Below are 121,896 nucleotides of genomic sequence, written 5' to 3'. Positions count from 1 at the left end.
AGGCCCCACCTGCCCTGAATGACAGGTCGGTACTGGCCACTGTTATCATGCAGTTTGGGGTAGCCAACTTGGCTGTTGTTGTCAGAACAGAATAATTAATGCCATGGTCTTCCAACATGACCACCAGGAGGCATTGTATGTCAATGCAGAGCCTTGGTCAGGTCCATTCGAGTCCACTCAGGTCTATCAGCTGTGCTTACATAGACCGGATACCTGATGACAATCAAACAGGACACGACCCAGACCAGAATGAAAAGTTTTAATTTTGGACCCGGTCCCAAGTCACGTCTGGAGTATTCGGGTGAACCTGTGAAGAACTCTAAACTGGAGTAACCATTTAATTTGCTTGACATTTGTAAATGGAATAATCCTTGACATTAGTCATCCCATGACATGGTATCTTAGTTCACAGCAAGCTACATAACAATAAGCAATTAACACAATTCTCATATCCAATTCTTCACACATTCAGAGAATTAAATTCACATTTATAAGTAAAATAACATCATTGACTATTTACATGAAAACTAATCATTTGGTCTAACTTAAAACCAAATTGTTTGAATCCTCAGCATAATTCAAATGGTTCAGCAAAGTAGTCACTTCCTACTGCAGCTTCCTTATAAATGTGACCAGTGACATTATAAGGGGTTTTAGTAGCACAGTAGGGGCTCCCCCACACCAGTTTGACATTTACAGAGGGATATCTTGTTTAGACCAGACAGATCTACATTAGACCAACACCAGGAACATGCAGTATACAGTGACAGAACATGGGCATTTTTACAGTATTCTCTTTGTACATCAAATCAGAACCGTAGAATACATAACGGGGCCATATAAGCAGACAATGAAAGCTCTTATAATATTCTATGATGACATTTCTCTAAAACAGGCTATAGGCTACATGTGCACCACCAAGTCAGAACAGTAGGCGAAAGAGGGACCAAATGATTAACGTGAGGCACACGGGGCACTAACAGCTTACTACACAACACACATGTAGTATTACTTTCTTAGCTACAGTATACATAACTCCCTGGCATATTACATAATTTATGCATCAGTATAAAGTATCACCTGGTTGTGTTCACTTCCTTCCAAACCACTCATTGTTGAATTTTCGATTTCCAACTTGTTGTGTAATGTTTATGTCCAATGGCCGACGCGCACCGATACGTTTGATCTATATTGGAACACAGGAGTGATGGTTGCTGATAATGGGCCTCTGTACACCTATGTAGATATTCCATTAAAAATCAGCCTTTTCCAGCTACAATAGTCATTTACAACATTAACAATGTCTACACCGTATTTCTTTAAAAAACAAGGACATTTCTAAGTGAGCCCAAACTTTTGAACGGAAGTGTATATCTTTTTTTTTACATTGTTTGCAAACTGATATGTGACACGTATTAATGCCAAAATAACATGCAAAACAAGCAAGCCCCCCCAAAAATGTTTTTTTTTTTTTCTAAAAATGTGGGGCTCAAAGGCCCCACCTGCCCTGAATGACAGGTCGGTACTGGCCACTGTTATCATGCAGTTTGGGGTAGCCAACTTGGCTGTTGTTGTCAGAACAGAATAATTAATGCCATGGTCTTCCAACATGACCACCAGGAGGCATTGTATGTCAATGCAGAGCCTTGGTCAGGTCCATTCGAGTCCACTCAGGTCTATCAGCTGTGCTTACATAGACCGGATACCTGATGACAATCAAACAGGACACGACCCAGACCAGAATGAAAAGTTTTAATTTTGGACCCGGTCCCAAGTCACGTCTGGAGTATTCGGGTGAACCTGTGAAGAACTCTAAACTGGAGTAACCATTTAATTTGCTTGACATTTGTAAATGGAATAATCCTTGACATTAGTCATCCCATGACATGGTATCTTAGTTCACAGCAAGCTACATAACAATAAGCAATTAACACAATTCTCATATCCAATTCTTCACACATTCAGAGAATTAAATTCACATTTATAAGTAAAATAACATCATTGACTATTTACATGAAAACTAATCATTTGGTCTAACTTAAAACCAAATTGTTTGAATCCTCAGCATAATTCAAATGGTTCAGCAAAGTAGTCACTTCCTACTGCAGCTTCCTTATAAATGTGACCAGTGACATTATAAGGGGTTTTAGTAGCACAGTAGGGGCTCCCCCACACCAGTTTGACATTTACAGAGGGATATCTTGTTTAGACCAGACAGATCTACATTAGACCAACACCAGGAACATGCAGTATACAAAATGCATAAAGACAAACGTTTTAACAATGGCTGTTCACAGTCATGTATCAGCTGTATAACTACAGTAGTCTGGTTTGATTCTGCTACTCTTCTTAGAAATATGAAAGCACCTGTACTTTAAGAAGTGAGTAAACTCTACAATTGCAATACACAGGCTCCCTGTTCACTGAGTCTAGCTCACGTTCGGTCCATTGACTACAGTCATTTCTCCCATCATGCTGTTCTTCTCTTCTAGTTCCTAAAACTTGCCTCCCTGGCCACATTTTGTACTCTGCTCTCGTCATCATATTCGTAACTCAGGGTTCAGTTCAGTGTCACCGAACTAGGGAAAACCATGATTAACCACTTTCAGGTGCCGTTTGCCTCGTTGCATAACACCGAAAGAATAGTTCAGACATGACGGCACAACACATTGCTCAATGTTGCTCCAAGTTCTACATTGAACACAGGCCTTATTTTAAGTTGCAGTTCCTCTTATCATCATCCCTCCATTTTGTTTTCTGTCAGTTGAAGAGAGATTGTTGCATCAGAGGGGGGAGACGCTTCACACATTCAGGCAGAGTCATCTTCATACACATTAAACGACCGGGTCACGCCGCTTTCCTGCCTCTCTGTGTCTCTCTGCTTCTTCAAGGGAAAAACAAAAAACATGTCTCACACACAAAGTCTGAAATGTTTGTTCAATTCACAACTATTCAATCACTATTTAAGAACAATTTTATTAGTATGTTTTATTTCTAACTCAAACACAATGGATTAACTATTTAACTTTGCTCTCTGGTTTGTTACCAGACACAGTTTTTTTCCTAGATCCAAACAGCATTAAACACTTAGTCAGAAATCCTGGCAAATAACGAGGGGGAGGGCTCACCGTTGACCTTTCATGTCGGCAAAATCTAGTTAGTAAGAACACCAGCAGGACTCCCACAATAAACATCACAATCAGGCTGACAGCCACAAGTGCTGCAACCTCTACTTTATAATGACCGCTACTTTCCATGGACACTGGAAAGGAGAGAGAAAAGAGAAAACATATGAATAGTGAATATAAACTATGACACACTCCAAAAACATGTTTTAGATAAGAAAAGGTGAAGTCAAAAAGCTGTCAGAGAAAGAAGAAAAGTCAGACCTCTTGGTGTAACTTGACCTGTGGTGAGAAGGCTTTCCAACAAAAACTCACAGTTCCTCCCTACATGCCACAGCAGTGTAACTTTCTTTGTTGACTTACTCTTCAACACATCACTGTGGATTCCAGCTCCTTCATTTTTTATCCAAACATCTATGTTCAGTCAGAGGAAACACTGTTCTCTACTCATTGGTAACGCTAACAGAGATAATACTGTTGTTTCTCTGTAGTTTCACTCTAGCAGAGTTAAGGTTTTTCCCTGTTGTGTTTTTATGCCTGGGCTTTCCCTAGCTTTCCCCTACCCTCAAGCACCCACTCCTAGCTTTTCATTCTCATGTATTCCCATGCAGATGTTTTAGGACTTTTTGTACAAGCCGAGAACGAAATCAAAATTATGCAATGTATTCACCCTGGTGGTGAAAATCCGGACCCTGACTACCATGATATACTGCTACTGGTTAGTAGATCTACTGGTATCACTAGTCTCCTGTACTCACTAGGCTTGTGATTGCAGCTGGAGTTGGAGGTGAGGTTGGAGGCCAAGGCTGTGTTCTCCACCACACACTGCAGTTTTTCACCCTCACTCAGCTCGATGGTCAGGTTGCTGGTCAGGCTGTAGAGTCCTGTAAAGTAGTCCAGGTGGGTCACATCCCTCCTGGAGGGGTTCACCAGAGGATGTCCTTCCAGCTCCCAGTGAATCTGACCCTCTGGATAGCCCCCAGAGGCTTTACACTGGTACACCCCCGACCCCTCTCCCCCTCTGGAACACACCGAAGCCTGGTCTGAGACAAGGTCCATACAGACACTGTAGCTCGCTGAAGAGGAGAGAGGAGATAATCAACTACAGCATGCCTGAAATTGAGTAATTTTTTAAGTAGAAAAGAAAGGAAGGGAAGTAAACAATGAAATCAACCGATGGAGGAATGACTGAATGAACAAACAAACAAACCAAATTACTTACCAGCCACATGTAGAATGACTTTTTCGTAGACAAAAGCGTTGGCTGTAAAGAAGCATTTGTACGTCCCATTGTCTGCCACAGTGATGCCTGAGAGGAGCAGCGAACAATTGTCCTTCTCTTCATTTAGAAAGAGACTGACCCTGTTTTCATATCCCTTCCCCATGGTTGTGTGGTTATCACTTCCATCATGACTGAGCACGGTGGTATGCTCTTCTAGCTGCCAGATAACCTTCTTTCTCACATTTCTATTTACGCAGGGGCAATGCAGGAGGACCTTCTGTTTCACAATTCCTTTCACACCTGAGAGGGCTAGAAGACAAAAAAAAGGCCTTTTTGAGTAGGTTCAATTTCTCAAAGTTAATTTCGAAAAGTTTGTCAAGTTGTACTTGTCTGTAACAAGATAAGAAAAAAAGTTGGAAAATGGCAACAGTGGCTTAGAAAAACTCCCCTTGGTACCGAGGAATATAGGAAACGAGAAGAGCCAGACTCTTAAGCAGCGATGGGCAACTTTGATGGGGGTGGGAACCACAAAATCTGAACTCATCATAAGGGGCTCACGGGTCTGCATACCCACATCTATACCAACACATGCAGTCAGAGACGGCCCTAGCCTTTTGGGGGCCTGTCATGCCAAATAGTGCCCCCCCCCCCGCGTCACAATGGCATTTGATGAGTTCTAGCTTATGTTGCTAGAACTTGCAAAATTCTGACTGGATTACGTAATGAACCAAAGCATCCGTTGCTATGCTGGATGCTTGGCTCTATTTTACCTCGTAGCGGTCGCGAAGGAAGTAGGACGCAGCCTGTACCTCAGAAAAGCTGTTTTTAGATTGACGTTGCTAGCTACTGTACTTACTTACCTCAGCCTGCCTAGTCAGCTAGCCAGCTACAGTAGCTAGCTAGCCAGACAGTTTTATTTAGTTAACTGTAACTGTTATTGTACCTTTCTGTTTGTATGTTGCTTGCACTTCAATGGCATCCCTCGAGGAGATTGTCTTTTATCTTTCCAACCAGGTGAAGTACTATGAAGGCACCACTGATCGACAAGAGGTGCCACATTCAGAGAAATTCACAATAAAGGGTGACGTTAAGCTTAGGGCTAGGCCCCTTTTTTCCTCTACTTCCTGTCTGAATGACGTGCCCAAAATAAACTGCCTGTAGCTCAAGCCGTGAAGCCAGGATATGTATGTAATTGGTACCATTGGAAATAAAACACTTTGGAGTTTGTAGAAATGTTTAAATAATTTAGGAGAATATAACACAATAGATATGGTAGGAGAAAATCCAAAGAGAAACCAACTGGATTTTTTTTAATGTGAGAGAGACCATCCTCTTAGAAATGCACGAGAAAGGTCATATTGAAAATTAGCTCCCTGGATGCTATTCCTATGGCTTCCACAGGGTGTCAGCAGTCTATGTTCAAGGTTTGTAACTTCAAAAACTAATAAGAAATATCAGTTTTAGTAGAGGGACACAGTCTTGGAAATTAGTGTTTGCGCGCGCCATGAAGACATTACCACCTGATATAGCAACGGACGCTAATAGTTTATCGAATCCCATTGTGGGACACTTTTTGGCCGGTGGACATTCTTGTTCTTGCGTGCAGAACATTCTACCAGTCCCCTTTGCAAGGGGTGTTGCGAAAATGTTGTAGTTTTACAGCAAGTTTGGTGCATTTCCTGCTGAGCCACCAGGTCTGTGAACATAACCTAATGGAGATGGTCAAGAATAGATGTTTGCACATTGCCTAACATTGTAGTAAAAACAAAGTAAATATATACAACAACTTGAAGGGGTCATTTCGACAATTGACAGTATGCTGCTGTATTCTGATTTCAATTGCTGTAAAATCTTGTACTGTGACCACAAATGTGATTTTAACTCAACCTCTTGGTTGCTAGCAACCTAAAATGTGCAGTCTACAGTGCAGCTACACCACCAGATATGTGAGTGTGAAAGAGATATGGCCACACACTTGTTGACAAGAATGCATATCTGAACTTTGTTAAAATTTGCAAAAAATGGTCAAATTATCAACACCAGCGTAACATCCTAAAACTAGCAGTGCTCAAGGACACTTGACATAGAGCAGGGCTCTCCAACCCTGTTCCTGCAGAGCTACCATCCTGATTCTAATAATTAGCTGGTTGATGAACTAAATCATGTCAGTTATAATTGGGGTTGGAGTGAACACCTACAGGAGGGTAGGTCTCTAGGAACAGGTTTGAAGAGCCCTTACGTAGAGTATACAACCCCATTGGTTGGGAATGCATTGGTTCATACTAATTGCTTGGAACATACACAGAACAAAAATATAAAAGCAACATGTAAAGTGTTGGTCCCATGTTTCATGAGCTAAAATAAAAGAGCCCAGACATTTGTCATAGGCACAAGAAGCATATTTCTCTCAAATTTTGGGCACACATTTGTTTACATCCCTGTTAGTGAGCATTTTTCATTTGCCAAGATAATCCATCCACTTGACAGGTGTGTCATATCAAGAAGCTGATTAAACTACATGATCATTACACAGGTGCACCTTGTGCTGGGGACAATAAAAGGCCACTCTAAAATGTGCAGTTGTGTCACACAACACAATGCCACAGATGTCTCAAGTTGAGGGAGCATGCAACTGGCATGCGGACAGCAGGAATATCCACCTGAGCTGTTGCCAGAGAATTGAATGTTAATTTATCTACCATAAGCCGCCTCCAAAGTTATTTTAGAGAATTTGGCAGTACGTTAAACGGCCTCACAACCGCAGACCACGTGGATGGCGTTGTGTGGGCGAGCGGTTTGCCGATGTCAATGTTGTGAACAGAGTGCCCCATGGTGGCGGTGGGGTTATGGTGTGGGCAGGCATAGGCTACGGACAATGAAGACATTTGCATTTTATCAATGGCAATTTGAATGCACAGAGATACCATGATGAGATCCTAAGGCCCATTGTCATGTCATTCATCTGCCGCCATCACCTAATTTTTCAGCATGATAATGCATAGCCCCATGTCGCAAAGATCTGTACACAATTCCTGGAAGCTGAAAATGTCCCAGTTCTTCCATGGCCTGCCTACTCACCAGACAAGTCATCCATTGAGCATGTTTGGGATGCTCTGGATCGACGTGTACAACAGCGTTTTCCAGTTCCCGCAAACATCCAGCAACTTCGCACAGCCATTGAAAAAGGAGTGGAACAACATTCCACAGACCACAATCAACAGCCTGGTCAACTCTATGTGAAGGAGATGTGTCGTGCTGCATGAGGCAAATGGTAGTCACACCAGATACTGGCTTATTTTCTGATCCACACCCCTACCTTTTTTGAATGGCATCTGTGACCAACAGATGCATATCTGTATTCCCAGTCATGTGCAATCCATAGATAAGGGCCTAATGATCTTATTTCAATTGACTATAATTGAAATTAACTGTAACTCAGTAAAATCTTGGAAATTGTTGCATGTTCGTTCAGTATATATTAACACACCAAAAATAAGGGTATGGTTAGGGTACACTACAGTGTTGTTACCTGGGGTACAAAAAGGTCAAAGATACATTTCACAGGTACACATATGAACTTGCAATGTACAGTTTGGTACCTTGTAGGTATAATGGGACATTTTTCTACCCAATATTTTGAATATAAGGTACGATCATCACTGTACTTTGATAGGAGTGGGCAATGTACTGGTGGGGCTCATAAGCATATTTGGGGCGTGGTCAAATGTGTATTTGTGCCAACTGTCAGTGGAAGTGTTATAGCAGCTTACAGTAAGTGTTATGCCATCGCAAGTAGAGCACCTCGATTGACACCTCCCAAGTCCATGGCCCACCCCAGACCCCCCTCAGCATCCAGAACCAGCACCAGACTAGCTGCCTGAGGAGGAGATGACGGAAAGCAGGCCTTGAGGTGAGCAGGGTGCCTATCTAGGGTGTTATTGTGCACACAGACCCACATGGTGGATGTAGTGAAGAAGCCCATTCCATCAATTCTAAAGTTCTTTGATGAAGAGTCTTTCCCTTCTCACGTGTATACCAAATTTGCATACAATATTTAATTTATAGCTAGTCACCATGTAATTGTAATACTCCATTCCCTACCTGACCATCATGTCAGTGAGTGTGATGGATTAGTTACAGTAAGTTACTGTGAATTGTATTATAACCCACTTGTAACTAGTTGAAAGTAAAAAATAGAAAATGAAAGATGCGTCGCCATCATGGTTTCTAAAATTCTAATAGTTCACCTAATTTCAATTTGTGACAAAAAAGCAAGTATAGCGTAGATAATCATTGTACCATCTAAACCACTATGAAATATATTTTCCATAACCAAAAAAATATTGTATTTTCAGCTGTTTGAAGCTTGTGTACAAAAACGAAAGTAAAAGACGCAAAAACAAAATTTGCGCACAAGAAGCTTAGAAATAGTGCGCATAGAACAGATCTACTGCGTTTTAGACTTGCTTTCAATGGCAATGACAGATCCATAACTCACATTTCAATGTGAATTTGGTCAAGTCGCCCAAAAAGTTACATATTGCAGATTTAAACATTAACCTCTTATAAACCAGCTGCCATTAGCTACTGGAAAATGCACAGTATCCTCTTAACTGTGCATCTCTTGAATGTCACAAGTTCTTAGAAAGACTGCAAAACTGACAATGTCAAAAAAGGTGATAGACCGTCATCAATAAAACCACAAACTGGTACAACATTTCCACTGATGGCTGGCACAAATACAACATATTTTAGACCATGCCCCCAAATATCCTAATAAGGTCCGCCAGCACATTACCCCACCTACATTTCGAAGTGCAGCAATGACAGTACCTAATATTGCATCTGTAACCAAGTTGCAAGTGGGAATATACACATATGACTGGGAAAAATACACTTGAACAGCGATCCAACTGGTAATTACTAGTGGGAATCAAGTCGATCATCCCTGAGCTCCAACTTCTCCCCCAAGCTGACCACTGACTTTGACTAGCAAGGAAATTACCTCAATAACACTATTTTCGGCAGCTAAATGTAACAAAACATTATTAATAAAAAGCAATTTGTTAATATGTGTTTTTCAATATAATTTGTTTACAAGCATGAAAGCTGTACTTTTAGTTTATGGTTGATGCAGCTTGTTGGCCATTAGCCAATTGCCATTTCACAATAATTTCATAGAGCGTGAATGCATCTAACTGGTATTTACAACTTCACAACTGGTAAAATCCCATCTCCCACATGGTTACAAATGCAGCTTTCTATTTAATATATACTGTCCCAGTCAAAAGTTTGGACACACTTACTCATTCAAGGGTTTTTATAAATCTTTTACTATTTTCTAAATAACACATATGGAATCATGTAGTAACCAAAAAAGTGTTAAACAATCAAAATATATTTTATATTTGAGATTCTTCAAAGTAGCCACCCTTTCCCTTGATGACAGCTTTGCGCACTCTTGGCATTCTCTCAACCAGCTTCATGAGGTAGTCACCTGGAATGCATTTCAATTAACAGGTGTGTCTTAAAAGTTAATTTGTGGAATTTATTTCCTTCTTAATTCGTTTGAGCCAATCAGTTGTGTTGTGATAAGGTAGGGGTAGTATACAGAAGATAGCCCTATTTGGTCAAATACCAAGTTCATATTATGGGAAGAACAGCTCAAATAAGCAAAAAGAGAAACGACAGTCCATCATTACTTTAACTTCTATGGGCTAGGTGGGACGTTAGCGCCCCACTCTATTCAACAGCCAGTGGAATCGCGTGGCGCGAAATACAAATACCTCAAAAATGCTATAACTTCAATTTCTCAAACATATGACTATTTTTGACCATTTGAAAGATAAGACTCTCGTTAATCCAACCACGTTGTCCGATTTCAAAAAGGCTTTACAGGGAAAGCAAAACATTAGATTGTGTCAGGAGAGTACCCTGCCAAAAATAATCACACAGCCATTTTCAAAGCAAGCATATGTCACAAAAACCCAAACCACAGCTAAATGCAGCACTAACCTTTGATGATCTTCATCAGATGACACTCCTAGGACATTATGTTATACAATACATGCATGTTTTGTTCAATCAAGTTCATATTTATATAAAAAAAACAGCTTTTTACATTAGCATGTGATGTTCAGAACTAGCATACCCACCGAAAACTTCCGGTGAATTTACTAAATTACTCATGATAAACGTTGACAAAATACATAAATTATTTTAAGAATTATAGATACAGAACTCCTTTATGCAAACGCTATGTTAGATTTTAAAATAGCTTTTCGGCGAAAGCACATTTTGCAATATTCTGAGTACATAGCTCAGCCATCACGGCTAGCTAATTTGACACCGACCAAGTTTGGGGCAACCTCAACTCAGAATTACTATTAGAAAAATTGGATTACCTTTGCTGTTCTTCGTCAGAATGCACTCCCAGGACTTCTACTTCAACAACAAATGTTGTTTTGGTTCCAAATAATCCATAGTTATATCCAAATACCTCCGTTTTGTTCGTGCGTTCAGGTCACTATCTGAAGGGTAACGCCCGAGCGCATTTCGTGACAAGAAATTTCAAAATATTCCATTACCGTACTTAGAAGCATGTCAAACGCTGTTTAAAATCAATTTTTATGCTATTTTTCTCGTAAAATAGCGATAATATTCCAACCAGACAACGTTGTATTCATTCAAAGAGGAAAATAAAAAAATGGTGAGGTCTCGTGAATGCGCATCTCCAGTCTCACTGTCCCCAGGCAGACCACTTACAAACTCTGCTGCTGTACTTTGCCCAGAGACAGGAGACGCGTCATTCCGCTTTCTGAAGGCTTTAGAGAGCCAATGGAAGCCTTAGAAAGTGTCACGTAACAGCACAGATGCTGTAATTTCGATAGAGATGCAACAGAAGGACTATAAATTGTCAGACAGGCCACTTCCTGCATGGAATCTTCTCAGGTCTTTGCCTGCCATATGAGTTCTGTTATACTCACAGACACCATTCAAACAGTTTTAGAAACTTCAGAGTGATTTCTATCCAAATCTACTAATAATATGCATATTCTAGTTTCTGGGCCAGAGTGGTAACCTGTTTAAATTGGGTAGGTTTTTCATCCGGCCGTGAAAATACTGGCCCCTAGCCCAGACAGGTTTGAAGACATGAAGGTCAGTCAATCTGGAAAATTTCAAGAACTTTGAGTTTTTCAAGTGTAGTCGCAAAAAAACATCAAGCGCTATGATGAAACTGTTTCTCATGAGGACCGCCACAAGAAAAGAAGACCCAGAGTTACCTCTGCTGCAGAGGATACGTTCATTAGAGTTAACTGCATCTCAGATTGCAGCCCAAATAAATGCTTCAGAGTTCGAGTAACAGACACATCTCTACATCAACTGTTCAGAGGAGACTGTGTGAACCAGGCCTTCATGGTCGATTTGCTGCTAAATAAAAAGACTACTAAAGAAAACCAATAAGAAGAAGAGACTTGCTTGGTGCCAAGAAAAGCACAAGCAATAGACATTAGACCTGTGAAAATCTGTCCTTTGGTCTGATGAGTCCAAATGTGAGATTTTTGGTTCTAACCGCTGTGTCTTTGTGAGACGCAGAGTAGGTGAACGGATGATCTCCACATGTGGTTCCCACAGTGAAGATCTGACGATGGCCGTGAGGTCGATACGTAAGCTTATTAAAGATCAGTGATACTATCAAGAGCAGTGTGCGGTTTCCTTTTGCCTTCAAGAATCTAAAATATATTTAGATTTGTTTAGCAAATTTTTTGGTTCTTTCATAGTTTTGATGTCTTCACTATTATTCTACAATGTAGAATACAAATAAATAAAAACCCTGGAATGAGTAGGTGTCCAAACTTTTGACTGGTACTGTATATACATACAGTTGAAGTCAGAAGTTTACATACACCTTAGCCAAATACATTTAAACTCAGTGTTTCACAATTCCTGACATTTAATCCTAGTAAAAATTCCCGGTCTTAGGTCAGTTAGGATCACCACTTTATATTAAGAATGTGAAATGTCAGAATAATAGTAGAGAAAGATTTATTTCAGCTTTTATTTCTTTCATCACATGCCCAGTGGGTCAGAAGTTTACATACACTCAATTAGTATTTAGTAGCATTGCATTTAAATTGTTTCACTTCGGTCAAACGTTTTGGGTAGCCTTCCACAAGCTTCCCACAATAAGTTGGGTGAATTTCGGCCAATTCCTCCTGACAGAGCTGGTATAATTGAGTCAGGTTTCTATGCCTCCTTGCTCGCACATGCCTTTTCAGTTCTGCCCACACATTTCCTTCAGGATTGAGGTCAGGGCTTTGTGATGGCCACTCCAATACCTTGACATGGTTGTCCTTAGGCCATTTTGCCACAACTTTGGAAGCATGCTTGGGGTCATTGTCCATTTGGAAGACCCATTTGCGACCAAGCTTTAACTTCCTGACTGATGTCTTGAGATGTTGCTTCACTATATCCACATAATTTTCCTCCCTCGTGATGTCATCTATTTTGTGAAGTGCACCAGTCCCTCCTGCAGCAAAGCACCCCCACAACATGATGCTGCCACCCCCGTGCTTCACGGTTGGGATGGTGTTCTTTGACTTGCAAGCCTCCCCCTGTTTCCTCCAAACATAATGATGGTTATTATGGCCAAACAGTTCTATTTTTGTTTCATCAGCCCAGAAGACATTTCTCCAAAAAGTATGATCTTTGTCCCCATGTGCAGTTGGAAACCGCAGTCTGGCTTTTTTTATGGCGGTTTTGGAGCAGTGGTTTCTTCCTTGCTGAGCGGCCTTTCAGGTTATGTTGATATAGGACTCGTTTTACTGTGGATATACACTGCTCAAAAAAATAAAGGGAACACTTAAACAACACAATGTAACTCCAAGTCAATCACACTTCTGTGAAATCAAACTGTCCACTTAGGAAGCAACAATGATTGACAATATATTTTCACATGCTGTTGTGCAAATGGAATAGACAACAGGTGGAAATTATAGGCAATTAGCAAGACACCCCCAATAAAGGAGTGGTTCTGCAGGTGGGGACCACAGACCCCTTCTCAGTTTCTATGCTTCCTGGCTGATGTTTTGGTCACTTTTGAATGCTGGCGGTGCTTTCACTCTAGTGGTAGCATGAGACGGAGTCTACAACCCACACAAGTGGCTCAGGTAGTGCAGCTCATCCAGGATGGCACATCAATGCGAGCTGTGGCAAGAAGGTTTGCTGTGTCTGTTAGCGTAGTGTCCAGAGCATGGAGGCGCTACCAGGAGACAGGCCAGTACATCAGGAGACGTGGAGGAGGCCGTAAGAGGGCAACAACCCAGCAGCAGTACCGCTACCTCCGCCTTTGTGCAAGGAGGAACAGGAGAAGCACTGCCAGAGCCCTGCAAAATGACCTCCAGCAGGCCACAAATGTGCATGTGTCTGCTCAAACGGTCAGAAACAGACTCCATGAGGGTGGTATGAGGGCCTGACGTCCACAGATGGGGGTTGTGCTTACAGCCCAACAGGACGTTTGGCATTTGCCAGAGAACACCAAGATTGGCAAATTTGCCACTGGCGCCCTGTGCTCTTCACAGATGAAAGCAGGTTCACACTGAGCACGTGACAGACGTGACAGAGTCTGGAGACGCCGTGGAGAACGTTCTGCTGCCTGCAACATCCTCCAGCATGACCGGTTTGGCGGTGGGTCAGTCATGGTGTGGGGTGGCAGTTCTTTGGGGGGCCACACAGCCCTCCATGTGCTTGCCAGAGGTAGCCTGACTGCCATTAGGTAACGAGATGAGATCCTCAGACCCCTTGTGAGACCATATGCTGGTGCAATTGGCCATGGGTTCCTCCTAATGCAAGACAATGCTAGACCTCATGTGGCTGGAGTGTGTCAGCAGTTCCTGCAAGAGAAAGGCATTGATGCTATGGACTGGCCCGCCCGTTCCCCAGACCTGAATCCAATTGAGCACATCTGGGACATCATGTCTCGCTCCATCCACCAACGCCACGTTGCACCACAGACTGTCCAGGAGTTGGCGGATACTTTAGTCCAGGTCTGGGAGGAGATCCCTCAGGAGACCATCCGCCACCTCATCAGGAGCATGCCCAGGCGTTGTAGGGAGGTCATACAGGCACGTGGAGGCCACACACGCTACTGAGCCTAATTTTGACTCTTTTAAGGACATTACATCAAAGTTGGATCAGCCTGTAGTGTGGTTTTCCACTTTAATTTTGAGTGTGACTCCAAATCCAGACCTACATGGGTTGATAAATTGGATTTCCATTGATTGTTTTTGTGTGATTTTGTTGTCAGCACATTCAACTATTTAAAGAAAAAAGTATTTAATAAGATTATATCTTTCATTCAGATCTAGGATGTGTTGTTTAAGTGTTCCCTTTATTTTTTTGAGCAGTATATATACTTTTGTACCCGTTTCCTCCAGCATCTTCACAATGTCCTTTGCTGTTGTTCTGGGATTGATTTGCACTTTTCGCACCAAGGTACGTTCATCTCTAGGAGACAGAACGCGTCTCCTTCCTGAGCGGTATGACAGCTGCATGGTGCCATTGTGTTTATACTTGCGTACTCTTGTTTGTACAGATGAACGTGGTATCGTGAGGCGTTTGGAAATTGCTCCCAAGGATGAACCAGACTTGTGGAGGTCTACAATTCTTTCTGAGGTCTTGGCTGATTTCTTTTGATTTTCCCATGATGTCAAGCAAAGAGGCACTGAGTTTGAAGGTAGGCCTTGAAATACATCCACAGGTACACCTCCAATTGACTCAAATGATGTCAATTAGCCTATCAGAAGCTTCTAAAGCCATGACATAATGACAGTCAACTTGGTGTATGTAAACTTCTGACCCACTGGAATTGTGATACAGTGAATTATAAGTGAAATAATATGTCTGTAAACAATTGTTGGGAAAATGACTTATGTCATGCACAAAGTAGATGTCCTAAATGACTTGCCAAAACTATAGTTTGTTAACAAGAAATTTGTGGAGTGGTTGAAAAACTAGTTTTAATGACACCAACCTAAGTGTATGTAAACTTCCGACTTCAACTGTATATATTGGGTAGAAAATGTTCCATTATACTAGATTATCCACACATGTATCCTAACAGGTACCGACCAGTACCATGAAAGTTCCTATGTGTACCTCTGAAGGTCAGTACTTCACACTATAGGACCACAAGGTCATGGTCTGAGTAAAGCTACTATAAAGAATAACTAAATTCATTCAGGAAATTATTTGTCATAATAGGGCCAGATAACTTAATTTTAGGTCAGGGCCACAGAATAGAAGAGGGTATATATTTCAGTTAATCACAATTGATTGAAGTGTTATTAAGTATAATGAGTGCATGCGGAAAGAAATTACCAAAGGACCTTGAGAACAAGGACAAATTGAAACCAAAAACAATGACTGTCACCTCAGTCATGTCTCACTTGAAAATATACTAAATATTACATACGCACTTATCTTTTTATATCTCAATAAAGACTGTTAATCAAGCAGAATCTTAACTGTAGTTGTTGTTGCCTCTGTCACACCCACACATCTTCAGTTCTCCTTTCTATTCCTCCTCCTGTATGTGTGTGTCACACACAGTGTATATACATTAACATTAGAGGTCGACCGATTATGATTTTAACACCGATACCAATAATTGGAAGACCAAAAAAGCCGATACCGATTAATCGGCCGATTTAATAAATATATATATTTTTTAATTTGTAATAATGATTACAATAATACTGAATGAACACTTATTTTTACTTAATATAATACATCAATAAAATCAATTTAGCCTCAAATAAATAATGAAACATGTTCAATTTGGTTTAAATAATGCAAAAACACAGTGTTGGAGAAGAAAGTAAAAGTGCAATATGTGCCATGTAAAAAAGCTAACGTTTAAGTTCCTTGCTCAGAACATGAGAACATATGAAAGCTGGTGGATCCTTTTAACATGAGTCTTCAATATTCCCTGGTAATATGTTTTAGGTTGTAGTTATTATAGGAATTATAGGACTATTCCTCTCTATACCATTTGTATTTCATATACCTTTGACTATTGGATGTTCTTATAGGCACTTTAGTATTGCCAGTGTAACAGTATAGCTTCAATCCCTCTCCTCGCCCCTACCTGGGCTCGAACCAGGAACACATCGACAACAGCCACCCTGGAAGCATCGTTAACCATCGCTCCACAAAAGCCGCGGCCCTTGCAGAGCAAGGGGAACAACTACTTCAAGATCTCAGAGCGAGTGCCGTCACCGATTGAAACGCTATTAGCGCGCACCCCGCTAACTAGCTAGCCATTTCACATCGGTTACACCAGCTTAATCTCGGGAGTTCATAGGCTTGAAGCCATAAACAGCTCAATGCTTGAAGCATTGCGAAGAGCTGCTGGCAAACGCACGAAAGTACTGTTTGAATGAATGCTTACGAGCCTGCTGCTGCCTACCACCGCTCAGTCAGACTGTTCTATCAAATCATAGACTTAATTATAACATAATAACACATAGAAATACGAGCCTTAGGTCATTAATATGGTCAAATCCGGAAACTATCATTTTGAAAACAAAACGTTTATTCTTCATGTAAAATACAGAACCGTTCCGTATCTTATCTAACAGGTGGCATCCCTAAGTCTAAATATTGCTGTTACATTCTACAACCTTCAATGTTATGTAATAATTATGTACAATTCTGGCAAATTAATTACAGTCTTTGTTAGGAATAAATGGTCTTCATACAGTTCCTAACAAGCCAGGCGGCCCAAACTGCTGCATATACCCTGACTGCTTGCACGGAACACAAGTGACACGATTTCCCTAGTTAAAAGAAATTCATGTTAGCAGAAAATATTAACTAAATATGCAGGTTTAAAAATATATACTTGTGTATTGATTTTAAAGAAAGGCATTGATGTTTATGGTTAGGTACACATTGGTGCAACGACAGTGCTTTGTTCGCGAATGCGTTTGTTAAATCATCAACCGTTTGGAGAAGTAGGCTGTGATTCGATGAGAAATTAACAGGCACCGCATCGATTATATGCAACGCTGGAAACGCTAGATAAACTATTAATATCATCAACCATGTGTAGTTAACTAGTGATTATGTTAAGATTGATTGTTTTTATAAGATAAGTTTAATGCTAACTAGCAACTTACGCGAAAGCAGCAAGAAGCCAAGGTAACAGGTAGTCACTAGTAACCGGAAGGTTGCAAGATTGAATCCCCGAGCTGACAAGGTAAAAATCTGTCGTTCTGCCCCTGAACAAGGCAGTTAACCCACCGTTCCTAGGCAGTCATGGAAAATAAGAATTTGTTCTTAACTGACTTGCCTAGTTAAATAAAGGCAAAAAAAAGAATACTTACAAAAAAATATTTAAAAAAAGGCCACAATCGATGTCCAAAAATGCCGATTTCCGATTGTTATGAAAACTTGAAATCGGCCCTAATTAATCGGCCATTCCGATTAATCAGTCGATGTCACGCCCCGACCTGAAAGAGACGTTTTTCTCTGTTTAGTTAGGTCAGGGTGTGATATGGGGTAGGCATTCTATGTATTTTATTTCTATGTTTTGGCCAGGTATGGTTTCCAATCAGAGGCAGCTGTCTATCGTTGTCTCTGATTGGGAGCCATACTTAGGCAGCCTTTTCCCACCTGTGTTTTGTGGGTAGTTGTTTTCTGTTTTGTGTTTTACCTGACAGAACTGTGCGCTTTCGTTTCCATTGTTTATTATTTTGTTTAAGTGTTCTGATTTAAATAAATAATCATGAACACGTGCCACGCTGCATCTTGGTCCCCTCATTGCGATGGTCGTTACAGTCGACCTCTAATTAACATCCCAGTTGTCCATTCATGAGACTATTTCTGCCCTTTTCACCTAAACAACCCAACACTCCCATCTACGCAAACACAGCCTCTCTAACCTCAGGTGAACCCCCCCTTGTTAAGTCATAAAAAACAATATATGAATCTCTTGATTTCTGCCCAGGATAAGTTTATCCCAGCAGGTGGATGTAGAAAGTGGGACTAAGGTTAAGTAAAAAATGTGAGAAATGTTGTGTCAGTGGAATAACACACTGAGCCTTGGCTGTTGTTCAATGCCACAGACAGATTGTAAGTGCCCATTTGTTATATCTAGCAGTGTCTGGCTAACATTAGCCTTCTCCTTAGAATGAAAAGGATTAGAGTTCATCATGGGGGCATGTGCAAATCTTTTGCATTCATTTGGGACATACAATAGTTGGTGGTGCAGGTGGTGTTTGGGATGATCTTTGACATCTCATGTTTTGAGAGATTAGAAATGATGATAGAGTATTACTTTCAACACATACAAAGTAACAAACAGTTCTTCAAATTCAATAGCCCATAAGAGATTGTATTAAGTAAACAGAGTAATTTGAAAGTGGAGCAACACTCCCAGGTGAGCTATTTGAAGCGGAAGTAAATTCAATTGTTGCAAGATCTGTTGTGGATTTCAAATGTAGACCCAGTTAACGCTTATGGTGTTTATGTAGGTCACAAAGGAACGGCTTCTAACAATGAACAACCGATATGTTCTGAAAAGGTAGAATTACTTAATCAAAGAAATATAGAAGGTGTAGTATTAGTGTATTTGATTTCATGACATAAAAATTATGCCATTGCAAAAAAAGACCATATTACAATAGCTCTATCAATCTACAAAACAGACCAGCCTGGATAGGAATTCAAATTTGACTTCATGAACATCATAGCTGTCCAAGAACACTAAACACAGTATATCCTATATCACTGATAGTTATGCAACTATAGATAAGAGACAGCCAGACAGTTAGGTTGACTTCTATCATCTCCGGATCATAAATCGTCTACAGATATCTAAGGAATAGTTATGTTTTCCATGGGTTTGCCCGAATGCTACTGGCTTGCTGATTCCCATATAGCTCTTCAACAGGGACAGTTTAGCACATTTTAGAGTTGATCTTGGACTCAACTCAAGTCTCCTACTGCCCTGAAACTGACAATGCAGCAAGACAGCAATAATGAGACTTTTTTACTTGAATAGAATTCATGGAATAATACATATTTTTTGGCTCAGATGAGGAGGGTATCTAGTGACACATTAAAATCAGAATATTCCATGTTGATATGGCAAGTTACTTCATCCCCATGCCAAATTATACTGACACTAACTCTCTCGCTCTCATAAAATGCTGGACATTGCACTCATCACGGTCACACATCCTATTCATCTGCCAAATTCTCACTTCCTAATAACGTGTTTCCTATTTCTCTCCACGCACACATACGAGGAGGAGTAGATAAACAGTCTTCATTGAGATATAAAGTGTGTGTGTGTGTGTGTGTGTGTGTGTGTGTGTGTGTGTATACGTGCATGTGTGTACATGCGCATGTGTGTGTGTACGTGCATGTGTGTGTAAATGCGTGTGTGCGAAAAAAGGTCTAAAGGACTCTCAGAACAAGGACACATAAAAGAAGATGTGAAACCAGAAATAATGACCTTCACCTCAGAGCCAGAGAATGAGGATGTTACAACATGAAACAGTTTGTCCATAACTCTACAAGCAATTGTGATGTATTGCTGTCCATCACCCCTCCTAAAGTTTGATTACGTCTCTGCCGTCTACTGAGGCTATGAGAATAATTTACCTGAAGCAGAGATGAAGACTGCTGCTAATCCCAGGAGAGTCCACATGACAAAGTGTGTTCTGCAGGAGAAAATGTATAAATATGTCAGGGGGCTTGCTGATCAGAATGTGAAGGACCATAGCTAATTAAATCACAGATTGCATTACAGGACAGATGGTGGGTTGATATTGACTGATAATGGATTGCTTTATTTTCACAATATTGGTTTGAACATAAATGTATAAAGAAGACATTGTCCAATCCAAGCAATGCGACCCCATTTGTTCAGCGGTCTGTCTAATCACATTCTTGACTGATGTGTCAGTTCACCGCCCACCAGTCTACAATCCATACACTGTGTAGTTAATAATGGTTTAATGTAGCCTGATGCTACCTATTGCAACTTCTAATCCATTTGACATTTGCAATATATTTCAATAAATGTATTAAAATCTATTTCATGGACTTCAAATAGTTCTATTTATGGGTAAATCTATTGGAATTCAATCACTTTGTGACAGCATCCCTTCTTGATTGAAAACAAAACTTTCCATACATGTTTTCCCATGGAAGAAGTGGTCAGAAAGTGACTTTTGGCATTCAGGAGAATGGTGCTCAAAATGTACCCAGCATACCATGAGACGTCCATGTCTTCATCAATGGAAAATATACATAGTTGGAGTTTGATATAATTTAAAAGCTTACAAACATGGTTGTCAATCCATTTTTATAATTTCTTTAAAAATATGTTATTTTTATTTAACGTTTACGCGTTTTTCGATAATTTACGTTAAACTCCGATGTGTTTTTCTTCAAATTTCGATACGTTGTAGTTTTTACTTCATCTGAGGTCGTGTTGTGCCCGGTATCGGTTGAGACACAATCATACTGTAATTTCATTTCTTCCCACACAGACGAAATGGCATTCACTTTCATTTTCTGACTACGGATCACAAAGTATGTTGCATAAAATTATCATTATTAAATTTACCTGTATGTTTCCATTTTCTCCATTTTCTCCAGACGAGATCAAAGTTGTGTGTGTATCCCAGTTGAACTACACACGTGGAATGCATAAATCACGTGTGATATATATATATACACATTAACGTCAAGCTTCCGCAAAGAAAGATTGCGACAGCAGCATGAAAGTAGCCTAGATAATATTGATTTGTACCGTCACAGGTGGGAAAGCGAAATGTGTGTTCACCGGACAGTTAACACTCGTGCGAGCCTGAGTTCAAGGCAATGGGATTATTGGGATTTCCGATTTCAAATCAAATCGTATTGGTCACTTGCATGCGGATGTAGCAAAATGCTTGTTTGAATGAATTTGCTCCGAAAGTAACGTTATGAACCCTAGGCATAGGCCCGATCGACTGGTAAAACTGTGGAATAGCCTACATCAGCTTCAATGACCACACCAACACCATTGTCTTCTTCTCATAATGAGCCTAATAAATTAGTACAGTATTTACTTGAACAGGCATAAATTAACTGTGGCATTACAGCACCTGCCACCAGAGAGGAGTAGATCTGCCTTTTACGCAGAGAGGTCATCAGTGCCTCAACCAAGAAACAAATCTCGGGATTATGGACCAATTGCTTGGGACAGTGTAAAAATTCAATATTTGTATTTAAAGTTCAAAGAATTTACAAATAAAATGTAATTAGACCTAATGAAGTTGATATGATTGTGGTGCATTCTCAGACCCCTCCTGTACTCCCTGTTCACCCACGACTGTGTGGCCATGCACGCCTCCAACTCAATCATCAAGTTTGCAGACGACACAACAGTGGTAAGGTTGATTTTACCAACAATGACGAGACAGCCTACAGAGAGGAGTTTTTTTTAATTATTGAATTTTTTTCACCTTAATTTAACCATGTAGGCCAGTTGAGAACAAGTTCTCATTTACAACTGCGACCTCGCCAAGATAAAGCAAAATAGTGCGACAAAAACAACAGCGCAGAGTTACATATTGTCACGTCCTGACCCTTGTAAGAGGCAATTTGCCATAGTAGAGCGGTCAGGGCGTGACAGGTGGTTGTGTTGGGTGGTTTTGGGTTTTCTGTTTATATGTGGGGTTTTCTAGTATTCTATTTCTATGTTTTGTTTTCCAGGTTTTGGTCGGGTATGGTTTCCAATCAGAGGCAGGTGTCTTTCGTTGTCCCTGATTGGAAGCCATACTTAGGCAGCCTGTTTTCCTTTGGGGTTTGTGGGTAGTTGTTTTCCGTTTTGTATACGTACCTGACGGAACTGTTGACTGTCGTTTTGTTGAAGTGTTATCATAAATAAGATAAATATGAGCACGAAGCCTCCAGTGATAACCCATGGCCCGAAGCCTCCAGCGATGACCCATGGCACAAAGCCTCCAGCGATGACCCATGGCACATATCACAGACAAACTGAAACGGTCCAACCACACAGACAGTGTGGAGGCTGAAAACCTCAGGAGGCTGAAAACATTTGTCTTGTCATTGAAAACCCTCACTAACTTTTACAGGTGTACAATTGAGAGCATCCTGTCGGGCTGTATCACCGCCTGGTATGGCAACTGTACTGCCCACAACCGCAGGGCTCTCCAGATGGTGGTGCAGTCTGCACAACGCATCACCGGGGGCAAACTACCTACCCTCCAGGACACCTACACCACCCGATATCACAGGAAGGCCAAAAAGATCATCAAGGGCAACAACCATCCGAGCCACTGCCTGTTCACCCCGCTTCCATCCAGAAGGCGAGGTCAGTACAGGTGCATCAAAGCTGGGACCGAGAGATTGAAAAACAGCTTCTATCTCAAGGCCATCAGATTGTTAAACAGCCAACACTAGCACAGAGAGGCGGCTGCCTACTTACAGACTTGATATCATTGGCCACTTTAATATATGGAACACTAGTCACTTTAATAACGCCATTTTAAGAATGTTACATATCTCGCATTACTCATCTCATCTCATATGTGTATACTGTATCCTGCCCTGCTAGAGCTGCCCCGGTCAACTGTAAATGCTGTTATTGTGAAGTGGAAACCTCTAGGAGCAACAATGGCTCAGCCGTGAAGTGGTAGGCCACACAAGCTCACAGAAAGGGACTGCTGAATGCTGGTTGCAGCACTCACTAATGAGTTCCAAATAGCCTCTGGAAGCACGGTCAGCACAAGAACGGTTCGTCTGGAGCACACAAGCCTAAGATCACCATGCACAATGCTAAGTGTTGACTGCAGTGGTGTAAAGCTCTGGAGCAGGGGAAACGCATTCTCTGGAGTGATGAATCACGCGTGACCATCTGGCAGTCTGACAGACGAATCTGGGTTTGGCGGATGCCAGGAGAAACGCTACCTTTCCCAATGTATAGTGCCAACTGTAGAGTTTGATGGAGGAAGAATAACAGTCTGGGGCTGTATTTCATGGTTCGGGCTTAGTTCCAGTGAAGGGAAATCTTAACACTACAGCATACAATGACATTCTAGACGATTCTGTGCTTTCAACATCGTGGCAACGGTTTCCTGTTTCAGCATGACAAATCCCCCATGCACAAAAGCGAGGTCTATACAGAAATGGTATGTCGAGATCTTGTGGAAGAATTTGACTGGTCTGCATATTGGCCATATACCACACCCCCTTGGGCCTTATTGCTTAATTAAACGTCTCAACCCTCACCTATTACCCTACAGTACTTCACAATAGGAGCTGCCACCCACCCACCTCCTTCCCCACACTAGTTTCTTCCCATAGTGCTTTCTCGGCCCGGTCAGGTGACAGGCTTTGGAGCAGCTGGCCAGCCTCGTTGTCGCTCTCCATCATCCTATGCTCGTAACACGCACCGTCGCCAAGCGGGAGTGCAAGGGAACGGGATAGAGGCTCATACTAACGGATTGATCTGAATATTTTCAAGATATTGGACGGAACTGATTTAGGGTCAACGGCATGGTCGAGCGAACAGCATTTCTGTTGTTATGGGTGGCGACCTTGACGCTGACATCGGAGGTAAGTAAAAGGGAGAAACTGGTGCCTTCTGGATGAAGCACGAGCCTTCATAAGGTATTTCCTCTCACGGTAGCAGCGGAGCATACGGGTGAGGCTAAAAGCAGGAGTGAAAATAACGGAATTCAGACCAAGGGTGAATCAAGATTCCATTTGTTTGGATACATATTTTTTTGTTGTTGAAATGACGTTGATAGCCTGCAATGTTTTTAAGACACCACACTTGTCAACGCCATAGATTTTATTGCGATTAGGCTACATTTCTTTTTCATCTTGTTCCAACCACTATTTTTCTGCTCATTGCGGCCTGCGTAGTGGCGAGAAGAATATTGTTTTTTAATCTCTATCAGCCTAATTGTGGAGTAGAATATCATAATGCGTAAAGCAAAAAACCGGACTAAACCTATTTTTTTTTTAGGCCTATTTGGCCTACCTTTATAGTTGTCAACGACACTGGATTGACAGTTTGGCACTGTAGATTAAAGGGGCTCGGGAATTACACAAGCATGTTTGTTCAGTTTTTATTCTGATAGACCACTATTTTAGCCTTCCAAATATCTAAACGAAGATGAAAGGGCCTTTATTGTGCGATTGCGTTTGTTTCACTGGTGTAGCCTACGAGTATGCTGATCTGGAATTTTAGAAGGGTGTGTGAGCATTCTGTAGAATATTGAGCAGATTTTCGTTTAGACATGATAGACAAACAAGATAATTAGGTTCCCCCCCCAGATCAATGTCTAATTGAACACACAAAAAACTAAGTTTGGAAAAAAGATGGTAGGTGGATGATGGCCATGCTTAGGATAACAAACTATAAAGGAAAATAAATGCCCACAGTTAACAGATTCGTAGTTATAAGATTATGCCATAGTGTTTCACAGAAGTGTCCTTTTTTTTTACCCCACCTGCACATAATTATCTTCTTACCTTTTCCTTACACTCCATTATGTACAGTTAAACTAAACTCATTATCATTTGAATAAAGCAAGATTTTAAATCCCAGCAGCCTTTAAAATAAAGTTCAAGAGCAAACGGTTTTCAATAGTTTGTAATATAGTTTTTTTTTTTTTTAACAAATTCATTGGACTTTAACAAATGACAATAATTTAACACAATGGCATTTTCTAAAAAAAAAATATTGACACAGAGGTCGCAAATTAATCCCACCAGTTAAATTTGAGCATAGCTCATGAGCCCACCTCTGATAATGCTCACGCCGTATCCGGACCCCTCCGGTAACAGAGAAGAGCTCGTTACAGAACAAGCCTTCGGCATCCCCTTCTTTTAGGGTGTTTGTGGTTTTGGAACCTGGAACAAACTTTTTCAGTGGCGCCACAGCTTTCTTCAGTGTCACTGGTTTCTTTCTCCCTTTGCTTTCTTCCTTCTCTCTTAGTTTTTATTGCCTTGTCCTCCAGGAACCTTGTGAAGTGAGGCTGTCACGACTGTAGCCGACTCAGCCTTTCTTTTCCCAGGCCTTGCCTCCTGTATCCTTGGCATGGGGGACAACTCCAATATGACCTCTGCTGCTGTTTGTTGTATAACTGGTACTTTTAACAAAAACAAATAAACAACAAGAACTCATGAGTATTGGTTCAAAAAACAATTATTTCTAATCACTCTATATGCTACTATATATTTCCTAAAATTAGTGCTGATGTTTTTCTTACCAACATTCGGAGCAAGGTCACTGGAGACATGTGGGTGGTGGAGGTTGTGGCAGTAGTTGATGTTGTGGCAAGGTTAGAGGTCATGATTGGAGTGAAGCCAACAGCTCGAGCCAGACTGGTTGCTTGTGGGATATGGATGGAGAATTCTGGGTGTTGCTTAATAAAACCGTAAAACCAGCCTATGCCTGCCAACTGCCTTTCTTTATTGAATGTGTTTTGCATTACCATGGTGGCCTCCTAGGCAGAGTTGCAAAGAAAAACCCATATTTCAGACTGGCCGATTAAGATTGGCAAAAGAACACAGACACAGACACTGGACAGAGGAACTCTGCCTAGAAGGCCAGCATCCCGGAGTCGCCTCTTCACTGTTGACGTTGAGACGGGTGTTTTTGCGCATACTATTTAATGAAGCTGCCAGTTGAGGACTTGTGAGGCCTCTGTTTCTCAAACTAGACACTCTAATGTACTTGTCCTCTTGCTCAGTTGTGCACCGGGGCCTCCCACTCCTCTTTCTATTCTGGTTAGAGCCAGTTTGAGCTGTTCTGTGAAGGGAGTAGTACACAGCGTTGTACGAGATCTTCAGTTTCTTGGAAATTTCTCGCATGGAATAGCCTTAATTTCTCAGAACAAGAATAGACTGATGAGTTTCAGAAGAAAGGTCTTTGTTTCTCACCATTTTTAGCCTGTAATCGAACCCATAAATGCTGATGCTCCAGATACTCAACTAGTCTAAAGAAGGCCAGATTTATTGCTTCTTTAATCAGCACTACAGGTTTCAGCTGTGCTGACATAATTGCAAAAGGGTTTTCTAATGATCAATTAGCCTTTTTAAAATGATAAACTTGGATTAGCTAACACAACGTGCCATTGGAACACAGGAGTGATTGTTGCTGATAATGGGCCTCTATGCTTATGTAGATATTCCATAAAACATCTGCCGTTTCCAGCTTGAATAGTAATTTACAACATTAACAATGTCTACACTGTATTTCTGATCAATTTGATGTTATTTTAATGGACAAACAAAATGTGCTTTTCTTTAAAAAACAAGGACATTTCTAAGTGACCCCAAACTTTTGAACGGTAGTGTGTGTATGTGTGTATATCTTAGGAACGGTGGAGAACTGACCCCTAATCTAACCCTAACCCCCTATTCTGACCCTAACCCTGCAAACTGAAGGTTAGCTAGCTATGCTAGCAGACATGATCTTATGCTAACTAGCTGGCTAGCATTTAGTTCAACTCAGACTTTCTGCTATTGAAGTCGCTAGTTACCTAACTGGGCTACCAAGTGCCTAAATTACAGATAGAACCAAATAATCAACCCCCAGGGGCCACTCGCCCAGTTGGAGGGGGGGGCATTTTGCCCCCAACATACTAACCTAACATATTACTACTTTACTCAAAAACAATCAACATTTTTCTCTATTAACAAGTACCAGTCAAAAGTTTAGACACACCTACTCATTCAAGGGTTTTTCTTTATTTTTACTATTTTCTACATTGTAGAATAATAGTGAATACATCAAAACTATGAAATAGTACATATGGAATCATTTAGTATCCAAAAAGGTGTTAAACAAATCAAAATATATTTTATATTTGAGATTCTGGAAAGTAGCCACCCTTCGCCTTGATGACAGCTTTGCACACTCTTGCATTCTCTCAAACAGCTTCATGAGGTAGTCACCTGGAATTTATTTAAATTAACAGGTGTGCCTTGTTAAAAGTTAATTTGTGGTATTTATTTCCTTGTTAATGCGTTTGAGTAAAAACCTTGGAATGAGTAGGTCTGTCCAAACTTTTGACTGGTTCTGTATATTCTTTAATGCTCATGTTGTCCCTCAGTGTCTCATGCAATGAATGACACATTTTCCAAAGCAATACTAAATAGAATGTTTGAAGGAGAGTAAAAAGGAACCAATAAAACATTTTTTTAAATAAGAATTTAAATAATATTTATGCCTTGAAGAGCTGTGGTGTCATTTAACAACAAGGAACCAATTTTAATAAATTCACTCAACTCGCTGTAGCAGTGGGTAGAGGACCAGAGAGAGGCAGGGGAAGGGCCACAAGTGACACGCAGCAGCAGGCAGAGCCGCAGAGAGGGTGCAGACTGCAGAGCAGTGCAACAAGGCTCAGCCGAGCGGGCACAAACACACAAACAGGAAAATCGCTAAATCATCCAAAAGTTGGTGGCAGCCTTAAAAAGTAGCTTAATTTGTCGCGATCCTCAAATCACTGGAGGTGTCTGAAATCTTGCTTAATCTAGCATCAAAGTTGCAATATTGACAACGCTGGCACAAACTGTTTCGGATGGGAAGCCTGTGGATGCCTTTATTGACCTTACATTAACATGATACAATGTTGCATTTGTCACATAGCGGCCAGCGGAGGCTGGTGGGTTGGTTATGTAGTGAGGAGAACGGAAAAGTATGAAGCTCGACACAAGCAAGATGGTGTCGGTGCTGCAGTGTTAAGATACTTGCACAGCAAATTGAGCAGTGTTACCCAAGGGGCAAGGGTTCCGGTCTGGAAGCCTGCTTTTGACTGCATCGACAGTATTGCTTCGGTACTGCAGTTTAACTCAATGACGGCCGAGAAAGACAATTCCCATTGATGGCCCCATAGAGAAGTCAAATTAGAAAATTCCTAATAAGACACTTTAGTCATCTTTGTGCACAAAACATCTGTTAAAAATATTGTTGGGATATATATATATATATATATATATATATATATATATATATATATATATATATATATTTTATTTGTATTATTTTTTATCACTCACAGCCAAAGATATTAACATTTTACGTTTGTGCTCTGCAGTCATGACCACAGCTAACCAGGGAAGTGCCGGTTGGCTTGTTGAGCTGTCCACTTGCTCTGACCGAGTTTCCGGAGCATATTCGCGCGAAACTGCTGTCTGTCCAGTTTGCACTGAGTGCTAGTGCGCAGGCAGAGTATTCCCAGTGAGAAAGATGGCACCAACCACATAACGGCAAATGCGAACGTGAGTAGATTATGTTGAAAACAAAGGTTGGTCATCTTTGAGGCAATCTCTAGTTCTTAGTGTATATATCAGGTGGTGTTACCTAGTGTTGATTATTTTTTTTTTGTGTACAATTTATAGTGTTGATTCAGGAGTTAAATTCACTCTGGTGTAAAAGAACACCAGTGTTGGTGTTAATATCCAGTCTTTAGTGGGAGAGTGTTCGTTTTAATCTGCGGAGAGTAAAACATTACCATACAGCAAATTCTCCAGTGTTAAAAAACATTTAACACAGGTCCAGTGTCAATACAGGTCCACACTTTTCAGTCTTAAATTAACACACTGCTTAGTTTAAAGCCTCCTTTGCATATTTTCCAGAGTGCCTTGCCTTTCATGGGTGGTAACTCTACAATTAACTCGAAAAGGGAAAGGCAGCGATTAGTTTTGAGTCTTCTTGGGTATTATGCTTCAAGCTTGGTACACCTGTATTTGGGGAGTTTCTCCCATTCTTCTCTGCAGATCCTCTCAAGCTCTGACAGGTTGAATGAGGAGCGTTGCTGCACAGCTATTCTCAGGTCTCTCCAGAGATGTTTGATCGGGTTCAAGTCTGGGTTCTGGCTGGGCCGCTTAAGGACATTCAGAGGCTTGTCCCGAAGCCACTACTGCTTTGTCTTGGCTATGTGCTTAGGGTCGTTGTCCTGTTGGAAGGTGAACCTTTGCCCCAGTCTGAGGTCCTGAGCGCTCCAGCGCGCTCTTCATCAAGGATCTCTCTGTACTTTGCTCCGTTCATCTTTGCCTCAATCCTGATGAGTCTCCCAGTCCCTGCCGCTGAAAAACATCCCCACAGCATGATGCTGCCACCACCGTGCTTCACTGTAGGGATGGTGCCAGGTTTCCAGACGGTATGCTTGGCATTCAGGCCAAAGAGTTCAATCTTGGTATCATCAGACCAGAGAATCTTGTTTCTCATGGTCTGAGAGACTTACGGTGCCTTTCAGGTTATGTCGATATAGGACTCGTTTTACTGTGGATATAGATACTTTTGTACCTGTTTCCTACAGCATTTTCACAAGTCCTTTGCTGTTCTGCGATTGATTTGCACTTTTCGCACCGAAGTACGTTCATCTCAAGAAGACAGAATGCGTCTCCTTCCTGAGCGGTATGACGGCTGCGTGGTCCCATGGTGTTTATACTTGCCTACTGTTGTTTGTGCAGATGAACGTGGTACCTTCAGGCATTTAGAAATTGCTCCCAAGGATGAACCAGACTTGTGGAGGTGTACAATTCTTTTTCTGAGGTCTTGGATGATTTCTTTAGATTTTCCCATGATGTCAAGCAAAGAGGCACTGAGTTTGAAGATGGGCCTTGTTGTACATCCACAGGTACACCTCCAATTGACTAAAATTATGTAAATTAGCCTATCAGAAGCTTCTAAAGCCATGATATTATTCTGATTCCCATGTAATATAGACTTTTGAGTGACTAGAATGTCACCAAAAATAAATAATACATTTTTCTCATGGCTAACTACCAAGAAGTTTAAAAATACAGACTAAGCGGGTGGGGAACATGAGCTCGACTTGACTGACAGCTCTTTGAAACGCCTGTGTCAAGCAACTTGGATGCAGTGTTGCAGTAAAATCATCTCAAGCTAATTTGGAGATACACGAAGCAACTCAAACAACATAAAAATTGCATCAATGAGTGGCCGCCTGAGTGGCGCAGCAGTTTAAGGCACAGCATCGCAGTGCTATAGAGGCTTCACAACAGATCCAGGTTTGATCCTGGGCTGTGTCATAGCCGGCCGCAACCGGGAGACCCATGAGGCGGCGTACAATTGGCCCAGCGTCATCTGGGTTAGGGGAGGGTTTGGCTGGCCGGGATGTCCTTGTCCCATTGGGCTCTAGCAATTCCTGTTGCGGGCAGGGTGCATGCATGCTGATCCAGTTGGAAGGTGTTTCCTCTGACACATTGGCGTGGCTTGCGTTCGGGTTAAGTGAGCAGTGTGTCAAGAAGCAGTGTGGCTTGGCAGGGTTGTGTTTCGGAGGATGCATTGCTCTCGAACTGCACCTCTCCTGAGTGGGTACAGGAGTTGCAGTGATGGCACAAGACTGTAACTACCAATTGGGGAGAAAAAGGGGTACAAAATTTGTTATAAAAAATTTTACATTGCATCAATGATGTCAATGTGTTATACATCTCCCATTTGGCATGTCTCTTGCTATGCAGTTTACAGTTGACCTGACAACTGTCAGAGTTTTGAATGACCCTTACCCGCCTTTTGTTCCACGCTGGCTGAAGACCTAGCTAGCCAGTAACTAGCTAACACCAGACACAGATGAAGACCTAGCTAGCCAGTAACTAGCTAACACCAGACACAGATGAAAGGGGAAACATATAAGTATCTTTGCCATAGTTGAATAAGGTACAATTTTTATTATATTTTCTGACGCCCTAGAGTCAGATTTTGACACCAGTAGAGTAGCTAACTAGCTATTTAAACCACACCCTTCTCCACATTCCTTCTCTGATGTTGGTTTCAAAACAGTACTTATTTAAATTAGGTAAGACAATATGTTACCATTAGTGTATTAAAAATGAAAGTTAGGGTGATGCCTCTATATTCCCTTAATAATCCCACCTTCTGAGTGCAAGTGTTTGACACTGGAGAGGGGACCAGTAGCTTTATGATGAAACTTCATCAATGTAAATCAATTTCAAACAATTTCATGAAAAGCATAATCTTTAAAGTTTATGAACAGAGAAGATTAACTGGGATGACATTCCCTTTTATGGGAGACCAAAAAGAGCTAGCTGAAACCACACCTCAAATAAACCACGCTTTTAACAGTATAAGTGATGTGCATGTTGTCAACAGAAGTCAGTGAAGACATTTTATAGAAATCACACCTTCAAGTTGTTGTATATAGTTACTTAATTTTTACTGCAACTAGCAGAAATGTATTCTTGACAATCTCCAGTATGTCCACAGTCCTGGTGCACAGCAGGAACTTCAGGTAGCTAGCATCCAAGAGTTTGTGAGTTAAAATCCCAAGTGAGGTTGAGTCCTAAGTAATCCGCACACTGTCCATTAACACCTAAATGTATCTGTAAAAATACAAAATCTAGTTGTAGATTTACCATATTTGCACTGAAACTAGAGAAAAACCAAGGGACCATGACGCAAAGCTCTAAAAATGTCCTTGGGGACATCCCTAGAACAAACCGGGAACTACCGTAAATTCCGGACTATTAAGCGCACCTGAATATAAGCCCACTGAAAAAAAAAAAAAAAATTGAACATAAATAAGCCGCACATGTCTATAAGCCGCAGGTGCCTACCGGTACATTGAAACAAATAAACTTTACACAGGCTTTAACGAAACACGGCTTGTAACAAAAATAAATAGGCTTTAACGAAACACGGCTTGTAACAAAAATAAATAGGCTTTAACGAAACACGGCTTGTAACAAAAATAAATAGGCTTTAATGAAACACGGCTTCTAACAAAAAATTAAAAATTAGCAGTAAACATTAGCCTACCAAGAAAGTCATTGCTCCAGACCAAGCTCCCGTGCAGCAGCTCTATTTCCTTTTCCAACAGCCAGATCAATCGCCTTCAACTTGAAAGCTGCATCATATGCATTTCTCCGTGTCTTTGCCATGATGAGGGTGACAAAATTACTACCGTAATCAGAATGATGAGCGCGCTCGGTTTAATCTAAACAGTAAACAAAAAAGTTGTTTGACCTTAACCCGTTCGGCAATTTCATTGGTCTAATGAAAGCTTCATGCCGCCAAAAAACTGAGCACGTCACAGAATGTGTTTTTTAAAATATTTTATTATTTGAAAGCGGGAAAAATCCATATATTAGCCGTTGTTTAAGCCGCGAGGTTCAATCCATTGTTTAAGCCGCGAGGTTCAAAGCGTGGGAAAAAAGTAGCTGCTTATAGTCCGGAAATTACGGTAGACAAAATGTAGTGGACCATGAATGTTAAAAGTGAATCAATGTCAATTGTGCCTTTCAAAGTCAAATGTTCTAAATTACATTTGACACCTTAGTTTTCACATTTGCAGTGTCATTGTATCACATGTTGAAATTTAGCGTCTCCATGTTGTCACATTTATTTCACTTGAGATCGTGTTTTCACATGTGCTCACATGTCAGGTGTAGTTTTATGTTATAACATTTAAATGGTGTCCCCGTGTTTTCACATTACTTTCAGATGAGATCCAGTTTTGACGTGCTCACATGTTGTCATGTGTAGTTTGATGTTGTCACATGTTGCTTCACATGTCATCAAATTAAATCACATGAGATCAAATGTGTTCACGTGAAATTCATGTGTTTTTTTTCCGTAAGGGTTCTCTGACACCTCGGGTCAACTTGTCTCCAGAGTGACAGGTCAACTTCTCGCTCTAGTGGTGTATAGGGTTGGCTTCAGGGTGAAAAGTGCTGGTGGGAGGCTGGGAGGGAGTATGATATTGAACACTGACACAGAGTAGTATCATGCTTCATTGCTGCACGTGACCTGGGGAACACACTGGATGTCTCAGCTGCTGGGATTACGGCAGAGAAGAGGAGGTCAAAGAGAAGTGGTTCTTACTCTGCTATAGTGCAGCCTCTCCTGGGGATGTCACCTTCCCTGAGACGATGGTACCTGAAGTCAACTGTCACCTAGCTAGCTAGTTAATGTTAGTTGGTACCAGAGTGCGGAGTGCCAGTCAGCCAGTGGCAGGTATCATATAACATCTAGGCAGGGTTGGAACAAGGCAAGCTACATAAACACAAGCATCCTCTTTCCTAAGCATAACCGACACTCCCAAGGTCCTAACATTGTGGAATGTGGTTTCTGTTACTCCTGTTGCAACTGACCCCCTCAATAACAAGGACCTTTCTTGGGATTGTTTTACTACCTGGCTGTCACATAGCCTACTGTATAAAGGTCGAGTGACTAAAAGCAGGCTAGTCTGTTACGTACCATGGCCAAAGTGCAGTTACAGTACTAACTTTGTCCCAGCTACACTACTGTTACATAGCTTTTTCCTATCTCCTCGTTCTTAAATTCCTACACAGAGCGTTGACCAGCACCGTAACCTAGTTCAATGTGCTGACTCAGGCCTGACAAATCTATACTGAACAAAAATATAAACGCAACATGCAACAATTTCATATGTTACAGTTCATATGAGAGAATCAGGCCCTAAACTATGGATTTCTCATGACTGAGAATACAGATATGCATCTGTTGGTCACAGATACATAAAAAAAATGGGCCTCACAATGGGCCTCAGGAACTAGTCACTGTATTTCTGTGCATTCAAATTGCCATCGATAAAATGCAATTGTGTTTGTTGTTCATAGTTTATGCATGCCCATACCATAGTCCCACTGCCACCATGTCATGGGGCACTCTGTTCACAACGTTGACGTCAGCAAACCGCTCACCCACACGAGCCCATACACATGGTCTGCGGTTGTGAGGCCGGTTGGACGTACTGCCAAATTGTCTAAAACAACGTTGGAGGCAGGTTATGGTAGAGAAATGAACATTCAATTATCTGGAAACAGCTTTGGTGGACATTCCTGCGTCAGTATGCCAATTGTATGCTCCCTCAACTTGTGTGACAAAACAGGCCTTTTATTGTCCTCAGCACAAGGTGCACCTGTGTAATGGTCATGCTGTTTAATCAGCTTATTGATATACCACACCTTTCAGGTGGATGGATTATCTTGGCAAAGGAGAAATGCTTGCTAACAGGGATGTAAACAAATTTGTGCACAAAATTTGATAGAAATACACTTTTTGTGCATATGGACATTTCTGGGATCTTTTATTTTAGCTCATGAAACATGGGACCACCACTTTACATGTTGGGTTTATATTTTTGTTCAGTGTAGATAGTGTGTCTTAACTCTTGATGAAGTGAATTAAGATTCTAGGACCCTCCTGCAACCACCTGCAACCCTGCTGATGCTGTGTGTCTTTCTGTTGCCATGCCAACAGCATTGCTGTTGAGAGTGAGACACCATCTTGGAAATGCTACCTTCTCCCCATCGCATCAGTTGTTTCTGGCATCCCACCACCTCCTCATAATATTAACTTCCATTCAGGCTCATTGTAAGATGATAGCTATGATTCATGATTGTGTTCCTCGTGTCAGCCATGGTCCATCAGGGTCCCTTAAAATTAAACGCACACACTCACGGACACACCCACGCACGCACAAGACATTAAAAAAAAGAAAAGACGCAATTAACCGGCAGTGTCAAAGAGCTTCCCTGCAGGTATCATGCAACGAGCACCTAGTGAGAGAAAACCACACTCCCTGAACTCCACAGGGTGTTAGGTCATAAATAAAGGTAAAATAAATACAAATACACCAACAACAGCATCTACTGAGAGCTGTTTGTTCACTGCTGCATAAAAGGACAACGTGTGGTTCTATAACACATGTATTGCATACAACATGGCAACCATGAATATGGGGAGAAAAGCTGTAGCAGATTTTCCCAAGTTTATGTGGTTCTTATTAATCATAATCTGCTACACTACAGGCTGCAGAAATAACTAAGGCCTAGTTTTTTCAAAGGCAAACACAGCACTATCTTTGCTTTGGTAATTTACCAGCAGAATGGCAGCAGGATCCTGTTTGGTAGTTTGCAGCATCTGTATATTCGGATGTGCGAAAGACGAAAAGGAGAGCTAGACGGCCAGCTACAATGAAACTTCCTCCGATTGCATGGAATGAAAAAAGATCCAAGAATGCTTTGTGTTTAGCTCAGTTAGAAGGGGGAGGTAAAAAGGTACAAACTAAACACTAAGGGATAGACCGAAAGTGGATCTATCTTTATACAGTTCTCTGTTTCCACCTCCCTCTCTGACACACACACACACACACTTTCTAGCGCTATCTGTTAGTGTCTGACGTTCCCTCTTGCACACATTCTATATTTCTCTCTTTCTCGCTCTTTCTCACCTAATGTTTCTGAGCTCGTCCTTTCCTATATGAACAACACTCCTCACTCACTCAGGACACAAACACAAGAGCTCATACAAGCACATAGTCACAGTCACATACATACACACACACACACTGTAGGCACAGTTCTCAGTGCTGTTGCCTGTTTGCCTGTCAGTGATTCAGTAGATTCCTCCGGCCAGCCGGCCTTGCTCTGTGTCTTAAAGTAGTGTCTATGCTTTTTTAATCATATCTGAAATGGGCAGTGGCATTACACAATGATTCAAAGGCTGTGACCCTCAAAGCATATTAGTCCTTATGCTGTGTTGGGAGAGGAGTGGACGTGTGTTAATGTGTGAGTGTGTGAGTATGAGAGTACGAGAGTGTGTGTGTGTGAGAGAGAGAGAGCGAGGGTAACATTATCTCAAGTAGTGTGTGACCTCTGTCAGGGTGGTGTGTGTTCTTAGACGAAATTATGAAAGCTACAGGCGGATTAACCTGATCTTAGCTGCAACGTGGGAATGAATACATTTCTGTGTTTTGAGTCACTTTAGCTTTTGAGTGCACTTCAACTGCAAATAAAGTTTTTAAATCGTAATTACAGTAATTTCACTCTCCTTCCTCCCTCTGCACTCCCTCTCCTCCCGGTCATTCCTATGTCCTCCATCTATTCCTTCATCTACCATCCTTCTCTCCCTCTCCTTACTCCCTCTGCCCCCCTCCATCTTCCCTCGCTCCTACCATCCTCCTCCCACCATCTACCATCGCTCTTGGTCTCTCCTCCATCCCTCCAGGTGCCATCTGATGACTCAGTGGCTCTGCTAGCGGAGCCCCAGGTAGCCATGTTCTGTGGGAAGCTCAACATGCACGTCAACGTCCAGAGTGGCAAGTGGGAGCCGGACCCCTCCGGCACCAAGAGCTGCATCGGAACCAAGGAGGGCATCCTGCAGTACTGCCAGGAGGTTGGAGGAGAGGGGGGGAGGGGGGAGGGAAAGATGGCAGAGAGAGGAAAGGGTGAGCGGTAGGAAAAAGAGAAATAAAGAAAGGTGAAAGGAGAGTGGAAGATATAGGGGTGGAACTGGAATGAAATTAGGGCGAGAAAGATAAACAAGGGAGATCTGATGTAAATGTTGGGAATATTACACCAATACAAAACAACTGTGTGAAGTCTTGGACATTCATTGAACCCTGTTCCTTCCCCAGGTGTACCCTGAGCTCCAGAGCACAAACGTGGTGGAGGCCAACCAGCCAGTCAGCATCCAGAACTGGTGCAAGAAAGGACGCAAGCAGTGTCGCAGTCACACACACATCGTGGTGCCCTACCGCTGCCTGGGTAAGCTGTGTATGTGTGTGTGCTTGAGTGTGTGTGAGAGACTCCGTAATCTGTGTGTGTTTTGCAGTTGGGGAGTTTGTGAGTGACGCGCTGCTGGTTCCTGATAAGTGCAAGTTCCTGCACCAGGAGAGAATGGACATGTGTGAGAGCCACCTGCACTGGCACACCGTGGCTAAAGAGGTGAGGACACATGCTTTTCACTTCATTTTCACACCATTCTGTTGTGTTCAGGTATGTTCCTCCCCGGTCTCTCCTCCCAAGTCTCCCCTCTCGTATTCTCTTCTATCTCTCTCCTATATCTATCTAGTATTATCTCCTCCTATCTCTCTAGTTCTCTCTCTCAATTCAATTCAATTCAAAGAGCTTTATTGGCATGGGAAACATGTTTACATTGCCAAAGAGAGTGAAATAGATTATAAACAAAAGTGGAATAAACAATATAAAATTAACAGTAAACATTACACTCACAAAAGTTCCAAAGGAATAGAGACATTTCAAATGTCATGTTATGGCTATACTGTATACAGTGTTGTAACGATGTGAAAATAGTTAAAGTACAAAAGGGAAAATAAATCAACATAAATATGTGTTGTATTTACAATGGTGTTTGTTCTTCACTGGTTGTGGCAACAAGTCTGTGTAATCTGGGGGAAATATGTCTCTAATAGGGTTATACATTGGGCAGGAGGTTAGGAAGTGCAGCTCAGTTTCCACCTCATTTTGTTGGCAGTGTGCACATAGCCTGTCTTCTCTTGAGAGCCATGTCTGCCTACGGCGGCCTTTCTCCATGGCAAGGCTATGCTCACTGAGTCTGTACATAGTCAAAGCTTTCCTTCATTTTGGGTCAGTCACAGGGGTCAGGTTACTCTCTGTTTAGGGTCAAATACCATTCTAGTTTGCTCAGATTTTTTTGTTAATTCTTTCCAATGTGTCAAGTAATTATCTTTTTGTTTTCTCATGATTTGGTTGGGTCTAATTGTGTTGATGTCCTGGTACTCTGTGGGGTCTGTTTGTGTTTGTGAACAGAGCCCCAAGACCAGCTTGCTTAGGGGACTCTTCTCCAGGTTCATCTCTCTGTAGATGATGGCTTTGTTATGGAAGGTTTGGGAATCGTGTCATTTTAGGTGGTTGTAGAATTTAACAGCTCTTTTCTGGATTTGGATAATTAGCGGGTATCATCCTAATTCTGCTCTGCATGTATTATTTGGTGTTTTACGTTGTACACAAGAGGATATTTTTGCAGAATTCTGAATGCAGAGTCTCAATTTGGTGTTTGTCCCATTTTGTACATTTTTGGTTGGTGAGTGGACCTCGGACCTCACAATCATAACTGATTCAAGTATTTTTAGCTAGATCATAGTTGCTATGTCGAATTTGATGCTCCTTTTGATGGCGTAGAAGGCCCCTCTTGCCTTCTCTCTCAGATTGTTCACAGCTTTGTGGAAGTTACATGTAGCGCTGATGTTTAGGCCAAGGTATTTTATAGTTTTTTGTGTGCTCTAGGGTAACGGTGTCTAGATGGAATTTGTATTTGTGGTCCTGGCAACTGGCCTTTTTTTTTAGAACACCATTTTTTTTTGTTTTTACTGAAATTTACTGTCTGGACCCAGGTCTGACAGAATCTGTGCAGAAGATGTAGGTGCTGCTGTAGGCCCTCCTTGATTGGGGACAGAAGCACCAGTTTGTCAGCAAACAGTAGACATTTGACTTCAGATTCTAGTAGGTGAGGCCGGGTGCTGCAGACTGTTCTAGTGCCCTCGCCAATTCGTTGATATGTATGTTGAAGAGGGTGGGGCTTAAGCTGCATTCCTGTCTCACCCCATGGCCATGTGGAAAGGAATGTGTGTTTTTTTTGCTAATTTTAACCGCACACTTGTTGTTTGTGTACATGTATTTTATAACACCTTTCCATCAATTTGTATAACAGACCCTCATGCCAAATTGAGTCTCAAGCTTTTTTGAAATCAACAAAGCATGAGAAGACTGTTTGACTGTCAGTTAGAGTTTACAGGGTGAATATGTGACCGACAAATCGGTCTTATGTAGTAGTGACTCAGAGCTACAAAATTGTATATCATACACTACAGTTGAGGAACAATAGGAAAGTAATTTTGCTTTGAAAGTAGATCAAGTTGTAAACTCACTTTTGAGAAAATGGCCTTTGAATGTTTTAACAGCTCACTGCACAATACTGGCACTAGCAGAGTTGGTTCTGACCACAACAGCAGTCAAGCACCCAAGCTAACTGGCTAACATTGGCCAGCTTGCTAGCTACTTCCAGACACATAATGAGAGAACACCCCACTCTGACCATTTTCTCACCCTAGTAGAGCTGGTTAGGCTGTTTTCATGTTATCCAGAGCATTGGTGACTGTAACTGTGCTGCTGGCAACAATTTAATTACGCTTCTTTGCCAACGTTTACTGACACTGGCCATATTCAATGGGTGTTGAGCGTTCGTAAATTCTGGCACACTAAGGTAAGTATTTTGTTAAGACAAAACAATGAATGTAAACAATGAACCACAATCCCAACTCATGATGTTACTACCCTGCATGAATCTGCAAGGTAGCTAACCAACCAGGTTCAATGTTAGCTAGCCAACATTAGGCTATAACTAGTCAAGCAAATATGTCTGAGATACGAAGACTAAGATCATACACATAACATTAGCTAGTGGGCCAGCCAGCTAACGTTAGCTAGCTAACAGTACATTAACTTGTAATGAAACCACTTTCTATCAAAATTAAGAACATGTCATATCTGAAAATGTAGCTAGCTAGACTATCTTACCTGTATACATCATGGTTGGACACGTCTCCTGTCAGATGCCATGGTTGCCCTTAGTTTGAAGATGTTATCCAGAGACAGGTGTTTTCTCCATCTCCTTAGCTATCATACTCGAATTCCACTGATTTCAAAACTCGGTCATCCAGAAAGTGGAGAGCATACACATAACGTTAGCTAGTTAACAGTATACTTTAACTTGACATTATTTATGCAGTTTTACTACGCAATACATTTAAAAATAAACTGCGTTAGACAGGATTACCTAGACATACTGACCAGCTCAAATAGACAGAACTGTGCTATATGGCAGACCAATCCAAACTAATCTCTCGGCATGTCCAACCCACTCGTTATCTTAGCCAATCATGGTTAGTGGGAAGGTTGCTGACTTTTTATGTGGCTAAACCAGCTAGGCTTGTAATTTAACAATTGTATTTGTATTTACTGATGGCTTACAATTTTGTTATTAAGGCACATGAAGTTCACATGATCGAGAAGGTATTTCTGCCCAAAAACACATTTTGATTAAAAACAAAAGGCTCTGCTGTGAAGTAGTGACCTGCGACATGCGCCTAGTTTCCTTAAACGGGTCACATGCGTGGTCTGTCGTATGGTAATTTAGTAAAAAGCCAATTTGACATTTGCTCAGTACATTGTTTTCACTGGGGAAATGTATGGGTCTGCTGTTAATGATAATGTAGAGGATTTTCCCAATGTTGCTGTTGACGCATATCCAACGGTAGTTATTGGGGTCAAATTTGTCTCTACTTTTGTGGATTGGGGTGATCAGTCCTTGGTTCCAAATATTGGGGAAGATGTCAATTGGAATTTGTGGTCTGTATAGTTTATCATTTCATTTAGGATACCATCAACACTACAGGCCTTTTTGGGTTGGAGTGTTTGAATGAACTACTGGACAAAATACAATGTAATTGGAGAATCCAGTGGGTTCTGGTAGTCTTTAATAGTTGATTCTTTGATTTGAATTTGATCATGTATGTTTTTGCTGTTTGTTTTTTGTTATAGAGGCAAAAAGATTGGAGAAGTGGTTTATCCGTCTCCGTTTTGGATAGGTTGTTCTTTGTTTAGTGTGTTAAATTTTTCCCAGAAGTGGTTAGATTCTATGGATTCTTCAATTACATTGATCTGATTTCTGACGCGCTGTCTCCTTTTTACGTAGTGTATTTCTGTATTGTTTTAGTGATTCACCATAGTGAAGGCGTAGACTCAGGTTTTCTGGGTCTCTATGTTTTTGGTTGGATAGGTTTCTCAATGTCTTTCTTAGGTTTTTGCGTTCTTCAACAAACCATTTGTCATTGTTGTTCATTTTCTTAGGTTATCTGATTTACATGTTTTGATTTCATAGGAGAGCTGAGACATCAAATATACTGTTTAGGTTTTCTACTGCCAAGATTACACCTTTACGTTTTTTCCAGAAAGTTGTCTAAAGGGGATTTAATTTGTTGTTGCCTAATTGTTTTTTGGTAGGTTTCTACACTACATTCCTTCCATCTATAGCATTTCTTAATACACTGCTCAAAAAAATAAAGGGAACACTTAAACAACACAATGTAACTCCAAGTCAATCACACTTCTGTGAAATCAAACTGTCCACTTAGGAAGCAACAATGATTGACAATACATTTCACATGCTGTTGTGCAAATGGAATAGACAACAGGTGGAAATTATAGGCAATTAGCAAGACACCCCCAATAAAGGAGTGGTTCTGCAGGTGGGGACCACAGACCACTTCTCAGTTCCTATGCTTCCTGGCTGATGTTTTGGTCACTTTTGAATGCTGGCGGTGCATTCACTCTAGTGGTAGCATGAGACGGAGTCTACAACCCACACAAGGGGCTCAGGTAGTGCAGCTCATCCAGGATGGCACATCAATGCGAGCTGTGGCAAGAAGGTTTGCTGTGTCTGTTAGCGTAGTGTCCAGAGCATGGAGGCGCTACCAGGAGACAGGCCAGTACATCAGGAGACGTGGAGGAGGTCGTAGGAGGGCTACAACCCAGCAGCAGGACCGCTACCTCCGCCTTTGTGCAAGGAGGAGCAGGAGGAGCACTGCCAGAGCCCTGCAAAATGACCTCCAGCAGGCCACAAATGTGCATGTGTCTGCTCAAACGGTCAGAAACAGACTCCATGAGGGTGGTATGAGGGCCCGACGTCCACAGGTGGGGGTTGTGCTTACAGCCCAACACCGTGCAGGACGTTTGGCATTTGCCAGAGAACACCAAGATTGGCAAATTCGCCACTGGCGCCCTGTGCTCTTCACAGATGAAAGCAGGTTCACACTGAGCACGTGACAGACGTGACAGAGTCTGGAGACGCCGTGGAGAACGTTCTGCTGCCTGCAACATCCTCCAGCATGACCGGTTTGGCGGTGGGGTGGCATTTCTTTGGGAGGGCCGCACAGCCCTCCATGTGCTCGCCAGAGGTAGCCTGACTGCCATTAGGTACCAAGATGAGATCCTCAGACCCCTTGTGAGACCATATGCTGGTGCGGTTGGCCCTGGGTTCCTCCTAATGCAAGACAATGCTAGACCTCATGTGGCTGGAGTATGTCAGCAGTTCCTGCAAGAGGAAGGCATTGATGCTATGGACTGGCCCGCCCGTTCCCCAGACCTGAATCCAATTGAGCACATCTGGGACATCATGTCTCGCTCCATCCACCAACGCCACGTTGCACCACAGACTGTCCAGGAGTTGGCGGATGCTTTAGTCCAGGTCTGGGAGGAGATCCCTCAGGAGACCATCCGCCACCTCATCAGGAGCATGCCCAGGCGTTGTAGGGAGGTCATACAGGCACGTGGAGGCCACACACACTACTGAGCCTCATTTTGACTTGTTTTAAGGACATTACATCAAAGTTGGATCAGCCTGTAGTGTGGTTTTCCACTTTAATTTTGAGTGTGACTCCAAATCCAGACCTCCATGGGTTGATAAATTGGATTTCCATTGATTATTTTTGTGTGATTTTGTTGTCAGCGCATTCAACTATGTAAAGAAAAAAGTATTTAATAAGATTATTTCTTTCATTCAGATCTAGGATGTGTTGTTTAAGTGTTCCCTTTATTTTTTGGAGCAGTATATTATGTAGTTTCTTTGGCTTTGATGCCTCATGATTGAATATTGCTCTGTTCAAGTAGACTGTGATTTTGCTGTGATCTGGGCTGACTGTGAACGCTCTGAGAGACTGTGTTGAGGTCAGTGATAAAGTAATCTACAGTATTACTGCCAAGGGATGAGCTGTAGGTGTACCTACCGTAAGAGTCCCCTCGAAGCCTACCATTGACTATGTACAGACCCAGTGTTCGACATAGCTGCAGGAGTTGTGACCCGTTTTTGTTGGTTGTTTTGTCATGGTTGTATCTAGGGGGGCATATTTGGGAGGGAATGCTGTCACCTCCAGGTAGGTGTCTGCTCCCCTGTGTGCTAAGAGTGTCAGGTTCTTGTCCTGTTCTGACATTTAGGTTGTCACAGACTAGTACATGTCCCTGGGCCTGGAAATGGTCGATCTCCCCCTCTAGAATGGAGAAGCTGTCATCGTTAAGCAGGAATCCATACCTCAAAAAATTGTAAATACAGACATTATCATCCTACAAGAAACAGGGAAACCAGTGGGTCCGTCTCTTCAATATGGGGTGGCAGGGTAGCCTAGTGGTTAGAGTGTTGGGCTAGTAGGGGGGGCATAAGACTGATCTGGGGGGGCCTATATAGGGTGTGGATAGTGGTTGACTGGTTGGGATGGGGATGTGGTGCTGTGGTCTGTGTGTAGGTCCTCTTGGTGTGGATCCTCTTGGTGCAGGTCCTCCGGGGGGTTCTCGCAGTTCTGGGAGGGTGTCTCACTGGTCTGGGAGGATGTCTGTTTCTCTGTTGCTCCTGTGTGAGGTGCTGGGGCTGCAGTTGTGGGTGATGCCCTTCAGGGTCCTGGCAAAGGTGGGGACTGCTGCCTTGTAGAGGTTGACCTGGTTGTAAATGCTGTTGAAGTCCAAGTCAGAGTGGTGGGCCATGTAAATATTTGGTTTTGAAGCACAGTCCCGGCAGGGTGAAAACCACGTTTTCGTGGTAGCAGGGTAGAGGTAACCACTGTGTGTTGTGGAAAGTGAAAGAGGCTTTTTCAATCATGCCCTTGAGTTCTGTGGCCACCCTTTCCTGCTGGGCTGTAAGGTCATTTGTACCTGTGTGTATTATGATGTGGCTTTTCTGTGTCCTCAGTGGGTGTGGGGGTGTTGTCAGGAGAGCTATTCTGTGGGCTAACGGGGCCTCCAGGAGGGGGAGTCTGCTGGGTTGGTGGATCCTGCCTTGTCTGTCCTGCTGTTAAGGCTGTGGTCAAGGTCTGAAGTGGGCTGTTCTGTTGGTGTCGTGCTGATCTGTTTTATGTGTCTGTGCTGTCTGGATTGTGTGGACTAGCTCCACCATGTCTCTCTCCAGTTCAGTGAATTTAACCTATCAATGATGGATGAGCAGTGCAGTTGTGGGACCTGGGTGTGTTCAGTGCTGGGGGGATGACTATCCTCGTCTGCAGGACAGTTTGAAAAGGTGTGATCAGACTCACTTGGGGTGGATGAGTCATCACCAAGAGAAAGCTTCTCCTGCCGTGCTCTCGCTTTGATTCTGTGGAAGTCCTTTTGGAAATGTATGAAGTTGCCCTGCACCACCACTGTTCCATTCTTGTACAGGTTGACAGAGGGTGTCTCCGTCTCAAGGTCCTCGTTTTCCAGTATTCTGATTTTTCTCCCTCCACCAATACCCTCTCTTAACTTCTTACATCTAGGCATTCCGCTAGCGGAACCCCGTTCCGACAGCGGAACCCCTAGCCAACAGCCAATGGGATCACATGGCGCAAAATACAAAAACAACTAAAATACCACAATTCAATTTTCTCAAACATATGACTATTTTACACCATTTGAAAGATAAACCTCTCCTGAATCCAACCACGTTGTCAGATTTCTAAAAGGCTTTACAGCGAAAGCAAAACATTATATTATGTTAGGATACCACCACAGCAAAAAAAACAACAACACAGCCATTTTCCTAGCAAGGACAGCCATTTTCCAAGCAAGGGTAGCCGTCCAAAAGCACAAAACCAGCTAAAATTATGCACTAACCTTTGACGATCTTCATCAGATGACACTCCTAGGACATTATGTTAGACAATACATGCATTTTTTGTTCCATCAAGTTCATATTTATATAAAAAAAAACATTTTACATTGGCACGTGACATTCAGAAAATGTATTCCCCCCCAAAATTTCCGGTGAATGGGCACCATAATTTACAGAAATACTCATCATAAACGTTGACAAAATATATAACAATTAATTAAAGAAGTATAGATGAACTATTCCTTTATGCAACCGCTTTGTCAGATTTCAAAATAACTTTACAGAGAAAGCACATTGTTCAATATTCTGAGTACTGAGCCCCAAGCTATTCAGTTAGCCGTCCAGCCACGGCGTCCAGATCACCATTCCAAAATGCATCTATCCACCGTCGACGAAAAGTTATAAAGTTCCCTCAGCGTTTGTAGAAACATGTCAAACCATGTTCACAATCAATCTTTAGGGTGTTTTTAATGTAGAATTTCGATAATATTCCAACCGGACAATAGCAGGTTCATTACAGAAGAAAAATAAAAATGGCTAGCCTTATGTGCGCGCGCACGAGGTAAGTCAATGACACCAGGTCGACCGCTTACTGTTCCGGGTATTATTCAATCAAATTGCATTGTAGAAGCCTCAAACAAGGTTCTAATGACTGTTGACATCTAGTGGAAGCCTTAGGAAGTGCAATATGACATCACAGACACTGTAGTTTAGATAGAACATCATTTGAAATGACTACAACCATGTGAAGTCAAACTTCCTGGTTGGATTTTTCTCAGGTTTTTGCCTGCCATATGAGTTCTGTTATACTCACAGACATCATTCAAACAGTTTTAGAAACTTCAGAGTTTTTTTATCCAAGTCTACTAATAATATGCATATCCTACCTTCTGAGTCTGAGTAGGAGGCAGTTTAATTTGGGTACGTTTTTCATCCGGCCGTGAAAATACTGCCCCCTATAGTAAAGAGGTTAAAAGAGGGGTAGTGTCCTGTTACCACAGTGTGCCATGTCCAGGGATGGTCTGTGTTGAAGATTAGGTTTCTTACGTTTCCATTTTTGTAGCAGTCAGCATAAAGTGTCTCTGGATTGTCCATGAGGAGCTTCTCTTTGTACTCTTTCCGTGCCTTGTCATTTTAATATCTTTCTTTATCTCTGTATCTCTATCTCTCTCTCTAGTATTTTCTCCTCCTTTCTCTGCTCTCTCCACCTATCTAGTATTCTCTCCTCCTGTCGCTCTCTCTCGTATTCTCTACTCCTCTCTCCGCTCTCTATCTAGTGTTCTCTCATCTATCTAGTGTTCTCTCATCTATCTAGTGTTCTCTCATCTATCTAGTGTTCTCTCATCTATCTAGTGTTCTCTCATCTATCTAGTGTTCTCTCATCTATCTAGTGTTCTCTCATCTATCCAGTGTTCTCTCTCCTCTCTTTCCTTTCTCTCTAGTATTCTGGGAGAGTGTGTGCTGTGGTGTGGTGACTCAGAATTCTTTTGTCTCCATCCATCCGTCCCTGCAGGCCTGAATCCTCTCATCCCATCCTCCCTCCTTCAATTATTTCACAGAACTTGAGTCAAGCAGAGCTATAATTGTAAGGTTATTTTTTGCTTCATATGATTGTTTTTTCCTGACCATGTGACCTGACCAGGAAACCGTCTAGAGATGTGTAATTGCGTGTAAAGACCTGTGTCTCAAAAATCGATTCTTTCAAATTACTATTATTATCAGTCCTGTGGAGACCGCACCATGAATCTCCATGACTACGGCATGCTGTTGCCATGCGGCATCGATCGTTTCCGAGGGGTGGAGTTTGTGTGTTGCCCGGCAGACACGCATCTCGAGTCAGAGAGCGTTGAGCTGACTGAGTCTGACGTGTGGTGGGGCGGAGCCGAGACTGAATACACCGATAAAGGGTATACACACATGCGCACATATGCACACACACACACACAAAGGCACAAGCACGGGTGCATACAGTCAGACACAAACACACAGACAATTAAGCACACATATATAATCTTAAATGCTTACTCAAGTTCATAAACCAGTGGTTAAACACTTTTGACAGATAACCTTCACAACCAGACTACACACACTCAAACACCCACCCTCCCTCCAGCATGCTTCACCAGGCGGATCAGGGGGCTGCCACCACTGAGGATGATGAGGATGCCTTCGATAGGGACGAGGACGGTGACGGTGATGAGGATGAAGATGATGTGACTGACAAACGGGACAGTGGTGACCGCACCTCCGACATCGCCATGACAACTACCACCACGACCACCACTGAGTCGGTTGAGGAAGTTGTCAGAGGTAAGAACACGCCATGGATGGAAAGAGAGAAATACTTGTTGGTTGGTTTGTGGAGATGGATAAGATGGAGTGTGTATGTTTGAACATGTTATGTGTAAACACACACCCAAGCAGTGTGTGTGTTTGCTCTGTGTGAGTGTGTATGTGTACATAACATGTGTCGTGTGTTTGTCTCTCTGAGGTATGTAGGGCATGTGCTGAGTTGTCCCTCTGTGCCCCTTACCTTGGGCCTTGGGGACTGTCCACCCTGCTGTCTGCCTTTCTGAGCCGTCTGTCTGTCTAACACCGTCTACCTGTCTGTCTGATGTCTCTTAGACACTTGGAGCATAAGTGATTCAGTGGGGTTGGGTTAAATGCGGAAGACACATTCCGCTTGAATGCATTCAGTTGTTCAACTGACTAGGTATCCCCTTTCCCTTATGTACTACCAGCTCTGAAAGGGGAATATGTTTCTGTTCTAGATTAAGCAACACGTTGGTCAATGAAGGAAAATGGAAGGTCAATAAAAAAACACTGCATTCAGGCCTTTTATTGGTCTTTAATTTTCCTTCAATAGTAGTTATTAAAGATGAACCATCACTATGGACAGGTAATAACAAACGTTGAGAGGGTCTGAGTCCAGGGTCTGAGTCCAGGGTCTGAGTCCAGGGTCTGAGTCCAGGGTCTGAGTCCAGGGTCTGAGTCCAGGGTCTGAGTCCAGGGTCTGAGTCCAGGGTCTGAGTCCAGGGTCTGAGTCCAGGGTCTGAGTCCAGGGTCTGAGTCCAGGGTCTGAGTCCAGGGTCTGAGTCCAGGGTCTGAGTCCAGGGTCTGAGTCCAGGGTCTGAGTCCAGGGTCTGAGTCCAGGGTCTGAGTCCAGGGTCTGAGTCCATCTCAGCTATTGAATACTGTGGGAAGTGCAGAGGGTTCCTATCAATATAGTCTGATCTAGTGGGTGTACAGACAGAGGTTAACTTTTCGATTAGGTCATTCTGGTTTAAAAAAAGAGATATAGAGACTTTAAGAAACACCTGAGAAATTAGGAACTATCTAAGCAGGTAAATAGCCATCACACTTCCTCCCTCCCTCACTTACTCACCTAACCTCTTACTCAGTCCATTACTTACTAACCAGCTCAATTACACTGGAGCTTATGAGTCTTGTGTGTGTGTGCGACAATATTTATGTATTGTGATTTATGCTGGTGTGTGTGTGTGTGTGTGTTAATGAGTTCATGTCCTAACTGGCTTAACCTAACAACAGCAGTCTCTCTTCATATGACTGTATCAGTGTACATGTGGGTTGAGTCTGTTTTCCTGTCCCTCTCTTTTCTGGTACTTTCCGCCCAGTTAAACACAACACTCCTCAGCGGGAGAGGATGACTCAGCGCCTGCCCTGATTCACTTATCTTATCTCCAGTCTCCCACATCACACACACACACACATCAAGGCAAACAGATATATGACCTGTCGCTCGCTGGCTGACAGGCTTAGCTGCTGTAATCTGTCTGTGCCGCCAGACAGGACTCGAACGTCTTAGTACAGTTTTAGATTACAGTGGCAGATAATGTAGACTTGTGGGGGGAGGATATGTCACTGTTGAACAGTTAACTTCTCTCTCTGGAACCTTTTGTGGACATCCACTTTCCGCTGTACCGCTCCTCCCCTCTCCCCCAGTGCCCACCACAGCCCCTCCCCCCCCTGACGCAGTGGACCATTACTTGGAGTCTACTGGAGACAACAACGAACACGCAGACTTCCAGAAGGCCAAGGAGAGTCTGGAGGCCAAGCATCGCGAGAGGATGTCCCAGGTGTGTGTGTTTGAGCTAGAGAGAGAGTCAGTCAGTTTTGGCACGTCACAGCATTAACAGTGAGAATAGTTACATTCTGCCCATAACACAGCATTAACAGTGAGAATAGTTACATTCTGCCCATAACACAGCATTAATAGTGAGAATAGTTACATTCTGCCCATAACACAGCATTAACAGTGAGAATAGTTACATTCTGCCCATAACACAGCATTAACAGTGAGAATAGTTACATTCTGCCCATAACACAGCATTAACAGTGAGAATAGTTACATTCTGCCCATAACACAGCATTAACAGTGAGAATAGTTACATTCTGCCCATAACACAGCGAGAATAGTTACATTCTGCCCATAACACAGCATTAACAGTGAGAATAGTTACATTCTGCCCATAACACAGCATTAACAGTGAGAATAGTTACATTCTGCCCATAACACAGCATTAACAGCGAGAATAGTTACATTCTGCCCATAACACAGCATTAACAGCGAGAATAGTTACATTCTGCCCATAACACAGCACAGTGAGAATAGTTACATTCTGCCCATAACACAGCATTAACAGTGAGAATAGTTACATTCTGCCCATAACACAGCATTAACAGCGAGAATAGTTACATTCTGCCCATAACACAGCATTAACAGTGAGAATGGTTACATTCTGCCCATAACACAGCATTAACAGTGAGAATAGTTACATTCTGCCCATAACACAGCATTAACAGTGAGAATAGTTACATTCTGCCCATAACACAGCATTAACAGTGATAATAGTTACATCCTGCCCATAACACAGCATATCAACACACACACAGGGTGACGGTAGCTGACCTTGGGTTTGTAATGTGATGATGCAAAGGTTCCAAATGAACAATGTTACACATTCCCAGTTACCTCACCATGTCATATTAGGGGCAGAAGCACTGGTGTGTATGCTGTATGTGTGTATGAGAGAGAGAGAATATGTATTTTTGAGAGAGAGAAGTATCCCTTCTCTGATGTGAACTGAAAGGTGTGTTTTCTGATGTGTGTCTCCAGGTGATGAGAGAGTGGGAGGAGGCAGAGAGACAGGCCAAGAGTCTCCCTCACGCTGACAAGAAGGCTGTCATTCAGGTACCTGGGCTGTGTGTGCGTGCGCAGTATATATAGTTTTTATTTAACCTTAATTATGACATGGAGTCTTGCTGAAACCAAGGTCTCTTTTACAGATGAGCCCTGTATACACATCAATACACATGCATGCCTATGTGAGTGTCAGTAATGTGTGTATACTAGTGTGTATTAATATTTCTGTGTGCAGCGCTTCCAGGAGAAGGTGGAGGCCCTGGAGCAGGAGGCAGCAGGAGAGAGACAGCAGCTGGTGGAGACCCACATGGTCCGGGTGGAGGCCCTGCTCAACAGCTGCCGTCGCATGGCCCTGGATAACTACCTTAGCGCCCTGCAGGCCAACCCACCCAGGGTATATACTGATCAAAAATATAAACTCAACATGTAAAGTGTTGGTTTCATGAGCTGAAATAATATATCCCAGAAATGTTCCATACGATCAAAAATATTATTTCTCTCAAATTTTGTGCACAAATTTGTGTTTCATCCCTGTTAGTGATCATTTCTCCTTTGCCAAGATAATCCATCCACCTGAGAGGTGTGACATAGTAAGAAGCTGATAAAACAGCAATTAAATTGGATTTAATCAAGATAGAGTGTGAAGATCCATTGTCATGTCATCCGCCGCCATCACCTCATGTTTCAGCATGATAATCCACGTCCCCATGTCGCAAGGATCTGTACACAATTCCTGGAAGCTGAAAATGTCCCGGCACCTGTTGCTGACAGGTGTATAAAATCGAGCACACAACTATTCAATTTCCGTAGACAAACATTGGCAGTGGAATGGCCTTACTGAAGAGCTCAGTGCCTTTCAACGTGGCACCGTCATAGGATGCCACCTTTCCAACAAGTCAGTTCGTCAAATTTCTGCCCTGCTAGAGCTGCCCCGGTCAACTGTAAGTGGCGTTTTTGTGAAGTGGAAGCGTCTAGGAACAACAACGGCTCAGCCACGAAGTGATAGGCCACACAAGCTCACAGAACAGGACCACCAAGTGCTGAAGTGAGTAAAAAGCGTCTGTCCTCAGTTGCAACACTCATTACTGAGTTCAAAACTGCCTCTGGAAGCAATCTCAGCACAAGAACTGTTTGTCTGGAGCTTCATGAAATTTGGTTTCCATGGCAGAGTAAGATCACAAGCCTAAGATCACCATGCGCAATGACAAGTGTCGACTGGTGTGGTGTAAAGCCTGCCTCCATTGGACTCTGAAGCAGTGGAAACGCGTTCTCTGGAGTGATGAATCACGCTTCACCATCTGGCAGTCTAACGGATGAATCTGTATTTGGCGGATGCCAGGAGAATGTTACCTGACACAAAGCAGAGAGCCAACTGTAAAGTTTGGTGAAGGAATAATGGTCTGGGCTTGTTTTTCATGGTTCGGGCTAGGCCCCTAAGTTCCAGTGAAGGGTAATCTTAACTCTACAGAATTCAATGACATTCTAGACAATTCTGTGCTTCCAACTTTGTGGCAACAGTTTAGGGAAGGCCCTTGGACCTCACAAGTCCTCAACTGGCAACTTCATTAAGTAGTACCCGCAAAACACCAGTCTCAACGTCAACAGTGAAGAGGCGACTCTGGCCTTCTCGGCAGAGTTGCAAAGAAAAAGCCATATCTCAGCCTGGCCAATAAAAATTAAATATTAAGATGGGCAAAAGAACACAAGAACACAGACGCTCTTATCCAGAGCAACTTACAGTAGTGAATGCATACATTTCATAAATTTTTTTTCCTTTTTTTCGTACTGGTCCCCCGTGGGAATCGAACCCACAACCCTGGCGTTGCAAACACCATGCTCTACCAACTGAGTCCCACACGGGACCCACTACTCCGCCGGCGATGTTTTGGGTCGGCCTCTGGAATAAGTTCAATTGCTCTGAGGGAGAGTGAACAAAGGATCTGCTCCAGGGAAGTCGTATTCCTGGTCGTAATGCCTGTAGTCCCTTCTCAAAGTCAGTGTATACTGTATGTTGAGAAACATGCCTATTTTCCTCAAAAGTACGTAATGTCATGTTTCCAAAGGTACAGTATACGATACTACATATAGAAAGTTAATTATCTCACATCTGAGAAAAAATGTATACTGTTATACTTCTTTTTGATGAAATTCATGCTAATGTTGTTTTATTTTTGCTAGCGCCCAGTAGACTCCCATTCATTCCTTGAAGGAGAGCGCTCCTTGTCCCAGAGTCACCCAGAACACAACTAGTCTAAAGAAGGCCAGTTTTATTGCTTCTTTAATCAGAACATCAGTTTTCAGCTCTGCTAATACAATTGCAAAAGGGTTTCTAATGATCAATTAGCCTTTTAAAATGATAAAATTGGATTAGCTAACACAACGTGCCATTGGAACAGAGGAGTGATGGTTGCTGAATATGGGCCTCTGTACGCCTATGTAGATATTCCACCAAAAATCTGCTGTTTCCAGCTACAATAGTCATTTACAACATTAACAATGTCTATACTGTATTTCTGATCAATTTGACGTTATTTTAATGGACAGAAATGTGCTTTTCTTTCAAAAACAAGAACATTTCTAAGTGACCCCAAACTTTTGAACGGTAGTGTGTGTATAATATACACTGCTCAAAAAAATCAAGGGAACACTTAAACAACACAATGTAACTCCAAGTCAATCACACTTCTGTGAAATCAAACTGTCCACTTAGGAAGCAACACTGATTGACAATAAATGTCACATGCTGTTGTGCAAATGGAATAGACAACAGGTGGAAATTATAGGCAATTAACAAGACACCCCCAATAAAGGAGTGGTTTTGTAGGTGGGGACCACAGACCACTTCTCAGTTCCTATGCTTCTTGGCTGATGTTTTGGTCACTTTTGAATGCTGGTGGTGCTTTCACTCTAGTGGTAGCATGAGACGGAGTCTACAACCCACACAAGTGGCTCAGGTAGTGCAGCTCATCCAGGATGGCACATCAATGCGAGCTGTGGCAAGAAGGTTTGCTGTGTCTGTCAGCGTAGTGTCCAGAGCATGGAGGCGCTACCAGGAGACAGGCCAGTACATCAGGAGACGTGGAGGAGGTCGTAGGAGGACAACAACCCAGCAGCAGGACCGCTACCTCCGCCTTTGTGCAAGGAGGAGCACTGCCAGAGCCCTGCAAAATGATCTCCAGCAGGCCACAAATGTGCAGGTGTCTGCTCAAACGGTCAGAAACAGACTCCATGAGGGTGGTATGAGGGCCCGACGTCCACAGGTGGGGGTTGTGCTTACAGCCCAACACCGTGCAGGATGTTTGGCATTTGCCAGAGAACACCAAGATTGGCAAATTCGCCACTGGCGCCCTGTGCTCTTCACAGATGGAAGCAGGTTCACACTGAGCACGTGAAAGACGTAACAGAGTATGGAGACGCCGTGGAGAACGTTCTGCTGCCTGCAACATCCTCCAGCATGACCGGTTTGGCGGTGGGTCAGTCATGGTGTGGGGTGGCATTTCTTTGGGGGCCGCACAGCCCTCCATGTGCTCGCCAGAGGTAGCCTGACTGCCATTAGGTACCAAGATGAGATCCTCAGACCCCTTGTGAGACCATATGCTGGTGCGGTTGGCCCTGGGTTCCTCCTAATGCAAGACAATGCTAGACCTCATGTGGCTGGAGTGTGTCAGCAGTTCCTGCAAGAGGAAGGCATTGATGCTATGGACTGGCCCGCCCGTTCCCAAGACCTGAATCCAATTGAGCACATCTGGGACATCATGTCTCGCTCCATCCACCAACGCCACGTTGCACCACAGACTGTCCAGGAGTTGGCGGATGCTTTAGTCCAGGTCTGGGAGGAGATCCCTCAGGAGACCATCCGCCACCTCATCAGGAGCATGCCCAGGCGTTGTAGGGAGGTCATACAGGCACGTGGAGGCCACACACACTACTGAGCCTCATTTTGACTTGTTTTAAGGACATTACATCAAAGTTGGATCAGCCTGTAGTGTGGTTTTCCACTTTAATTTTGAGTGTGACTCCAAATCCAGACCTCCATGGTTTGATAAATTGGATTTCCATTGATTATTTTTGTGTGATTTTGTTGTCAGCACATTCAACTATGTAAAGAAAAAAGTATTTAATAAGATTATTTCTTTCATTCAGATCTAGGATGTGTTGTTTAAGTGTTCCCTTTATTTTTTTGAGCAGTATATATAGAGACAGTATATAGATATACATATTGTGTGTGTATATATATATATATATATATATATATATATATATATATATCTATATATCTATATATCCCTAACCATGTATAATGTACACAGATACTCACTCATTATATACTGTACATATACTCTCACTGTGGATACCCACTGACCAGTCATTTTCACTATAATTATAATCAAACACATCCTCACTTGTACACACACACGTTGTCCACATCAATATTTCTTATTTCTCTCTTTTAGTTTTTCTGTCTCTCTGTCCCCTTCTCTCACTTTCTCTCTTGCTCTCTCCCTCATTTCACTTTCCTCTCCTCCATCCCCTTCTCTCTCTCCCCCATCCCCCCCCCCCCTCTCTCTCCCCCTTAGCCTCGTCAGGTGCTGGACCTTTTGAAGAAGTATGTCCGTGCAGAGCAAAAGGACAGACAACACACCCTGAAACACTACGAACACGTCCGCATGGTGGACCCCAAGAAGGCTGCTCAGATCCGACCCCAGGTACCCCCACTCCCCCCAACCAATATAATACACTACACTACCCATAAGCCCCTATGCTCACCCTTCAACCTACTATAATATACTACACTACATTCAGCCCATTCATTCACTCTGTGTCCCGTGTAACTCCTTTGACCTCAGCACTTCTGACTTCCAGGTGATGACCCACCTGCGTGTGATTGACGAGAGGATGAACCAATCCCTGGGGCTGCTCTTCAAAGTGCCCAGCATGGCCAACAAAATCCAAGACCAAGTTTGTGAGTGTCCGCCCTACTCCTACCCATATACTGCAGTTTCATGTTATTATTGAGTCCATACACAGTGTAATACTATATTGTGTTATTACAGAGATAATGTACCGACTATACTTTTTCTATTCTGTCTCCTTTTCCTTCTATTTTCCCCTTCTCTCTCTCTCTCTCTCTCTCTCTCTCTCTCTGTGTGTGTGTCTCTGTCTCTCTGTCTGTCTCTGTCTCTGTGTGTGTAGCGATCCTGATGCAGAGGGTTCAGTCAGAGCTGTCTCAGCAAGTCTCATCTCTGCAGAGTGATGCGTGGGTGAGTTTTACACACAGGCACGCACACTCTCATTCATAAAAATGTTACAATCTCTCCTATCTCACACACACCAGGGCTGGGACCAATTCAAATGGAAGGCAGTCAATTCAGGAAGTGATTTTAATAAAAAAATCTAAAATATAATTGTTATTGAAGTTTACTTGACACACACCCTGAAAGTCAGTAATGTGTATCCTGTGTTTGCAGACTGATGTCAGGGTGAGCTATGGGAACGATGCCCTGATGCCTGACCAGGCCTACAGCTCTGCCCCTCTGGACCCTGGTATGGGCCTGGACAGACTCCGCTTCATCCACCCAGAGAGTTTCAACCAACCCAACACCGACAACCATGGTAACACACTAACACAACAAGCCTAACACACAGCCTAGAAAACCACAGAAATACACACACAGAACAAGCTGTTTCATGCATTATTTATTGAATTGGTCATGTTCTAAAGCTTTTTGTCAGTTAATGTTTCCTCTGTTAAAACAGTTGAGCCTGTTGACGCTCGTCCAGTTCCAGATAGAGGTCTGCCCACCCGGCCTGGTAAGTGTGTATGTGTATGATTGTGTTTATGCTGTATGGGTATGTTTGTGGTTTCGGTTGTGGTTGTGTTTGTCTCTTTGATTATGTGTGTATGTTTGGATGGTGTATGATGCTCTCTCTGTGTGTGTTGAGTCTCTGCCCTGAGGCCTGAGGAGTTCCATGTGGTGCGGATGGAGAAGGGAGAGAGGCAAAGCGCCAGCTATGAAGTGCATCATCAAAAATTGGTACGGAAACATTCAGTACCTATACACTGGTACATGTTCGTACATGTATACATCACAAACTGGCTCAGTAGTTCACATGTTTATGATAGAAACGGGAACATTTCTATAATGGTTTATCTGTGCATTGGAGACTTGTAAACACAGTTCTCATCACAGTCTATACCTGCAGAAACACTCAACAAATACTCACCATATTCAGTTTTATTGACAGGTGTTGTGTTGATTATTACCAGGTGTTCTTTGCTGAGGATGTTGGCTCCAACAAGGGTGCCATCATTGGGCTGATGGTGGGCGGGGTTGTCATAGCGACAGTCATCGTCATCACTCTGATCATGCTGAGGAAGAAGCAGTACACCTCCATCCATCACGGAGTCATCGAGGTAAGACGGAAAGAGAGTGTGTGTGTGTTTGCGTGCGTGCTTGTGTTTGTCTGTGCGTGTGTGTTCTGTACCTGTGTGTTAACCTGGTGTGTGTGTGTGTTGCAGGTGGATGCTGCAGTGTCCCCAGAGGAGCGACACCTGTCCAAGATGCAGCAGAACGGTTATGAGAACCCCACCTACAAGTTCTTCGAACAGATGCAGAACTAAGGAGCTACCCTTTGATCCCTCACTGACCCTGAACCCTCCTTAACCCCTCACACCTAGGCCCCCGTTCCATTTTGGTCCCTAAACCCTTATCCTAGCTCCTACTCTTATTTTCAATGGATCTTAAAGGACTGGATAGGTGAAACCAGTATGACTGAAGCTCCACGTAAATCTATTGTGTTATTATGTATAGCTACCCAGGGGTAGTGAAGGCCAAGGGGCTAGGAGCCTAAATGGAACCAAGCCACACACTCTCCATCCCTTCCTCGTAGAGTGCAGCACATCAACATCCATAAGCTGCCATTAGTCAGACAAGGGTATCCTTCTTCACCTACACATTTTTAGCCAATCACAGATGAGATCCTGTAGCGTTTGTACAAAATAGAGAAGCACATTGATTGATTTATCAGTCCATGTATCTGTGGGTTGGCCCTCCCCCACAGTACAGCACTCACATCTCTAAGAGGGCTAAACAGAGGCCTCATATACACCTGTAATCTTCCTCCCTCTGAAGCACTCTGCTCTCCCCCTCCTCCTCCCTCCATCTCTCCTGCGCACTCCTCTCCCACTGCCCCTCAGATGACGGCTGTGCTGTTTTTGGTGATGACATAACAGCTTTTAGTGCTAGCGAAGGGAGGATGGGCTCAGTCTACCCTGAGCTCCTCTCTGCAGGATTATATCCCAAGAGTTTCAGGTTTGTTTTTCAGGAAAAACATATATACAAAAAAATATATATATGTCATCGGAAATATGTAAATGAAGAAATATTCAATGTTTTTATTTTGTGCAAAATGTATTGAAACAAGGCAGAGAAAAGCTCTAACTAAATGTAGTGCATGGTGATACTGATGACGGATATACATAGAGAACCTGGCTCCTGTCATGGGGACTGGGCCTCACATGTACACTTAGCAGGAGTGAACATTTTAGTGTCTTCTTTGATCTTGTGATATGAAGAGAAAAGTATTTCGAATCTGTTTTTTGTTGTCACAGAGACATGCTTTAAACAGAATCTGTGCTCTCCTTTGTTTTCTCCTCCCCATGCCTCATTCTGTCTTAGCTGCATGGGCTGAATGCTCTATATGTAATATAATATGAAGTGTAATAGTATCTGAAAGGAAGTCGATTGTGTTACTGTTTGCGTTCTATGCACTCATTTAGAGTCAGATTATTTACTGGTATTACTGCTATCTTTATCGGCATTCCCTGTCTGTTAACTGATATTCCATGTCCATAGAATTGTGTTTCAGCTCCATTCCTCATTTTATTCCAGAAATCTCAGTATTTCACCCTATCTTTCCAATTCCTATATCATCTGTGAATATAATTTATGGAAACAGAAATAATTCATATTTTTCTCAGGCTTTCACTCTTTCTTTCCCTCTCTCTGTCCCATAGACCCCCCCCAAACAGCCCTGCTCCCCATCCCTTCTCTATCACTCAATATCTCTGTCCCATAGACCCCCCCCCCCCCCCAACAGCCCTGCTCCCCATCCCTTCTCTATCACTCCCTCTCTCTTTGTGCTGTGTCGGCTTGGTGTGTGCGGCGCTTTGGAGTTGGTGTGTAAGAGAGAATTAGATTAAGTTGATAGAGGGGGCGGGGATTGAGTGCGATAAAGATTAGAATGTACAAATCTGATATTCCCTGTCACCGTTCCTATCATCACTTGCACACACACATTCCCTCCAGTGTTTGATACATGTACAGTGTACCTATGTGTTTTGTGGTGGATATCCCCCTTCTTGCTTGTTTTGTTGTCAAATCTCTCATTACGTCTCAGACCTCCTGGCTTTAAAAGCAGAGGCTAAAGAAATACTGACCTCAGACCAGTTTATTGATGGTAAAATTGATCTCGGACAAATGTGTGCGAGGTTAAATACAGGGACCTGGGCCTAGATTCGCAAAACACTTATTGTGCAAAAATAAGCTCCTAAGTGCAATTCCTCAACAATCTTATTTTCTTACGAACGTCTCATATCTTCTTACCATTTTTTTAATTTTTTAAGATGTCTAGCTAGCCATGGCAAACGTGTTTAGCATATTCCTTAGTGAAAATACTGTTCTAAAACACGTTCTTGGATTTAAAATAATCAATACTGAAACTTTCAGATGATGTTCAATTGCTTTCATGAGCTTTTTCCCTCACTGCCCTGAGTTTAAGACAAGGGTTTAGCTATATCTTGGAATTAAGAACATTATTTTCAAGAATCTAATATATCAATGTTTTTCTCAAGGCAAAACATAAGAAATAGCACAATTCCCCCCGCCCCAATAACCTTGGAGGAATAGCAACTTAATTTTCTTCTTAAATCTATAGTTAAGGAAGAAATGGCAGTTAAGAATACATTTAAGGTTTTGTGAATCTGGGTCCTGATATGGAGGGCACAACGTCAATGTTTAGATTGAAATGTGTTATGTAGAACAGATGTCATTGTCTGTTAAGTAGTGTGTTACATTTCTATCTGCAACATTCAGAATGTTTCACCTCACTGAACACACCTCAGATCTGGGATCAGTATTTAGAGGCAGTAGTAGAGACCAGACATACCAGCTCCCAAAATTAAGTCAAACTACAGCCTCCAATAGACATGAATGTGACATTCATATTGTGCAATTATTCCACAGATCTACACACACACACAAACTGAATCAGGTAAATGTGTTGTCAAGGATATTCGTGCTATCTTTCATTAATTCTGACTTTTGTTGTACCTTTACAAAGCTTTCTACACACATCCCATCAATAAAAAAAATGTAATGTACATACAGATCTCTGTTCTATTCATGACAGAGCTTGAATCATGTGTGAATGACAAGTGTTTTTTTTATAGGAGGAACTATAAAACATTTGAACACGTTATCATGGCGCAAAAGAGTGTGTTTGTGCATACACATTACATCGGAGCAATGTTACACTGAGTCCTTAGGAAAAAACGTGAAACTTTATTCCCCCTGGAGGACAGAAAATGTCCAGCTCATCAGGGAAAAAGACACTCAAAATAAAATACAAAACAGATCATTTATAAATGGAAAATATGAAAATACACTGTCCTTGTGGCTATCAAAAACATGGAGAACCGGTATATACAATGGAAACGATACTAAGCTACAGATAAATGAACAAAAAAAATGCAAAGCTCATATTTCAAACACAGACACTCTTTCACTCAAATGCTCATGCACACACACTGAGGCACACTAACGCTCATGCACAATATCCACAGACACTCTCCCGCCCTGGTTAAAATAAAATAAGAAAACATCCTGCCTCAGCCCCGTCTCCAATCAAACCCAAAGGAGTAGGATGAAGTTGCCCATAGACACTGTTTTAAGGTCAGTTTATCATTTCCACCGTCTAATGGTTAAGCTTAGGGCTGGTCATAGTAGTCTGATCCTAGATCTGTGCCTATGGGCAACTTATACCCTTATGAAAGAGCCCCAGGCTCCTCCCCCTCAGCTGTCCTGTGTGGAGGTGTACACAGTGGTGATGGGCTGGCCAATTCCATGCAACTGAATGCGGGCCAGCTTCTTCTGCTCACACTCAGTCACCAGGTTGTTGAGCTCAGCAGCGCTGTAGCCAATCAGAGTCCTCAAGTCACACACAAACTTGTAGACAAAGCGCTTGCCCTGCACCTTGCTGATCATGTCCCCGTCATAGTAATACCTGAGAAAATAATCAGATTAAGTATCCTTTTACACCCATACCTGTATAGGGATTGAAAATGGCAGATTTGTGCACCGATAAGCACCTAAATTGGAATGCAGTGGCTGTACAGTAACATGCTATAAATGGCCAGCGCCCAGGCTCTACGTTTCACAGCGCTGTATGGGTTTTGACTGACAGCTGTTCTGAACTTGAGCATTGCACACGACAAGAAGTTGCCCACATCCCTCCCGCTAATTGGGCAACTTTTGCAAATGTTTTGTTATCGGAGTGAGAGAAATGCTGTAAAGAGGACTCAATGTATTTTGAAAGATGAGATGTTGAGGATTATAATAAATACCACTGTGATGCCATACAAGCAATCCAAACTGTCCAAATGTGCACTACACATTTCCATATCATAATTCAAAAAGGCACGTGCACATCTGAGCGATGTTTTTTGCAGGTGCACGGTAACAGTTGAATAAGATGAGAAAAAAGAAGAAACCCGCACACTGCTCTTGATAGTATCACTGCTCTTTACTAAGCTTTACGTGTCGACCTCACGGCCATCGTCAGAGCTTGTGAGTTTTTTTTATTTATTAGCACCCTTATGTAGACATAGCTCCACCCACATCCGTTCCATGCACCGAATGGGGTGGAGTCGAGGGAAGATACGCGTCACCAAATATAACAATGTGCATTTCATAAATATTCTAATAAACACATTTGTAAAACCACGTTGTCCTCATTGTGGTTTTACAGACGTGTTTATGTAAACACATTTATTAGAATATTTATGAAATGCACATTGTTAAATTTGGTGTATGGAACGGATGTGGGTGGAGCTAATTCTGATTTTTCCTTTCTCACATTTCCATGAAACACTCATGTCGTTTACAGTGTCAACGTTTATGATCACTATATTCGAGGTACAAGATGACATGGCGTCATACCCTGGGTTGTTCTGAACAGAATACTTCAGTCTATTTTTAAGATCATTTGTTGTGGAACACACACACCTGAATCTTTCTATGTGCACCAAAATATCTACGAATAGCCTTATGAAAGCCTAACACTAAGATTGGATTTTATAACTTAGCTGGTCATGTTGGCAAAAGAACAAGCTTTCAAATGATGCCCACCAGACCCAGATTGCGATTTATAAATGGGCCGTTTTTGGATTGAGTAAACAACAATAATTGTGTGATGGGGATACAGGATTGTGTTCCAAACAAAACAACTACAAGTGTGCTTGCTCTAGTTCCTCAATGGCACAGCTAGGAGAGCTAAAAAAAAAGCACATTATAGTTCAATTACGTTTTTCATAAAAGAGCATTGAAATGACTTAGGATTTGTGCACTTAAGGAGAAGTGTGTGTCCACTTGGAGACACCAGTTAGTCCTCTCACTCAAATCCTTGTCATTTGTTTTCTTCTTATGTTGCACCTACCACACATTTTACAGGAATATCCTAATCATGTGACTGAATGTATTCACAGTATGTTCATATTTAGTTATCAACAAATGCGGCGAAAAGTACAGTAAATGTAAAATGAACAAAAGGTTTAGAGTGTAATGTTTGAATTCAGTCTTGTGTCAGGTTAACTGTTGTTTACGCACATTTGGTCTAATCATTTTCCCATAACCTACAAACTGTTCCCTTTCAATTGCTACCATGCTTATGCATATGAATTTCATATTTCTTCTGTAAGAAACCTTTCAATTTAGCCCTATCATAGGCCAAAGGGCTCAAATAAAACAAGACAAGAGAGTTCAAGACATAAGATAAGAGATTGAATTTATGCAAAGGAAATTTAAGAGAGGAAAATGGGAAAACAAATACCTGAGTGCTCGGCTGAGTTTCTCGTAGTTCATGGTCGGCTTGTTCTTGCGGTGGCCCCATTTCTGGGCCACCAGTTCAGGCTGGTTGAGTTTGAACTCCCCCTCCTCTCCCACCCAGGATATACAGTCTCTAGCATCCTTATCCGTCAACAGCTCCAACAGGAACTGCCACAGCTGGATCTGACCATTGTTACCTGCAAGGACAGGTGAGAGGACGTTTGTGTGTGTGTGTGTACATCCACATCAGATTTGAGCACATACACTTACACCATTAAGGCGCTCATAAAAAACATCAAGACTTATGCTCTTCAGGTGTACGCACACATGTATGCGTACCTGTGCGGTTGCCAGGTGAGCTGCGTTCCTCTCCTCCGGAGATGCGGGGTGTTTTGGGGCCGCGGCTCTGCTTCAGCACCTTGATGGTGGTGTGCGAGGTCTGCACAGCGGCCGGGATGATCTGGACCTCTGGTGGCGGAGACAGAAGGTTCAAACACTCAAAAACATACATGATTGAGTTAGACACTGATCTATGGTCAGTTTGGTGTTCCTAATTAAAAGTGCACACAGAGAAAATGATATAATGTGGTGGTGCTTACTAACGGGGAATAAACTGTAAGCTATAAAAAATTCAAAAAAAACACCAATGTTTCGCTTTATATATATATATATATATTTTTATATAAATAAAACGAAACATTGGTGTTTTTTTTATAGCTTACTATATATATATATATATATATATATATATATATATAAATAAATCCTCCCGGTAATTTATTGGGTAAAAAACAACCAATGTTTCGGCATTACCGTGCCTTCTTCAGACCCTGAAGAAGGCACAGTGATGCCGAAACAATGGTGTTTTTTTTCCTTTTATAGCTTACAGTTTATTTCCCGTTAGTCAGCACCTCCACATTAAAATCATTTTCTCTGGGTGTGCGCCAGCTCATGCTTTTTATTACAGGCAACAACTCACACAGAGGAAAGATAGTGTGGTAGGTGCATTCAGGGTGACAGTGAGTCAGAGAAAGGAAATAAACGTACGTTGGTCAATGGTTACTGTGGCCTCCTGGCCAGACTGGTCCTGACTGGCCAACACATCTGTAAAGAACAGGGACAGATACAGTATGAGCTAAAACCAACTTCAATTAACATGCTTGCCCAGGCTCTCAAACCCCTTTTCCTAGCCTCTATCCCTTCAGAATTTTGAGATCTGAACACACTGGGAACAAACTGGTTGAATCAATGATTTCACATAATTTCAATGAAATCAACGTGGAATAGACTCCACGTAGCCGATGTGAGTAAGACCAGATGGATTAACAATACGAACACTTAAGAGCATGCGCTGACCAGTTGGCTAGTGTCTTGACTGACGACATGTTCAACCTCTCCCTTACCCAGTCTGTAATACCTACATGTTTTAATCAGACCATCATAGTCCTTGTGCCCAAGATCGTGAAGGTAACCTGCCTAAATGACTACTGCCCCGTAGCACTCACATCTGTAGCCATGAAATGCTTTGAAAGGCTGGTCGTGGCTCACATTAACACCATCATCCCGGACACCCCCGGACACCCACTCACTCCAATTCGCATACCGCCCCGACAGATCCACAGATGATGCAATCTCTATTGCAATCCACACCGCCCTTTCCCACCTGGACAAAAGGAACACCTATGTGAGAATGCTGTGTCCTCCAAGCTCATCACTAAGCTAAGGACCCTGGGACTGAACACCTCCCTCTGCAACTGGATCCTGGACTTCCTGACAGGCCGCCCCCAGGTAGTGAGTGTAGGCAACAACACATCCGCCACGCTGACCCTCAATGCGGGGGCCCCTCAACGGTGCATGCTTAGTCCCTTCTTGTACTCCCTGATCACCCACAACTACGTGGCCGCGCACAACGCCAACACAACCATTCCGTTTGCCGACGAGACAACGGTGGTATGCCTGATCACCGACGACGATGAGACAGCCTATAGGGAGGTCAGAAACCTGGCATTGTGATGCCAGGACAACAACCTCTCCCTCAACGTGATCAAGACAAATTAGCTGATTGTGAACTACATGAAACAGAGGGCCAAGCACGCCCCCATTCATGTCGACTGGGCTGTAGTGGTGCGGTTGAGAGCTTCAAGTTCCTCTGTGTCAACATCACTAAGGCCCTATCATGATCCAAACACACCGTAACAGTTGTGAAGAGGGCATGACAACGCATCTTCCCCCTCAGGAGGCTGAAAAGATTTGGCATGGGCCCTCAAATCCTCCAAAAGTTATACAGCTGCACCATTGAGAGCATCCTAACTGGCTGCATCCCTGCCTGGTATGGCAGCTGCTTGGCATCTGACCAGAAGGTGCTACAGAGGGTAGTGTGTAGGGCCCAGTACATCACTGGGGCCGATCTCCCTGCCATCCAGGACCTCTATACCAGGCGGTTTCAGAGGAAGGCCCTAAAAAAATGGTCTAAGACTCCAGCCACCCAAGTCATAGACTGTTCTCTCTGCTACCACACGGCAAGCAGTGCCAAGTCTGGGACCAAAATTCTCCTGAACAGCTTCCATCCCCAAGCCATATGACTGCTGAACAGTTAATTAAATGGATACCCTGACTATTTGCATTGATACCCTTTTTTGGGGGGCACTGACTCTACCCACACACTACCCTTACACTCCAACACACACTACATATGCTCACACACAAGCACGCATATTGACACCACACACACATTTCCACACACACTGCTGTTCTGTTTATTATCTATCCTGATAGCCTAGTCACTTTTACCCCTACCTACATGTACCTCAACTACCTTGTACTCCTGCACATTGACTCTGTACTGGTACTCCTTGTATATAGCCTCGTTATAGTTATTTTATTGTGTTACCGTTTCCTTTTTTGATTGTGCTATTTTTTTGTCCTTTTTAACTCTGCATTGTTGGGAAAGGGCTCGTAAGTAAGCATTTCACAGTAAAGTCTACACCTGTTGTATTTGGTGCATGTGACGGCAGGTAGCCAAGTGGTTACAGCGTTGGGCCAGTAACCGAAAGGTTGCTAGATCAAATCCCCGAGCTGACAAGGTAAAAAAATCTGTCGTTCTGCCCCTGAACAAGGCAGTTTACCTACTGTTCCTAGGCCGTCACTGTAAATAAGAATTTGTTACTAACTGACTTGCCTAGTTAAATAAAAAATAAATAAAATAAATGTGACGAAAATAATTGTATTTGATGTCTGTTCTCAGTGGGAAGGGACCAAGCATGTGTAAACAATATGGTTATTATGGCTCTACTTAGGCTAGCCCTTAACCCTAACACACTAACTCAGTGACTCACACACTCACACTTGCGAAGCAGCTCCAGGTGGCTCCAGAGGATCTCTCCACTGGGGACCCTCTGCAGGAACTCATCCTGGGTTAAGAGGCAGAGGTGGCGACCCATGATGTGAATCCCTCCCACCTCCATCTCGTCAATGCTGAACTCCTTCATCACCCACACTGCCCAGTGGATCACCTGGTCTGCCGTCCACTGTACTGGGTCTGAGAGGAGAGACACATTACAAGAGTGTGATGATGCGGACTACAGCTTTTTTGTCTGTTAAAAATGTCAAGGCAACTGCAGCAAACTGGCCTCACTCTGTACAATGGTGTGTAACTGCCTGATTAATTATGTTTTTGTGTTTCAGAGTGTGCGTGTGTCTGTGTTGTGTCTTATTCGTGTGTTTGTGTACTCATCACCGTAGGGTATCCCCAGGCGGACCTGCTCCTTGCGGTAGCCCTCCAGTGCGGCGGCCCAGCGGGTCACCTGCTCCGACGTGTCGTCTGACAGGGAGGAGCGCTCCACTGCGATTAGCTGGCCCTCCTCCTCCATCAGGGTGCCCTCTTCCCCTGCTGCATCTGGGTCGATCACCACCTCCACCGTCTCCACCGGCTTCACGATCTCCAGGATGTTCAGCTTCTCCTCGCCTGGATGAAAGGAGGCGGGGGGTGAGTGGAGGTTAGAGTGATTCAATAGTATCGACAGTCTAATTGTTATGGTGCAGCATTTGTGTGCGTCTATAGTTTGGGTGCCTGGGTTTTGATAAAGTCTTAGTGCAGAGTCTTATGTGTGTACCTGGCTTGGTGATGATCTGTAGGCTGAGTTGCACTGTGCCATCGGTCTTCACTCCCTGATCAAAGAGGCTGTGGTCTGGATGTAGCTGGAAAGACAGAAAGAAAGTGGACAGGAGCGGGAGAGAGAAAAGGGCAGATTAATAAGAGAGGGGGGAGCAAATGGGAGGGTCAGAAAGGGAGATCAAAATAAATGAGATAACGCTAAACATATTTCTCCATCAAATGATAAACTCTAAAACACATGGACTCTCCATTAGTATCAGGTCTGATCAGGTTGGACAGATATTTCAACCCCTTAAATACAGGCCTCTATCAGTACCTGGATGTCCTGTAGACAGATCTCATATCCGTCCAATGGCATCTGGATACGGGGCTCCAGGAGCTTCTTCAGGTTACCGATTGGCTCATTGATGTCGATGTCCTGTTGGATCAGATCGGCTGATGTGATGGTCTGCTCCTCAACCCTGAAAATGACACAACCACACAAACAAAAACACACAAACAGTAACGTTAAGTCATCAGTAGTAGGGAGGGAGCTGGGTTTGAATTGATGGGCTTATGGGTGCCTTTTCACATTGTAAAATATATCACACACCCCTCCTCCAGACACTCCTGTTTCTCCTGTCCATCGATCTCGATCTCTATCATCTCCTCGGTCTCGCTTTTAGACATCGCTGTACACCAAGATTAAACCTATTCTGAGGAAAAGACAGGCAGGGGGTAAGTATCAATCAACATTTAGATTACATCAATTATTTTCAGATATTATGTTAAAAATACATACAAATGGCTTCACATCAGATATCATCAATTATAAACCAGGTCATTTGAGCCCTGGATGCTGATTGGTATATTTAAGCAATATACCAATCAGATGTGGTGTATGGCCAGTATACCATATGGCCAATTTACCACAGCTAAGGGCTGTTCATGGTCACAACACAACATGGAGTGCCTAGATACGTATATTGGCCATATATCACAAACCGGGAGATGCCTTATTGCTATTATGAAACATGTTACCAACGTCATAACTGTGGTATATTGTTTCATATACAATTAAAATAACATTGAGGAATAGCAACAATTGTCACTTTAGTAAAACATTTACTAAATTACCTTGAATGCATTTCATGAAAAGTGGAATTTACCAAGTAAAATGCTTTAAAAAAAATCAAATCTACAAGGTTCATGACCAGTGACTGACAGTTTTGATGAATAGAGTTCATCGGTTTCTCATTGGGCGGCAGAGAGTTGTGTGCGCTTAAGTACTAACTCCAGGGCGAGGCCTCTCCAACGCATAGGCCTTGCGGTGGGCCATTACTTTATAAATCATGACATAAACTTGATCAATTTAAAGCAAACACTTCGTGTGTATATATATATATATCGGTACGAATGCACATTATACGCGTAGCATAGCTCTACAATGTTGTAGCAATACAAAGCTCGCTAGCCAGCATATTTGTCAGCGATGTTACGTGGAGGGGTGAGGCAAGCGCCAAACTGGGGTCGTGTCTCATGTGAAACACACAATTGATACTGACTGTAAAAAAACGTATTCACTAAAATAACTGATTTAAATGTCGATGAAAATATACTATGAAACTTATAATCTGGAAAACTTTGAAACGGAAATGGAAGAAACGGAAACAAAACAGCAGAGGGGCAAACGCAAAGGAGCCGGAAATCCTGGCTAAGTTTACAGTGTTGTCTAGACTTCCGAGAGCGGTGAGGGGAAAATTCCGGAGTAATTTGCTCGATTATAAAATTAGATTTAGCTAGCTATAACATTAAGAAAGCGTATTTATATTTGGCTAACCGTATAACGTATCAACACGGCGAACTGGACCGCACAAAGCGCAAGCTGTCGTTGGCATTAGCTAACACTATACCTAGCTAGCTAACGTTAATAGCAAACGTGTCGAAAGTTGGATTTTGGATATGAGGTACATCGTAGGCAAGTCATTTTAGAAAGCTATTTTGTAGTTGTAAAGTCGTCTGAAAACTATTCATTTCAGTAGTATTTAGGATTTGATGTTATTGTTTTTAGTTAGGTTAATGCATCCACCATGGCATGTGGCATAACGTTAGCGGATCAACAAGCTAACGTTAGTTAGCTAGCAGCTAACTAGCAAACATAGTTTGATACAAAAAGCGGGAAGACCGGTAAGGCATAGTGAAAGAAGATACACTTCCTGTCATATGTTATGGATTTCATATATATATACACATTTAAAATAGTTAATGCTCATACCTCTTCAAATGTACACTCCACGATTGTGGACTTGCTATGAGTCGATGTAGGATAACAAGCTAGCTAGCCTTCACTCAAATCGAATTCATGCAAGTTTTTGGTCAGCGAGGGGGCGGGGACAAGCTTGCCTTTTAGACAGACCGGCGTTTACTCTTGTAAGCAAATACATCATGATATTTGTGTGAATTTGGTTGTAATTAATTATGTGTATGTATGTGATGTTTGATAGCAAGCATAGTTATTGATTTTTAGCATTTAACCCACTTGGAACAACAGGCTGTTGTAGATAAGAACAGTCGCTGTATGCTTGCACTTATGTATTGAAATAAACCAGCCATCAGTAATCCTTATTCCACAATGTCCCTCCCATAGATATCCTAGTAAAATCTACATTTGAATATGTTATTAATAAAATCCCTAAACAAACATGTAAAGTGAATGAGTTCTTATTACAGAAGGATGTGTTATTAATTTCAAAGTGTTATCTAGTATACACTTGTACTTGAACCCCCCTTTGTAGATCTGACTTTGCTGATACATGTAACTATTTTATTGAGGAAAAGTGTACTTACTATGCCTTACTATGCCTGTGATATGTTATCTTAAAATGAATGCACTAACTGTCAGTCGCTCTGGATAAGTGTCTGCTAAATGACTAAAATGTAATTATCTAAATAGTATCCTTATGCTGCAGTGCCTGTTCATAATGAATACATATTGTATGTAATGTTGATATATCTTGTACCAGTAAGTGACATCTGCATAATGCTCAGACACCTCAAACATGCCCACTCCAAAAATAACACTACCAGTAGACATTTCCCAAGGGAAGAAATAATTTGATGGGGTGTACAGTAAGCAAGGAGTGGGTGGTAGGCAATAGACTGATTTCAGACTAGGCAACACATTCAGTAGCCATGATCAAATCTAATTTTATTTGTCACATGTGCTGAATACAACAGGTATCAACCTTACAGTGAAATGCTTACTTACAAGCCCAACCTTTTAAGGATCTGCCCCTTTTTTTCAATTTTTGCCTAAAATGACCCAAATCTAACTGCCTGTTGCTCAGGCCCTGAAGCAAGGATTTGCATGTTATTGGTACCATTTGAAAGGAAAAACTCTTGGAAGTTTGTGGAAATGTGAAGGGAATGTAGGAGAATATAACAGATCTGGTAAAAGATAATTCAAAGAAAAAAAACAACCGTTCTTTTGATTTTGTTTTGTACCGTCTTTGAAATGCAAGAAAAAGGCCATAATGTATTATTCCAGCCCAGTTGCAATTTAGATTTTGGCCACTAGATGGCAGCAGTGTATGTGCAAAGTTTTAGACTGATCCAATGAACCATTGCATTTCTGTTCAAAATTTTGTGCCACGACTGCCCAAATGTGCCTAATTTGTTTATTAATAACTTTTAATGTTCAAAATTGTGCACTCCCCTCAAACAATAGCATGGTATTCTTTCATTAAATAGCTACTGTAAATTGGACAGTGCAGTTAGATTAACAATAATTTAAGCTTTCTGCCAATATCAGATATGTCTATGTCCTGGGAAATGTTCTTGTTACTTACAACCTCATGCTAATCGCATTAGCCTACGTTAGCTCAACTGTCCCGTGGAAGGGACACCGATCCCAAAGAAAATGCAGTTTTAAGAAAATACAAAAAAAAGTAAGAGAGGAAAAACTAATAATTAAAGAGCAGCAGTAAATAACAATAGCGGGGCTATATACAGGGGGTACCGGTACAGAGTCAATGTGTCAATGTGCCGGAGCACTGGTGTCGAGGTAATTGTGGTAATTAGGTACATGCAGGTAGGGTTATTAAAGTGGCTATGCATAGATAATAACAGAGTAGCAGCAGTGTATGGGGGGGTGCAAATAGTCTGGGTAGCCATTTGATGAGCTGATCAGGAGTCTTATGGCTTGGGGGTAGAAGCTGTTTAGAAGCCTCTTGGACCTAGACTTGGCGCTCCGGTACCGCTTGCTGTGCGGTAGCAGAGAGAACAGTCTATGACTAGGGTGGCTGGAGTCTTTGAGAATTTTTAGGGCCTTCCTCTGACACCACCTGGTATAGAGGTCCTGGATGACAGGAAGCTTGGCCCCAGTGATGTACTGGGCCGTACGCACTACCCTCTGTAGTTCCTTGCGGTCGGAGGCCAAGCAGTTGCCATACCAGGCAGTGATGCAACCCGTCAGGATGCTCTCGATGGTGCAGCTGTAAAACCTTTTGAGGATCTCAGGACTCATGCCAAATCTTTTTAGTTTCCTGAGGGGGAAAATACTTTGTTTTGCCCTCTTCATGTACATCAATCAATCTCACAATATCTCACAATATATTACAATTATAAGCCAATTTCAGTGTTTGTATGGTATCTAGCTAAAGGGCCAGTCAAGTTATGGGGCATATCAAGATTACCTACAAAGTTTAAGGATAGCCTTGATTTCTATGCGCAACAGAGCTCCCCTGATCATTTCTGATAAGATGGGCCAACTATTCCACTTCTTCCATTCTAGATTTATAAAAGCTTTTGACACTTCATTGAAGTTCAACAAAAATATTCATGATTGATTGATGCATTGCTTTCTGTTTGGGGTTTTAGGCTGGGTTTCTGTACAGCACTTTGTGACATCGGCTGATGTAAAAAGGGCTTTATAAATCAATTTGATTGATGTACGTTGTAAGCTGTCAGTGTTTGGTACAGGGTGTAGTGTTGGTTTTCTATGCTCTCTGGTAGTATAAAATCAGTGCACAAACGAGACCGGAAGTGTATAATTTGTGGCGTAAAAAGTCTATTCACACCAAAGATATTTATAAATAACCCAAGATAGTTCATGTGTGTCCTTTACAGTGGGAGCAAATTAAGCAGAGTGGGCAGAACTAGCGAGATCCTATTGGCGCCTTGTAGCATATATTTGCATGGTTCCGTTAAGAAAAAAAGTGCGCGTGTACACAAACTCCATTCGACTTTGCACTCCTAGACAACGAAATAAAATAAAAACTTTGGCAAAGCTTCAAGTCCATAAAACTTAGTGCACTGTGTTCGTAATATATTATAGTTTTGGGAACAGACACATGTATTGAGATCAGATGTTTAATTGATGAGGAAATTGGCAGAATGTTGGCCTAGTTCCATCCACTACCCGCTACTGGACTTCCTCTCACTACCATATTTGGTGGTGAGAAAACGTTCTAAACCGATGCTTCAGCTTTATAGCCCATTTGACGTGTCTGGGTTACCCTTTCTGTCGGTGGTCCACATTTTACACTCTTTGGTTTAGTCGACATAATCGAAAATGGCGGAATACCTGGCGTCCATTTTCGGTACAGAGAAAGATAAGTGAGTAAAATGTTCTTATAGGCTTGCTTATTTGGTCAAACAGTCACACGATCTAGGCCTACGATAACTTTCGCGTTGCATTATGCTGTCTAGGCTACTTACCTATGATATATCATGCAGCATTAGAAGTTGTGAAACGTTAATGTGTTAGCGTCTAGTGTAGCTAGCTAACATTAGCATGGGGTAACATGTTGTTTGAACGTATGCACCGACCGTTCTTTTATAGCTCAGTGGTGTGCACAGATGGATAAGGGATCTTTGATGTGTGTGTGCTGAGCAGTTTGTCAGTCCCAACTCTCTAAAATGTGCATTAACTATATTACTGAAGTTAGCTAGATACCCTGTTAGACAATGTAGGCTTGGCTTGGGGCATTATTTCGTCTGAGACCGGGGAAACACGGGCAACTTTCTCTCTGCCAAATTAGCCAGCTAGGCTAGCTATACTAATTATTTATTTAATCTGTGGCTATACATTCAGTAACTAGGTAACGATAACTAGTTAGCTAGTTCCAAGTCCCAAATTCCTCCACTGATGCCCATGTTGTGTAACCAAGTTAAATAAATTGAGACGATAAGGTAACTAGGCCGTTCACAATTTATTAACGTTAGTTGTTATGGGCCCTAATTATACCAAGGTAAAGTTGGTTTTATAGTCACACATTCGGACATTCAACAGACATTAGCCAAAAGCCATTTAAAATGGGTAAAAAAAAAAAAAAAAACGAATTAATTGTCACACAAAAATAGATATGCTTTATTCTATTTATTATATTAATGTCTAGCATACTTTTACAACCTTTGTTTTGACTTGATAGAAATGCATAACATCTACAAAATGCCATTTAAAGCTATATAAGTCTAACATTTTCACTGATTATGACAATCGTCAAACTAGGTATGATTTATTCTATAAATGTCCAGTATACTTTTACAACCTTTGCTTTGAGTAGAAATTCCAGTTTTGATAGAAATACATAAGATCTATCAGGGTTATCCTTGTATTATTTCTCTGTTCTATTATCATTACATTTTATTATTCTACTATGAGAGACACTAGATACATACTATTACAGTTATTCACTTTAATAGGTACACGCGTATCTGGCACAAGTCACGATTAAACTGATTTGGATTTCAAAGACTGACATTATTTTGACCTTTTTTTAATTTGACCTTTATTTAACTAGGCAAGTCAGTTAAGAACAAATTCTTATTTACAATGACGGCTGCTGGGGAACAGTGGGATAACTACCTTGTTCAGGGGCAGAACGACAGATTTTTACCTTGTCAGCTCGGGGATTTGATCCAGCAACCTTTCAAATAAATAAGGGAAACATGCTCAATTTGGTTTAAATAATACAAAAACACAGTGTTGGAGAAGAAAGTAAAAGTGCAATACCTGCCATGTAAAAAAGCTACCGTTTAAGTTCCATGCTCAGAACATGAGAACATATTTTTTTTTACATTTTAGTCATTTAGCAGACGCTCTTATCCAGAGCGACTTACAAATTGGTGCATTCACCTATAATATCCAGTGGAACAACCACTTTACAATAGTGCATCTAAATCTTTTAAGGGGGGGGTTAGAAGGATTACTTAATCCTATCCCAGGTATTCCTTGAAGAGGTGGGGTTTCAGGTGTCTCCGGAAGGTAGTGATTGACTCCGCTGTCCTGGCGTCGTGAGGGAGCTTGTTCCACCATTGGGGTGCCAGAGCAGCGAACAGTTTTGACTGGGCTGAGCGGGAACTGTGCTTCCTCAGAGGTAGGGAGGCGAGCAGGCCAGAGGTGGATGAACGGAGTGCCCTTGTTTGGGTGTAGGGCCTGATCAGAGCCTGAAGGTACGGAGGTGCCGTTCCCCTCACAGCTCCGTAGGCAAGCACCATGGTCTTGTAGCGGATGCGAGCTTCGACTGGAAGCCAGTGGAGAGAGCGGAGGAGCGGGGTGACGTGAGAGAACTTGGGAAGGTTGAACACCAGACGGGCTGCGGCGTTCTGGATGAGTTGTAGGGGTTTAATGGCACAGGCAGGGAGCCCAGCCAACAGCGAGTTGCAATAATCCAGACGGGAGATGACAAGTGCAAGGATTAAGGCCTGCGCCGCTTCCTGTGTGAGGCAGGGTCGTACTCTGCGAATGTTGTAGAGCATGAACCTACAGGATCGGGTCACCACCTTGATGTTGGTGGAGAACGACAGGGTGTTGTCCAGGGTCACGCCAAGGCTCTTAGCACTCTGGGAGGAGGACACAAGGGAGTTGTCAACCGTGATGGCGAGATCATGGAACGGGCAGTCCTTCCCCGGGAGGAAGAGCAGCTCCGTCTTGCCGAGGTTCAGCTTGAGGTGGTGATCCGTCATCCACACTGATATGTCTGCCAGACATGCAGAGATGCGATTCGCCACCTGGTTGTCAGAAGGGGGGAAAGGAGAAGATTAATTGTGTGTCATCTGCATAGCAATGATATGAGAGACCATGTGAGGATATGACAGAGCCAAGTGACTTGGTGTATAGCGAGAATAGGAGTGGGCCAAGAACAGAGCCCTGGGGGACACCAGTGGTGAGAGCACATGGTGCGGAGACAGATTCTCGCCACGCCACCTGGTAGGAGCGACCTGTCAGGTAGGACGCAATCCAAGCGTGCGCGGTGCCGGAGATGCCCAGCTCGGAGAGGGTGGAGAGGAGGATCTGATGGTTCACGGTATCAAAGGCAGCAGATAGGTCTAGAAGGATGAGAGCAGAGGAGAGAGAGTTAGCTTTAGCAGTGCGGAGAGCCTCCGTGACACAGAGAAGAGCAGTCTCAGTTGAATGCCCAGTCTTGAAACCTGACTGATTAGGATCAAGAAGGTCATTCTGAGAGAGATAGCAAGAGAGCTGGCCAAGGACGGCGCGTTCAAGAGTTTTGGAGAGAAAGGAAAGAAGGGATACTGGTCTGTAGTTGTTGACATCGGAGGGATCGAGTGTAGGTTTTTTTCAGAAGGGGTGCAACTCTCGCTCTCTTGAAGACGGAAGGGACGTAGCCAGCGGTCAAGGATGAGTTGATGAGCGGGGTGAGGTAGGGGAGAAGGTCTCCGGAAATGGTCTGGAGAAGAGAGGAGGGGATAGGGTCAAGTGGGCAGGTTGTTGGGCGGCCGGCCGGCACAAGACGCGAGATTTCATCTGGAGAGAGAGGGGAGAAAGAGGTCAAAGCGCAGGGTAGGGCAGTGTGAGCAGGACCAGCAGTGTCGTTTGACTTAGCAAACGAGGATCGGATGTCGTCAACCTTCTTTTCAAAATGGTTGACGAAGTCATCCGCAGAGAGGGAGGAGGGGGGAGGGGGAGGAGGATTCAGGAGGGAGGAGAAGGTAGCAAAGAGCTTCCTAGGGTTAGAGGCAGATGCTTGGAGTTTAGAGTGGTAGAAAGTGGCTTTAGCAGCAGAGACAGAAGAGGAAAATGTAGAGAGGAGGGAGTGAAAGGATGCCAGGTCCGCAGGGAGGCGAGTTTTCCTCCATTTCCGCTCGGCTGCCCGGAGCCCTGTTCTGTGAGCTCGCAGTGAGTCGTCGAGCCACGGAGCAGGAGGGGAGGACCGAGCCGGCCTGGAGGATAGGGGACAGAGGATATCAAAGGATACAGAGAGGGAGGAGAGGAGGGTTGAGGAGGCAGAATCAGGAGATAGGTTGGAGAAGGTTAGAGCAGAGGGAAGAGATGATAGGATGGAAGAGGAGAGAGTAGCGGGGGAGAGAGAGCGAAGGTTGGGATGGCGCAATACCATCCGAGTAGGGGCAGAGTGAGAAGTGTTGGATGAGAGCGAGAGGGAAAAGGATACAAGGTAGTGGTCGGAGACTTGGAGGGGAGTTGCAATGAGATTAGTGGAAGAACAGCATCTAGTAAAGATGAGGTCAAGCGTATTGCCTGCCTTGTGAGTAGGGGGGGAAGGTGAGAGGGTGAGGTCGAAAGAGGAGAGGAGTGGAAAGAAGGAGGCAGAGAGGAATGAGTCAAAGGTAGACGTGGGGAGGTTAAAGTCACCCAGAACTGTGAGAGGTGAGCCATCCTCAGGAAAGGAACTTATCAAGGCGTCAAGCTCATTGATGAACTCTCCAAGGGAACCTGGAGCGCGATAAATGATAAGGATGTTAAGCTTGAAAGGGCTGGTAACTGTGACAGCATGGAATTCAAATGAGGAGATAGACAGATGGGTCAGGGGAGAAAGAGAGAATGTCAACTTGGGAGAGATGAGGATTCCAGTGCCACCACCCCGCTGGCTCGATGCTCTAGGGGTATGCGAGAACACGTAGTCAGACGAGGAGAGAGCAGTAGGAGTAGCAGTGTTATCTGTGGTGATCCATGTTTCCGTCAGCGCCAGGAAGTCTAGGGACTGGAGGGTAGCATAGGCTGAGATGAACTCAGCCTTGTTGGCCGCAGACCGGCAGTTCCAGAGGCTGCCGGAGACCTGGAACTCCACGTGGGTCGTGCGCGCTGGGACCAGCAGGTTAGAGTGGCAGCGGCCACGCGGTGTGGAGCGTTTGTATGGCCTGTGCAGAGGAGAGAGAACAGGGATAGGCAGACACATAGTAGACAAGCTACAGAAGAGGCTACGCTAATGCAAATGAGATTGGAGTGACAAGTGGACTACACGTCTCGAATGTTCAGGAAGTTAAGCTTACGTTGCAAAAATGTTATTGACTAAAATGATACAGTACTGCTGGCTGGTGGAGTAGGCTAGCTAGCAGTGGCTGCGTTGTTGACTTTGAACGTGTAGCTGAAAGCTGGTGGTTCAATATTCCTAGTTAATAACAATATTCCTATACCATTTGTATTTCATATACCTTTGACTATTGGATTTTCTACTAGGCACTTTAGTATTGCCAGCCTATTCTCAGGAGTTTAGGCTTGAAATCATAAACAGTGCTGTGACGCAAGCATTGCGAAGAGCTGCTGGCAAACGCAGTAAAGTTTGAATGAATGCTTACGAGCCTGCTGCCGCCTACCACCGCTCAGTCAGACTGCTCTATCAAATCATAGACTTAATTATAATACAATAAACACAGAAATACGAGCCGTTTTTATCATTAATATGGTCAAATCCGGAAACTATAATTTCGAAAACAAAACATGTATTCCTTCAGTGAAGTACAGAACCGTTCTGTATTTTATAGAATGGGCAGCAACCCTAAGTAAATATTGCTGTTACATTGCACAACCTTCGATGTTATGACATAATTATGGAAAATTCAGGAAAATTAGTTCACAACGAGCAGGCGGCCCAAACTGTTGCATATACCATGACTCTGCGTGCAATGAACGCAAGAGAAGTGACACAATTTCCCTTGTTAATATTGCCTGCAAACATGAATTTATTTGAACTAAATATGCAGGTCTAAAAAAATATTCGTCTGTGTATTGATTTTAAGAAAGGCGTTGTTTATGGTTAGGTACATTCGTGCAACAATTGTGCTTTTTTCGCAAATGCGCTTTTGTTAAATCGTCCCCCGTTTGACGAAGTAGGCTGTGATTCAATGATAAATTAACAGGCACCGGATTGATTATATTCAACGCAGGACAAGCTAGTTAACCTAGTAATATCATCAACCATGTGTAGTTAACTAGTGTTTGTGAAGATTGATTTTTTTTTTTTTATATATATAAAATAAGTTTAATGCTAACTAGCAACTTACCTTGGCTCCTTGCTGCACTCGCTTAACAGGTGGTCAGTCTGCCACGCAGATTCCTCGTGGAATGCAATATAATCGGCGTCCAAAAAGGCCCTAATTAATCGGTCGACCTCTAATATAATTTATATTGCCTGAATACTCAACGATGATTGACACCTCAGTTACAGTTGAAGTCGGAAGTTTACATACACCTTAGCCAAATACGTTTAAACTCAGTTTTTGACAATTCCTGACATTTAATCCTAGTAAAAATTCCCGGTCTTAGGTCAGTTAGATCACCACTTTATTTTAAGAATGTGAAATGTCAGAATAATACTACAGAGAATGATTCATTTCAGCTTTTATTTCTTTCATCACATTCTCAGTGAGTCAGAACTTTACATACACTCAATTTGTTTTTGGTAGCATTGCAGTTAAATTGTTTAACTTCGGTCAAATGTTTCGAGTAGCCATCCACAAGCTTCCCACAATAAGTTGGGTGAATTTTGGCCCATTCCTCCTGACAGAGCTGGTGTAACGGAGTCAGGTTTGTAGGCCTCCTTGCTCCCACACGCTTTTTCAGTTCTGCCCACAAATTTTCTATAGGATTGAGGTCAGGGCTTTGTGATGGCCACTCCAGTACCTTGACTTTGTTGTCCTTAAGCCATTTTGCCACAACTTCGGAAGTATGCTTGGGGTCATTGTCCATTTGGAAGACCCATTTGCGACCAAGCTTTAACTTCCTGACTGATGTCTTGAGATGTTGCTTCAATATATCCACATAATTTTCCTCCCTCGTGATGCCATCTATTTTGTGACGTGTACCAGTCCCTCCTGCAGCAAATCACCCCTACAACATGATGCTGCCACCCCTGTTCTTCACGGTTGGGATGGTGTTCTTCAGCTTGCAAGCCTCCCCCTTTTTCCTCCAAACATAACGATGGTCATTATGGCCAAACAGTTCTATTTTTGTTTCATCAGACCAGAGGACATTAACAAAAAACAAAAAAAAACTGCGATCTTTGTCCCTATGTGCAGTTGCAAACCGTAGTCTGGCTTTTTTATGGCGGTTTTGGAGCAGTGGCTTCTTCCTTGCTGAGTGGCCTTTCAGGTTATGTCGATATAGGACTTGTTTTACTGTGGATATAGATACTTCTGTACCTGTTTCCTCCAGCATCTTCACAAGGTCCTTTGCAGTTGTTCTGGGATTGATTTGCACTTTTCACACCAAAGTACGTTCATCTCTAGGAGACAGAACGCGTCTCCTTCCTGAGCGGTATGATGGCTGCGTGGTCCCATGGTGTTTATACTTGCGTACTATTGTTTGTACAGATGAACGTGGTACCTTCAGGCGTTTGGAAATTGCTCCCAAGGATGAACCAGACTTGTGGAGGTCTACATTTTTTCCCCCTGAGGTCTTTGCTGATTTCTTTTGATTTTCCCATGATGTCAAGCAAAAAGGCACTGAGTTTGAAGGTAGGCCTTGAAAGACATCCACAGGCACACCTCCAATTGACTAGAATTATGTCAATTGGTCTATCAGAAGTTTCTAAAGCCATGACATCATTTTCAGGAATTTTCCAAGCTGTTTAAAGGCACAGTCAACTTAGTGTATGTAAACTTCTGACCCACTGGAATTGTGATACAGTGAATTATAAGTGAAATAATCTGTCTGTAAACAATTGTTGGAAAAATTACTTGTCATGCACAAAGTAGATGTCCTAACCGACTTGCCAAAACTATAGTTTGTTAAAACTTCTTATGGATCAAATCCCGTTAACGGGATCGATTTGACAACATCCGGTGAAATGGCAGAGCGCCAAATTCAAATAAAATTATTAGAAATATTTAACTTTCATACAAGTGCAATACACAAAATTAAAGCTTTACTTCTTGTTAATCTAGCCACCATGTCAGATTTCAAAGGCTTTACGGCGAAAGCAAACCATGCTATTATCTGAGGACAGCACCCTATCAATCAACCACAGACAATCATATTTCATACCGCCAGGCGCGACACAAAAGTCAGAAAAAGCGATATAATTCATGACTTTGACGAGCTTCTTCTGTTGACACTCCAATATGTCCCATAAACATCACAAATGGTCCTTTTGTTCGATTAAGTCTGTCGTTATATATCCAAAATGTCCATTTATTTGACGCGTTTGATCCAGAAAAACACCGGTTCCAACTCACACAACATGACTACAAAATATCTTATAAGTTACCTGTAATCTTTGTCCAAACATTTCAAACAACTTTCCTAATACAACTTTAGGTATTTTTTTACGTAAATAATCGATAAAATTTAAGACGGGATAAACTGCATTCAATACCGGAGGAAAACAAAGTGGAGTGTGCTTTTCAGGTCACGTGCCTCTATCAAACAGTACACTTCACTCGACCCTCGTTCTGAACAGGGCTACTTCTTCATTACACAAAGGAAAAACATCAACCAATTTCTAAAGACTGTTGACATCCAGTGGAAGCGATGGGAACTGCAAGCAACTGCCTTAGAATTCTAGATTCCCAAAGAAAACTCATTGAAAACAGTGACTTCAACAAAAAATGAACTTCATGGATGGTTTGTCCTCTGGGTTTCGCTTGCCAAATAAGTTCTGTTATACTCAGACATCATTCAAACAGTTTTAGAAACTTCAGAGTGTTTTCTATCAAAATCTACTAATAATATGCATATCCTATCTTCTGGGCCTGAGTAGCAGGCAGTTTACTTTGGGCACACTTTTCATCCAGATGTGAAAATAGCGCCCCCAAGCCATAAGAAGTTAACAAGAAATGTGTGGAGTGGTTGAAAAATGAGTTTTAATGACTCCAACCTAAGTGTATGTAAACTTCTGACTTCAACTGTATGTGTGCTTCTGTCAGGGTTGTGGTCAAATGCATGTCAATTTAGCAATTGAACAAAAATCCAATTTAATTAGAAAATGTTCCTAATTGCAAAAGCGTGTAACAGAATTTGGGTATTCCAGAACTGTAATTTACATGTTAATAAAGATAACCTTGTTTTATTTTTATAATACTGCAGATATAATGCTCCGTGTGCCAGCGATGGTACCATTCAGCTTGTCTAGGGATGACAAAGGACTTTAACAAAACCAAAATAGATAATAATTTGCTGTTTAAATTAGACACGTATAAATAAAGGACTGTTGTGCCTTGTAACTACTTTAAAATGTGGAACTGTTGCACTAAAAATGCAGACATTGATTTGGAATACAATTTAACATTGTAAACATTGTCTAACTTTATATAGAACAAATGGCACTTAAACATTTTAAAGTTATTGCAAGTGATTCATTTTTTTCTGAGACAATCACTGAATTAGTTATTGATTTCTTCATCTTTAAATGCAATATTTGAGATTTTTTGGGGGTATTTCTATGAAATCAAAACTGGAATTTCTACTCAAAGCCAAGAATAAATCATACCCAGTTTGATGTTTCTGTGACAAACGGTGAATTAGTTATTGATTTATACCGCTTTAAACAGCATTTTATGTATTTCTATAAAATCAAAACTGGAATTTTTACTCAAAGCAAAGGTTGTAAAAGTATACTAGACATTTATAGAGTAAATCATACCTAGTTTGATTCTGTCATCATTGAAAACATTTTATGTAGCTTTAAATGGCATTTTATAAATATGTATTTCTATCAAGTCAAAACTGGAATTATTCCTCAAAACACAGGTTGTAAAAGTATGCTAGATGTTTTTGAATAATATCTAGTTTTATGTTTCTGTGACAATCAATTTATTAGTTATTTATTTTTACAATTTTAAATGGCGTTTGGCGAATGTCTGAATGTCTGTTGAATGTCAATGTCCGAATGTGTGAATATAAAACCAACTTTACCTCGGTCCTAGTTATACTATCTGATCTAGCTAGCTATTGTGACTGTTAAATCCAATGCAATTTGACTTTAAACATGCTGCTGTTTTCCAAACTTTAGCACTTGATGGAAAGTTGCACATTTCATTTAATTTTCATCTGGGTACATGAGTGAAAACTCATGTACCTAGCTAGTTATACATTTCAGGACTGTTTAGCTAGCTATTTATCAGCATTTTTCGTCCTTCAGGGTGAACTGTTCTTTCTACTTTAAAATTGGTGCCTGCCGCCATGGTGACCGATGCTCCAGATTACATAATAAACCAACTTTCAGCCAGGTAAGTCAATTTAGTAAAGCAAACTTGTTTAAAATATTTGCTTCTACCAGATGTGCTGCATGAAAGGGAATAGCATGTGTAAAACTTCTCCTGCCAAGATGAAGTGGTTGTCATGTTCTAGGCTGGTTTGACAAATGGTAACCTCTCGTGGAACTATGCTGCATGACCAAATTATGTGATATTTTAGTTCTGGTTTAACCAAGATTATTCAAATGGCCATTATCTTTGATCCAGTGATTGATGCTTTGTTTAGCTTGTTCTTCTAAACAGAGATTGGAAAGGTTTATCAGCACTGGTTTTCAGATAGTGAAACAAAATAGTGTAATTGATTAACATTGAATTGGAGTGTTATTCAATGTTGTCTGAATAACCCTTTCCCCCACCATTAACATATATTTTGATTCATTCTAGCAGAGAGATGGATGTGTGCTTGTGTATGTGGGCTTCATTGTGCATCAGCTGATTCCCTTTGATGAAAACAGAAGGGCTTGTCAATAATCCTCTTGAATAATAACACTACTAAAATATAAAAGTTATAAGTTTGAATGTAGATCACTAAATACTGTACAAGTTAGTGTCCTAAATATATGAAACAGGAAGTCTGTTTTATGCAGCTATCTTACTTACACAAGCACAGCGATATTCACACTTCCTCCATTTTTGGTGGTCCAAGCCTGTTCAGCGGCCTCGCGTCGAATATCCAAAGCATTTCTTGCATCCCGCGTCTCAGTATACGAGACAAAAACATCTCAAACGACAGTGTCTCCTTGCCTTACCGTTTTTCTTTAACTAGTCCATCATAAATTAACAGGTACTTTTTCCAACGCCAATAGGACAAATCATTTCTAATCTTAGTAGGGCCAGGATGATACCAGTATCGCGATACTTGTAGTGTCGTGGCAAGGAAACAAAACAAAAAGCTGATTTTAACTTCTTCAGGAAAACAGCCCTAAGGTTGGAAACTAACATCATTATGGTGTCATTCAGAGTCACATAAAACATTTTCCCCAAGCTATAGCACACCATATTTTACATACAGCAGGTTTTTAAAGGACCAAAGAGGTTGGTCTGCTTTTGTTTACATTTTTGCCAAGGATAACATATTGCAATACTGGCATTGTCACAACCCTAATTTTTAGGGAAAGGTCTGCCCTGAATCTAGGTCATCCTCTCCTCCATCCCTTTCACTTGGTCACATTTTAAATATCTAAATAGCCAGAGAACTTGAATTGAGAGCTAGATTCAACCGGGGGTCCCATGAGTCGGTGTCTTACACTCCCTTACTTATGTTTTTGGACAGTAATGCTATTTTCTATTTTTGTACATTTGTCTCTACTCCAGCATTTTAGATGTTGAGGGCATTTTCATACATATCTGATTTATGTATGTAGGCTAGTTGAGAACAAGTTCTCATTTGCAACTGCGACCTGGCCAAGATAAAGCAAAGCAGTTTGACACACAACAACACAGTTACACATGGAATAAACAAACATACAATTATACAGCATGTGCAAATGAGGTAGGATAAGAGAGGTAAGGCAATAAATAGGCCATGGTGGCAAAGTAATTACAATATAGCAATTACACACTGGAGTGATAGATGTGCAGAAGATGAATGTGCAAGTTGAGATACTGGGGTGCAAAGGAGCAAGATAAATACAGTATGGGGATGAGGTAGATTGGATGGGCTATGTACAGGTGCAGTGATCTGTGAGCTGCTCTGACAGCTGGTGCTTAAAGCTAGTGAGGGAGGTAAGAGTCTCCAGCTTCAGAGATTTTTGCAGTTCGTTCCAGTCATTGGCAGCAGAGAACTGGAAGGAGAGGTGACCAAAGGAAGAATTTGCTTTGGGGGTGACCAGTGAAATATACCTGCTGGAGCGCATGCTACGGGTGGGTGCTGCTATGGTGACCAGTGAGCTGAGAAGGCGGGGCTTTACCTACCAGAGACTTGTAGATAACCTGGAGCCAGTGGGTTTGGCGACGAGTATGAAGCGAGTGCCAGCCAACGAGATCATGAACAATGACGAGTGAAAAAGTTGGAGGCGACAACAAAGCTTGCTAACCTCTCACCATTACCAATAATGGGGTAGATCAGCATTGTTTGGGGGGTATGATCTTTGTCCCTCTAACTTTCTCACTCATCATCATTCACAATTTCATTCATGATTATCTGTAATTGTGGTAGCATTCACATTCATGTTGAGGCGTTAACAAACATCTATTTTTACTTACAATAAGTCACTCCAAATGACAATACATTATTCACCATTCACTTCCTGTTGGACAAAATATAATCTGAAACGCAACCAAAACAAACTAAAAATGCATCCAGCAAGTTTGTAGCATCACAAGCTTGATGTCATTGTGTGCAAGGAATACCGACCAAATATTAAACTTTTGACTACTTTAATACACTGTGACATTTGTTACATTTTCAAATGGGGGGGACTAGATCTATAAAGAGCTTTCATTTCTAAACAGTAAATCCGATGTGTAAAAAAATACCCTCAAATAAAAGGTGATTCTATACTGTCACCTCATTTGAAACATTTGATCTCAAATCCAACATGCTGGAATATAGAGCCAAATTAAAAATGTTAGCATCACTATCCACACACGTGTACGTAGTGGAGTGTAATTCAGAAACAAATCTTTCTCTACACATAACATTGGATGAAAGGTGGCATGGCAATGCACTTCCTTCTGCATCTCCATTGTAATCGCTGGCCATGCCTTTTGCAAGAGATTCCATGCAGAAAGTTGCCTGCTTGAACAGACTGCAGATTGCTCTGGCCAACCTCTGTTAGATCTGACCTAGAGTGTGTTTTTGGCTCTTCTCTCCAGGTTGTTGGCCATCCTTTTTAGTTTTTTTGTCAGAGCTCAAACCATTTGGCTGGATTATTGACTTAGTCATGCGCCTGATGTCCCTCGTTGTAGGGATGTGACAACTAAAATTCCATGTGAATTCACAATGCAGCTTTGCTGCTGCTAGCAACTGTTTGGGTCTCATGGTGTGTCCCTGTCAGATGGTTAAGCTGGGCACCTGTACTACCTCGAGGGGTTGTGTTAAATGTGGAAGGCACATTTCAGTTGAATCCATTCAGTTGTGCAACTGACTAGGTATCCCCAACTGTTAACAATGATGGTGTAGTGGTGGACACTTCATTCCTTGTTTCCTTGAACGTGAACTCCTATTTCTGAGTGTCAATCAGAATCAACTCCTACGATTCAGTATTTTTGGTGTTTTGTTGCTGCACTTCCAACAACACAAACATGAGCATTTTGGTCATTTAGCAGACACACTGATACAGAGCAACTGACTGGAGCAATTAGGGTTCAGTGGCCTGTACACGGGCACATCAACATTTTTTTTTACCTAATCTGCTCAGGAATTCGAACCAGCGACCTTTCAGTTACTGGCCCAATGCTCTTAACTGCTAGGCTACCTGCCACATCTTTCATAGCGAGCTAGCGAGGGGTGGAGAGAGAGGAGAGGGATACGGTATAGGCAGGTCGGCCACCAGGCAGACAAGTCAGAACCGTGCACTAGGCTTATCTATTGGCAATCAAATGCTGTATCTCGCAATTTCTTGGCTTGCGATGTCTCGCAACTTCAGTAAAGCAGGGCTTGTCATCAATGAATAGGCTAGGATATTCTATACGCAACAGACCGATGACCAAACACGCATATGTCTTGGTAATCTCTTGCATGCCAAATTCACCAAAATGGCCTCAAGTTTGCCTCTTTCTCTCTGGTTTTATTTAAATTGCACAACTTTCCCCATGCCTTTATAGCTGATACTATGGAAAATGTTTTGTGATAACTACACTGCAATTTATATCGAACAATTTCTTTCCGTTTGTTTTTATTTTCTTCTTATTTTTCTTAACGTTAACGATCCCAATTTGGTTTAAACGTTCACACCCCTACGTCGTTCCCTCCTATTAATACATATTGTGACTGCGTTCGACTAAACATGACTGAGTCACTGAACATCATTTCAGTCCTCTTTATCAACAGTAATCTCAAGCTTTGCAATAGCTATCACTTTTCCACCAGTTGGCCTACTCTCCGCAATGGGTTGTCTGAAGTGGTAGGATTTATCTGTGGCCCGTTCCCATCTCAAAGTAACATGTATCCCTGTCACTGAACAGATTATTAGAACATAGCACATACATACTCTAGGCTTTCTCTAGGTTTCCCTACAGCTCGCCTTGCCTGCATGGTACAGAGAAAAGACACAAACTCCCCAGTGTGTCCACCGGTCAAGCACGGACTCCTGCTTCATTTTGCCCTTACCCCTCCTACAGACTCAAGGTTCCTCTACATCCAGGGATTTGGTCTGCCCCCCTCCTATAGGTTCTAGGTATCGGGATTTGGTCTGCCCCCCTCCTATAGGTTCTAGGTATCGGGATTTGGTCTGCCCCCCTCCTATAGGTTCTAGGTATCGGGATTTGGTCTGCCCCCCTCCTATAGGTTCTAGGTATCGGGATTTGGTCCGCCCCCCTCCTATAGGTTCTAGGTATCGGGATTTGGTCCGCCCCCCTCCTATAGGTTCTAGGTATCGGGATTTGGTCCGCCCCCTCCTATAGGTTCTAGGTATCGGGATTTGGTCCGCCCCCCTCCTATAGGTTCTAGGTATCGGGATTTGGTCCGCCCCCCTCCTATAGGTTCTAGGTATCGGGATTTGGTCCGCCCCCCCTCCTATAGGTTCTAGGTATCGGGATTTGGTCCGCCCCCCTCCTATAGGTTCTAGGTATCGGGATTTGGTCCGCCCCCTCCTATAGGTTCTAGGTATCGGGATTTCTTATTTTATTGATTAAACCTTTTCACATTTTAGCAAGAGGGGCCAAACAGTCCTCTACCTTCAGCACCACCTGTGGGTTAAAAATAAAGTCTGTTTTAGTTAGCTATATAGCCTATTTTTTGGGGGGGGTTTAGTTTTAGTATTTTTATAAACAATTTTTTTGATTTTTTCCCTCTGCAGACCATCGTGATTCAAAACATCTACCGTAACCCCCAAAACAGTGCGCAGACGGCCGACGGCTCCCACTGTAAGTGCCTCCGGTCCAGTCCTCTCAGCCCACCAGGTCATTCTAGCTCTCTCCCCCTCCTCAGATTTTAGGTCTGCGTCTCCACTGGCTTCCTGCAGGGCTTCGGAGGGTCTGTCTCAGCACTGGTAGCAGGGGGTACCACAACACTACCTCAACACTTTAGTATATCGCCATTCCAATAGATTTTTTTCAATAGATTTTTTAATCTGTTGCCGTTCAGGAGGTCTAGGTGTAGAATGACATGCTCTGATAGTGACATTGAAAAGGACTCAAAAAATGCCTTGATCCCCACAATTCACATCAAGTTATTATCCACAGGAAATCTCCTCATAGTACCTGTTTTCTAACAGTTATAGTGCACAGATGACTGACTGTCTTTTTCAGGCGCTTTCAGACAAGACCGACTGCCCTAGTGCCCAACATGCATTTGTGAATAGCTAGGTTTCCATCCAATTGGCGACATTTTATGCGAATATTCTAAAATCTGCATAAACCAATGTGCGCACTTTCCCCCATGAGATATTTTTCTGTTGCAGATAAAAGGCTGTGTGTGATGAGTGAACATAAAAATACCCTTTGCTGTTAAATGGGTTTCCATTGCATTCAACTCTACTGACGGTTTTCTCACAAGAGAACGTGCGTTATAGCCAGTGTGCCCACTCTGGTATTGGCACGTGCGCTCTAGCAGCGCTATCTGTGCACTGTTGGCTAGAGCGCGTGTATAGCCTACATGATTACATTATTATTATTATTATTATTATTATTATGGACAAAATAGTGAGATTATTTTTGTCAAACGGCAGCCAAGCATCGATCATCATGTCACCAGAATAAGACCCTAGATATTTATTGAAAAGGAGCATCATGCTCATCACCTTGCACTTCCACCACCCTGTGAAGTTCATCATAATTTATTTCATCTGTAGTCTGATAAACTGCATGCTTTACCGACGAGTCGTAGTGGGAGGACCACACAACATGAAATCACGTGACTCCAAGTTTACTTTGATGTGATGGTTATTATATCAATATTTGCGCTTAAAAGCGTTTCCACCAACATTTCTCGCATTATTAATTTTACCAACACAAAAAGATCACACCTTGTGAAGCGTATTTTGTTTTGTCGACATTTGGAAAGTTAAATGAAAAATGTTTTTTTTTTTATCCGACATGCACTTTACTCGCATAAAAAGGTTGGATAAGAACCTGGTTAAAGACAGCAAAAAAATCTACATGAGTTACTGTCTAGACACAGAACAGTTTTGGATTTTAGTTTTTGCTCTTGCAATACTGCCGCCCCTATACGTTAGACTGATTGACGTCATCAGCCATATTGTAAATGTGTAAAGGGTACCCTGATGTTGAGCCCCGGCTAGCAGAGCTGATGCATTGCCACTCGCTTCCTCTAAGGTAAGTCGTGGGTTTGTGGTCTTGTTGCTGTCATGTATAACTGTTCTGTTTCTCAGCTGAGCAACTCAGAATGACTGGCAAAAAGTAACTTTTTAAAATGTATAAAAAGGAATAGATGATAACTAGTAATAAAAACATCTTGGCATCCAATCACCTATGATTCAGCAAGTTCTAGAGGTCATTTCAAGCCTCAATGACCTGGTATGTAATGTTTGGGTAGGCTACATTTTCGGTTGTATTGGATTTTCCATAGTCAAATATTGTCATGCTGAGATTTTCACTTCTTCCAGCTCCATCTCTTTCAGCGTGGACCAGTCCCATGGATCATCTTAACCTCTTTCAGTCATCACTTCCTACCCTGTTCTGGGCCTGGTTGGGGCACAAGTACACAGTTTTGAGGGAGGGGGATGGGAGTAAATGCACCTATTTAACTACCATTTTAGAAATCTGCCTGAAACTATCTCAAAAATGTACATTTTGTATTTCAGACCATTGCCCTCTTGAACATTTACCGTAACCCTCAAAACACAGCCCAGTCTGCCGATGGTTTGCGCTGTAAGTTTCCCACTTGTTAACAGGGACCTGTGGCACAAAATGTTATTTTATCTATCTCTTCATTCGCCCACACTTCCTTTTGGGGGTGACATCTTTCCTCTTATCTGACATGTTAAGATTTATCCCTTTAACATGATCAGTGATATACACTCTGCCCTTTAGTGCTGTAATATACATGTAATACAACAGGTACTAATGTTAAGTAAAACAAACCATGTATACTACCGTTCTGGTGCCATGTAGTCGGTGTAACTGAAATAGTCGAAATTATGTTTTGATGCATACAGTATGTTTCTATTAATTCAGAATCTAAGACGTATTCTAGGAAAACATTTTATTCATCATTGTTTCAACTACAGCTTCATTCACAAAACACTTAATTCTATTCTAGAGGTTAACCCTGCTCTAGTCTCAGGTGGTCAAACTAATTTAGGATACATTTTTAGTTTATTGTACAAAATGTGATATGACACATGGGGTGTGATTTTGGTGAGTTGAGTATGACTGACATTGTGTTTAGGCCCCAGTGAGTCCCATTCCTTAGCATCAATTGACGGCTATTATCTCAGTGCCAGAAACGTACCATTACTACTTAGCACTCACTGAATGTAACAAAAATGAGTCTCAAAAGACTCTGTTCTCTCAAAGGTCAAATGTCCAGTCTTACAGTCGTCCTTGGTGTGCAGAGGCACAATGAACATATTTTTCGCGTTGACCCTTTGCCTCCGGACAGTATTGTCTTTGCTGTCGTCCTTATTTCATATGTTCTGGACTGTGTGCTATTAGATTGAATAGATTTGTAATTCAGTTGTCCAGACTCCTAGGTGTTCAAAATATTTTTCTTGTGCATGTAGTTCATGAAACCACAATGCTGATGTCACCTGCTGTAACACGTTGAATGGTCCCTGATGTGAGTTTCTCCCCTGTGGCCACCAGGTGCCGTCAGTGATGTGGAGATGCAGGAGCACTATGACGAGTTCTTTGAGGTGAGTCAGTGATGCGGTAGTAAGCCCATTTGAATGGTGTGGATGATGCAATTCAGGTCTACCTTGCTTCTCTTCCCCCGCCACACAGCCCATGTGGGAATCATTGACAAAATACTGAAACAGAATAGAAATGTGTTTTGAGCATGTGTGGGAAATCCACTTTGAATTCAAATCCATTTGAAACTTAGTGTCTGTATTCGCCCTTCTGTCTGTCAATCCCATTCTCTCTCCCTCGGTTTCTCTTGCTGTAGGAGGTCTTCACAGAGATGGAGGAGAAGTATGGAGAGGTGGAGGAGATGAACGTGTGCGATAACCTGGGAGACCATCTGGTTGGAAACGTATATGTGAAGGTGTGTCACTGACTGTGTGTAATGATGGGTTTTGTATACATTTGTTGACGAAAACGCGTCTTCCTCTTCTCATTCAATCACACTGTCATTCTCAGCCTCATTAGAACCTACATTTGCACACACACTAACTGGGTGATGGTCTCTGTGTAGTTCCGTCGTGAAGAAGACGCGGAGAAGGCAGTGATGGATCTGAATAACCGCTGGTTCAACGGTCAGCCCATCCACGCCGAGCTCTCTCCCGTTACCGACTTCAGAGAAGCCTGCTGCCGCCAGTACGAGATGGGGTCAGTACTCCACCGCAGGACCACACGCACACCATTTTCAGTTCAACATTGCATTAATGGTGACACCTACACAAATGTATTGTAATTAAGTTGGGTTATTTCAACTATATAAATGCTGTAGCAAGACTAATTCCTACCAATGGCACCAAATCCACATACCTTTCTCTTCGTTACACAGATTAGATTCCTTCATACAAGAGTTGCTGCCCCCCATCCCCAATGGACTAACTGAATTCCCTCTTTCTCTACAGGGAGTGCACTCGAGGAGGCTTCTGTAACTTCATGCACCTGAAGCCCATCTCTAGGGAGCTGAGGAGGGAGCTGTACGGACGCCGCAGGAAGAGGGGGTAAGCTCAGGCTCTGAGAGTCAACGCTAATCATAAAACTTATGCTGCTTTCAAGTGTTCTCCGGAATGCACGTTTCTGCCGTGATGATAAAGTTTTTCACGGGTGTTTGAGTGGGAAAGTTCTCATTTTAAGTTTAACTAGCTCCTTTTTTCCCCCCTCTTCCTCAGAGGGGGGCATCATTCTCGCTCCCGTTCCAGGGAACGTCGTTCGCGCTCGAGGGACAGAGGAAGGGGAGGAGGTGGAGGTGGACGCGACCGCGAGAGAAGGCGCTCCAGAGACAGAGAACGCTCTGGAAGATTCTAAACCGAGCATCCACCAAACAGCCATCCTTCCCATCTCCATTATCACTCTCCATCCATCCCCAAATCACTCTATCCTTGCCTCCATTGCAGCCTATCAATTCACCCTTGGCCCTTTCATATAATTGTGTCCCAATGACCAAAATGAATTGGAAAATGTTGGACTTGTTTTTTTTTTCCTTATCATTTTTATTCAAGAAATGGAACACTTTCCTTTTCAATACAAAAAAAAAACTATGATTTGTACAAATTTCTTCTCACTTTCTTATAAAATAGTTACTCTGGAAAACAGAAAGTAATGTTTTTCTAGTGAACAGCAATGAGTAACTGTTACTTTTGCCTTGAGTCATCATTCTCTAGACTGGGCTTACTGTAAGTGAGGGAAGTTAAATACTTCCCATAGACTCCTCCATGATTCCCAGTAACTTGACTCCCTCAGCTAATTTCTCACTCAGAACATGCTCAGTTGTGAACTGGGTGTTCTCTTGGCTCAAAAAGACAGTTGCCATAGATATGAAGGATTATCTCCTAAACCATAACCATATCATATTCCTTTTTTCCAGTTTCCCATGCCAACACTTGCCTGTTTGGATTATGTCTAGAAGTACATATTGAATGCGTTGACCTGTAATTTTGGATAAATTGACTTGGCTGGAGAGAGAGGACTCAAGGCCATGGTGTGGTTGAAGTAACACATTTAATACAGAATTCTTCTGGGTACATGTATTTACATTCAATATGAGAATGACAAGAGTGCAAGCTGTCATCAAGGCAAAGGGTGTCTACTTTGAAGAATCTAAAATATATTTTGATTTGTTTAATACTCTTTTGGTTACTACATGATTCCATATGTTATTTCAAAGTTTTGATGTCTTCACTATTATGCTACAATGTAGAAAATAATAAAAATAAAGAAAAACCCTTGAATGAGTAGGTGTGTCCAAGCTTTTGACTGGTACTGTAAGTAGTTTCCATTCAGAATTGACAAAAGCACAGTGCCAGAGACAAGAATACTGCCCCAGATGCAGTATTTCATATGGAAAGTGAACATGAGGTGGATGCAAAGTCGGTGAAAGTCTCAACTTTCATTTCAAACAGAAACCAATGCTTTGTTCAGTGTGCGTTGGACTACAGGCTTTCTGATTTACAAAGCATTCCACCTATCAATGACACAATATCCCATTAGTTTAGCTCTGTCTCTTCACCTCTGTACAAAGAACCCTATACTGTAATTGCCAGTACATCATGGTTGTTATTAAGTTTGATAGCAGGAAGGCGGCCTACATAATGGTTGTCTTTTTGTGCTGAAAAACAAATGTTATAGCTTGTTGAGAACCTGTACCATCATTCTTTAAACGGCATGCAGAAATGTCACAGGCTGGCTGTACCTACTCATCGGTAGACTGTTATACAGCACCATAAAAAGGGAAACACCATTTAGAAAGAACAGAGCGCATGAGTGAGAAGGATAGAGAAATCTTGACATGATACAAATGTAGTGTACAGTGATCGTATGAACACGTTTATGTCTGTAGGGAAATTGTACACACGTTGATGTTAGATCTTGTTTGAGATGTTGGAAGCGCTACATCTGGTCGTGAGTGGTTAAAGTCACTGTAAAAATGCTTTGACTTGGCCTCCCAGATTAGACTGGAAGGGTGAGCTGGAACAGGGTGGGCTGTGTCCAATGATGTATACAGTGCATTCGAAAGTATTCAGACCCCTTGACTTTTTCCAAATTTTGTTACTCCCTTATTCTAATATGGATTCAATTGTTTTTTCCCCCTCATCAATCTACACACAATACCCCATAATGACAAAGAAAAACAGTTTTTTAGACATTTAAAAAATAAAATGAAATATCACATTTATGTAAGTTTTCAGACCCTTTACTCAGTACTTTGTTGAAGCACCTTTGGCAGTGATTACAGCCTCAAGTCTTCTTGGGTATGACGCTACAAGCTTGGCACAACTGTATTTGGGGAGTTTCTCACATTCTTCTCTGCAGATCCTTTCAAGCTCTGTGAGTTTGGATGGGGTGTGTCGCTGCATAGCTATTTTCAGGTCTCTCCAGAGATGTTCAATCAGGTTCAAGTCCGGGCTCTGGCTGGGCCACTCAAGGACATTCAGAGACTTGTCCCGAAGCCACTCCTGCGTTGTCTTGGCTGTGTGCTTAGTGTTGTTGTCCTGTTAGAAGGTGAACCTTCGCCCCAGTCTGAGGTCCTGAGTGCTCTGGAGCAGGTTTTCATCAAGGATCTCTCTGTACTTTGCTCCGTTCAACTTTCACTCGATCCTGACTAGTCTCCCAGTTCCTGCCACTGAAAAACATCCCCACAGTATGATGCTGCCTCCACCATGGTTCACCGTAGGGATGGTGCCAGGTTTCCTCCAGACATGGCGCTTGGCATTCAGGCCAAAGAGTTCAATCTCGGTTTCATCAGACCAGAGAATCTCGTTTCTCATGGTCTGAGAGTCTTTAGGTGCCTTTTGGCAAACTCCAAGCGGGCTGTCATGTGCCTTTTACTGAGGAGTGGCTTCCATCTGGCCACTCTACCATAAAGGCCTGATTGGTGGAGTGCTGCAGAGATGGTTGTCCTTCTGGAAGGTTCTCCCATCTGCACAGAGGAACTCTGGAGCTCTGTCAGAGTGTGCATCAGGTTCCTAGTCACCTCCCAGACCAAGGCCCTTCTTCCCCAATTGCTCAGTTTGGCCGAGTGGCCAGCTCTAGGAAGAGTCTTGGTGGTTCCAAACTTCTTACATTTAAGAATGATGGTTGCCAGTGTGTTCTTGGGGACCTTCAATGCAGCAGAAATGTTTTAGTATCCTTCCCCAGATCTGTGCCTCTTTTCAAATCATGTCCAATCAATTTAATTTACCACAGGTGGACTCAAATCAAGTTGTAGAAACATCTCAAGGATGATCAATGGAAACAGGATGCAGCTAAACTCAATTTCGAGTTTCATTGCAAAGGGTCTGAATACTTATGTAAATAAGGTATTTCTGTTTTTTTAAATACATTTGCAAACATTTCTATAAACCTGTTTTCGCTTTGACATTATGAGGTATTGTGTGTAGATTGATGAGGATTTTTTTTTATTTAATCCATTTTAGAATTAGGCTGTAATGTAACAAAATGTGGAAAAAGTCAAGTAGTCTGAATAGTTTTCGAATGCACTGTATAAACCCTGGATTGCTGATGCTATGCATTCGCCATTGAGAGGCTTTAAAGCCACAGGTCGGACATATTGGCACTCCCCAGTAAAAGCAGTCCATAGAGATAGAGGACTCATCTTTATATCTGTGCCATTATTGCAGTGGTCACCAACTGGTCTCCAAGGCATAAACACCCAACAATAAAGCCTTGCGTTCCTATTTTTTATATTTGTTTGGGGCTGTTGGCGGTAGGTGCTCATGATTCAGCGGCCCTAGCGCCGGGACGGCAAAGTGTTCCCATTTTGAACCATTTCATGTGTCTGAAGGTAGAACTCTGCCTACCTGGCAGTCCCAGAGAGCAAATCAAGTGCACCTATAGGCCTACCGCTGGCCAATCAGTTAGCTCAGATTACCTTGTCTGCACAGTTTCCTCGCGCCATAGACTGTACACACAGCAAAGCAGATAATGTGAGGTTTTAAAACGTTTAAAACCATGACTTGAGAGACTCAACGAATACATCAAAGATCTGCAGTTTTCATGAGTAAATTCATGTTTAAGTTGCTATTCAGCACTGTCAACGCTAACTTTCAGTCATGCTACAAGTAGTACTGCAGCTGCAATGAAGGAGTATAGCAAAGTGCTTTGATCAGCTTCAGTTGTTATTATTAACGGCTTGTGTCTTTTTCAATGTCGAGGAATATTTTACTTTCTCTGGTCATAGGAGTAACATGAATTGGTGCAGAAATAAGGACAGTGAGTCAGGTCAGAGGAGGCCTCACCGGTGCTCCCTCCATCAGTTGCAGGCCATCAGTCTATAAAAATGTAAAACGCTAATTATGCTCACTCAGCTGTGCCTCACAAGTAATATAAGAAATGATCTATTACCAGTGTGATCATATACAGTGCCTTCAAGTACTCATACCCTTTGACATATTCCACATTTTGTTGTGTGACAGCCTGAATTCAAAATTGATTAAATAGTTTTTTTTTCTCTGCCATCTAATCACGATACCAAATAGTGAAAACCAATTTGACATTTTTGCACATTTATTGAAAATTAAATTAAGAAATATATTATTTACCCAAGTATTATTTACACCCCTGAGTCAATGTTAGAATCACCTTTGGCAGCGATTACAGCTGTGAGTCATTCTGGGCAAGTCGAAGAGCTTTGCACATTCTTCTCTTAACCTCTATGGGACCCCTTCCCGTTCTCATCCCGGTAACGGGATTGCTTGACAAGATAGCATGGCGCGAAATTCAAAACAGCAAAAATCTAATAATTTCAATTTCTCAAACAATCAACTATTTTACACCATTTGAAAGATAAACATCTCCTTAATCCAACCACATTGTCCGATTTCAAAGAGGCTTTACAGCGAAAGCATAAAGTTATATTATGTTAGGACAGTACATAGACAAAACAATTACACACAGCCATTTTCAATGAAAGGACAGGCGTCACCAAAAGCAGAAAACCAGCTAAAATTACATACTAACCTTTGACAATCTTCATCAGATGACACTCCTAGGACATTATGTTAGACAATACATGCATTTTTTGTTCTATCAAGTTCAAATTTATAACCAAAAACAGCATTTTACATTGGCGCGTGACATTCAGAAAATGTATTTCCCCCAAAACTTCCGGTGAATCAGCACTACAATTTACAAAAATACTCGTCATAAACGTTGATAAAATATTAAACTGTTATTCAAAGAATTATAGATTAACATCTCCTGAATGCAACCGCATTGACAGATTTCAAAATAACTTTACTGGGAAAGCACACTTTGCAATAATCTGAGTACTGTGCTCAGAAAAATACACTACGCAATACAGATAGCCGCCATTTTGGAGTCATCTAAATGCATAAATAGCATTAGAAATATTCACTTACCTTTAATAGTCTTCATCAGAAGGCACTTCCAGGAATTCCAGGTCCACAACAAATGTTGTTTTGTTCGATAAAGTTAATAATTTATGTCCAAATAACTTCATGTTGTTTGCGTGTTCAGTATGCTACTCAAAATGTAGGACGTGCGAGGAAAATGTCACGATGAAAAGTAAAAAAAAAATCTATTTACGTTCGTTCAAACATGTGAAACGTTGTATAGCATCAATCTTTAGGGCCTGTATAACGTGAAACTTCAGTAATATTCCAACCGGACTCATCCATTGTCTTGAAAAATGTTTTGGAACAGAGCTACCTCTCGCATGAATGCGCGCCAATGAACTGACATCCTTCCCTGGGTCACCAACTTCCCAGCCTTCTCATTTGGTCTCTGTTCATCATAGACGCCTCAAACATCTTTCTAAAGACTGTTGACATCTAGTGGAAGCCTTAGGAAGTGCAAAATGACATCACAGACACTGTAGTTTAGATAGAACATCATTTGAAATGACTACAACCATGTGAATTAATCCTTAGTCACTGTGTGTTCGATTGGCAATGACTTGAAAAACCTACAGGCACCAGATTTTTCATTTCCTGGTTGTATTTTTCTCAGGTTTTTGCCTGCCATATGAGTTCTGTTATACTCACAGACACCATTCAAACAGTTTTAGAAACTTCAGAGTGTTTTCTATCCAAATCTAATGATAGGCATATTCTAGTTTCTGGGCCAGAGTAGTAACCTGTTTAAATTGGGTACGTTTTTCATCCGGCCGTGAAAATACTGCCCCCTAGCCCAGACAGGTTATTAAAGCTCTGTCAAGTTGTTGATCATTGCGAGACAGCCATTTTCAAGTCTTGCCGTAGATTTTTTACATCATATTATTTCAATTCATAGGATTCATACAATACATTTATAGATAAAAAAAATTAAATCCCCACCCCACGCCCCACAAACGATCTGATAGCATGCAAAATAAATCATTAGATAAATACAAATAAATTAATATTACATACTAAATCTACTGAACAATACATCATATAGTCTCAGAAATAGTGACAAATTACTTATACACATTCATGGATGTAAAGGCCCGTTGGTTAAGAGTTCAGAAATGTCCGCTACTGCTTTTTTATATGAGTCTAGAGTGGACACCTGTGGAGAGTTCCATAAGTACAATTTCCTTAAATGTGAGCAGCCATTGTCGCAATGGTAACTGATGAGGTGGATTCCGCAAACATCTGTGGTTTCTGCCAATCACACTCTCCGTTGGCGTTCTGACAAGTGCAAATCAGAGTTATCACAAAGCAGCATCACTATTGGATCTAATGGCAGTATTTTATCTATAAGTACAGAGATGACATCGTTGACTTTCCCTCAGAATTCAACCAGATGCTGAAAAGTACCAAGGTCCCCTGTGGTGCAGAACTAATATAATGGCGATGGACTAATACCCATATGATGTTTTTTTTTTAGGTGTTAGATAGGTTCTATGGCAAATGTTAAAATTAATTAATTGGTGATTGGGGTTTCTAGGTGATAAAATGTTATATTTGGAACTGCAAGTCCACCTAGTGTAGTGTTGCATATTTAATCTGTGGTCTCTTTCTCCCCCAAAATAACTTCTTTATGACAGAGTAAAGTTTAGACCAATAGTCTACAGGAGGAGGCAGTGGAAACATGGAACTCATAAAATTGATATGAGAGAGGACAATCATTTTAATAATTGAGATTCTAGCATGCAAAGAAATGGCCATAGCGGACTGTCGTTATATGTATTTTTGGTATTTTGAAAGGTTTCTAAGTAGTTCTTCCTGCAAGTTGTGTGAATAGAGGGGGATATAGAGGGGGATATGGTAATGCCTAAGCACAGTAGGTGATTTGTTTCTTCACTGGGATCATGGGTGGTAGTTGCACACTTCCTATAGCTGAGTTAAGAGGTAGTAGAACTGATTTATACCAGTTGATCTTGTAACCAGACCATGAGCTGAATGCTGTTTAAATAGACATTATTGGGTGGAGGGATTTCTGAACGTTTGTGACGTAGAGCAGTATATGTCATCTGCATACAGAGAAATGGCTTGTTCAGTTTGTTTGATTTTGATATGTGATGAAGCCTAATCTTTCCGTATGCTTTGTGCCAGCGGTTCGAGAGAGAGAAAATAGCACAGGGGAGTCGGGACAACCTTGCTTACATCCTCATTGTATGGTAAATGGATTAGAATGGGTAGTGCTAGTAGATATAATAGTAGGATTCACATACATGCTGCGAATCATACGTATAAATCTAGCCCCAAAACCAAAATGTTCAAGAACAACCCATAAATATTCCCACTCTAAACGGCCCCTCCTCGGTTCCTCCTGCAGGCAGAGGAGGGTCGTTAGTGATTGGAGCTGGCGTGATAACACAGCACATGGGGAATCCAGATTGGAAGCCTTAGCAACCACATGAAACAGGTGGCATGGGGCCTCCCGAGTGGTGCAGTGGACTAAGGCACTGCATCGCAGTACTAGCTGTGCCACTAGAGATCCTGGTTCATGTCTAGGCTCTGTCGTGACCGGGAGACCCATGGGGTGGCGCACAATTGGCTCACCGTTGTCCAGGTTAGGGGAGGGTTTGGCCGGCTGGGATGTCTTTGTCTCATCACGCTCTAGCGACTCCTGTGGCGGGCCGGGCGCAAGCACGGTCACCAGGTGTTTCCTCTGACACATTGGTGCTTCTGGGTTAAGCGGGCATTGTGTCAAGAAGCAGTGTGGCTTGGCTGAGTCACGTTTCTGAGGATGCACAGCTCTTGACCTTCGCCTCTCCCGAGTCCGTATGGGAGTTGCAGTGATGGATTGGATACCATGAAAAAGGGGTAAAAAAATAAATATATATATATATTTTTTTTTTATAAAAAAATAAACAGGTGGTGCATGTTATCAGCTGCCTGACAAGCCTTAATAAACCCTGTTTGGTCAGGATGTGCGAGCTTGTTAATAACTTTCTCTAGTCACATGGCTAGAACTTTGTCATCTTAATTTATGTTCCGATTAAACTGATTGGCCAAAAATTTGCACAATTTGTGAGGTATTTTCCTTTCTTCGGGATAAGGGATATAATAGCCGTATGTCTCTGTGAAATTCTCCTTTTTCAATAGCAATGTTAAGAGATTCAAGAATAACTGGTCCTAGCTCATCCCAAATGTTGAGAATGAGTTCAGGTGGTATTCCATCAATACCAGGCGCTTTATCTTTCTTCATATTTAAAAGAGCAGCTTTCAGTTGAGATAAAGTGACAGGTTCCTCTAATAAAACTGTTTCTTTTTGAGAAAGTGTGGGCAACGTAAGGTTCTCCAGGAATTGCCGACAAGCAGAAGTATTCAAGTTATGTGAGGAACTGTATACATTTGAATAATATGCTCTAAAAGTTGTATTTATTTCTGTAGGATCAGATATCAGTCCCTTAGTAGGGGATCTGATCAGCTGTATTGATGATCTTGTTTCAGCATGTTTAAACTGCAGCAACAGTAAGTGGCTAAGCCTACTCCCTTGAAAATAGTATTATTTTGCCCTCTGCATAGTGAATTCTGCTCTACGTGGCAACAGGTCATTATGTTCCAGTCTACTTGTTTTTAGCTCAATTTCTCTCTGTTGAATAGTTGTTTAAGAGTCTTCCAGCATTTTACAATGATTTTCCAATTCACTGATCTTCTGAAGTCTTGATTTCTGTAAATTAGAGGAAAAATGTGTAGTGTTTCCTCTTAGGAAACCTTTTACAGCTAACCATACCATAGTTGAGTCCTCCACTGAGTGGTCATTTATTTCAAAAACATATTTCAAATTGGATCTAAACTGAAAGATGAAATCAGAGTAAAGTATTATTAAGCCTCCATCTCAGTGCACACTTTTTCATTGGGAAGATTGGAAATGTACAAAGAATGGGATTATAATCAGAGAGAATGGCCGGTAATGTTTTTATAAATTCCATGTTACCAGTAGATATCAGTAGATGTTAAAACATAGTCAGTTCTCAAGAAAGTCTTTAAACTTTCTATGGCGCGGCAGATAGCTTAGTGGTTAGCGCGTCGGCCTAGTAACCGGAAGGTTGCCAGATCAAATCACCGAGCTGACAAGGTAAAAATCTGCCGTTCTGCCCCTGAACAAGGCAGTTAACCTAACCACTAGGCTACGTAAGTAAATCTGCCCAGTTTATCATTTCCATTATTTTCAATTGTAAGGGGTAGATTGCGTTTATGTAGAATAAGCACACATTTAGATGTAAAGCAGGAAGCAGCTGCTAGTTTGTAGTATTTGTTTTGAAGTCTAAGGACATCACCCTCTAAAAGATGTCTCTTGCAATGGAGCAATGTCAACTTTATTCCTTATTTGGCTCATTATAACCCCTCAGATTACAGGAAATTATCACTAAATTAGCCATGATCCATCTGTGGTGATGTGAGTACCCGTTTGATGCATAAAAGGGGAGAAAAGTAACTTATGATGGCAACTGAATAGTCATTTTATGGCTAACTAAATAATTGTAAACTAGATATGTAAAATTACAAAACCCTTCAGATTGCCATTCTACCCCAATAACCCTGCAAAATGTATCAAAACAAATGAAAGAAAGAATCCCTCCCCTCCCTGGCAGGTTAGGACACAACAGTCCTCCCTCTCTACTCAATGTTAAACCCGCAGCGGTGTCTATCACTAAAATCCTCCCAATACACCTGAATGTCTCACTCCATTTCCTAAATATCTGGCATTAACTGACACATTGGAGATATGAGAACGGCAAGAAATGCTCAATTGGCTGAATGATTCAGCCCTAACGTAGCACAAACATGGAGAACTACAGTGGGGGAAAAGTATTTGATCCCCTGCTGATTTTGTACATTTGCCCACTTACAAAGAAATGATCAGTCTATAATTTTAATGGTAGGTTTATTTGAACAGTGAGAGACAGAATAACAACAAAAAAATCCAGAAAAACGCATGTAAAAAATGATATAAAATGATTTGCATTTTAATGAGGGAAATAAGTATTTGACTCCTCTGCAAAACATGACTTAGTACTTGCTGGCAAAACCCTTGTTGGCAATCACAGAGGTCAGACGTTTCTTGTAGTTGGCCACCAGGTTTGCACACATCTCAGGAGGGATTTTGTCCCACTCCTCTTTGCAGATCTTCTCCAAGTCATTAAGGTTTCGAGGCTGACGTTTGGCAACTCGAACCTTCAGCTCCCTCCACAGATTTTCTATGGGATTAAGGTCTGGAGACTGGCTAGGCCACTCCAGGACCTTAATGTGCTTCTTCTTGAGCCACTCCTTTGTTGCCTTGGCCGTGTGTTTTGGGTCATTGTCATACTGGAATACCCATCCACGACCCATTTTCAATGCCCTGGCTGAGGGAAGGATGTTCTCACCCAAGATTTGACGGTACATGGCCCCGTCCATCGTCCCTTTGATGCGGTGAAGTTGTCCTGTCCCCTTAGCAGAAAAACACCCCCAAAGCATAATGTTTCCACCTCCATGTTTGATGGTGGGGATGGTGTTCTTGGGGTCATAGGCAGCATTCCTCCTACTCCAAACACGGCGAGTTGAGTTGATGCCAAAGAGCTCCATTTTGGTCTCGTCTGACCACAACACTTTCACCAGTTGTCCTCTGAATCATTCAGATGTTCATTGGCAAACTTCAGACGGGCATGTATTCTTGAGCAATGGGACCTTGCGGGCGCTGCAGGATTTCAGTCCTTCACTGCGTAGTGTGTTACCAATTGTTTTCTTGGTGACTATGGTCCCAGCTGCCTTGAGATCATTGACAAGATCCTCCCGTGTAGTTCTGGGCTGATTGCTCACCGTTCTCATGATCATTGCAACCCCACGAGGTGAGATCTTGCATGGAGCCCCAGGCCGAAGGATATTGACAGTTCTTTTGTGTTTCTTCCATTTGCGAATAATCGCACCAAATCTTGTCACCTTCTCACCAAGCTGCTTGGCGATGGTCTTGTAGCCCATTCCAGCCTTGTGTAGGTCTACAATCTTGTCCCTGACATCCTTGGAGAGCTCTTTGGTCTTGGCCATGGTGGAGAGTTTGGAATCTGATTAATTGATTGCTTCTGTGGACAGATGTCTTTTTTACAGTTAACAAGCTGCGGTTAGGAGCACTCCCTTTAAGAGTGTGCTCCTAATCTCAGCTCGTTACCTGTATAAAAGACACCTGGGAGCCAGAAATCTTTCTGATTGAGAGGGGGTCAAATACTTATTTCCCTCATTAAAATGCAAATCAATTTATAACATTTTAGACATGCGTTTTTCTGGATTTTTTTGTTGTTATTCTGTCTCTCACTGTTCAAATAAACCTACCATTAAAATTATAGACTGATCCTTTCTTTATCAGTGGGCAAACGTACAAAACCAGCAGGGGATCAAATACTTTTTTCCCCCACTGTAACTTCAAAAATAATTCAGTGGTGATAGTGATAGTTGACTTCTCTAGCTACGCAGTTGTTGTCATAGCAACATGAGACAAGTTAGCTAGCCAGCTAGCACCAGACAAAGTTATCACACAAACGTTGTAAACGTAACTTATTTTTAAAGTACAATTTTAGTTTATAGAAGCTAGATAAACTTTCAACAACATGTATAGACGAAGTGCATTCTCATGCTTTGTTCATTAACATTATATAAAGTATCATTATATTCCTTCATCTCTCTCTTTGAACAGAATCACATCCATCCCCTCTGAAAATAAAGTTCTCTACTTTGTATAACTCGTATATTTAACGCTATTTATTTATCAAGAAATGATCAATGGTGAGTGTAAAGTTAATTACTTGTGAGTTCATCAATAGTTCATTCAATCAATAGTTCATTTTTTGTATCATCACTGCGAGCCATCATGACTCTCAAAACCCGTGACAGCCGCAGTTTACTTGTGAAGATAACTTTAGCGCCTCCCTAAAACCCCTATTCAAATTCGACACAAACCTTCAAATATGTATGTAATGAGACATTATATTCACTCTTTATAGTGTTTAATTTACATTTTAGAGGTGATGAGTTGGACAAATTGGGTGAAAAAAGTCAACACGACATATCTTCCCCTTTCACTATCACTCAGTAGCCTTCGCTTCCCCCTCTGCCATTTTAAAAAAAGACCCGGGGGAGCTCCAATGCCTTCAAGGCAATCAAGCAAGCGAAATGTCAGTATTGGGACAAAGTGGAGTTGCAATTCAATGGCTCAGACACGAGACGTATGTGGCAGGGTCCACAGACAAATACGGACTTCAAAAAATTATATACCGGCCATGTCACAGACACCGACGTCTTGCTTCCAGACTAACTAAACATCTTCTTTGCCCGCTTTGAGGATAATACCGTGCCACCACTACCAAGGACTGTGGGCTCTCCTTCTCCGTAGCCGACGTGAGTAAGACATTTAATTGTGTTAACCCTCGCAAGGCTGCTGGCCCAGACGGCATCCCTAGCCGCATCCTCAGAGCCTGCGCAGACCAGCTGGCTGGTGTGTTTACGGACATATTCAATCTTTCCCTATCACAGTCTGCTGTCCCCACATGCTTCAAATAGCCAGCATTGTTCCTGTACCCAAGAAGGCAAAGCTAACTGAGCTAAATCACTATTGCCCCATAGCACCCACTTCTGTCATCATGAAGTGCTTTGAGAGACTAGCCAAGGATCATATCACCTCCTCCTTAGCTGTCACCCTAGATGCACTGCAATTTGCATACCGCCCCAATAGGTCCACAGACGACGCAATCGCCATCACACTGCACACTGCCCTATCCCATTTGGACAAGAGGAAACCTATGTAAGAATGCTGTTCATTGACTTCAGCTCAGCATTTAACACCATAGTAACCCCCAAGCTCATCATTAAGCTTGAGGCCCTGGGTCTCAACCCCACCCTGTGCAATTGGGTCCTGGACATCTTGACGGGCCACCCCCAGGTGGTGAAGGTAGGAAACAACATCTCCACTTCACTGATCCTCAACACTGGGACCCCGCAAGGGTGCTTGCTCAGCCCCCTCCTATACTCCCTGTTCACCCATGATTGCGTGGCCATGCACGCTGCCAACTCGATCATCAAGTTTGAAGACGACACAACAGTAGTGGACTTGATCACCAACAACGACGAGATAGCCTATAGGGAGGAGGTGAGGACACTCGGAGTGGGGTGTCAGGAAAACAACCTCTCACTCAACGTCAACAAAACAAAGGAGATGATCGTGGACTTCAGGAAACAGCAGAGGGAGCACCCCCCTATCCACATCGACAGGACAGCAGTGGAGAAGGTGGAAAGTTTTAAGTTCCTCGGCGTACACATCACGGACAAACTGAAATGGTCCATCCACACAGACAGACAGTGTGGTGAAGAAGGCGCAACAGTGCCTCTTCAACCTCAGGAGGCTGAAGAAATTTGGCTTGACACGTAAAACACTCACAAACTTTTAAAGATACACAATTGAGAGCATCCTGTTGGGCTGTATCACCGCCTGGTACGGCAACTGCACCGCCCAGAACAGCAGGGCTCTCCAGAGGGTGGTGCGGTCTTCACAACGCATCACCGGGGGCAAACTACCTGCCCTCCAGGACACCTACAGCACCCGATGGCACAGGAAGGCCAAAAAGATAATCAAGGACAACAACCACCCGAGCCAAAATCAAAAGTAAATGTCAGTATCTGTTGTGGCCACCAGCTGCATTAAGTACTGCAGTGCATCCCCTCATGGACTGCACCAGATTTGTCAGTTCTTACTGTGAGATGTTACCCCACTCTTCCACCAAGGCACCTGCAAGTTCCCGGACATTTCTGGAGGGAATGGCCATAGACTCACCCTCCGATCCAACAGGTCCCAGACGTGCTCAATGGGATTGAGATCCGGGCTCTTCGCTGGCCATGGCAGAACATTGACATTCCTGTCTTGCAGGAAATCATGCACAGAACGAGCAGTATGGCTAGTGGCATTGTCATGCTGGAGAGTCATGTCAGAATGAGCCTGCAGGAAGGGTACCACATGAGGGAGGAGGATGTCTTCCCTGTAACGCACAGCGTTGAGATTGCCTGCAATGACAACAAGCTTAGTCCGATGATTCTATGACATACCGCCTCAGACCATGACGGACCCTCCACCTCCAAATCGATCCCGCTTCAGAGTACAGGCCTCGGTGTAATGCTCATTCCTTCGATGATAAACGCGAATCCGACCATCACCCTTGGTGAGACAAAACCGTGACTCGTCAGTGAAGAGGACTTTTTGCCAGTCCTATCTGGTCCAGCAACAGTGGGTTTGTGCCCATAGGTCTGACATCTGCAGTCCTCATGCCTCCTTGCAGCATGTTCATGCAGATGAGCAGGGACCCTGGGCATCTTTCTTTTGGTGTTTTTCAGAGTCAGTAGGAAGGCCTCTTTTTAGTGTCCTAAGTTTTCATAACTGACCTTAATTGCCTACCGTCTGTAAGCTGTTAGTGTCTTAACGACCATTCCACGGGTGCATGTTCATTAATTGTTTATGGTTCATTGAACAACCATGGGAAACAGTGTTTAAACACTTTACAATGAAGATCTGTGAAGTTATTTGGATTTTTACGAATTATCTTTGAAAGACAGGGTCCTGAAAAAGGGACATTTCTTTTTTTGCTGAGTTTAGAATGGCTTAGCGATTGTTGTACCGGAGGACCTTGAAGATCAGCATCCTCGGTCTGTCTAAAGCATTTCTTGACCCAGGTCCCGAGTAGACGCTATGGGCTCTTTCTATCTGAACCTTGTGAGATATGGATGGGATCCATTTAGGGATCATTCCCTGTAGGAATTCGATGGGATCGAGTCTTGTCATAGATTTTCAAGTCGATTTAAGTTAAAAACTGTAACTAGGCCACTCAGGAATAGTCAATGGTGTCTTGGTAAGCAACTCCAGTGTATATTTGGCCTTGTGTTTTAGGTTCCATTTCTTCTTATACTACAAAGAAACTCCCTAGTCCTTGTCGATGACAAGCATACCCATAACATGATGCAGCCACCACAATGCTTGAGTGGTATTCAGTGATGTGTTGTGTTGGATTTGCCCCAAACATAACAGTTTATTCAGGACATAAAGTTGTTTGCTTTGCCAATTATTTTTCAGATTTACTTCAGTGCCTTATTGCAAACAGGATGCATGTATTATGTACCGGCTTCCTTTTCTTCATTCTTTGAGGTTGTTATTGTGGAGTAACTACAATGTTTTTGATCTATCCTCTGTTTTCTCCTATCACAGGCATTAAACTCTGTACCTGTTTTAAAGTCACCATTGGCCCTGAGGACGCCTGTATCTCTGTATTGACTGGGTGTATTTATACACCATCCAAAGTGTAATTAATAACTTCACCATGCTCAAAGGAATATTCAATGTCTGCTTTTTACATTTTGACCCATCTAGGTGCCCTTCTTTGTGAGGCATTGGACAACCTTCCTGGTATTTGTGGTTGAATCTGTGTTTGAAATTCACTGCTCGACTGAGGGACCTTACAGATAATTGCATGTTTTGGGTACAAAGATGAGGCAGTCATTCAAAAATCATGTTAAACACTGTTATTGCACACAGAGTGAGTCCAGGCAACTTATTATGTGCCTTGTTAAGCCCATTTTGACTCCTGAACATATTTAGGCTTGCCATATCAAAGGAGTTGAATGCTTATTGACATTTCAGCTTTCCATGTTTAATTAATTTGTAAAAAATTATAAAAACATAATTCCACTTTGACATTATGAGGTATTGTGTGTAGGCCAGTGACACACAATCTAAATTCAAACTGTATCACAGAACATTTTGGAAAAAGTCAATGTGTGTGAATACTTTCAAAATGGTCTGAGAAGAACAACATTGGCAGGGCAATATAAGCATAGCCAATATGCAATGATAACTTTATTGGGCCAATAGCCTACTGCACAAACCTCATTACTACAGAACTGTTTTCAATTGATTCATGTTGTATAGGCTTACGTTTTTTAAGTCATGTTTAAAAAAAAATGTGAGCAGTAGATCTCGGCTTGCATTTTGACTCAGAAGTTGATCTTGACTCAGAAAAGGTTGGTGACCAATGCATTATAGCGTCTGTGACAGCATAGGCATCACCGTTGAGGTTACAACCCATATCAATCTCCACCCAGTTGACTACTTTAAAATGGCGTAAGCATGGTGGAAGCCCTCAATGGCGCTGCCCATGCTAAAACTGATTTTTGGCCACTAGAGGCCTCTATCATTCTCTATGGAGCAGTCCTCCATAGGAATGAATGGAATTGGACAGTATTTCAATTAAATGTTTCAAGGACAAAATGACATGTATTTAAACATTTTTTCATTGTAGTAAGGACAGTAGCATTAAGAATCCCTAACAAGTATATGTGTAGTATGTTTAGCTCACATAATATAATTTTAAAAGTATGCATTAAGGTGTCTGTAATAGAATAAATGTGGCAAAAACAAATGTAGATAAATGCATTTCTATAGCTTCCAAAAAATACTAACGGTGGGGGAGTGCCAAGATGAATGCACAGTGGTTTCAACACGGTGCTCATTTTAGTCATCTTGTGTACATATAAGTGGATCTAGAAAAAAAGAGAGCTTAACCAAATACTTTTATAACTAACCCAAAAAAGACCACAGCCTGTAATTTCCAAAATGAACAAATGAGTCATAGTGGGCAGAACATATTTCCGTTAAGGAACGCCTACTCTGTGAAACGCACTTGTGCAATAACTCAATTCGCCCTTGCACTCCTTTTAAAACTTTGGCAAAGGGTAAAATCTACAAAACTTAGTCCACTCTGTTCGTAACAGCTTTTAGTTTTGGGAACAGAAAACTGTATTGAGATAAAACGTTTAATCAATGAGAAATTAGCATAATGTACAATGAGAAATTAGCATAATGTCGGACAAAATCCATCTTTCTCCATCTTCTCCCACTGGGCTTCCTCTCATCACCATATTTAAATCAAATAATTGTTATTGTTTATCTTGTGAAGAAGAATGATTACATGGGGTTTCCTAAGAAGCAGGCTTGAGGAGTTAGCGAGGTAACTTCGGGCCAACTCTGAGTTCAACTCTGGTGTAATAGGTCTGGGTGTAGCTGGTGCAGAGGAGTCAGGCGCAGGACAGCAGAGAGTAATAAAAGTAACTTTACTCAAAATTACCAAGTACATGTAGAATTACCAAGCCCACACAAAAGAACAGAAATACAATAAAAACAAACACGCACAAAAATCATGGAGAAAACATAGGGTTAAATAATGAACATGTAATTGGACAATTGAAACCAGGTGTGTAAAACAAAGACAAAACAAATGGAAAATGAAAAGTGGATCGGCGATGGCTAGAAGGCCGGCGACATCGAACACCGCCCGAACAAGGAGAGGGACCGACTTCGGCGGAAGTCGTGACATCTGGTCACACAAAAGTGGCTCACCTTTTAGTCAAGTAAATTTCTATGGTCACGAATCCTTCAGAACTAATCTGCTCTTGGGCACGGCTAACTCCACTTGTCCTGAATGAAATGACTGAGCCACAAGTCAGATTCCCTGCCTCTTACAAAGATTGTGTTTCTGTATAAGCACTTTGTGACATCTGCTGATGTTAAAAGGGCTTTATAAATAAATGTAATTTGTTTCAAATTTGATTGATCAACCTCTTAATTTGAGGAAGATAACAGATTAAAAGCAGAGAGGAAGAGGAAGCCAGGTTGTTCGTTGTTTCACCCCCCAATCAAGGAGTTTTTGTATGGAGGTCAATAAGAGTCGAATTTGGTCAACAAAAAAATAAATGGCTTATTTGCTATGTGATGTTTATTTTATCGAATTGAAGTTTCGTAATGATTCAATTGTTAGGAGTGTACTGATATATAGTTGAAGTCGGAAGTTTACATACACCTTAGCCAAATACATTTAAACTCTGCTTTTTCACAATTCCTGACATTTAATCAGAGTACAAATTCCCTGTTTTAGGTCAGTTACCAGATCACCACTTTATTTTAAGAATGTGAAATGTCATAATAATAGTAGAGAGAATGATTTATTTCAGCTTTTATTTCTTTCATCACATTCCCAGTGGGTCAGAAGTTTACATACACTCAATTAGTATTTGGTAGCATTGCCTTTCAATTGTTTAACTTGGGTCAAACGTTTCGGGTAGCCTTCCACAAGCTTCCCACAATAATTTGGGTGAATTTTGGCCCATTCCTCCTGACAGAGCTGGTGTAACTGAGTCAGGTTTGTAGGGCTCCTTACTCACACACGCTTTTTCAGTTCTACCTACAAATTTTCTATAGGATTGAGGTCAGGGCTTTGTGATGCTTCACGGTTGGGATGGTGTTCTTCAGCTTGCAAGCCTCCCCCTTTTTCCTCCAAACATAATGATGGTCATTATGGCCAAACAGTTCTATTGTTGTTTCATCAGACCAGAGGACATTTCTCCAAAAAGTGCGATCTTTGTCCCCATGTGCAGTTGCAAACCGTAGTCTGGCTTTTTATGGCGGTTTTGGAGCAGTGGCTTCTTCCTTGTTGAGCGGCCTTTCAGGTTATGTCGATATAGGACTAGTTTTACTGTGGATATAGATACTTTTGTACCTGTTTCCTCCAGCATCTTCACAAGGTTTTTTGCTGTTGTTCTGGGATTGATTTGCACTTTTCGCACCAAAGTACGTTGATCTCTAGGAGACAGAACACATCTCCTTCCTGAGTGGTAAGACAGCTGCGTGGTCCCATGGTGTTTATACTTGCGTACTATTGTTTGTACAGATGAACGTGGTACCTTCAGGCGTTTGGAAACAGCTCCAAGGATGAACCAGACTTGTGGAGGTCTACAATTTTGGGCTGATTTCTTTTGATTTTCCCATGATGTCAAGCAAAAAGGCACTGAGTTTGAAGGTAGGCCTTGAAATACATCCACAGGTACACCTCCAATTGACTCAAATGATATCAATTAGCCTATCAGAAGTTTCTAAAGCCATTCCATCATTTTCTGGAATTTTCCAAGCTGTTTAAAGGCACAGTCAACTTAGTGTATGTAAACATCTGACCCACTGGAATTGTGATACAGTGAAATAATCTGTCTGTAAACAATTGTTGGAAAAATTACTTGTGTCATGCACAAAGTAGATGTCCTAACCGACTTGCCAAAACTATAGTTTGTTAACAAGAAATGTGTGGAGTGGTTGAAAAACAAGTTTTAATGACTCCAACCTAAGTGTATGTAAACTTCCGACTTCAACTGTAAGTAGGACACGTGACATCCGGGCAACTTTGAGAAAAAACACTTTATACCGGAGTTATCACAAGATGGCTATACAAATTCATGCAATGAGGCTAATAGCATTGCATCTCTCTCCATTGAATACAGGCGGTTGATGTCAACAACCCCCATCAAAAAAAATTAATAATAATGAGATGTATCCACCAATCCAAAGAACGGATAGGCGGGAGCGAGACAGCCCGCAGTGCCGCTTTGTGGACAACGACTACTATTGTTCCAGCGGAGAGACATGTATCGTGTCAATATATTCATAATCTTTGTTAAAGGTAATATGCAGAATCGCTACGCCATTTTCTGGTTGCTAAAATTCAAATAGTTTCTCTAATTTCAATTAATTTGACAAAACAAGCAACGTATTGGCCTAGTGTAAAGAATCATTGTACCATCTATACCGCTGTGAAGTATATTTTCAATAACCCAAAGGGTGCATTTGTAAATTCACTCTGGCTATCTACTCCAATTTCAGAGCACTCTCCTCTGTGCGCTCTCTGAGCGCAGAATAACTGTGGAATTTACAAATGCGCAACACCCATTGAGGGTGAGTTCGTAAATTGTGCCTGAGTGCGCTCAGAGTATGCTCTGGGGTTCGTAAATTCAGAGCATTGTAAGATTGTCCATTCTTAAATTCAGAGGGTTCGCTCTCGGAGCGTTCAGTGCACACTGGACGCTCTGGCCAAGGAGTAGGGTTGATCCGAGCTCACAACAGCAGTGAAGCACTCAAGCTAACTGGCTAAAGTTGGCTAGCTTGCTAGCAACTTCCAGACACAAATGAGAGAACACCTCACTCTGACCATTTTACTCACCTTAGCAGAGCTGGCTTTGGTGACTGTAACTGTGCTGCTTGCAACAATTGAATTACGTTTTCCCCCCAACTTTTACTGGCATTGGCCATATTCAACGGGTGTTAAGCGTTCGTAACTTAATCAGTTATTCTACGCTCTGGCACATTTAGACGAGAGTGCTCTGATATCGCAGTAGATAGACAGAGTGAACTTACCAACACACCCAAAATAATGTATTTACAAAACCAAAAGTAAAAGACACAAAAACGAAATGTAAGAAAGGGAAGCATAGAAATAGCTCACATAGAACAAATCTACCGCTTCTTAGACTTGCCTTCAACGAGATTGACATATCTATAACTCACATTTCTATGTGCATTTGGTCAGTCTCCCAGAAAGTTACATATTGCAGCTTTAAATATTGTATTAATCAAATGTAAAAAAAATACAAAAAAAATGTCATATTAAAATATATCACATTACACATTTAGTAATGGCAGAATGATATTTTGACTTCATGCTCAGTAACACTTTTATATGACTTAAGTACATTATTTTATCAATAGGAGCGGGGAAAAAGGTGCTTGTTGTTGTGCATTGATAAGCACACCAAAGCACAACAATGTCTGCATTAATGATAAGTAATCAAATATAGGTGGCACTTCTAAAAGCCTTTTTCACACAATAGCTGCTGAATTTGCGACATAACTTTTCTTTAATTTTGATCAGTAACAAGTAGAGTTGCAAAGGGTCATAAATTTGCCAAAAATGTTCCATGGGAAGTTAAGCCCGGGAATTTGGAGAATTCTGCTTAAATTCATCAAAAAAGTTAGCTTATAACAGTGAACCTTTTTGTGGGATACACATAAGGCAATTCTAGGTCTCGTGGCATATTTTGGTTCAATGGAATTGCAACCCTCTGCATGCACAGTGCATTCTTCCATCACATGTGCAGTGCACTCCTCCATCACATGTACAGCTGATTCTCAAGATCTTGCACACATGAGCCAAGGACTACATGCTTTCTGGTAAGTTTGATTACAATACTAGGTGGGGTGAATATATTTTATATGACATACATTATTTTTTGTTGACTAGTAAATAGTAGCCTACAGCAAAGTGTGTTTAAATCATTTCTAACTTGTTAACAATTTCTGCTAGTTCATTTTTGCTACCATGTGGGTTTTAGCTTGCTTGAGTTTGCTAACTGAGGAGTGTTAATTCACCTCTTTCCATACATGTTTAATTTTAAAACATTTATTTTACAATGAAGTTGTTTAATCTAACTGCTTAACAATTTATCTGAACATGGAATTGTATTTGTTTTTTTTGCAATTTTTTTCCTCGTCTTTACAAGAAAATGACACGCAATTGCTCAAGCAATTTCTCCAACTGTCAACACATTCAAATGAATAGAGGACATCTACCTGGAGACGCGTTGGTTGGGAATTGTGTGGAGGTGCGCGTTCGTGTGTGTGGTTTCAGAGCTGCGTACCTACTGTATGTCACAATGGGACAGCGAACTATCGTGTCTCAGCATCTGTGGACTATGATTTACGCTTTAGGAGCAGGAGGACTAGCACTATCCACCGTTATAGTACGGATGAAGCCTGAGCTGGAATGTGAAGCTGAAGCTGGTTAGCCTTAGAAAATGTCTGTGCTATCCGGGATCTTTGGGACATCCCTACCCCATTGAAGTAGAACTTTAAAATGGTTAAGGTTAGTTAAAGGTTATGGTTAAGGTTATAGTAAGGGTATGTGTTAAGGATAGGGTTTAAGGGAACGTCCCAAGGACCCTGGATAGTACTGACCAAAATCCTTTGTAGATCCAGGCAGAGATATTTTTGATTAGATGGGAAACTCCATTGGAAGGAGTAAATGGGAGTCAATTGGGCACTAGCTTGAAATCTCAACATTAACATGAATAACGTGAAGCTAAAACATTACAAATATTTTCCAGAGACGTGAGATAATTAACTTGTTCTCTGTAATATCATATAGCTTTGAAATCGTGACATTACATACTTAAAAGGAAAATAATAGGCAGGTTTCTCAACTCATGGTGCCTTTAATTATTATTATTTTTAATATAACCTTTATTTAACTAGGCAAGTCAGTTAAGAACAAATTCTTATTTACAATGACCGCCTAAACATCTGGGACATCTGGGAACTCTGAAAAAAACAAAGTCAAGTTCATGGTCAGTGATCTTCAGGTCGGAGAGTCAGAGTTGTAAAAGGATGCCAGTGTTTCCAACTTGGAATTCAGAGTTGTATGACCGTTTAAAACGATTTTCCCAGTTGGAGATAGTTTTTTCCACGAGTTCCCAGTTGATTTGAACTCACTGAAGTCGGAAGTTGAAGATTTCCGAGTAGATATGAACAAGGCATCGTACCTTTTAAGAAACGATTACGTGACAATTCCCTTAGCAACTGAGTGACGCAGTATGACAACGGGAACACGATTGGTCTACAGTCTGCTGGGCGGAGCATTAATTTACCGATGGATTCTTATTTCCTCCTTTTCTAATATCTCTGGTAGATCCATCTTGCATCTTATGTGCGCAAAGGCCCTACAAATGTGTAAACTCTGATTGGACGAGCAAGAACGACAAAAGCACCCACTGTAGCCAATCAACGCACACACCAAACAAGTACACTCGAATCAGATTGGACCGTTGTCACTCTTGGGCTGCTGGCAATGCTCATATAGTCGCATTCTACGAAAGATCTTTGAAATTGGATCACATACCGGTACATCACCACTAGCTACCTTAATTGACTCAAAGGTGAGTGAACATCAATGTTACTACCAAAGAACGATATTAATAATCATATAATTTTTATTTTTGAGTATTTTCTTGACTGATTCAGAACACTCCATCATTCCTCACGCGTGGCGCTTGAACATCATAGCGCTCTGTCTCTTTCCTACTTTTTCTAATCTATTACAGTGTTATGTTATAGGGTTCATTGATTGTGTGGTGTCATGTACAGTGACTTGACCATCTGAAACAATTGAGTGACATGAACGAGCATGATGAAATACAATTTACAGTAGCATCATCCGTCGCGCCAAGGTAGCCTACTGTAGCCAACGCGGACAATGGTGGAGTCATATTACGCTGGTTTGGGATGAACCGGGCAATGTCCCGTCAAGTCATCGGGCGAATGTGGGGCGGGAGGAGCGCCTATCTCATATGGTAATCTGCGCCGATTGGTCATGGTGTCAACATGGCAGAATGGTGCATCGTCCAGAAACATACAACATCTCTTTTCCATGAAATAAATGTTGACTCTTCAAACTAGTTTTCATTGGGAAGGCAGATAAATCTTTTTTTTTTCAAAAGCAATCACTTTTGTTTTTAGGCGTCTTCTCTATCGGCCAGAGTGGAGCACCTGGCTCACGACCGGGACCCATTCCTGTTCCAAAACTAATGCAATCACTTTTAACCCGGTGTAAACTCCTCCCACTAGGGTAACCCGGGCCAGATAAACGAACCTCCTCAGTGTAAAATGCGGCGATTGCATCATCTATCTCATAAACATTTTGTAGCCTAACAAAAAGTATAATTTGACATGCTGGTGAATGGAAGATGTATGGCATTTAGTAGCCTACGACGGAAGGGAAAAAAGTGTTGCTTACAATAGAAAGGAGACATAATAGCAGCTATCAATTTGATGTCAGAATTTATCTTTAGATCTAATGTTACTTAAGTGTTTTTTAATAGTTTAGTCTGTATAACGGTGTAGGTTCCGTCCCTCTCTTCGCCCCAACCCGGGCTCGAACCAGGGACCCTTGCACACATCAACAACTGACACCCCACGAAGCAACGTTACCCATCGCGCCACAAAAGCCACGGCCCTTGTGACGCAAGGGGAAACCCTACTTCAAGTCTCAGAGCGAGTGACGTCACCGATTGAACTGCTACTAGCGCACACCACCGCTAACTAACTAGCCATTTCACATCGGTTACACTCACCCCCCCCTTTGACCTCCTCCTTTTCCGCAGCAACCAATGATCCGGGTCAACAGCATCAACGTAACAGTGTAGGTTCTGTCCCTCTCTTCGCCCCAACCCAGGCTCAAACCAGGGACCCTTGCACACATCAACAACTGACACCCACCGAAGCATCGTTACCCATCGCGCCACAAGAGCCACGGCCCTTGCAACACAAGGGGAAACCCTACTTCAGGTCTCAGAGTGAGTGACGTCTCTGATTGAAATGCTATAAGCGCACCACCGCTAACTAACTAGCCATTTCACATCGGTCACATCGGGGTGTCAGTTGTTGATGTGTGCAAGGGTCCCTGGTTCGAGCCCGGGTTGGGGCGAAGAGAGGGACGGAACCTACACTGTTACATCTGCACAGGTTTGTCTGTGCACTTTTTATTACAGGTTTGTCTGTCCACTTTATCTAATGCTGAATAGATGACTGACACTTGAACAGATTGACACTAAACCTATAATCAATAACTAGAATCATAAATGGTATGGCAACTGCTTGGCCTCTGACCGCAAGGCACTACAGAGGGTAGTGTGTACGGCCCAGTACATCACTGGGGCCAAGCTTCCTGTCATCCAGGACCTCTATACCAGGCGGTGTCAGAGGAAAGCCCTAAAAATGACCAAAGACTCCAGCCACCCTAGTCATAGACTGTTCTCTCTGCTACCGCACGGCAAGCAGTACCGGATCGCCAAGTCTAGGTCCAAAAAGGCTTTTTAACAGCTTCTACCCACAAGCCATAAGACTCCTGAACAACTAATTCAATTGTTACCCGGACAAATTAGCATTGACCCACCCCCCACCTCCATTTTTACGGTGCTGCTACTTTCTGTTTATTATCTATGCCTAGCCACTTTACCTCTACCTACATGTACATATTACCTCGACTAACCTGTGCCCACACTCACTGATGCTGTACCGGTACCCCCTATATATATATAGTCTCGCTACTGTTATTTTAAAAACATATATTTTTTTTTACTTCAGTTTAATTAGTAAATACTTTCTTAACACAAATTTTTCTTAAAACTGCATTGTTGGGTAAGGGCTTATAAGTAAGCATTTCACAGTAAGGTCTACATCTGTTGTATTCGGCGCATGTGACAAATACAATTTGATTAGATTTTTTGAAATATGTATACACTATTAAATCAGTACTGGCTAGATAGTGTAGCCTTTAATTGCAAAACATTTTACATTTGCAAATGGTATATTGGATTGTGGGAAATGACGTGCTTTAAATCCCACTGTGTAGACTGATGTAAGACCAGTGCATTCTGGTTTTGCCTTTAGATAGTAGTTCTCCCTTTATAGGATAAATGTAGGAAAACATAATTTTTTAAATGATCCAATATAGCTGGCAGACTAAATTACTATTCATTGAGGCTAAATTCACAATCTGGCACTCATACCATCAGGGCCACCTAATCATCCCCAGCTTCCAATTGGCTCATTCATCTCCCCTCCTCTCCCCTGTATCTATTCCCCAGGTCATTGCTGTAAATGAGAATGTGTTCAGTCAACTTTCCTGGTAAAATAAGGGTTAAATAAGTACAAGAAAAAACTAATATGATCCTTGGAAAAATGTGTAAGACATCATTTAGTCTGTCAGAAAGCCCTATCAGTTTACCTATAGCAGGGATGGGCAACTGGTGGCCCCCCGTTTGTAGGCCACAGATCAATTCTCTTCGCATTCAAGAGGGGGACTGCTAAAATGTTTTGCTTGCAAGTAGAGAGTGGGCAGGGCACTCAACAAAATGTACCCTAGGTCCCCCAAAAGGCTAGGACCGGCTCTGACTTCATGTTTGGGTATGGATGGATGGATGGGTACGCAGACCCGCAATCCACTGCGGCCCCTCAATGATGAATTCAGATTTTTTTTGTGGCCCAGAACCATTCAAAGTTTCCCATCCCTGACCTATAGATAGGCTATTCTAAAGTGGTACAGTTCTCCGAGACCTCACTGTTTACGCATTGTGTTCAATACATATTTTCCCAGTCGGAGCCCAGTTGTCTTGAACGCACTGAATTGTGAGATTTCCGAGTTTCCAGTTGTTTTGAACACAGCAGAAGTCATGCTGGTTGGACAACATGGCCAATGTATTCAACCTTTTCTGCTCCATGGTGTTGCGTGTGAATTTTTATGCTTTTAAGCTTGGAAAAGAGACCCTATCAGACAGATGTTTTAAATCCTTAAACCCAGACTTGGATCACACACCCTCTCCACTGAATAGGTGGCAGGGGAGCAAGCTCTGTACTGGTGGTGCCCCGATCCCGCAGCTGAATCAACTTTAGGAGACGGCCCTGGCACTTGCTTGACTTTCTTGGGTGCCCTGAAGCCTTCTTCTCAACAATTGAACCGCTCTCCTTGAAGTTCTTGATGATCCGATAAATGGTTGATTTAGGTGCAATCTTACTGGCAGCAATAACCTTTCCTGTTGAAGCCCTTTTTGTGCAAAGCAATGATGACGGCACGTGTTTCCTTGGTGGTAACCATGGTTGACAGAGGAAGAACAATGATTCCAAGCACCACCCTCCTTTTGAAGCTTCCAGTCTGTTATTCGAACTCAGTCAGCATGACAGATTGATCTCCAGCCTTGTCCTCGTCAACACTCACACCTGTGTTAACGAGATAATCACTGACATGATGCCAGCTGGTCCTTTTGTGGCAGGGCTGAAATGCAGTGGAAATGTTTTTTTGGGGATTCAGTTCATTTGCACGGCAGAGGGACTTTGCAATTAATTGCAATTCATCTGATCACTCTTCATAACATTCGGGAGTATATGCAAATTGCCATCATACAAACTGAGGCAGCAGAGCTGGTGAAAATTAATATTTGTGTCATTCTCAAATCTTTTGGCCACGACTGTACATTAAAATATTATGGATAAGAGCAAGAATGTTTTTATTTGTCAAAACTGCAGTTGATCTTTGATCATCATGTCACCAGAATAAGACAGAATAAGACTCAACATTTATTGGAAAGGAGCATCAAGCTCATACCATTCACTTTCACCACCATGTGAAGTTCATCATCATTTATTTAATCTGTAGCCTAATTTAAGTTGCATGGTTTCCTGAGTGGTAGTGGGAGGACCCCACACCATGTCATCGGGTGACTTCAAGTTTACTTCGATATGATGGTTATTATATCCATATTTGCCCATAAAGGCATTTCCACCCCTATTTATAGCATAATACATTTTACAGACACAAAAATAATCACCATATAATAGGTTATGCTCAGCCAGGCAGAGGAGAAGCTGCTGTGTTCTGTTTGTTAACAACTTAACCAGCAGCTTTGGTAGGCTACTTATGTTTAAACCAAACGCTTTCAGTGCCGTTGTACTCGCAGGAAAAGATGTCGGACCACTGTCCAGTGATAATAGATATTTAATTGAGTTGTTTACCCACACAATCTGACATTTTAAAGGCCCAGTGCAGTCAAAACATGATTTCTCTGTGTTTTATATCTATTTTCACACTATGAAGTTGGAATAATACTGTGAAATCGTGATAAGTGTTTAGTGTAAGAGCTGAATGAAAAGAACGCCTGAAATTTCAGCCTGTTTTGGTGGGATGGAGTTTTGGCCTTCCATGGTGACATCACCATGCGGTAGTTTAGTTAATAGACCAATAAGAACGCGTTCCAAACCTCTCTGCCAAACCTCTCCACTCAGACCACTCGTAGACAGTCCTTCTTGCTTGAGAAATTGCCCTTTGCTAAGAAGCTATTTTTGTTTCTTTTTGACAATTTTAATTCAAAACAATCACAGTAAGGTTCTTTGCACTCTGGGAGGTGGACACTGTGGGGTTGTCAACTGTGATGGAGAGGTCTTGGAGCGGGCAGGCCTTTCCCAGGAGGAAGAGCAGCTCCATTTTGTTGAGCTTGAGGTGGTGGGTCGACATCCAAGCTGAGATATCTGCCAGACACGCAGAGATACGTGTCGCCACCTGGGTATCAGAAGGGGGGAAGGAGAAAGGTAGTGGAGTGTCATCCGCATAGCAGTGATAGGACAGACCATGTGAGGATATGATGGAGCCGAGTGACTTGGTGTATAGTGAGAAGAGGAGAAGGCCTAGAACCAAGGCCTCCTCCAACCCTAGGGGCTGAGTGGTTAGGGTTGGAGGAGAGGGAGATCATCAGGGTAGGGGCTGAGTGGCTAGGGTTGGAGGAGAGGGAGATCATCAGGGTAGGGGATGAGTGGGTAGGGTTGGAGGAGAGGGAGATCATCAGGGTAGGGGCTGAGTGGTTAGGGTTGGAGGAGAGGGAGATCATCAGGGTAGGGGCTGAGTGGCTAGGGTTGGAGGAGAGGGAGATCATCAGGGTAGGGGGAGAGGGCTAGGGTTGGAGGAGAGGGAGATCATCAGGGTAGGGATGAGTGGCTAGGGTTGGAGGAGAGGGAGATCATCAGGGTATGGGATGAGGGGTTGGAGGAGAGGGAGATCATCAGGGTAGGGGGAGAGGGCTAGGGTTGGAGGAGAGGGAGATCATCAGGGTAGGGGGAGAGGGCTAGGGTTGGAGGAGAGGGAGATCATCAGGGTATGGGATGAGGGGTTGGAGGAGAGGGAGATCATCAGGGTAGGGGCTGAGTGGCTAGGGTTGGAGGAGAGGGAGATCATCAGGGTAGGGGGAGAGGGCTAGGGTTGGAGGAGAGGGAGATCATCAGGGTATGGGATGAGGGGTTGGAGGAGAGGGAGATCATCAGGGTAGGGGCTGAGTGGCTAGGGTTGGAGGAGAGGGAGATCATCAGGGTAGGGGGAGAGGGCTAGGGTTGGAGGAGAGGGAGATCATCAGGGTATGGGATGAGGGGTTGGAGGAGAGGGAGATCATCAGGGTAGGGGCTGAGTGGCTAGGGTTGGAGGAGAGGGAGATCATCAGGGTAGGGGGAGAGGGCTAGGGTTGGAGGAGAGGGAGATCATCAGGGTATGGGATGAGGGGTTGGAGGAGAGGGAGATCATCAGGGTAGGGCTGAGTGGCTAGGGTTGGAGGAGAGGGAGATCATCAGGGTAGGGGGAGAGGGCTAGGGTTGGAGGAGAGGGAGATCATCAGGGTATGGGATGAGGGGTTGGAGGAGAGGGAGATCATCAGGGTAGGGCTGAGTGGCTAGGGTTGGAGGAGAGGGAGATCATCAGGGTAGGGGCTGAGTGGCTATGGTTGGAGGAGAGGGAGATCATCAGGGTAGGGGCTGAGTGGCTAGGGTTGGAGGAGAGGGAGATCATCAGGGTAGGGACTGAGTGGCTAGGGTTGGAGGAGAGGGAGATCATCAGGGTAGGGGGTGAGTGGCTAGGGTTGGAGGAGAGGGAGACAGAAAAGGGGGAAAAAAGTAGTGATCAGAGACCTGGAGGGGGTTGTAATGAGATTAGTAGGAGAACACAGACCTGGAGGGGGTTGTAATGAGATTAGTAGGAGAACACAGACCTGGAGGGGGTTGTAATGAGATTAGTAGGAGAACACAGACCTGGAGGGGGTTGTAATGAGATTAGTAGGAGAACACAGACCTGGAGGGGGTTGTAATGAGATTAGTAGGAGAACAGAGACCTGGAGGGGGGTTGTAATGAGATTAGTAGGAGAACACAGACCTGGAGGGGGGTTGTAATGAGATTAGTAGGAGAACACAGACCTGGAGGGGGTTGTAATGAGATTAGTAGGCGAACACAGACCTGGAGGGGGTTGTAATGAGATTAGTAGGCGATTGGGTGTTTGCAAGCTAAGAAAATGTTAAGTGCGTTGGGATCTGTACGAGATTATCTCGATTCATGAGTTTGAACTCCATCAATTTAGTAAGAATGTCTTACTTTCCTGGACCCTTTTACTTCATATGTGATTACTGATTATCACATATCATGGTCTGTCAGTCACGAGAGTAGGGATGTGAAGGCTTTTAAAACATTCAGAAATGCAAGAGCCTTAAAATGATACAGTTGAGTTTTGCTTGTTTTAGTGCTCTTGAATGTTAGTGCTCTTGAATACAGATGGCCAATCCAGTTGAGTATGAACAGAATGTACAAATGAACCCTGGACAGAGCATTGTTCCCCACATTGGACCTTTGTTTGGTCAAAGTTGCTGTACATTTTGTCCATTTTGACCTGTTAGGCTTTCTACACCATCGTTCCCACCTGCAATCCCTGAGAAGACTGCTATTTCAAAAGTACTTTGCTTATCTGTTCAAGCTGTACAGAAAGGGAGAGTTGTCATTGTTATCCAATAGAGTAATCAGGATAAGTCGTGTGTGTCTGTGTATGCAGAGCTAGGCTAATCGGACCTTTTAAAAGAGACCCACAGGCAGAGACCGAGGTTTCGTGCTTTACACTCTAGTCTCTGCAGTGCGTAGCCTGTATAGGCAACCTGTGTGAAAGTCTGGGTTGCAGTGTGTAGGCCTGTTGGGGGAGCGTTCCATTCTCCCTGGCAGTATTCACCTGAACATATCTTGGCTTGTCCTTGTTATGTAAGGACAGGAATGGTAATAATGTATACATAAACGGAATGTAACCACATTGGGTGTGTTATTTTTCATAGATCTGCATATTAGCTGAGAAGGGTAGTACATTTTACTACGACTGTGGCTCAGTTGGTAGAGCATGGTGTTTACAACGCCAGGGTTGTGGGTTCGATTCCCACGGGGGACCAGTACGGAGAAAAAATTATGAAATGTATGCATTCACTACTGTAAGTCGCTCTGGATAAGAGCGTCTGCTAAATGACTAAAATCAAAAATGTCTCTTCTCCCTCCATCCTCTCTCTCTCAGGTGAGCCATGTCGTCGGTTCTCTCCAGCATAGACTCTGTGGGCGCCGTGCCCTCCGTCTGCCCCAACGCACAGGCCAACGGAGTGGCTGCCATTT

At 42.3% G+C, this 121,896-nt stretch overlaps 5 protein-coding genes and 1 non-coding gene across 18 annotated transcripts in view; 4 read left to right on the top strand and 2 right to left on the bottom strand.

Moving 5' to 3' along the window:
* Nucleotides 1-245: 245 nt before the first annotated feature.
* On the bottom strand, nucleotides 246-25,497 carry LOC106582143 (CD276 antigen). Of its 4 annotated transcripts, none has more exons than XM_045704620.1 (6): nucleotides 25,185-25,497; nucleotides 20,020-20,078; nucleotides 4,348-4,656; nucleotides 3,884-4,201; nucleotides 3,129-3,262; nucleotides 246-2,884 (listed from the first exon to the last, which is right to left on the bottom strand). In XM_045704620.1, exons 2-6 carry the CDS (start codon nucleotides 20,063-20,065, stop codon nucleotides 2,810-2,812), a joined length of 882 nt encoding a protein of 293 aa, XP_045560576.1. In that variant the 5' UTR covers nucleotides 20,066-20,078; nucleotides 25,185-25,497; the 3' UTR covers nucleotides 246-2,809. The 4 variants fall into 4 exon arrangements, with proteins under 4 accessions (XP_045560576.1, XP_014020392.1, XP_014020393.1 ...); XM_014164917.2 differs by lacking the exon at nucleotides 25,185-25,497 and adding an exon at nucleotides 20,990-21,275; XM_014164918.2 differs by lacking the exon at nucleotides 25,185-25,497 and adding an exon at nucleotides 20,990-21,275 and having other exon boundaries at nucleotides 246-2,881.
* LOC106582144 (amyloid-beta A4 protein) lies at nucleotides 23,691-59,397 on the top strand. 3 transcript variants are annotated; one of them, XM_045704619.1, is made up of 17 exons: nucleotides 23,691-23,988; nucleotides 36,407-36,574; nucleotides 36,816-36,945; nucleotides 46,411-46,436; nucleotides 46,574-46,758; nucleotides 46,965-47,161; nucleotides 48,815-48,948; nucleotides 49,989-50,063; nucleotides 50,251-50,409; nucleotides 54,593-54,721; nucleotides 54,879-54,978; nucleotides 55,209-55,276; nucleotides 55,484-55,628; nucleotides 55,773-55,826; nucleotides 55,959-56,050; nucleotides 56,284-56,430; nucleotides 56,536-59,397. In XM_045704619.1, the coding sequence occupies exons 1-17, from the start codon at nucleotides 23,929-23,931 to the stop codon at nucleotides 56,635-56,637; spliced, it is 1,971 nt and encodes a 656-aa protein (XP_045560575.1). In that variant the 5' UTR covers nucleotides 23,691-23,928; the 3' UTR covers nucleotides 56,638-59,397. The 3 variants fall into 3 exon arrangements, with proteins under 3 accessions (XP_045560575.1, XP_014020396.2, XP_014020395.2); XM_014164921.2 differs by lacking the exon at nucleotides 46,411-46,436 and adding an exon at nucleotides 37,013-37,125 and having other exon boundaries at nucleotides 54,602-54,721; XM_014164920.2 differs by lacking the exon at nucleotides 46,411-46,436 and adding an exon at nucleotides 37,013-37,125.
* A 165-nt stretch (nucleotides 59,398-59,562) lies between these two features.
* LOC106582145 (GA-binding protein alpha chain) lies at nucleotides 59,563-68,612 on the bottom strand. 3 transcript variants are annotated; one of them, XM_014164922.2, is made up of 10 exons: nucleotides 68,488-68,612; nucleotides 66,826-66,928; nucleotides 66,550-66,694; nucleotides 66,232-66,316; nucleotides 65,856-66,083; nucleotides 65,463-65,657; nucleotides 63,167-63,223; nucleotides 62,459-62,587; nucleotides 62,124-62,316; nucleotides 59,563-60,299 (listed from the first exon to the last, which is right to left on the bottom strand). In XM_014164922.2, the coding sequence occupies exons 2-10, from the start codon at nucleotides 66,900-66,902 to the stop codon at nucleotides 60,089-60,091; spliced, it is 1,320 nt and encodes a 439-aa protein (XP_014020397.1). In that variant the 5' UTR covers nucleotides 66,903-66,928; nucleotides 68,488-68,612; the 3' UTR covers nucleotides 59,563-60,088. The 3 variants fall into 3 exon arrangements, with proteins under 3 accessions (XP_014020397.1, XP_014020398.1, XP_014020399.1); XM_014164923.2 differs by having other exon boundaries at nucleotides 66,826-66,923; nucleotides 68,488-68,594; XM_014164924.2 differs by lacking the exon at nucleotides 68,488-68,612 and adding an exon at nucleotides 67,350-67,842.
* Nucleotides 68,613-71,575: 2,963 nt separating this feature from the next.
* On the top strand, nucleotides 71,576-91,856 carry LOC106582147 (splicing factor U2AF 35 kDa subunit). Of its 5 annotated transcripts, XM_014164928.2 has the most exons (9): nucleotides 71,808-71,828; nucleotides 81,551-81,638; nucleotides 86,627-86,693; nucleotides 88,592-88,658; nucleotides 89,595-89,644; nucleotides 89,896-89,994; nucleotides 90,145-90,278; nucleotides 90,530-90,625; nucleotides 90,794-91,856. In XM_014164928.2, exons 5-9 carry the CDS (start codon nucleotides 89,615-89,617, stop codon nucleotides 90,927-90,929), a joined length of 495 nt encoding a protein of 164 aa, XP_014020403.1. In that variant the 5' UTR covers nucleotides 71,808-71,828; nucleotides 81,551-81,638; nucleotides 86,627-86,693; nucleotides 88,592-88,658; nucleotides 89,595-89,614; the 3' UTR covers nucleotides 90,930-91,856. The 5 variants fall into 5 exon arrangements, with proteins under 5 accessions (XP_014020402.1, XP_014020400.1, XP_014020401.1 ...); XM_014164927.2 differs by lacking the exon at nucleotides 86,627-86,693 and having other exon boundaries at nucleotides 71,576-71,828; nucleotides 90,824-91,856; XM_014164925.2 differs by lacking the exon at nucleotides 86,627-86,693 and having other exon boundaries at nucleotides 71,576-71,828.
* A 20,144-nt stretch (nucleotides 91,857-112,000) lies between these two features.
* Nucleotides 112,001-121,896, top strand: part of LOC106582148 (cystathionine beta-synthase-like protein) — a 24,725-nt gene continuing 14,829 nt past the window's right edge. Inside the window, exons 1-2 of one of the 2 annotated variants that reach the window (XM_014164931.2) lie at nucleotides 112,001-112,070; nucleotides 121,802-121,896. The exon at nucleotides 121,802-121,896 is cut by the window's right edge and continues 268 nt beyond it. In XM_014164931.2, the coding sequence (XP_014020406.1) occupies nucleotides 121,809-121,896 (88 nt within the window). In that variant the 5' untranslated portion in view covers nucleotides 112,001-112,070; nucleotides 121,802-121,808. Of the gene's footprint in view, nucleotides 112,071-113,539; nucleotides 113,831-121,801 lie in introns of those variants that run through there. The other variant, XM_014164933.2, reaches the window with a different exon arrangement.
* Nucleotides 121,611-121,682, top strand: trnav-uac (transfer RNA valine (anticodon UAC)). Its single transcript has one exon. It is a non-coding gene; the product is annotated as a tRNA-Val (tRNA).

Source organism: Salmo salar, chromosome ssa21, assembly GCF_905237065.1.
Source record: "Salmo salar chromosome ssa21, Ssal_v3.1, whole genome shotgun sequence".
NCBI classification, from domain to species: domain Eukaryota; kingdom Metazoa; phylum Chordata; class Actinopteri; order Salmoniformes; family Salmonidae; genus Salmo; species Salmo salar.
The sequence above is the reverse complement of the archived record's forward strand: the minus strand, read 5'-3'. Positions and strand labels throughout refer to the sequence as shown.

Excerpts from the sequence above, each read along its gene's own strand:
- LOC106582144 (XM_014164920.2), top strand. The coding sequence starts at position 23,929 with ATGGTCGAGCGAACAGCATTTCTGTTGTTATGGGTGGCGACCTTGACG. Across the intron at positions 36,946-37,012 it reads GGTGCCCTACCGCTGCCTGG|TTGGGGAGTTTGTGAGTGAC; the intron begins GTAAGCTGTGTA and ends TGTGTTTTGCAG. Across the intron at positions 46,759-46,964 it reads ACTGAATACACCGATAAAGG|CATGCTTCACCAGGCGGATC; the intron begins GTATACACACAT and ends CCCTCCCTCCAG.
- LOC106582143 (XM_014164917.2), bottom strand. The coding sequence starts at position 21,012 with ATGGAGAAAATGGAAACATACAG. Across the intron at positions 3,263-3,883 it reads CAGCTGCAATCACAAGCCTA|TGTCCATGGAAAGTAGCGGT; the intron begins GTGAGTACAGGA and ends TCTCCTTTCCAG. Across the intron at positions 2,885-3,128 it reads GCCGACATGAAAGGTCAACG|AAGCAGAGAGACACAGAGAG; the intron begins GTGAGCCCTCCC and ends TTTCCCTTGAAG.
- LOC106582145 (XM_014164922.2), bottom strand. The coding sequence starts at position 66,902 with ATGTCTAAAAGCGAGACCGAGGAGATGATAGAGATCGAGATCGATGGA. Across the intron at positions 66,317-66,549 it reads TCTGTCTACAGGACATCCAG|CTACATCCAGACCACAGCCT; the intron begins GTACTGATAGAG and ends CTGTCTTTCCAG. Across the intron at positions 60,300-62,123 it reads AAACTCAGCCGAGCACTCAG|GTATTACTATGACGGGGACA; the intron begins GTATTTGTTTTC and ends TTATTTTCTCAG.
- LOC106582147 (XM_014164925.2), top strand. The coding sequence starts at position 71,785 with ATGGCGGAATACCTGGCGTCCATTTTCGGTACAGAGAAAGATAA. Across the intron at positions 89,995-90,144 it reads TTGGAAACGTATATGTGAAG|TTCCGTCGTGAAGAAGACGC; the intron begins GTGTGTCACTGA and ends GTCTCTGTGTAG. Across the intron at positions 90,626-90,793 it reads GGACGCCGCAGGAAGAGGGG|AGGGGGGCATCATTCTCGCT; the intron begins GTAAGCTCAGGC and ends CCTCTTCCTCAG.